This window comes from Ziziphus jujuba, chromosome 3 (genome assembly GCF_031755915.1).
Source record: "Ziziphus jujuba cultivar Dongzao chromosome 3, ASM3175591v1".
Classification (NCBI taxonomy): Eukaryota; Viridiplantae; Streptophyta; class Magnoliopsida; order Rosales; family Rhamnaceae; genus Ziziphus; species Ziziphus jujuba.
Window position 1 is genome coordinate 22,935,959 of NC_083381.1, and position 117,182 is coordinate 23,053,140.

General features: G+C 32.0%; 14 protein-coding genes and 2 pseudogenes across 25 annotated transcripts; all 16 read right to left on the bottom strand.

The window, feature by feature from the left end:
* Positions 1-1,702: 1,702 nt before the first annotated feature.
* Positions 1,703-7,591, bottom strand: LOC125423373 (MDIS1-interacting receptor like kinase 2-like). 2 transcript variants are annotated; one of them, XM_060815542.1, is made up of 3 exons: positions 7,194-7,591; positions 2,395-4,968; positions 1,703-2,212 (listed from the first exon to the last, which is right to left on the bottom strand). In XM_060815542.1, exons 1-3 carry the CDS (start codon positions 7,237-7,239, stop codon positions 1,842-1,844), a joined length of 2,991 nt encoding a protein of 996 aa, XP_060671525.1. In that variant the 5' UTR covers positions 7,240-7,591; the 3' UTR covers positions 1,703-1,841. The 2 variants fall into 2 exon arrangements, with proteins under 2 accessions (XP_060671525.1, XP_060671524.1); XM_060815541.1 differs by having other exon boundaries at positions 2,395-4,974.
* An 8,183-nt stretch (positions 7,592-15,774) lies between these two features.
* LOC107422819 (1-aminocyclopropane-1-carboxylate oxidase homolog 1-like) lies at positions 15,775-17,589 on the bottom strand. The gene is made up of 3 exons (XM_060816030.1): positions 17,026-17,589; positions 16,438-16,762; positions 15,775-16,211 (listed from the first exon to the last, which is right to left on the bottom strand). The coding sequence occupies exons 1-3, from the start codon at positions 17,568-17,570 to the stop codon at positions 15,963-15,965; spliced, it is 1,119 nt and encodes a 372-aa protein (XP_060672013.1). The 5' UTR covers positions 17,571-17,589; the 3' UTR covers positions 15,775-15,962.
* A 3,225-nt stretch (positions 17,590-20,814) lies between these two features.
* Positions 20,815-39,220, bottom strand: LOC107422941 (deacetoxyvindoline 4-hydroxylase-like). Of its 11 annotated transcripts, XM_060815803.1 has the most exons (6): positions 38,463-39,220; positions 37,248-38,345; positions 35,816-35,906; positions 34,337-35,224; positions 34,015-34,111; positions 33,611-33,926 (listed from the first exon to the last, which is right to left on the bottom strand). In XM_060815803.1, the coding sequence occupies exons 1-2, from the start codon at positions 39,017-39,019 to the stop codon at positions 37,994-37,996; spliced, it is 909 nt and encodes a 302-aa protein (XP_060671786.1). In that variant the 5' UTR covers positions 39,020-39,220; the 3' UTR covers positions 33,611-33,926; positions 34,015-34,111; positions 34,337-35,224; positions 35,816-35,906; positions 37,248-37,993. The 11 variants fall into 11 exon arrangements, with proteins under 11 accessions (XP_060671791.1, XP_060671793.1, XP_060671789.1 ...); XM_060815801.1 differs by having other exon boundaries at positions 33,611-34,111; XM_060815800.1 differs by having other exon boundaries at positions 34,015-35,224.
* On the bottom strand, positions 31,450-33,083 carry LOC125423377 (1-aminocyclopropane-1-carboxylate oxidase homolog 1-like). Its single transcript, XM_048477239.2, has 3 exons — positions 32,479-33,083; positions 32,048-32,369; positions 31,450-31,835 (listed from the first exon to the last, which is right to left on the bottom strand). Exons 1-3 carry the CDS (start codon positions 33,039-33,041, stop codon positions 31,581-31,583), a joined length of 1,140 nt encoding a protein of 379 aa, XP_048333196.2. The 5' UTR covers positions 33,042-33,083; the 3' UTR covers positions 31,450-31,580.
* Positions 39,221-41,209: 1,989 nt separating the features above from the next.
* On the bottom strand, positions 41,210-42,983 carry LOC132803250 (1-aminocyclopropane-1-carboxylate oxidase homolog 1-like). The gene is made up of 3 exons (XM_060815798.1): positions 42,231-42,983; positions 41,820-42,141; positions 41,210-41,715 (listed from the first exon to the last, which is right to left on the bottom strand). The coding sequence occupies exons 1-3, from the start codon at positions 42,773-42,775 to the stop codon at positions 41,455-41,457; spliced, it is 1,128 nt and encodes a 375-aa protein (XP_060671781.1). The 5' UTR covers positions 42,776-42,983; the 3' UTR covers positions 41,210-41,454.
* Positions 42,984-45,550: 2,567 nt separating this feature from the next.
* Positions 45,551-47,328, bottom strand: LOC107422938 (1-aminocyclopropane-1-carboxylate oxidase homolog 1-like). The gene is made up of 3 exons (XM_016032446.4): positions 46,572-47,328; positions 46,161-46,482; positions 45,551-46,056 (listed from the first exon to the last, which is right to left on the bottom strand). The coding sequence occupies exons 1-3, from the start codon at positions 47,114-47,116 to the stop codon at positions 45,796-45,798; spliced, it is 1,128 nt and encodes a 375-aa protein (XP_015887932.2). The 5' UTR covers positions 47,117-47,328; the 3' UTR covers positions 45,551-45,795.
* A 627-nt stretch (positions 47,329-47,955) lies between these two features.
* LOC107422936 (1-aminocyclopropane-1-carboxylate oxidase homolog 3-like) lies at positions 47,956-50,627 on the bottom strand. The gene is made up of 3 exons (XM_048477244.2): positions 49,839-50,627; positions 48,629-48,950; positions 47,956-48,523 (listed from the first exon to the last, which is right to left on the bottom strand). Exons 1-3 carry the CDS (start codon positions 50,384-50,386, stop codon positions 48,266-48,268), a joined length of 1,128 nt encoding a protein of 375 aa, XP_048333201.2. The 5' UTR covers positions 50,387-50,627; the 3' UTR covers positions 47,956-48,265.
* Positions 50,628-57,871: 7,244 nt separating this feature from the next.
* LOC107422932 (1-aminocyclopropane-1-carboxylate oxidase homolog 1-like) lies at positions 57,872-60,097 on the bottom strand. The gene is made up of 3 exons (XM_016032440.4): positions 59,368-60,097; positions 58,507-58,828; positions 57,872-58,402 (listed from the first exon to the last, which is right to left on the bottom strand). Exons 1-3 carry the CDS (start codon positions 59,913-59,915, stop codon positions 58,145-58,147), a joined length of 1,128 nt encoding a protein of 375 aa, XP_015887926.3. The 5' UTR covers positions 59,916-60,097; the 3' UTR covers positions 57,872-58,144.
* Positions 60,098-63,395: 3,298 nt separating this feature from the next.
* On the bottom strand, positions 63,396-66,676 carry LOC107422940 (1-aminocyclopropane-1-carboxylate oxidase homolog 1-like). The gene is made up of 3 exons (XM_016032448.4): positions 65,992-66,676; positions 65,023-65,344; positions 63,396-64,005 (listed from the first exon to the last, which is right to left on the bottom strand). Exons 1-3 carry the CDS (start codon positions 66,531-66,533, stop codon positions 63,748-63,750), a joined length of 1,122 nt encoding a protein of 373 aa, XP_015887934.3. The 5' UTR covers positions 66,534-66,676; the 3' UTR covers positions 63,396-63,747.
* A 4,741-nt stretch (positions 66,677-71,417) lies between these two features.
* Positions 71,418-74,765, bottom strand: LOC107422943 (1-aminocyclopropane-1-carboxylate oxidase homolog 1-like). The gene is made up of 3 exons (XM_016032449.2): positions 74,224-74,765; positions 72,496-72,817; positions 71,418-71,675 (listed from the first exon to the last, which is right to left on the bottom strand). Exons 1-3 carry the CDS (start codon positions 74,763-74,765, stop codon positions 71,418-71,420), a joined length of 1,122 nt encoding a protein of 373 aa, XP_015887935.2.
* Positions 74,766-75,957: 1,192 nt separating this feature from the next.
* On the bottom strand, positions 75,958-78,422 carry LOC107422930 (1-aminocyclopropane-1-carboxylate oxidase homolog 12-like). Its single transcript, XM_016032439.3, has 3 exons — positions 77,846-78,422; positions 76,556-76,880; positions 75,958-76,293 (listed from the first exon to the last, which is right to left on the bottom strand). Exons 1-3 carry the CDS (start codon positions 78,376-78,378, stop codon positions 76,033-76,035), a joined length of 1,119 nt encoding a protein of 372 aa, XP_015887925.3. The 5' UTR covers positions 78,379-78,422; the 3' UTR covers positions 75,958-76,032.
* A 2,291-nt stretch (positions 78,423-80,713) lies between these two features.
* Positions 80,714-83,006, bottom strand: LOC107422935 (1-aminocyclopropane-1-carboxylate oxidase homolog 1-like). The gene is made up of 3 exons (XM_016032444.4): positions 82,417-83,006; positions 81,702-82,023; positions 80,714-81,149 (listed from the first exon to the last, which is right to left on the bottom strand). The coding sequence occupies exons 1-3, from the start codon at positions 82,920-82,922 to the stop codon at positions 80,901-80,903; spliced, it is 1,077 nt and encodes a 358-aa protein (XP_015887930.3). The 5' UTR covers positions 82,923-83,006; the 3' UTR covers positions 80,714-80,900.
* Positions 83,007-84,843: 1,837 nt separating this feature from the next.
* On the bottom strand, positions 84,844-92,427 carry LOC107422944 (1-aminocyclopropane-1-carboxylate oxidase homolog 3-like; annotated as a pseudogene).
* Positions 92,428-93,323: 896 nt separating this feature from the next.
* On the bottom strand, positions 93,324-96,312 carry LOC107422929 (1-aminocyclopropane-1-carboxylate oxidase homolog 3-like). The gene is made up of 3 exons (XM_048477235.2): positions 95,626-96,312; positions 94,145-94,466; positions 93,324-93,849 (listed from the first exon to the last, which is right to left on the bottom strand). The coding sequence occupies exons 1-3, from the start codon at positions 96,186-96,188 to the stop codon at positions 93,598-93,600; spliced, it is 1,137 nt and encodes a 378-aa protein (XP_048333192.2). The 5' UTR covers positions 96,189-96,312; the 3' UTR covers positions 93,324-93,597.
* A 2,231-nt stretch (positions 96,313-98,543) lies between these two features.
* Positions 98,544-100,824, bottom strand: LOC107422954 (1-aminocyclopropane-1-carboxylate oxidase homolog 3-like; annotated as a pseudogene).
* An 11,177-nt stretch (positions 100,825-112,001) lies between these two features.
* Positions 112,002-114,606, bottom strand: LOC107422928 (1-aminocyclopropane-1-carboxylate oxidase homolog 3-like). The gene is made up of 3 exons (XM_048477230.2): positions 113,872-114,606; positions 113,182-113,503; positions 112,002-112,466 (listed from the first exon to the last, which is right to left on the bottom strand). The coding sequence occupies exons 1-3, from the start codon at positions 114,435-114,437 to the stop codon at positions 112,209-112,211; spliced, it is 1,146 nt and encodes a 381-aa protein (XP_048333187.2). The 5' UTR covers positions 114,438-114,606; the 3' UTR covers positions 112,002-112,208.
* Between the last annotated feature and the right edge of the window lie 2,576 nt (positions 114,607-117,182).

Here is a 117,182-nt window from a genome sequence, read left to right on the forward strand (position 1 = left end):
CATTCACTTTTGGATTATTATGGGTCGGTTCGGTTTGGGTTGGGTAAATTTTCTATCCACCCGTAACCCGAACCGAAAACCACGGGTTCAATACATATGTAACCGAACCGACCCGTTTAACAGTTAAAAACCAACCCAAACCGACCCAAATAGTTCGGTTTGGGCGGGTTGGTCGGTTTGGGTCGGGTTTTGCCCAGCCCTAATTGCCACGGACCGTGAGGTTGGGTACGTCCCGACGGTTAATTATTATTTCCACGACACCGTTCATATACTGAGGGTCGTGAGGTGGGTATATCCCACGGTTTACAGATTGGTACATCATATGATACATTGTATATGTTTGTATATATTGTTGATTTACAAATATCATGGTGATTTCTGCATTTTTATATTTATTTGGTGGAACTATATTTATTATAGTTTATGCTCAAATATTTATATCTTGATTTGAGACATTTCATAATATTACAATGATTGTTCATTCATACTTTTGAGCATCGGTTTTTATGATATTAATTGGGGTACAAGTTTGGATTTTGTGAAATGATTTTTAAATGAGAAACTTTTCAAATAAGTGGAATGAGAGGTTTTGAGAGAAAGATTTTTCAGAAATAAATCATTATTTTTCTATTATACTATGCCACTCATTGAGATTTCTTTATCTCACGTTTTATTGTTTTAAATTCGTTTCCCTAGGCCTAGATAGCTAGTAGCAGTCTACCTTTTGCACAGCCTATCGTTTTGTTCCTTCTACGACAGTAGCCGTATTTACCTTTTCTTTACCTATTGTTATCTTCTGGACTTATTTATTACTTATTTGTACTCATAGACTTTGTTGACACTCTTAGAATGCTCTGATTTTAGATATGGGACTCAATAGAGACCATGGTAGTCATATGTGTAGTTATGGCATGTAGTACAGTAGGCCGATTGTGGACTTATTTATATAAATATATATATATATATATTGAGGTATTAATGTTAATGCTAGTGTTTGATTATCTATATTTTAAGGTGAGTTTCCATTGAATATTTTCTAGGGATTGACCAATGGGATCTCACTAGGCGGGATCACCCGGGAGGTCCTAGGAGGGTTCCCAGGGTGGGTCCTGTCATATTGAGAGTAAAAAGACTAAATGACAAAAAAGAAAAAAAAAAGAAGAAAAAAAAGACCAAACAAAAAGAAAAATAATGTTCAATTTTCGTTGTTTGGTATTCTCATGAGACCGGCCTAGTGGAAATGTTCACAATCCTTCATATTTAAGATCCTAATTAAGTTCGAGTAACTTTAATGATAAAAAAAAAAAGTTGTTATTTGGTATACTATGCTCGTCGTAGGAAGGAAATTAGGAAATCTAGTAATATTATTGGAACAATCAAAAGTGAAACAAGAAAAAAGAAATAGTTTTGCTATTATATTTAAAACATCATTCTATTTGGTCTATACCATTGCCTTAAGCAAAAATAGAAAATAATAATACTATAGGTATTAAAATATTTACAAAATTTATTTACCAAATAATATATATTAAGATAATATTGATTGACATATCCATATAATTTAAATATGGATAAATAAATCTTTAAGTGAATAAATAAACAAAAAAAAAATTTTAAAAATAAATCATTCAAATATTGCAACATCATCTGCTATATAATTTTGTAAATAAATTTGATAAATATTTTGATAACTCTAGCATTATTGAATAAAGAGAAATCCGTTGACTCGTTACAACATGAACTAAATTTAAATGCATATGGTAGGTCGAAAAACAACTAAGCTGGGTAAAAAGGCAATCAGCAAGAAATGCACAAACAACGGGTAACAAATGAGAAAATAATTAAGCAGTTGTGAGATCAATCAGCTGCTTAAGTGGAAGCATATGAGGAGGCTTTGAGAATGATAGTACCAAAGAAGTTGATAGCTTCTCAGACACTTGCTTCATAGTTGGTCGGGATTGTGGGATTGGATGCAAGCAAGCTAACGCTTGTTCTACAATGGTGGCCACTTGATCTGCTGTTTGCCTTCTTGGAGGTAAGAGACGTTGATCCAATACTTCCTTGAGTAGAATTTCAGGACCTTCTGCTAATGGTGATGTGAACAAAGACAAGACCAGATCTCCTGGATGTTTTCCCATTATCACTTCCAATGCAACGACGCCAAAGCTATACACATCGCTCTTCTCATTTATTTTCATTGTGTAAGCAAGCTCTTTGGAACAAAAATGCTAGGATTGGTCAGCTTTTTCAATTATTCTCTTTGATAAAGTAAAAGAGTAGTATTTATAACTTTTTTGTTTTTTAATAAATCATGAACAAATCTTTAAAGCGAGGTTGCTATAGATATTGAAATATATATGCATTAATGAAAGCCATTTAGATGGAAAATTTTACCTGGAGCCGAGTATCCAATGGTTCCAGCAAATGGAGTCCAATTTGATGAGCAAGGATCAAAGGCTCTAGCTGAACCAAAGTCAGAAATATGAGTTTCATATTCTGCATCCAACAACACGTTCTTGCTTGATATGTCTCTGTGCACTATAGGAGGAAAACATTCATGGTGCATATAGGACGTGGCATTGGCTAAACCTTTGACAACATTTACTCTCTTAGTCCACTCGAACTCCTTTGCCTTTACATCATCACACAATATGTGTACTAAGCTTCCTCTTTCCATGAAGTCGTACACTAAAAATGAATGTCTTATATGTGAACAAAATCCATGAAGCTTAATGATATTTCGATGGCGTACTCTTGTCAACAAAGTAACCTCACTTGTGAAAGCTTCCTCACTAGCCAATTCACCATTCCGATGGAACTTTTTCACCGCAACAACTTGACCCGTTGATAACAATGTTTTGTAAATACTCCCATATCCTCCAACGGCAATGCAATATTTGGAGTCGAAGTTTTCTGTGGCTTCAACTATTTCTTGATGAACCGTTCTTCCATCATGGCTCAATGCTGCAAAGAAAGCTCTAGTATGTGTTTCTCGAGGTTCATCCTTGTTTCTTTGCATTTTTTGGCGAATCAAAATTATTCCGACAATGAGAAACAATATGATCAGAGTGCCCAAAATCGATATTATGATCAACACTATGACTTTCTTGACATCTTGCCTTGGTACTGAGCAAAGCTTCAAACTAGTGTTGTTTCCGCAAAAGCCTTTATTATTTTCCAATGCTGCTCTTGGGGCCTCAGTGAAGGCTTTGACATTGGGGAGAGGACCTTCTAACAAATTGTAAGATACATCAACCGATGTCAAGCTTATCATGTCTTTGAATGTGAACGGTATCGAGCCAGAAAGCTTGTTATGAGAGAGGTTTAATGTTTCTAACATGTGCAGATTTCCAAGCTCTACAGCCAACTCTCCTATAAGCACATTCTGACTGAAATCAAGGTTTTCAAGCGCATGCAATTTCCCAATATGGAAAGGAATAGTCCCACTGAAATTGTTGTCTCTCAAGTTCAAGAACAATAGTTTGGAACACTGTCCAAAATCTATGGGAATTGGTCCATTTAGTTTATTTGCTGCAAGGTCAAGCTGTTGAAGGTCAGATAACATTCCAATTTCTGCTGGAACATTACCAGATAACATGTTATTTTTGAGTTTAAGGATGAATAAAGGTCTTATTCGTCCCAATTCCTTGGGAATATTCCCGATCAAAAGATTGCTAGAGAGGTCAAGTATATGCAACTGAGTAGCATTCCCAAGTTCAGGAAGAAGCTTACCAGAAATTATATTGTTGGAGATGTTCAACTTGGTAAGTTTTCTCACTTCTCCCCAGTTTCCAGTAAGTTCACCAAAGAACTTGTTGTCACTTAGGTCCATATAGTCTAAGTTTGGGTGCATTCCAAACCCATCTGAAATATTTCCTGTTAATTGATTTTTTTCAAGAGAAATTGTGACTAAAGTAGTACAATTTCTCACACTTATTGGGAGGGGACCTGTAAAGTAGTTATGAGATGCTGAAAACCATGTTAACCTCTGGCCAAGACAAATATTTTCTGGAAGATTTCCAGACAAGAAGTTTTCGTCTAATTGAAAGAATTCCAAGTCTGAAAAATTGTTCATTCCAATCGGAATGAAACCTGTGAGGTTGTTGTAGGCCAAATTTAAGTAAACGAGGGATATGAGGTTTCCAATTGATGTGGGAATTGAGCCAGTGAGGTTGTTTTGATACAAAGAAAGAGTTGTAATGAATTTGAGTTGCCCAATTTCATGAGGGATGAATCCGGATAATTTGTTTTCACCAAGGTTTAAATTGGTTAAGTTGCTCAAGTTTCCAATGGACGTAGGAATTGAGCCGGACAACTGGTTTTCATCCAAGTACAGCCTCTTAAGTGATCTAAGTTGTCCTACTTCGCGAGGGATGGATCCAGAAAATTTATTTTCACTGAGAACTAGAGCAGTTAATTTGCTCATGTTTCCAACAGATGTCGGAATTGAACCCCAAAGATTGTTTCGTTTGACGAAAAACTCCTCGACGTACTCTAGCTTGCCTATTTCATGTGGTATAGAGCCATTGAAATAATTCAAATCCACATAGAATACGCGTAAGCTTGTCAAAAGGCAAATTTCATATGGAATATTTCCATAGAAATGATTGTTACTCAAGTCAAGGTAACCGAGTGTAGAAAGGTTACTGATAGTGGGAGGGATAGTTCCATAAAGAGAATTGTTGGAAAGCACAAGGCACTTTAAGTTAGGAAAAGATGAGAAATCAAAGTTTTGGAGCGTACCTTTGAGATTGTGACCACCAACATTTATGTAGAACACATTTCCCAACTTATTACAACAGATTCCAACCCACTGGCAGGGACCTTTTTTGCTTCTTTTAAGGTTGCCAGAAGAATTAGCACCAGACCATGAATTTTGAGGAAGCAATTTCCAAGAGGATAGAATTAGAGAGTTTGTTTGATTGTCAAGGCTGTTTTTCCATTTGACAAGGGCCTCTGCTTCTCCTCCTTTTCCTCGAGTTGTTTTAGAACAAGTACTACTTAGATTTGAGGCAGTGCTAAAATAACAACAAAACAATAGATTGCTGATAAGCCAAAGAAAACGGATTGGCCGTACAACGTCCTTGGAGATTAATATCTCAACTAACGTTGCCATATGGACCTGAAGGTGGGGGTGTGTTTGAAATTATATTATCTTGTTAATGTTGCTTAAATAGCCTATCGTGGTCTTCAGTTAGTCAAATATATGGGAAGGGAAATTTTTTTTTTTATAAAAAAAAAAAAAAAAAAAGTGTTTTGTAAGTTGTTGTTTGGTGACATCATGGTTTGTTGTTTTTCTTTTCTCTGTTTTTTTTTTTCCTACCTAATTTGTGTAATTAACCTACCTCAATTATATGTCTGTGTCAATTAATGGTAGTTAAAATTTATCAGGATGTGAATTGACTATAAATTTTGAAAAGAAAAAAATAAAACAAAACAAAAGCCAAACACATTGAAATTGTATTCAATTTTTTTCTTCTTCAAACTAAAACCAAAAACAAAAAATCATCACGTTACCATATGAAACCAAGTGATCATAGAAGATAATTACTCATTGATTGTACAATAATAAAATTATGTTTAAAATGAATAATTAGTAATTTTTTTTTTTCATCTGTACGTTTAGCTAGCTAGCCATATTTTTTAATAATATATAATCAATAATCTAATAAAGATATATATTTCAATTGCCCAACAAATTAACCAAAAAAAAAAAAAAATTGCAGTTGAAGACAACAATAAATAACACCCAAAAAAAAAAAAAAAGTTAACTATTATTTTGAGAAACAATATCATAAATAAATGAGATAGCGAATAGTAACATAAGTAATCATACCAACTCTAACAATGTTTTTCCATGGTTTTTCAGTACATTAAACAACTTAGAAAAAAATGGGTTAAATAAGCATAAAGTATAAAGAATATAGTAAAACATATTTAATCTCGTAAAACTATTCGCTTCATTTCCTTATACAGGACAAAAAACTAAAAAACTGTTAATTAATTTTATTAATCATACAGTGATATTTTTTTTTCCCTTTTTGATATTGAAGGTGAAAATTCAGACTCTAAAACTTTCTAAGCTGAATAGGGCTGTGTTTTTTATTTCTTTTGGAGCCTTAAATATTTATTTATTTATTTTTTTTGGTTGGATGAATTGGTGAAGGGGATTTGATTAGTAATTCTACGATCTAGGAGTTATCACCAATACTTATTACCAATTGAGCTGTTCTAAGCAGACTTTGTAGCCTTACATTAATTGTCAAACAATCAAAATCTAGTTTAGATTTTTGGTAAGCGGCTGATTTTCCAGTTGTATATCACCAAAATACCATTTATAACCCTTATTAATAAAGCTAATGGCATTTCAAATTTCAAATTTTTTAAATGTTAATTTTCTTTTCTTTTTTTTGGGGGAATCAATAAGTGTTAAGTTTAAGACTTAATTTTACAATACTTTTAAATAAATATTATTTACAAAACACTGATTTTGAAATATACATAAATTTTAAAACAACAATTTACCAGACGCTTGACTCTAGTATTCAATAAATAACTGATTTTTTTTTTTTACAGCACAGTTAAAGTCAATTTTTTTAACTGCTACATCAAATGCCAAACCAAGCTTTACTGGTTTTAACACTATAGCCTATTTAGGGACCATATTGAAAGGGTGTATATGTAGTCTATAGAATCTTGTGGGACATTTTTTACAAACTTTCTAAAATAAAAAATATATATCTTTGACCATTAAGAAATAAATTCCTAGTGGAAGAAAGACAATAAAGCAAATAAGAACAAGAAAGCAAATAAGAATCCAACTATATATCACTGTTCCAAGCAAATAAGAGCAATATCCTTGTTTCTATTTTCATAAGCGCTACACCCAAAATAAATAAAAAAAGAAATCTTTGCTTTTCTTTCTTTATTTTCCACTTAGATATTTTTATTTGTAACTTACCACTTGAAGCTATTTCAACAAGAGTGCTACTATTTACACTATCTCTTTCACTTCTTACACTGTTTGTACCATTCAAAAATTATATAAAAATCTTATATCTTTTCATTATTATTATTATTATTACTTTTTCGAAAAAGCCTTTACCTGCCCACTAACAATTTCTGTTTTGTAATCAAAACCCTAACTTTTGAAATACCTGAAACTTGAGATCTATGATCTTTCAACCACTTACCGACAATGGCAACATTTTCAGGTAGAGAGGTATCTTTGATTCTCATTCTGCAGCAACGTTCGGAAGATCCAACTTCTTGTCACGGCAGCCACCCTCATCACTCGTCTTTCTCTTTCCCACTCCTCCCATCTCTTTCTCATTCTTCGTCTATCTTCTTCAGCCATGTTTGACAAGGGACCATCGGCAGCCTTGTTGAAGGTTTTTATTTTTATTTTCTTTTCTACAGAAGTCAAGCCGTCTAGCCATGGTTGCTGCACGTTTTGTGGTGTGGGAAGAGTCAGGAAGACTTTAATCCGACCAAAGAAAAATGGTTTTTACAATAAAAAAAACAATAATAATTAAGGATATTTTAGTAATTTAATAAAAAATGTGCAAGGAGAGAATTCTTTCGCGTATATAGCAACACATCTAGAGTTAGTTTGTGATAGCTTTTATTTTTTATTATTATTATTTTTTTGAATAAGTGATAGCTTTTATTTTATTTATTTATTTGTTTTTTTCATTCAAAAGCTCTTCTTCTGATCTAAAGCTCTTTCTAAAAATTAAAATATTCGACAACAATCAATAAATAGTTAAATACTTTTTGACCGAGCTTTTTCTAAGCTGTACAACAACCTCTGAGTAACCAATTCCATGAGATCCATCCACAAGCCTGTATGGTGCCAGTCCATTCCAAGTCGCCTGATTGATGGGCTCCATTGCTAAAGTTGTTGTCGGTTTGGCCCATTGCTGAAGTTGTTTTCCTTTATATTAAGAAATTAATATATTTATATTTCTATTTTGCTTAATGTTTTTGGAAAATATGTAAAACCGCGTACAAACACGTCTGTTTACTTAAATGTTGCTGTGCACTAAAAAAAAAAATGTTGGTGATAATTAGTATTATGTGTAAAAGTTTGCCACATTACCTGTTTATACCACTGCAAACACGTCAAAAGATCAGGTTAACGTTGAAAAGACGGAAATAAACTAAAAATTCCATCGTTCCTTTTGACAAGTACCCATTGAACCCCAAACACTGGCTTGTGATTATCTGAAGTTGATATTCTTATTTTGAAGCTCGTTCTATTATATACATGGCTTTAATGGTGCAGCGTGCCACAATAATTGAAGATTTCAAACCTTTAACACCGAAGCAGATTCGACATATGAAAGGACAGATTAAGCTAGAGGTATGGAAATATTTTGCTTTTCTTATCCTCGAAACCCCACGCAGATTCTAGGGATTTACTTTGGTTTACTTACTTTAGCGTTTGTCATCTAACCAGTGGTGGAGTACTACTTTTTTCACTCACTACTTTTTTTTTTCTTTTTTCTTTTTGTTATTTTCTATTTGTAATGATTGATGAACATAATACTATCTATTGAGTTCATAAATACTAAGTGAAGACATTTAATTATTCATTTAACTGCTTATATTAAAAATTCTAACATGAAAAAATTAACAATTTTTTAGCAAATACTTAAATTGCTGGATGACATTAGTCTCACCTATATGTCTATGACTAAGGGTGAAAAATAACTTCTTTTTTTTTAATGAAATTTTATTTTATTATTATTTTATGGAACTGATGCCATCCCAAGTGGTTTAGTGACATATGTTCAAAATTTGCCATGTCCTACAGGCTCATCCGTCCAATTTAATCTTTTATTTTTTTGAAAAAGTAAATAGCCAGCAGTGTTTTTTTTATTACATGGACTGTGGCTTTATGGAAACAGGAAAGAGAAAATGTAGTAGACGAATAAAAGAATACGCCAATATTACAGAGCCTCCCTCATCTATGATCTATGACCATGAGTCAAATTTGGACGTGTGTGTGTCTTTCTTTTCAACGATTCCTTTTCCCCTTCTTTTTTTTTTTTTTTTTTTTTTTTTTTGGGGTTACGGAGATAGAGCTCTTTTTTGAAAAAAAAGGTCAAAAAAAAAAAAAAAAAACCAGAAAGTACATTACTAAACGACAAAAGTAGAAAACAACCGAGTAATAAAATAAAAAATAAAAGAGCCACAAGCGGTCTCTTCCAACCAAATTATTTGGTTTTACATTTGGTGCAAGCCAAGCAGTGCTGAATGCAACTCCAATACAATTTTTAAGAACATATCTGCTCGCATAAGAAGATTTGTAAACTGTTTTCCCAATTGTTTTGCACATTCCATGCTATTCCCTTCCAGTGCCAAACATTTGTATTGATCATGAAACATTAACAGTATTCAAGGAATCCGACTTCAATTCACAATTGAAAAATTCCAACCATTTTAAAAAATTCCCACTCTTCAGCAAATTAAGGTCAAACCTTCATATTTCTCATATTGTTGAGAAATTAGTAGTCTCCTAATTTTTTAGGATTTTGGGATAAATAGAATCAAAGATTTAAACACAAATATCAAAACATACAGCACACACGAAAAATATAAATTAAAATTGATAAAAATTTAACACGGTTTAGCAATCAATATGATTATTATGCTTACAGAGTGCATCAACACTCAAAAATCCACTATCAAATATATTTAAAGATTTTTAACGGTGAACTCTATCCTCTCTCAAATTTTAAATCTTCATCTTAACATATATAAAGTCATCACTCCTGTTCTTTCAAAATAATAATAATAATAATAATAATAGTGGTAGTAGTAAAAGCTATCACTTCTATGGCTAAAGGAGATAAGACTTTGGAAAATGAGTTTTGCTCAAGTGGCCAGCAAGATTTTTATTTTTATTTTTATTAGAAAAAAATATAAATGAAATAATAATTCATTTTTTATTATTTTAAATTTTTTGAAAAAATGATAATTCATTAATTGTAATAATACCAACCATTCCTCGGTAGAATCCGTTATTCCATCTACATTAATCTTAACAAAAATTAATTTTAATGATACTAACCATTCCTTGGTAGAATCCGTTGTGCCATCCATATTAATCTTGGCAACATTACTTGAACGAGGTTGCCATTTAACCTGTTTTTGACAAATGGAGACTTAGAGGATTGAACATTGCAAGCTTAAATTCCTCCATGAATATCATAGCTTTCTCTATCACATAATCAACAGAAATTTTGGATCTTCAGCAGTTTAATTGGTTTCATAGGTTCCAAATTGCCCATAATATATAAGCCTTCTGATGAATGTCCTGCTTACACAAAGATGAGAAGATCCAACCCATCAATGCTTGAAAAATTGGTTCACGTTTCTTCGATATCATGTGACTAAATTTAATAGTTTTAGTGTCTTTGTGACCAAATCCTCTTAGCACATATCCATAAAGCATAGTATACAGATTCATACGCCTTTTGACACAAAGTACGTACAGCTGCTGCCAGTGTTAGAATCTGTTCCTCCAATATCGAATATTTAAACATACATATATGTGCGTGTGTGTGTGGCGAAAGGAATATTTGCAATGAGCTAGGCCAAATTAAAACAAGTTAATGCCGTGAAAAGATGAGAAGCAAAAAATAGATATATATATGAAAACTGCAGTGGTATGGGGAAACTCTGTTATCTTGATTGATTTAAGAAAATGGTTCTACAAACTTCATTTTTGTTCTTTTTTATTTGACAATGTGGAAATTCGAATACATAAAGTGTACTTTCACCGTTGGACTATTCGAATGATAACTTAAAAAATATTCAACAAAGCAATATTTGCTAAAGTGGCTTTGTGTCAAAGTCACAAGCAAGTTATGACCCAAAAAAAAAAAAAAAGGAAGTCAAAAGCAAGCTATTACCCAAGGAAAAAATAAAAAAAAAAAAAGGTCAAAAGCAAGTTATTAAATATGTTGGTAATTATGTGGAGGTGGATCTCTCCACAATTGAGTCCGTAGAACCCATGGTTGGGGGTTAATTGGAGGGTGCTAATAAAATTAAAAAGTTCTATGCTGGTCATAAACTACGTCTTAATATAGTTTAGGGCCCAAAACAAGACTTGACTATCACTTTTAGAAAAAAAGATTCAATAGATAAGTGGACCATTATATGGTGGCATCCTAGTCATTGCTAGACCTTGGTCAAGAGGAAATGGTGGTGGATTGTAAAACTTTAATCCAACTGGAAAGGGGCCGTATAATTTTCTGTCTTTCTTTGTTTTATTTTTGATATTGAGGGGCTTAATAATTGATTGGCAATTAACTGCACGTAGAAACACCAATTAGCAGTAATCAGTAGAAATTTTATGCCCACCCAAAAAAGAGGTAATTGATACTTCTTGTCCCTCTTATGCTGGACGGTCTAATTGACCAGGAAAGAAGACTTCCTTTTCACTTTCCCAGTTTTCTTTGATATTCTCATAAAAAATATCCTCGTCAAACTTCAATGCCCCCTATTATCATTATTTTGTTAGAATATGATAAATTTGAAAGGGGGAGAATTTTTTTGAGTTTCAGGCCTAATCCAACCCAGGATATAAAGATTAACAACAGAGCTCTATGTCCTATATATACCTATATTGGTCAGCAAAGAACAATGAGAACTCTATGAACTTGGGATTCAACTTAATAATCCAACACAGGTCCCTGAACCCATTTAACCTCTCCCTGAAGAAATTTTTGGAAATCGAAATGATCCATGAAAATTTCATACAATTAAGCTACTTATAATTACACTCTTGATCAAACCATGATGATATTCTAACCTCTTTCTACACTGCCCCTTTACGCTCTTTAATTGGTATATATTATAACCAGATGGGAATATTATGGGGGATTAAGACTGAATATCAAATGTTATCACGTTCAGTAAAATTCTACATCGTTAAAAAAGATTTCTTCTAGATACCGTCTGAAAGGTGCACTACATGTGTGGGAAAATATGCCTTCTAGGAACATAGTGATTTATTACCTGAAAACTACCATTCCGGAATGTGCATCTATCCTAACACCACTTCAACATGTGGTCCTGTATCCACGTGATGGTCAACATAATGGTTTCAAATTCAAATCTGTAAATAATCCCATTATCAAATAAGTATAAAGCTACTTATTACAATTAGTAATGGTTGCTGATAAGATCCATACTGATAATAACAATAATTAATTCGGTAAACTTTTTTGGTTTTTGAAAACTAAAAATCTATATTTAAAAATAAAATCAAATAAATAGTGTGAACCAATCAAATTGTCAAATCACTACATAGGAACATTGATGGATCACTAATGATAACAACTTGCATGTTTTATATTAGAGGAATTCAAATTCAGAATTTTCACCTTAATAAACCATGGTTTTGCTATTAGGTTGTCTCTAACACAGACATACACATTCTGATTTAATAAAACCAGATGACAACAAATAAGATAAAAATAACAAAATAACACAAGATGACACTTTAGAGTAGCAGCCTTTTAACTTTGGACCAAATAAGTTAATGCATTTTAGTCCCATTTGGAACAAGTCAACCATTGTAGCATGATTCGAATAAGATCATTTCAAAAGAGTTTGAGCATCTTGGTAATTGGTACCTCTACTTTGAGGATTTCACAATTTTTATGCTCCATTTTAAAACTCTGCACATTAGACGGTTCATTTTCAATTTATTGCAAATTAAATAAAGTTTTACTATTAATTAATGTGATATTAACTGTCATCCCACGTGCATATCATATCACTAATATTAAAAACATAAAATTCCAAATTAGAGGTATTAAAATATAAACTTTAAAACAAAAAGCTATTTAAATGCATTTACCCATATATAATAAAATACACGTACATATAACAATTTTTGTCAAATTAATAAATATACAAACAAATTAATATTTAATTTATCCACAATCTTATGAAAACCAAAATATTATTTGTAATGTCATAAAATTATAAAGCATTAATGGATTTTTATTGATATTAATCTTTTATTGATATTATCGTTATTTATACATACAAATAATATAAAAATTATACCCAAAAAAAAAAAAACATTAAACAGAGATGGAAACCCATTTTAACGTTTTTTTTTCATATATATATATATATACATATATATACATATATAAGTATTTCGAATAAGGTAAAAAGGAACAAATGAGGAAATGAATATATAAAAAAAATCCCAAAATTCAAAAAATTTTAAAAAATAAGATATATAAAAATAAATAAACAAGATTGGTTGAGTATTTTAAGAAATAAAAAATAATGTAGAAAAAATATTAAAAAATAAATTGGAAAATGGGTATAGTATCTCTTCTAGAATTTTAAAAAATAAATGCATTTTAGTACCTTTAATTTTAAAATTTTCTATTAAAAAAAAATTGCATGATACCCACACAATGTGCGACGACCATTACTACTCCATTAGTCAAAAGTCAAATTTAATTTATCTAATTTGCAATAAATTTAAAGTTGATAGAATATGCGGAGTTTTAGAATCGATAATTAAAATATAAAATCTTCAAACTATGGGTACCAAATTATGTAATAAACCGTTAATTGAAAGATTTGGGCAAGAAAAGCAACTTCAAAGGATGCCCAAGAATAATATAAATAAGTAATTGTCTAGTCATCATCCCTCAGCACCTTGTAAGAAGCTCAAATATATATACATTACGTATGCATATATGTATTTATTGATCTCTGGAAATGTCCCCCTTGTACTTGCTAACGTTATTCCTCGAAATCTTGATGGTCGTCAAGAATCTCACCACTCAATGTCTTGCAGATCATGTTTACCACAATTATGAGCTTCCCAATCCCATAAACAAACAAATTAGTAGCCCACCATCGCCACTCACAGTCCCAGACCACCCTCCCACTCCATCTCCTCGAACGCCACTATTTTATTATAACGACCATGTCAAAAAACCACCAACAGCGAGCCATGGCCTGAATCCACCACCAATTGAAGATCAAAGCAGGCATGTTCCAGTGCAGCAACCGCCAGCTAATTTTCGCCACCACTCTTCACACCCTCTGCTGCAGAATTAATAATGCTGAATGCTCAACCATATTATACATAGTTATATATTCGGATATATAGATGTTAGTATACAATTTATTTTGCTTGCAGGTGTACTTTTTGTTTGGTAGTTTTTGCAGCATTTGCTGCACTGCCACTCGAACTTGGGCAGGAAGGGACAGAAGCACGGGCATGGCCAACTCGGCTGCAACTGCCACCCTGCTTGTAGATGTACTTACTATATATGTTGGTCGTGCAATAAGATATTGACCATTTATATGATTGATTTTGGTATAGATGGTGTTCGTACATGTTGTAGAACGTATAATTTGGAATCATACGCCTAACCACATAAGGTGAGGTGTGCGTCTAAATTTTATGAAAATCAAGATGTTTTGGTATGTAGTGGATTAATATATAAATATATCTTATTTTTTGAACTACTACAAAATTCTTAGCTACAAATGCAAAAATAGTCATTAGCTAAAATTTATGTTTCTTTGGAAAAAAAAAATGATTTGTGATTAAGATTTGTGACCAATAAAAAAAAAAATGCATCACTAAAAAAGCAACAAAAGTTGTCAATAAAAAAATTAAATTAAGAGCTAGTTTGCTACTATAGCTTTGTCATAAAAATATTTTGTGATAAATTTGACTAACAATGTTTTATTGGGCTACAACATCATAATGATATACAATTTTTTTTTCGGTCACCTAGATGCAAGACTTTAAGTGATAATTTTTACATTTGTAGCTAAGAAGTTTGTCCTTATAGATTAAACCTTTTGTAATTTTATTGTAACATTAATAATAATAATAATAAAATCTTAATTTATATATATATATATATATGTATACATATACAACCAATTCAAATCAGGTCTTTAATATAACTAATATCATTTTTTTTTTTTAACTCTTGAATCTTAAAAAGGACTAAGAATATTTATGAATTACCAGGTTATAACATGGTTTAGTTTTTGTAAATAGGATTTTAATATGTCATCAAATCTATATTTGATCATTTTTAAATTTTAAATTTTAAATTTTAACTCTGATATAATGAAAGGGCTTTTTAAAAACAATAGTTAAAATATAAATGTCTTTTTTATTTCTTAATATGAGGGAATAAATATTTCTATGGAATATTCTTAAAATTTAAAGCATAAAATATAAGAATAGTTAATCTTATGGAATAAATATTCGATTTATCATTAATTTTCCATACCAAACATATTAATTGACAAATGCTAAAAATTATCATTTGCTTAATTATGATTTTAATATTAAGTCATTAATTGAGGTAACACAGTTAATATTTAACACATTAACACATTTCAACCTATATAAAAGTTAACGGATATGTCAATATGCATATATGCGACTCTTTTGATCAGTTAACACTTAATTTTTCCATGTTTTAATGTTTTATTATAGTTTTATTTTATACATGTAGAATTGGGATTTTTTTCCCCAAAATTAGTTTTGGGCTTATCAGTTGGTTACCTAGTGTTGCTGGTTAGTTATTTCAGCACCTGAACTAAACCTATATATAGCTGCATTTTGATCCTTATTATTATTATTATTATTATTATTATTGTTATTATTATTCTGTAATAGCGTAAACGAATAGCGATAATATCTAATAATCAACTATTGTATCACATCTTGAACAATATATAATAATTGCACAATATATACATATATAAGACACACTCCATACATATTCAGATTATTAATACAAAGCCATACAGTTTTTTTGCCCTTTATTTTTCAGTACCTTCTAGAGCACACACATGAAGGTCCTGATTTCAATCCAAACACCATCTTTATTTATGCCCATTAATAGGGGGACTTTTTTATTATATTCTAGTACCAAACTTCACAATTTGAAAAAGTCTAGTCCGGAGCTGCCATCAAGACCCTTCAAGTAGTTCTGAGTCAGATAATTTTTAAGAGTAGTTTCCTTGTATACCGCTGGATTTTCTTCCGAGAGCAACTCTTTGATTGGTCCATATACTTTTTCATTTTTCAAATCTGATCTGAAAATAACCGCACAAGACATTCTTGGACCTACATTCTTTGATAATACCCTATGTACCACGCTTTTGAACTTATTGTTGGTGATTAGCTGCACCAAAAATAAAAAATAAAATTAATCAAAACAATAATATAGACGATCTAGTATAGTATTTTTACAAACAAAGTTTATTATAATCTTGATTTGGTCAATTCTTAAATATCTTTGTCATTTGAATTACTCGAACTCAGGACCTCACTCATAAAGGAATATGGACATAAAATAAAAATAATTATAAAGCATAGAGTAATTAAGGTTTAATTTACTCTAAACTTACCTGCAACGCGTCTCCAATGTTAACTATGAGAGCACCTGGAATAGGGGTAGCATTGACCCAATGGTTTTGATGGCGGATTTGAAGCCCACCCGATTGGTCTTGCAGAAGCACAGTGAAGAACGAACTATCACTATGTTCTTTAATACCCAGTGTCAATTCGGGTTCGGGGCAAGCTGGGTAATAATGACCCACAACAAAAAGTCCTTCTGCACAGCCCATTTGATCTCTCAAGTAATTTGGGTTCAGTCCAAGAGCCTCCGATAGCAACTCGAGTATACTAAGCCCTAATTTCATTATTTTGTCCGAGTACTCAATCACAATATCTCTGCAAAGTTTATCACCCAACCAAAAAAAAAGAAAGACAAATTGAAAATAAATAAATAAATAACAAAATAACTAGTATTGGAAAAATGAAATATGAAATTTGCAACCTTTCATCAACTAAATTGTTTTGGGAAAAAATTTGGAACCAATTTAATATACACTTATCGAGCTATGAACGATTTAAAATATTTCAGTCTAATTTAGTTCAATCTGACATGTTGAATGGCTAATTAATTGGAAAAACAAAAATATTCACAAAATCACCTGCAGACTTCTGCGATGTCTTGAGGATCAGGTGGAGTAGGAGCCATGCTACAATACATGGAGTCCCTCCAATTAGCAAAGGGTGATTGAAATAATTCATGATTGGTGTTATAAATCATTTTTCCTGTTTCATAGTCACGTGAGTAGAATTTTTCCTTTACCTCAGGGTCTTGATCATGAAATCCACGCACTCCTTCAATCATTCTATCCAAAGTGTTGGACGAAATTCCATGGTTCACAATCTGAAAGAAACCCCAATTCTCACAAGCTTCTCCTACTTTTTTTGCTATTTCATTGCGTAAGCTTTTATTTTCATTCACGCCCTCGAAGTTTATCACGGGAATAGAGAACTTGGAGTCTCCACTAGAAGCTTTATCTTCGAGCTGGATCTTGTCATGGATGAATATACGTGGGATTTTTTGAACTCCAGCATCCACAAGACCTTTTACACCAATTTTTGATTCATCAAACGCCTTCAATTCACTTATTCTATCATATTTTTTTTGAGATTCTGAGTGAATCTCATCTGAGTCTGTAACAACCATCTTTTCTTTTTCTTTTTTTCCCTTTTGTTGTCTTATGAAAACATAATAAAAATGAATGGAGTGTAAATGCTTTATATAGAGAAAATTATAAGGAAATTGAGAAAATAGCAAATAATAATAATAATAATAATAACAATAAAATTGATGAGAAGACCAAAGAGGGCGTAAGAAATTGGGAGGAAATGCAGGTTATATTTATCAAGACTATATGTGTTTTTTTTTTATTGTTTAACATACTAATATAACATGAAAATAAATAAATAAATCATAACATGAAAATAAATTAATAAATCTTTGAAATAATAAGTATTATTAAATATAGATCAATTAAATAATAATATGTATATTGTTGGTATAATTTTTTTTAGAGTAAATAATGTTTGTAGTATTTTTCTTAATTAAAAGCCTTCGTATAGGTTAAATCAAATATAATTAATTATAAGGGAAAAAAAAATGTCAAATTGATATTGACTTCATAAAAAACTTAAATTGATGCAAACTGTTGTACGTCTAGGCTATAATTAATTAAAATCCTTTATACAGGTCAAATCGAATGTAATTAAGTAATAAAGGAAAGTAATTAAAATCTCAATCAAGTGATAGAACTCTAATAACATAAAACTATTAAATAACTATATATAAACTACTCTGGTCACAGTTTCGTCAGGTCTCCAATATATATAAAAGTAATAAAAACAGAAAACTAAAAAATTGTTTTGCATCGAAATGAGTTTAGAACCTATTTGGCTAATTAGTTTTAAAACAGTTTTCTGTTTTATAAAATATAAAACTGTTTCCAAAACAAAATTAAACTTATTTGATTATTAATTTTCAAAAACAGTTTTAGAAAAAAAATTAAAAAAATTAGAAAATATTAAAATGATGTTTTTTGCTTTTTAATTTGTAGTTTAAAAACTATTTTCAAATACACTAACCAAACAATTTTTATTTTCATAAAACAAATAAAAATAGTTTTTTATCTTTTATTTTTAAAATTAAAAATAGAAAACATAGTCAAACACGAATTTTTTTTTTAAATGAATATAAGACAAATTTAGTTAAATGATAAACCTTTGACACACACAAGATAATAATAATAATAACAATTATTAAGTTAATTGTATATGTCACAAATATAGAACATCAATTATTAGATGTTGTGCAGCAAAACAGGACAAAATTCATACGTATTTTCTGATGAAAGAATTTGTGTCCGAGAAAACCAGGGGAATTTTTAAACCCACATTTTGTGCGCTTGATAAGGACCTGCTGTGGAGATTAATTTAGCTGTTGAAAGACAAAATTAATATTGTCATTAGAAACAGTAAACCAAAATGATCGTTACAGAGGACAAAAATCAAAATTTTTCTATAATTGTCAATGAAAGTAAGGACTTCTCTGTATAACAATAAATCCCAAAGATTTATAACCAGAACTCCATGCATATATAGGTGTATGAAATTTACACCCACTGATTTTCATGGAGGACTTGGAGTCTACCAATTTTATACTACCAGAATATGATTTTGCTTGTGCCTAAATACTAACAAAGTCTCTTGCAAGCACTTTTAAATTCCATGTAAATTATTGCGATCTCCCTGTAAATTTTTTCTCAAATAAATTGAAATAATCATTGGAATTTCTAAGTAAGTTCCCCATCCCAATCTGAAAAAATATTAGTTAAAGGACTAGCAATAAAAAATGAAATAACAACACATACTTATAGAAGCTCGCCATAGTGAATATGAAGATAACCTTCAGTAGACTCCTTTCATTAACAGGGAAAATTCTTCAATGGGATAGTTGTATGGTGCGCCTTGTTCACATGCAAGTAGCCCCATATGCCGATTTCACAAATGAATGTGAGTAGGGCATACCACACACCCATTTCATATAAAATTTTCTCTATGTGGATCTATATATTTATGAAATGAATCTATGATAGACCGGTCAAATTAACTTATTAAATAATTTATCTTAGATTAGAATGTATAAATTGACTCAATACCTCAATTCTTATATATAAGGGTATATTTCATTTAGATCTTTAGTTTTATCATAATTATATTATGATTTTTAACTGGAAAAATTAATTGAAAAAAACTAACAAATGAATTTTGAGTATAACTTTTTATAAATATGAATCTAACTATAATTAAGACAAAATTGAAAAAGTTTAAATAAAATTTTTCCTTATATATAATAGTGAAGATATGCATACATTTGCTAGCCTCTTAGCCAGTACCAACTCATATATATATATAATACTTGAACTATTTCTTCTAAAAAGAACCATATTAAAAAAATAAAAATAAAAGTAGAATCAAACCAAGATAGATACAGCTTAGGAGTAGCTAACGCTAACTTGTTGCTCAAGAAACTATCACGACATACAATTTTTATTTTGAAATATTCTTTATTTATTAATGTAATCACAACTCACAAGTTGATATAAAATATTCAAGGAATACAATTCTTTCGCCCTTAATGCATATATAATATACTCATATTTATTGTTTGGAAAAATGGTCAACCTCAGAGCTTGAAAGCACCTAGTTCAGGAGCTCTAAACCTTGTTTGGACTGCCGGACTACGAACAATTTAAATTTTTATAGAACCAAATTTAAAATAGTCCAATAAAATCTAAGTACTGTCCAACATTCTAATAGATCTTCAATGCACATTAACGACAAACTTCACAACTTGAAACGGTTTATAGAGTTTCCGAAATACCCTTTCAAGAATATATATGTGAGATAACTTTTAGAAGTGGTATCCTGGTTTATTGGTGGGCTTTCTTCTGTTAGCAACTCCATGATGCGACCATATACTAGGGGCTTGCTTTCAATAACTCCCACAAGAGATTCTTGGGCCTATTTTCTATGCCAGTACCATGTGGCACACACTCTTTTGAACTTGGTGATTAAGCTGCACCAAAACAACTAAAAAAAAAAAAAATGCAAACTATTTCAATAATATATTTATACTTCAATTCAATGGTTTATTAATTATAATATATGATAATGAAGATCTGCATCTATTGGCTAGCCTCTTAGCCAGTGGCCTCGAGTAGCTGAATTAACTATCTCAGTATATTGTGTGTCCTGTAACATGTATAGTTGACCAACTAAGACTTTATTTTTCTTTTTTTAACCATATTCAACAAAAAGCAATAAAACTAGAATAAGAAAAGAAAATACGGCTCAAGAATACCAGAGTTAATTTGTTGATCGGAGATTGAAACTGTCACAACATACAAATTTTATTTTTAAATATTATTCATATATTGATGTAATCACAACACTCAAGTTGATATGCATACATACTGGTACAATATTCAAGGCATACAATTGTTTTTCCCTGAATGCATTATATACTCACATATACTGTTTCGAGAATTGGTCAACTGTAGAGCTTGTAATCTCCTAGTCCAAGACCTCCAGTGTCCTCTTGGAATGGTGGACTACTGGACACTTTAAATTTTTTTTATTGAGCTAAATTTTAAATAGTCCAATTAAATCTAAATACAGTATAGATTCCTAACGAATTTTAAAATGCATACTAATGACCAACTTCACAACTTTAAGCGGTCTAGAGAGTTTCCGAGATAGCCTTTCAAGAATGTCTAAGTGAGAATATCTTTATAAGTGGTTTCCTTGTATACTGGTGGGTTTTCTTCTTAAAGTAACTCCTTGATTGGTCCATTTACTTGGGGATCAGCTTCATTTACGAAATCTGGTCTAAAGAAACTCCCACAAGAGATTCTTGGGCCTACTTTCTTTGCCAGTACTGTAACACCCTGTACCAAAAAATATATATGATTGAACAAGTTTGACCAAATTGACTAAGTTTGACCAAGTAAATAATATATGGGTTCAAGTTGACTTTTTCAATAACCAATATTTTTGGTTTGACTGAGGTACCATTGTGTAGATTTCATCGATACGAGTTCATAGACTGGTGGCACGCCAAATTCTGAGTTACGGATGAAAAGTTATGGTTCTGAGAAGTTTTAAGTATAAGTTTTAAATCAGTGTCCAAGCCAATCCCCAGTCTTTGTCTGTTAGTGATCCAAGGTTTTATATAAGCCTAGATAAGCATGTCAAACAGGAAACAAAGCCCAAAATACCCATTTCTTTCCCAAAACCCGAGAAATTCTCTTCTCATACCCGTGGATCCGAACTGGGTCATTTCAACCCGTTTACTGTCGAACCGGATCACTTCCGTTTTACCCCTTTCCGGCCAACCACCACTTACACGTGCCAGCCAATTAGAAAGGTCACTTGAAGGTGAGCTCAGCCATGAAATTTCATGGCAAGAAGCTGCCGAACGCGCCCAGATCGGGTCGGCGAAGTTCGCCGCGGCCGGCGAGGTGGGTTGCCGGATTTTCTCATTTCTTGGCCGTTTCAGGCCAATCCATACACCTTTTCCACTATTTTCGACTCCTCTGAGCTCATTTCCATGGTTATTTTGTCCAGATTCCTTACTGTTTGAAAGATCCGACAATGAAAAATTCGATCGACGCTTCAACAGTGTTTTCAGGTCATCGGAGGAAATTTTGGACCAAGGTGAGCATACTAATGAGTTCCTTGTCTCCGGGAACCTTCCTAGGATCCCTCAGGTGGCCCCACCTAGTGAAGTCCCACTGGACAATCCTTAAAGAATATCGAATGGAACCTCATCTTAAAACGTAGACAACAAACACAAATGATAACAATAATACCTCAATATGTATATAAAAAAAAAAAATGAATAAATCCACAACAGTGTAAAGTCTAGAACCGGCCTACTGTACTACAGGCCATAACTATACGCATAAGTACCATGGTCTCTATTGAGTCCCATATCTAAAATCAGAGCATTCTAAGAGTATCAACGAAGTCCAGGAGTACAAATAAGTAATAAATAAATCCAAAAGATAACAGTAGATAAATGAAAGATAAATACGACTACTGTCATGGAAGGAACAAAACGATAAACTGTGCGCGAGGTAGACAGCTACTAGCTGCCTGGGCCTAGGGAAACAAATTTAAAACAATAAAACGTGAGATAAAGAAATCTCAGTGAGTGGAATAGTATAATAGAAAAATAATAATTTATTTCTGAAAAATCTTTCTCTCAAGACCTCTCGTTCCACTCGTTTGAAAAGTTTCCCGTTTAAAGATCATTTCACAAAACCCAAACTTGTATCCCAATTTACTATATCATAATACCGATGCTCAAATATAAAATGATCGATCATTGTAATATTATAAAATGTCTCAAATCAAGATATAAATATTTGAGCGTAAAATATAATAAATACAGTTCCACCAAATAAATATGAAAATGCAGAAATCACCACAATGTTTGTAAATCAACAATATGTTCAAACGTACACAATGTACCAAACGATGTACCAATCTGTAATCCGTGGGAGACACCCATCTCACGACCCTCAATATACGAAAGGTGTCGTGGAAATATCAATTAACCGTCAAGGCGTACCCAACCTCATGGTCTGTGGCAATAATAAACAGTTGGATGATACCAACCTCACAGCACCGTGGTAATAATAATAAACTGTCGGATAAACCCAACCTCACAGTCCGTGATAATAATAGATAATTGTTGGATGAAACCAACCTCACAGCACCGTAGTAAACCCAGCGCACTGTAATATAATACTAAACCAAACTCTGGTACTATACGGTATATCAATTTAAAATAACTGATACAGTATCTTACCGTATCATAAATCATAATTTAATATTCATGCTCAACCGCTTGTCTAAATATTTCAAAAAAAACTTCAAATCATGATTTCTTACTAAAATAATAAAATACCACAGTGAAATATATTTACCATAAACCGATTTTAAACATCTAAAAATTTATAAAATATTTGAACATACTTAAAATCATATAATTTTCAATATGCCTTCTCAAATCGATTAATTTCCAAAGTGATTTAAAACCTCAATTCAAATACTAAAGTATTTAAATACCACAAGTTCATTCATGAACTTATTAGAATTGCCAAACGTTTAAAATATTGACAAAAGTGATATAAAATGATAACACATATATATAAAAGCAGATCCTCATGCATCCATAGAATGAACATTCAAATCGAACGATAGGTATAAGTAAAATACTCAAACCACATATATATATTATACTATATACCCAAAATATTTTTAAAACTAATAACCACTTACAGTATTGTAGATATTCATGCCTGCTCCTCTATAGGATCGCCTCCAGGCTCAACTCGAATGCCTGTAATATAATAAAATATTCCTCAGGCTCCAAACAACTAAACCAGAGACACTTGTATAATCCAAATGTCTCAAAATGATTTACAGTACTACAAAATTGCATAAATTGGACACTGGACAGTCCAATTATATTGCATGTCCTTAGGACCTACTACCCAAATCGGGGATTTTCACCCGAAGCCTAATATTTTGAAATCGAACCACCTAATGGGTTCTAATAATATCCAATTTCACTAATTCAACTCTAATTTTAACTAATTTGACCAATTTTATCCAAACACAGTCCCCAACTTATCCGAAAATTAACTAATTGATCCAAAAATGGAAAAATTATCAAAATTCACAAATTTTATCTCGACGGAAAGCCTAAGAGACAAGGAACTCATTGGTATGCTCACCTTGGTCCAAAGTTTCCTCGGATGGCCGGAAAACACTGTTGAAGCATCGGTCGAATTTTCCGTTGTCGGATCTTTCAAACGGTGAGGAATCTGGACAAAATAACCACAGAAATGAGCTCAAAGGGATCGAAAATAGTGAAAAAGGTGTATGGGTTGGCCTGAAACGGCCAAGAAATGAGAAAATCCGGCGACCCACCTTGCCGGCTGCCGCGGACTTCGCCGGCCCAATCTGGGCGCGTCCGGCAGCTTCTTGCTGTGAAATTTTACGGCTGAGCTCGCCCTCAAGTGACCTTTCTAGTTGGCTGGTGCATGTAAGTGGTGGTTGGCCGGAAATGGGCAAAACGGCGGTGATCCGGTTCGACGGTAAACAGGTCAAAACGACCCAATTCGGACCCACAGATATGAGGAGAGAATTTCTCGGGTTTTGGGGAAGAAATGGATATTTTGGGCTTTGTTTCCTGTTTGACACACTTACCTAGGCTTATATAAAGCCTTGGGTCACTAACAGACAAAGATTGGGGACTAGCTTTGACACTGATTTAAAACTTATGCTTAAAACTTCTCAGAACCATAACTTTTTATCCGTAACTCAGAATTTGGCGTGCCGCCAGTCTATGAACTCGTATCGACGAGATCTACACAATGGTACCTTAGTCAAACCAAAAATATTGGCTATTGAAAAAGTCAACTTGAACCATATATTGTTCACTTGGTCAAACTTGGTCAACTTTAGTCAATTTGGTCAAATTTGTTTAATCATGTATATTTTTTGGTACGGGGTGTTACAAGTATCCTGTGATACACACTTTTGAACTTATTGTTGGTGATTAGCTGCACCAAAACAACAACATGAAAACAATGTCAACAAATCTGATATATCATTATTATTACTCCAAACAAGCTAAAATTAATGCTTGCCTCCTTCATATCTCCAAGGTTTCCTATGAGAGCTCCGGAAATAGGTGCAACATTGACCCATTTATTTTCATGGAGGACTTGAAGTCCACCTGATTGGTCTTATAGGAGCAAAGTGAAGAAATTCGTATCGGTATGTTTACCATTACCAAATGTTAATTCTGGTTCAGGGCAAGCTGGGTAATAATGACCCACAAGAAAAAGTCCTCCAGCGCAGTCCATATCTCTCAGCTTATTTGGATTCAGACTAAGTGCTTCTGATAGCAACTCTAATATACTAAGCCCCAACCTCATTATTTTCTCCGAGTACTCAATCATTATATCTCTGCAAATTAAAGTTTAGTAACTAGCCAAATTTACTTTAAAACACAGTAAACAATTGTTAGTCTCTGTTTGATTCTAGAGAAAGTGATGGAAAAATATTATACTTGCATCCCTGGGGCAATTTTTGGGGATTGGGTGGAGTAGGGAGCATAGAACAGTACATGGAGTCGCTTCAGTCAGAAGCAGAGTTAGAATACAAGTAAAAGTTAGGAGTTGTATGTGATGGTTCTTGACCCATATTCACGTGAGTAGAACCTCTTCTTGACCTCATCATCGTGCCCATGAAATCCACGTACACCTTCAATCATTGCTTCCAAAGTGTTCGACGAAATTCCATGGTTCACAACTTGAAAGAAACCCCATTTCTCGCTTGCTTCTCCAACTTTCTTGACTATTTCGTTGCGTAAACGTCCATAATCCTTCATGCCCTCCAAGTTTATAACTGGAATAGAGAACTCTGAGACTCCATGAGAAAACCCATCTTCTTCTTCTTCTTCTTCTTCAAGCTTGTTCTTTTCATTGATGAAAATCCTTGGGATTTTTTGAACTCCAGCATCTACGAGTCCCTTATCCCTAGTTTTTGACCCATCAAATTCCTTCAGTTCGCTTTTTCATCATACTCTGTTTCAAATTCGTTGTGAATCTCAATTGTTTGCAAGAACCATTTTTTTATTTTCTTTTTATTTTTTAGGGTATAATTTTAAGTTACAGATGCAAATGAACGTTGCTTAGCCTATTCATACCAATACTCGAATCAATCGAATTGATATGCTAATGATTGATTATAAGGAAGCCCACTTGCAAGTTGCAACCAATAATTGAACCAATGATTAATGACAATTTTTTTTTTTTGAAAGAAAGTTGCAAAAAATAATTGAACGAATGTTTAATTATAATTTCTTTGAAAGTAAAAAATCTATATATCCAATTAGTATTTGTTAACTCAATAAGGATCCTATCACTGATAGTCCAAAAATGCCTAATTTGAAATAGTTTGTTTGTTAGTAATAACAATGACAAAAGATTCCTAAACCACAAAAACATAAAAAAAAAATAAAAAAAACTATTATCAGCCAATTAGTTAGGTACGATTTAAAAATTTAAAAAGATCTTATATTTTCTTTCTTAAACAACTGGATTGGTACGCTAATGTTTCAGACAAAATTTAGTAAAGTGATATACCTCAGACATTTAAAAAAAAAGTTAAATATATCCCAAAAATAAATAACATCTATTATTACATGCCGTACAAGTACACTAACACAGGACAAAAATTCTTATCTAATTGCATGAATCATATAGATTTCGATCTATTTTCTGATTAAATAATTTGAATTTGTGCTTTGAGAAAAAGAGAATTCTTTAATCCACATTTTATGTGATTAAAGGAATATATTCAATGTAAAGTTTAATAAATTTAAAATAAGTTATGGATTTTAAAGGATTTGATGCATTATAATGGAATTACATAGATTTCATAAAGAATTTTTAAGAATCCAACAAAATATTTGGAATTAAGATTTGATTCATATTGATAATTTTCTTAACAATTTTACTGTTAAAATTCTTTAAATACATTAAAATATATCATTTTTTAAAATATTTTAAAATCAATGACTTTTTAAATATCATTAGATTTCAAAATAATTCTACAAAATTCTAATTAAATACACCTGAATTTTAATAGATATTTATAAAATCCATTAAAATCTAAATTGAATATTATTGGATTTATATAAACTTTTTTAAAATCTAAATTGAATACCTTCAAACTTTTAAATACTTTTAAAATCCTTTAAACTTTAGATTGAATACACCCCCTTTAAAAGAGAGACAAAATTGATTTGGTCACAAGAAACAGTAAACCAAAATGATCGTATTCCAAAGGCCAAAAATCACAATTTTTCTACAATGGTACTCAATGAAATTATTAGGACTTTCTTGTAACAATAAATCCCTGCGATTTATGACCAAACCTCCATGACTATAGGTGTGTATGTAATATCCACCCACAGGGTTTCATGGAGGACTCGGAGGGTTTCATGGAGGACTATGAGTCTACATCTATTTAACATCCCGTCCCGAAATGCATTTTTGCACGTTGACCGAGGTTGATCGTCGTTGACCAAGAAGGGGTAAATTTTGACTTTTTGTATCAGATGGAATTTCATATTGACCGAGGCATTATTTCAAAGTACGTGTCAACCCGAGTTCGTAGACTAGTAGTACGTCAAAAACAGAGTTATGGTTTGAAAGTTATGAGCAAAATAAGTTGAGATCCGAACTATCCAAGAGTGTCGAAGTTGACTTTTTATTCTTTCAAAATTAAGCTTTAACTCATGTATGGTTGTAAAGTACTCGTCAATACGAGTTTATAAACTGGTGGTACGCCCAATTTGGACATTCAGTTAAAAAAATGATGAACCAGCAAAGTTTTCTAATACATTATTATTTTATTTTATATTATTTTATTAATTTTCTTCCTTTTTCCTTTATTTTTCCTTCTTTTCTTTCTTTCCCCATGTGGGAAAAACACCTCTCCTTTTTTCCTCTTTTCTTTTCTTTTCTTCTTCTTCCTTCTCTTCCTTCCTTTCCCCCCCGACGGGTCCACCTTCCTCCTCCCAAATCTCCGGCCGATTGACCACTGTGCAGATGGCAGCAGGTTACACGCACTGGACAGACCGGCGACCCACAATGGCATGACCTTAGCCACCAAATCTCCGACCGGTGGAGTCGCTAACAAGCCGGGATCGGCCCATAACGCAGGCAGTCAGCTTCCTTCCCGTTGGCTAGTTTTCCGGCTGCTATTGGCCGTGCAACCAATCCCTTCCCACCAATTTGAACCCCTTGAGTCTGTTTCCAAGCTCAAATTGGCTCAAATCTCGCTCGTTTGTGGGATATTGTGGAGTTCAAAATCCGTCGTGACTCCCCGATGGGATTCCGACTAGGACGTCATAAGCTTCAATTTGGTATTTTATTTGTGAATTATTATTGAGATTTTGAAAGATGCCATTTTTAGATAAAATATTATTATTTTAATATGGTAGTCTGAAAGATATACTGTTTAATATTTAAATAATTGTTATTTATATTGAAGATATTAAATTGTGTTGAATTGCATAAATATGGGTTGAATTAATATTTTTGAAATTGGAAAGCTGTTAATTTTGAAATTGCTATTAAATTATTGTTAATTTTACTGCGAAGTTACTGTGAGATTATGGTATCTAATAGAATGTATTTCTTTTTATGTACTTAATTATATGTGGTTCTATTGATTTTTGGTATGAATTAATTTGAAGGTTTGAGGAATTGATTATATTGAATTATTGTGATCAAAACTATATTTATGAGTTTAATAATTTATTTATGCATGGAGTTTTATGGATTTGATAAAAATGCATCAATTTAAATGTATATTGTTATAAATTCAAATTTTATAATATTATATTATATTACTATAAAAATATGATATTATAAAATTTTTATTGATTTTCGATGCACCATATATGTACCGATGTTCTGTAGTTATGGATGTGATTAGCGTGCGGGTGTAGTATGATGAGCACGCAGGTTTATATTCTCCCATGGTTGCCATTGGACCAAGGCCAGACAAGTTTGAGATTGGCCATAGCGGCCCCCCTCTGTGGTCGGGATTGAGTTTATAGCATTGGCACTGCTGGGATGCTAGGACGATCTGGATGCCGGTTTTCTCTCTACAACCTTCCCGTCAGTCGGTGCCTTGGGACGCTGGGCATCTTCGAGCACCACTGATATATAGTACGTGCATCAAGTATTTTTTTAAGTGTATATATTTATATACATATTTATGTCAGATTATATTATGTTTTATATACGACACCATATGGGGCGAGGATCTAATGTGGTCCATGTAGAGCTAGCCTCGTATATATGTTGCCTACAAATCCAAGAGATTAGACGGCCAATTTAAGCAACTACCCCGGATTGTATGGGTAGCAGAGTATCGACGACAGTTGGAATCATAGATCGCACAGTATGTTAGATGGTATCGTATATATCTCCGTTACGATTGTGCATATTTTATTATGTATTACGGATTTTAAGATAATATTTTATCTTATGCTACCTTGTCTATTCGTGATATGATTTCTTACTATTGATTTTATTATATATTCTTATTATTATTAATAAATTTTATCATCGTTATTATCATACGGTAACTTTGAACAAGTATTACAACCTACGGGTGAGAAAGATAGCCCTTGCCAGGTGTGATTATGTGATAGCCATTAGATAGGTATGGTTATGTGATAGCCCTTGACGGGTGTGATTATGTGATAGCCATTGGACAGGTATGGTTATGTGATAGCCCTTGGCAGGTGTGATTATGTGATTGCCATCGTACAGGTGAGGTTATGTGATAACCTTTGAATATGTATGTTTATACGTAGCCTTGGTTATACGTAGCCCTCAGATGAATTGTATTAATATAGTTATCATTATCATTAAAATATTTACTATTATTATTGTTGGTGTGGTGATTGGTTTGTACACCTCTTTTTATATTATGCATTGGTATATTTGTAAAACGACATTTGAAGTGTATTTGGAAATATATAGTACTAAGTGGGTAGTGTGGGCGGATATGAATGTTTAAAGGTATATTTTGATTGTTTATTTGGTAAATTATTCCTAATGCATATATGTGTATGTTTTATACGATCTGTCATCGAAGTGCTGCAATTTGTGGAATTTATTTATAGTAAGGAAGGAGGGATAAGGTGGTACGATTTGGAAGTATGTTTCCGTGCAGGTAAATTTTAGGCCATATCATACTCTTAGGGAAGGTGCTATCGGATTTTCCATAGGATGGTTCGGTAGGATCTCCCTGGGATCAGGACTTGTCTGGGATTCCGGAAAGGGATCTTGGATGGGTCCTGACATCTATGTTTCAAATAATAAATATAAATCAAATTCAAATTATATCATTAATGTCCAGATGCATGTTAATAGTATTTTTTTTTAATCTTTAGAATTTAGATTATAGTAAAGATATGATATTTAAAATTATGTTTATTATCTGATTTCGATAAAGTTTAGATAAAGTTTATTTTTTAAATAGGATTTTAGTATCTTATTAAATTTATATTTAACCATTTTTAATTTTAAATCCTAACAATTGATGTAATCAAAAGATTAATAAATAAAAAAATTTAATATTCAAACTATGAGATTGTGATTGTCTTGACATAAATTTGACTACATATATATATGTATATATGATTTTGCTTGTGCTTAAATGCTAACAATAGTCTCTTGCAAGGACTTCTAATTTCTCCAAGTAAATTACTAAAATCTCCCTGCATATTTTTACCAAATTAATTGAAAAAGTCATTGGAATTTTCTACTATAATTAAGTTCCCGATCCCAATCTTTCACGATGAAAAAGAAATAACAACACAGAATTATAGAAGCTTGCCATATCGAATTAGTAGACTCCTCCCACAAACGAACACATATGTGGATCTATATATTTGTAAAAGGAATCTATAATAGGCCGGTAAACTGAACCTCCTGAATAATTTCTCATCTAGAAGTGTAAATTGATCATGCCTCAATTCATTGGCTTATTATATATAATAATGAAGAGATCTGCATCTATTGGCTAGCCTCTTAGCCAGTGCCCTCTTATACATTTACATATATTATAAAATACCATAATTAACAAAGACTTTAAAAAAAAAAAAAAACAATATTAAACAAAAAGCAATAAGACTAGAATCAAACAAAGATAGATACGTCTCAAGCGTACCATGATGCTAACTTGTTGCTCAGATGAATTTATCACAACTTACAATTTTTATCTTGAAATGTTATTTATTTATTTATTGTTGTTATTAAAACTCACAAGTTGACATAAAATATTCAAGGAATACAATTGCTTAGCCCTTCATGCATATACTCACATTTATTGCTTGGAAAAATGGTCGACTTCAGAGCTTGAAATTGCCCATTTGGAATGCAACTGTTTGGACAATTTAAATTTTTATTAAACCAAATTTAAAATAGTCTAATCAAATCTAAATACAGTCCAGCATTCTAATTGAATGTTAATACACATTAGTGAAACTTCACAACTTGAAATGGTCTAGAGAGTTTCCAAGATATCCTTTTGAGAACATATAAGTGAGATAATTTTTAAAAGTGGTGTCCTTGTATATTGGTGGTTTTTCTCCTGAAAGTAACTCCTTGATTGGTCCATACACTTGGGGATTAGCTTCATTTAGGAAATCTGGTCTGAAAAAACTCCCGCAAGAGATTCTTGGGCCAACTTTCTTTGCCAGCACCCTGTGGTACACACTTTTGAACTTATTGTTGGTAATTAGCTGCACCAAACAACAACAAAAAATAAAAATAAAAATAAAAACATGAAAACAATTTCAAAAATCTATTTGTCCAAACAACCTCACAATTAATCTTTGCTTTATGAGGAAATTTGTCCGTAGCTCTGGGCATATTTTTAATCTTTAAGAATACGAAAATCTTGGGACACAAAAAATAATATAAAAAAAAATAAAATTATGAACTATGCACTTGCCTGCATCATATCTCCAAGGTTTACAACAAGAGCTCCCGGAATAGGTACAACGTTGACCCATTGATTTTCATGGAGGACTTGAAGTCCACCTGATTGATCTTGCAGGAGCAGGGTGAAGAAGGATTTATCAGTATGCTTACCATTACCAAATGTTAAGTCTGGTTCAGGGCAAGCTGGGTAATAATGACCCACAAGAAATAATCCTCTTCCACAATTCATATCTCTTAGATGGTTTGGATTCAGACCAAGTGCTTCTGATAGCAACTCTAATATGCTAAACCCCAGTTTCATTACTTTCTCCGCGTATTCAATCATTATATCTCTGCAAATTAAATTCATAATAAACGTTTAAATTCTTTGTTTGATTCTCAAGAAATTAAAGCGATAGAAAAATATTATATAGCAATATATATATATATATATATATGTACCTGCATAACTGGGGCAATTCTTGAGGATTGATTGGAGTGGGAAACATAGAACAATACATGGAGTCGACCCAGTTAGAGGCAGACTTAAAATACAAATCGAAATTGGTGTTGTATGTGATGGTTCTTGATCCATATTCACGTGAGTAGAACTTCTTCTTTACTTCATCATCTTGCTCGTGAAATCCGCGTACACATTCAATCATGTTATCCAAAGTGTTCGACGAAATTCCATGGTTGACAACCTGAAAGAAACCCCATTTCTCGCTTGCTTCTCCAACTCTCTTGACAATTTCATTGCGTAAATTTCCATAATCATTCATGCCCTCCAAGTCTATTACTGGAACAGAGAACTCTGAGACCCCATGAGAAAACCCATCTTGCTCTTCTTCTTCTTCTTCAAGCTTGTTCTTTTCATAGATGAAAATCCTTGGGATTTTTTGAACTCCGGCATCTACAAGTCCCTTCACCCCAATTTTTGATTCATCAAACTTTTTGAGTTCGCTTTGTCTGTCATACTGTGTTTCAGATTCTGTCTGAATCTCACTTGGGTTTGTGAGAACCATTTTTTTTCCCCTTTTTATTATTTTTTTATTTTTTAAGGCTTTGGGAAAGAATTATAGCTGTGCAGTAAGAAGACAAAGAAGGACCCAAAAAAAAAAAAAAACAATAATAATATATATTATGATCGTTGCATATATTATATTATATTATGTAATTATAAACCAGTCTTATCCAATCCAACCAATTAATTAGAAGGTAGCCCCACTTGCAAGTTGCAACCAATGATAAAGACAAATCAGCAGTCAGCCAGCTGAATTTAAAAACTCACTAAAAAACTTTATTTTCTTTTTAAAATAAAAAAGAAAAGGACAAGTAAGTATATGTATATTTGTTGATTTCTTTATATGTTTTATTATCGGAATGCTAATCAAGCAGAGCATATTTATGGGTAAAATTTTCTTTTTTTGCTTGTGATGCGGTCCAAAAATGGGTCCGGACCTCCTGCGCGTATGATTTGATGGAAGAAACTCTGTTTATGGCCGGCTGTCCAAATTTGGGATTTGCTAAATAAATAAATACTAACGCATGTGATATACCTGGCAAAATTTCAAAATGACCAGTTAACCATTGACACGAAATAATTCATAATAAGACAAGCTACTAGTATCGATTTAGACCTTTTTTTTTTTTTTTTTTTTCTTTTTTGTGGTAGTTATCCATATAGACCATGTTGATATATGTATTTCTCATAGTTATATACAATAGTTGTGCCGTCCAACCGCATGGAAATCCAAAAGCTCCACCAAACAAATCACAAAAATAAAATGGTTTTGAATTTTTGATATTCTTGTTTGTAAAGTTACATAAAAACAAGAACACATCTTCAACCAACCAATCCCTTGATTTAAATGCAGATTTTGTAGGCTTTTGCTTCTTTCCATTATTGCCTGCTTCAAACAGTAGCTAATAAAATGTTAATGCACAAATTTATAGATTTATTAACAAAACAACTACGATTATATGTTAATAAAGTACCCCGTATGAAAAGAACAATCAGAAAAGGTGTTGGCTTAATGGGTGCACAAACTAAATGGCAAATAGATATCAGCACAATTTCTGCATCAAGGTAAATCTGTAATAACAAGCAATTTGTCAACCAAAATGTGAAGTGAAAGCAACCAGAATCCAAGTCTTAAATTAGCACAGGGTGAAACTGAACAGAGTAAGATCAATAAAGGAACTGATGAATATGCTATGTATGGCGTTTCAATTATTGTAAACCACATCAACCATTATTTCTCAACCGCTTAACTGGCTAAAACAAAAGACATAGGGGGAGGAAGGTTAAAATTATAACCTGAAATTTTTGTTCAGTTGTGCTGCTAATTCTCTGCTTTAGCCTCTTCTCGCTCAATTCTATCACATTATACCTTCTGGTCGCTTTGCCCTATCAACATCTTCACTTTCATCAGAAAGTGAAAGTCATGCTTCAGGAGGCAAATTGATCTGCTTGAATACCTTCAATGCCAAAATGCAAGTAAAAAATACCTCAACATGGAAGACATACTACACCACATAGAAATTTACTGTCAGATTCATTGCTTCAAGAGAAAATGATTGTATAAATGGTTCTAATATACATGCAAGAATATGTACCAACCCCTCTAAGGTTCTCATAACCATAGCACAGAGTGGTCGATCCTCCATTATAGCTTCCAGCATTCAGTTCCCTACATCCGATTGTGATTTGAATTGTTGTTAAGGAGCAGGAAGAATATTGAATTTTCAGCTCACTCCAAGGGGTAGATTTGTGAATTAAACGTATCAAGTAGATATATACCAGACAACTCTCTCTTTCTCTCGCTATAAATATATGAGCTATAAAAGAACTAAACAAGGCTCTCTTTATATTAGCTATAAAAGAAGTTCAAAGCTTACTGCCAGATAAACATTTCATGCAGTTGAAATCTTCATGGCGGATTTCAGTCCCTTCTTTAGTTTGACCTACATAATACAAAGAAATAAGGTCCATGCAAATGCATAAGAAACAAAAAGCAGATGGGAAGGAAAAAAGAAGCTTTGACTTATAGTTGCAGACAACATACAACCCAGTATATCAACTACCTTTGCCATTGCTTCTACATACTCCATTACATTTTTACCAACATCATCAGCTAATTTCTTTGTCTTAGAGTCTAATCCCTCAGTGGAGGAGCATCAGGTATAATGGAACCATATCCTTGACCTGTAAATGAAAATTTTGAACTTCATATGCTAGACAGAGTTACAATTAAAATGTTTCTTTTGTCCACTGGCAAAGGAACAAAAAGTGATCATATAAAGAATAGAAAGCGAAAATTAGCAGTAATTCATTCAAAAACTCAAAACTGGCCTGAAGGTTTAGCAAATAAAGCTCAATACTCGATTTATAAAGTTGCCCAAATTATTCACCAAGTCACTTTTCAATTTTGCTTTCAAGTCTTTCCATGAAAATAAGGTATCAGATACCTAATATGTAAAAGCTAATTCAAATTAGTAGCCACATCAATCTAATTGATAACAGAATCAAAAGCATGGCAATCTACCCACATATGGTCTAATGGTATGCAAGTAATATCTCCATATTTCTACAGGAATATTTGTATCTTTTGCATCATTGCCAAATACTCCTATACCATTACTCTGAGAGAACTCTCCTGTAAAATTAGATTCAACATAACCGAGATGTTAAAAGGCAAATGCCATGATTGCATTTAAACATAGGTTCTTCATCAATCATCCATCCATATGGTGAGATGCATGACAAATTAAAGCCGATAGCAGAGGATGGACTGACCTGCTTCATAATTCAAGTATTCAGTAGCACTGATAGTCTTCATCAACTCCCAATTTTCACCAGTTCCAAGAAGTGTAGATGGAAACATCAGCTGTAATAGAAACAGATTTACAGCTTTTTAAAAATCAAATGGTAAAATCCCTTCATGAAGATGCCAGCCAGGAAAGGAAATAGAAAGCACTGCCTTAAAGAAATTGAGGAAGATAAATTATTATTTTTTTGAACTCCGATTTCAAATTCTCTTCTACCACAATATTGGGGGGAAAAAAAAAAAACAAATAATTAAGAATTCTAAAGATATATATATATATATATATATATATGTATATATGTTGTAAAAACTCTAAAAATCATTGTTTCTTAAAACAATTGGAAATGTAGGCTGACCTCCATAATTTTGCCTGATCAAGATGACAAAATAAGCTAAATAATATATAGCAAACAAATAACGCCAATAAAAATAAAAATAAAATAAAATAAAGCACTCCATACATTTTATCAAAGAACATCCTTAATTAATCCGCACAAAAACAGAGGCTCGAAGGGTCAGGGGTTTACACTTGTGGTTACTTGACAAACACTCAACCTGAAAATAATGACAATTAATAATAATCTTAATAATAATTTTTTTTTCTTAAAAATAATAATAATAACAATTTGTAATGATTTTCTTTTTTTTTCCTAAAAAGATCGATCGAGAGGGAGGAGAGAGGGGGATTTTGAGTTTTTGGAAATTTTAGGGCTTTTTTTTTTTATCATATTATTTAATTAATTTCAGTGTAGTGAGGATAATTTCGACAAACAAGGATGCTTTTGAGGGCAGGAGTAAGTGCAGTGTTTTGATTAAAAATACAGTGACAATTTTTTTTTTTTTCTTTTTTTGGGTAACCGATGGATTTTGCTGGTCAACTTGGTTTTTTGAGTGACAAAATGAAAATTTCATCACAATTTTCATGTAAAAAAGGGGGGGAAAAATGGAGCCATAAATTTTTGGGCTTTTATGATAAAAATATGTGACAAAACAGAGTTTGTCACGCAATAAAAGACTCAAACATCCAACTGTGACAATGGCTATTTTTGTCACGATTGATATTACATTCAGTGACAGATTGAAATTTGTTAATGGAAAATTTGTAGCTGTAGCCTAAATTTTTTGTAAAGTGGTAGGCTGAACCTATTAAATAATTCCTCAATCAGAATGCCTAAATTCACTCTTTACTTCAATTTCTTGATAGCTGAATTGACCATATCAGTACTGTGTGCACTGTAGCATATCTAGTTGACCAACCAAGAATATTAAAAATAAAAATAAAAATAAACATATTCAAAATAAAAGCAATAAAACTAGAATCAGAACTCACAAGTTGATATACATGCGTACACTAGAACAATATCCAAGAAATACAATTGTTTTAATGCATAATATACTCACATTTATTGTTTGGGGAGATGGTCAGCTTCAGAGCTTGAAATCGCCTAGCCCAAGACCACTAATGCCCATTTGGAATGTTGAACTACTGGACAACTTCAATTTTTACTGGGCGGAATTTAAAATAATCCAATCAAATCCAAATACGGTCCAACATTCCAATTGAACTTCAACACACAACAAACAAAAGCTTCACAATTTTAAAGAATTTCCCGCCAATCAAAGTTTCGTGCATTTCAGATGGTGTTAAAGTGAGACCACATAAAGAGCTCTCTTTATGCATTGCATGAAAGAACCTTTATTTGTACAACTTCTCTTTTGCCTTAGGTCGAATGGGGGGTATCAATCAGAAAAATAGGCCATGAATGAGGAAGTGGTAGCTCTTTCATCCTCTTTCTAGTGACTCGGGGAATTGATCTAACAAATGCACTTTGAAGGGAGGAAAGCTAGGTGAGATATCCTTTGGAGAATAAATGAGTGAGATAATTTTTAAGAGGTATCTTTGTGCACTGGTGGGTTTTCTTCTCAAAGTAACTCCTTGATTGGTCCATTCACTTGGAGATTGGTTTCGTTTAGAAAATCTGGCCTAAAAAAACTACCACAAGAGATTCTTGGCCCTACTTTCTTTGCCAGTACCCTGTGGTACGCACTTTTGAACTTATTGTTGGTAATTAGCTGCACCAAAACAACAACAACAACCATACAATTTCAACAAATCTGATACAATTATTACTCCAAACAAGCTAAAATTAACTATAGCGTTTAATAGTGTAAACTTGCTGCATCATATCTCCCAGAATTACAATGAGAGCTCCTGGTATAGGTGCAACATTGACCCATTGTTTTTCATGGAGGACTTGAAGTCCACCAGATTGGTCTTGCAGTAGCAAAGTGAAGGCAGTTTTATCAGTATGCTTACCACTCCCAAATGTTAAATTTGGTTCAGGGCAAGCTGGGTAGTAATGGCCCACAAGAAAAAGTGCTCTTCCACAATCCTTATCTCTCAGCTTATTTGGATTCAGCCCAAGAGCTTCTGATAGCAACTCTAATATACTAAATCCCAATCTCGTTATTTTCTCCGAGTACTCAATCATTATATCCCTGCGAATTAAGTTTGAATTAAGTTTAGTAACTAACAAAATTTTGATTTAAAACACAATAAGCAATTTTAAATCTCTATTTGAATCTGATCAAGAAAGTGATAGAAAAATATTGTACCTGCATGCTTGGGGCAATTCTTGGGGATTGGGTGGAGTAGGGAGCATAGAACAATGCATGGAGTCGACCCAGTAAGTAGCAGGGTTATCATACAAATGATAATTGCTGTTGTATGTGAAGGCTCTTGATCCATATTCACGTGAGTAGGACTTCTTCTTTACCTCATTATCCTGCTCATGAAATCCACGAACACCTTCAATCATTGCATCCAAAGTGTTCGACGAAATCCCATGGTTCACAACTAGAAAGACACCCCAATTCTTGCTTGCTTCTCCAACTTTCTTCACTATTCCATTGCGTAAGCTTCCATAAACATTCATGCCCTCCAAGTTTATTACTGGAATAGAGAAATCGGAGACCCCATGAGAAAACCCATCTTCTTCTTCTTCGTCAAGCTTGTTCTTTTCATGGATGAAAATCCTTGGGATTTTTTTAACTCCAGCATCTACAAGTCCTTTTACCCCAGTTTTTGATTCATCAAACGCTTTCAGTTGGCTTTTTCTGTCATACTCGATTTCAGATTCCGTGTGAATCTCACTTGAGTTTGTGACATCCATTTTTATTTTATTTTTTTTGAAAAGGATTTGAAAAAGTTACTGTTGGACTGAGAAGACCCCCCCTTTTTCTCCCTCTCTCTCTCTCTCTCTCTCTTCACGAAACTCTCTCTTTTCTCTCACTCCCGAGGGAAGCTTCTCACCTGCTGGCTGCACTTGTCTTCACTTGGGATGCATTTTACTTGCTTCTCTACATTTATTTATAGAAAAGAAAAGCCAAGTTTTCTTACTTGGTCCCCAAGTCCTTTACTTGGAGTGTTGACCGCTCATTATTTGTGTGGGGTTCTTAGTCAGAGGGACTCATCTCAGCAGCTTAAAAAAATTATTAAAAAAAAATAAAAAAAAATCATTTTCTGAAAATCATCAGTATGGATTTGTGAGAAGTTGCATGTCGCTGATTTTGGATTTACACTTTTCTGAAAGAAAAGTGTTTAAACAATTTACTAGGCTCTATATACACCCAAAGGGTGGATCAGATAGTAAAAAGCCGATAAACATATCATATCTGTTTGCAGAGATTGTGGATTCAATTCCTGTCAAATCATATTTGAGTTTTGGTATAGATTCCATATGTTGAACATTGTGGAAAAGAGCTATAGAAACATTCAGATGATGATGGGTTGAACAGTCTATGGATTCTTGTATTGTTGTAAAAATAAGCTGTTAATGATTCATAATTTCTTAAAATTTGGACCAAGATACTCACTAGAAGATCTATTTTTTTCTTTACCAAAAAATAAATAAATAAATAAATACTATGCTTTATACGGAATTAGATAGAGGTATACACAGAATCCAAGAATTTCAAATGGATGGGCCAATGAAGGATAGACGTCCAACGAGAGATTATCCAGCTTCTTTAATGCTGCGTAATGCTTAAATTAGCTTTACACCACATTTGTTGGTTTATTAATTATTATATATGGTAGTAAAAATCTGCATTTGTTGGCAAGCCTTTTAGAGCATTCCATGAACTTTTTAAAACAGAGGGTGAATTTTCAACGATAAAAAAATCCTTTTCTAAGATAAATAGTAAATTATAAAGTTTTCTCCAACAATATTTTTTTATTAATTAACGCTCTTTATTCTTTTTTCTCTATAAACATATATTATATTACTTATATTTTCTTTTGTTTTTATATAAATTATTTTTCAAATATTATATAATGGCATGAAAATCTTACCAATTCATCCGTCCACAATAGCTGTTGGAAACTGTAATTATGGATGACTGTCCAATTTGGGTTGAATGAAATCTAGATTTCCTATAAAAATAAAACTAAATAATAATAATAATAATGTTGGTGATTTATCTACTGTTAAAATAAATAATAATAAATAAAACCTGGCTCTAGTCTGAAGCCCAAGTTAAAAACTTTTGGGCCAACTGTTAAAATTTATGTTGGGCTGGAACGCATTTTATATTTAAAGAATGAGGGAAATGAAGCCAGGTGGCAAGGGGAATTGCTTCTTTCTCACCTCACTAATGAAAATATTATTGTGTTGATACTTGATATTAAGGCCATGTTTAGGATAAATTTTGATTATGTTTACTTAGAACTTCTGCTCATTTAGAAAAGTCTTATGAGAGATGTTACACCTCATTGATTTTGGTTTTAAATTCTTCTTTAAGAAAAATGTTAAAACACTCGGAACTGTTTTTGAGACTTGAAGGACCTTAGTACGCAAGTAAAACTACAATTGCATAATTTGAGACATAAAATACAGTTAGAAACTTGGAATATAGTATAGAACATCATGTTATGAATCTATAGACAGTACAATATATTAGGGGAATACAATTATTTTGGGACTTAAATATATAATATTTATATATTTTTTTATAGAAATATAATATTTATATTTACTAATTAGTAACATAATCTTAAGATATTTTGTCTTTATTTTATTATTATTATTATTTTCTCTCTATTTGTTGTTCTAAGAACATTCCCGGACTCTTTAAAGTAAAAAAATATATTTTCTATAATAAAAAAACATCTTTTAAAATAACTAATAAAATTTAAAAATGCTCTCCAACATATTTTTTATTTTTATTTTTTCTATAAATATTTATTGTTTTACTTATAGTTTTTCTATATTACATGAGTTACATACCTTTTAAATATTATAATAATGATATAGAAAAATATATTACATTCAATTAAATAAATATCATATTGAAATAAAAAATAATCTTGGCTTTCTCCATTTAGAGATTCAAACCAACTCTTTATATTAAAAAGTCAAAATAAAAAATTTATTAAAATTCTTTTTTAAATGTTATCTCTTTAAAATAAAAAAAACATCACATTTAAAGAGTCTCTGGAAGATACTCTAAGAAGTGGAAAGTAAATAAATTGGTCAAGTTCACAGCTTAAAATGGCCTAGCCCAAGACCCCTGAAGCTTGACCAATGAACACCAGTAATGATCAACTTCACAGTTTGAAATGGTCTAAGCCAGAGTTTCCGAAAAACCCTTTAGACAAGACATAAGAGAGATAATCTTTAAGAGTGGTTTCCTTGTAAACTGGTGGGTTTTCTTCTGTGATTAACTCCTTGATTGGTCCAAACACTTTGAGAAGGTTATTTTCATTTTGGAAATTTGGTCTGAAAAAACTTGCACAAGAGATTCTTGGACCTTTGTTTTTTGCCACTACCTTGTGGTACACACTTTTGAACTTGTTGTTGGTGATTAGCTGCACCCCAAAAAACAGCATACAAACAATTTCATCAACAATCTTATATAATATTTTGCACAACAATGAAGTATTTCATATTTGTTAATGATATATAAACTTGCCTGAATCATATCTCCTATGTTTACTATAATAGCTCCTGGAGTAGGAGTAACATTGACCCATTGATTTTCATGGAGGATTTGAAGCCCACCAGATTGGTCTTGAAGAAGCAGAGTCATGAATGATTTATCAGTATGTTTTTCAATACCCGTTGTTAAATCTGGCTCAGGGCAAGCTGGGTAATAATGACCCACAAGATAATGTCCCTCTACACAACCCATTTCTCTCAGGTGATTTTGCTTCAGACCAAGAGCTTCTGATAGCAACTCTAATAAACTAATCCCCAATTTCATTACTCTGTCTGAGTACTCAATTAGTATATCTCTGCACAAAAGTTTATCAAGTAACACAGAACTAGAAATTTCCCATATAGAACATATTAACTACTCTCGAGAACGTGACAGAAAATTTACCTGCATACTTGGGGCAAGTCTTGGGGATTGGGTGGGTTAGGTGCCATAGTACAATATATGGAGTCTCTCCAATTAGCCGCTGATGCTTGATACAAATTGAAATTGGAATTGTATACAAGGGTTTTGGATCCATCACGTGTATAAAACTTCTTCTTCACCTCATCATCTTGCTCATGGAATTTACAGATTCCTTCAAGCATTGCATCCAAAGTGTTTGTGGAAATGCCGTGGTTAACCACCTGAAAGAAACCCCATTTCTCGCTTGCCTCTCCAACTTTCTTTGCCATTTCATCGCGCAAACTTCCACACCCATCCATGCCTTCCAAGTCTATAACTGGAATAGAGATCGTGGAGTGTCCATGAGAAGAATACCCATCTTCAAGGTTGTCTCTTTCACGGATGAAAATCTTTGGAACTTTTTGTACTCCAGCATCCACAAGTCCTTTTACGCCAGTTTTTGATTCGTCGAATGCCTTGAGTTCGCTTTTCCTATCATAGTGTGTCTCAATCTCATCTGGGTTTGAAAGAACCATTAATTCTTTCATGGCTTTTGGCTCTAAAGGCAATCCAAATTAACCGAGCTTGATTTCTTTTGAGGAAGAACTACAAGAAAGTCTTAATAGTAAAAAGAACGAAAAAATTGGATGAAAAAGAGAACAAAAGCACGCTTGCAAGTTGTCAATGGAAAATGATAAAAAAGATATATAAACAGCTAGCTAGGCTTTAAAATCTCACTAAAAAAAATCATTTTTTTTCTGAAACCTTTCTTTCGGTCAACCATTTTAGATGGGCGGGACCCAGTTTAGACTGGGACCCATTCCCTTCCCCCCCCCCCCCCCCCCCCCCCCAACTTTCTTCACTATTCCATTGCGTAAGCTTCCATAAACATTCATGCCCTCCAAGTTTATTACTGGAATAGAGAAATCGGAGACCCCATGAGAAAACCCATCTTCTTCTTCTTCGTCAAGCTTGTTCTTTTCATGGATGAAAATCCTTGGGATTTTTTTAACTCCAGCATCTACAAGTCCTTTTACCCCAGTTTTTGATTCATCAAACGCTTTCAGTTGGCTTTTTCTGTCATACTCGATTTCAGATTCCGTGTGAATCTCACTTGAGTTTGTGACATCCATTTTTATTTTATTTTTTTTGAAAAGGATTTGAAAAAGTTACTGTTGGACTGAGAAGACCCCCCCTTTTTCTCCCTCTCTCTCTCTCTCTCTCTCTTCACGAAACTCTCTCTTTTCTCTCACTCCCGAGGGAAGCTTCTCACCTGCTGGCTGCACTTGTCTTCACTTGGGATGCATTTTACTTGCTTCTCTACATTTATTTATAGAAAAGAAAAGCCAAGTTTTCTTACTTGGTCCCCAAGTCCTTTACTTGGAGTGTTGACCGCTCATTATTTGTGTGGGGTTCTTAGTCAGAGGGACTCATCTCAGCAGCTTAAAAAAATTATTAAAAAAAAATAAAAAAAAATCATTTTCTGAAAATCATCAGTATGGATTTGTGAGAAGTTGCATGTCGCTGATTTTGGATTTACACTTTTCTGAAAGAAAAGTGTTTAAACAATTTACTAGGCTCTATATACACCCAAAGGGTGGATCAGATAGTAAAAAGCCGATAAACATATCATATCTGTTTGCAGAGATTGTGGATTCAATTCCTGTCAAATCATATTTGAGTTTTGGTATAGATTCCATATGTTGAACATTGTGGAAAAGAGCTATAGAAACATTCAGATGATGATGGGTTGAACAGTCTATGGATTCTTGTATTGTTGTAAAAATAAGCTGTTAATGATTCATAATTTCTTAAAATTTGGACCAAGATACTCACTAGAAGATCTATTTTTTTCTTTACCAAAAAATAAATAAATAAATAAATACTATGCTTTATACGGAATTAGATAGAGGTATACACAGAATCCAAGAATTTCAAATGGATGGGCCAATGAAGGATAGACGTCCAACGAGAGATTATCCAGCTTCTTTAATGCTGCGTAATGCTTAAATTAGCTTTACACCACATTTGTTGGTTTATTAATTATTATATATGGTAGTAAAAATCTGCATTTGTTGGCAAGCCTTTTAGAGCATTCCATGAACTTTTTAAAACAGAGGGTGAATTTTCAACGATAAAAAAATCCTTTTCTAAGATAAATAGTAAATTATAAAGTTTTCTCCAACAATATTTTTTTATTAATTAACGCTCTTTATTCTTTTTTCTCTATAAACATATATTATATTACTTATATTTTCTTTTGTTTTTATATAAATTATTTTTCAAATATTATATAATGGCATGAAAATCTTACCAATTCATCCGTCCACAATAGCTGTTGGAAACTGTAATTATGGATGACTGTCCAATTTGGGTTGAATGAAATCTAGATTTCCTATAAAAATAAAACTAAATAATAATAATAATAATGTTGGTGATTTATCTACTGTTAAAATAAATAATAATAAATAAAACCTGGCTCTAGTCTGAAGCCCAAGTTAAAAACTTTTGGGCCAACTGTTAAAATTTATGTTGGGCTGGAACGCATTTTATATTTAAAGAATGAGGGAAATGAAGCCAGGTGGCAAGGGGAATTGCTTCTTTCTCACCTCACTAATGAAAATATTATTGTGTTGATACTTGATATTAAGGCCATGTTTAGGATAAATTTTGATTATGTTTACTTAGAACTTCTGCTCATTTAGAAAAGTCTTATGAGAGATGTTACACCTCATTGATTTTGGTTTTAAATTCTTCTTTAAGAAAAATGTTAAAACACTCGGAACTGTTTTTGAGACTTGAAGGACCTTAGTACGCAAGTAAAACTACAATTGCATAATTTGAGACATAAAATACAGTTAGAAACTTGGAATATAGTATAGAACATCATGTTATGAATCTATAGACAGTACAATATATTAGGGGAATACAATTATTTTGGGACTTAAATATATAATATTTATATATTTTTTTATAGAAATATAATATTTATATTTACTAATTAGTAACATAATCTTAAGATATTTTGTCTTTATTTTATTATTATTATTATTTTCTCTCTATTTGTTGTTCTAAGAACATTCCCGGACTCTTTAAAGTAAAAAAATATATTTTCTATAATAAAAAAACATCTTTTAAAATAACTAATAAAATTTAAAAATGCTCTCCAACATATTTTTTATTTTTATTTTTTCTATAAATATTTATTGTTTTACTTATAGTTTTTCTATATTACATGAGTTACATACCTTTTAAATATTATAATAATGATATAGAAAAATATATTACATTCAATTAAATAAATATCATATTGAAATAAAAAATAATCTTGGCTTTCTCCATTTAGAGATTCAAACCAACTCTTTATATTAAAAAGTCAAAATAAAAAATTTATTAAAATTCTTTTTTAAATGTTATCTCTTTAAAATAAAAAAAACATCACATTTAAAGAGTCTCTGGAAGATACTCTAAGAAGTGGAAAGTAAATAAATTGGTCAAGTTCACAGCTTAAAATGGCCTAGCCCAAGACCCCTGAAGCTTGACCAATGAACACCAGTAATGATCAACTTCACAGTTTGAAATGGTCTAAGCCAGAGTTTCCGAAAAACCCTTTAGACAAGACATAAGAGAGATAATCTTTAAGAGTGGTTTCCTTGTAAACTGGTGGGTTTTCTTCTGTGATTAACTCCTTGATTGGTCCAAACACTTTGAGAAGGTTATTTTCATTTTGGAAATTTGGTCTGAAAAAACTTGCACAAGAGATTCTTGGACCTTTGTTTTTTGCCACTACCTTGTGGTACACACTTTTGAACTTGTTGTTGGTGATTAGCTGCACCCCAAAAAACAGCATACAAACAATTTCATCAACAATCTTATATAATATTTTGCACAACAATGAAGTATTTCATATTTGTTAATGATATATAAACTTGCCTGAATCATATCTCCTATGTTTACTATAATAGCTCCTGGAGTAGGAGTAACATTGACCCATTGATTTTCATGGAGGATTTGAAGCCCACCAGATTGGTCTTGAAGAAGCAGAGTCATGAATGATTTATCAGTATGTTTTTCAATACCCGTTGTTAAATCTGGCTCAGGGCAAGCTGGGTAATAATGACCCACAAGATAATGTCCCTCTACACAACCCATTTCTCTCAGGTGATTTTGCTTCAGACCAAGAGCTTCTGATAGCAACTCTAATAAACTAATCCCCAATTTCATTACTCTGTCTGAGTACTCAATTAGTATATCTCTGCACAAAAGTTTATCAAGTAACACAGAACTAGAAATTTCCCATATAGAACATATTAACTACTCTCGAGAACGTGACAGAAAATTTACCTGCATACTTGGGGCAAGTCTTGGGGATTGGGTGGGTTAGGTGCCATAGTACAATATATGGAGTCTCTCCAATTAGCCGCTGATGCTTGATACAAATTGAAATTGGAATTGTATACAAGGGTTTTGGATCCATCACGTGTATAAAACTTCTTCTTCACCTCATCATCTTGCTCATGGAATTTACAGATTCCTTCAAGCATTGCATCCAAAGTGTTTGTGGAAATGCCGTGGTTAACCACCTGAAAGAAACCCCATTTCTCGCTTGCCTCTCCAACTTTCTTTGCCATTTCATCGCGCAAACTTCCACACCCATCCATGCCTTCCAAGTCTATAACTGGAATAGAGATCGTGGAGTGTCCATGAGAAGAATACCCATCTTCAAGGTTGTCTCTTTCACGGATGAAAATCTTTGGAACTTTTTGTACTCCAGCATCCACAAGTCCTTTTACGCCAGTTTTTGATTCGTCGAATGCCTTGAGTTCGCTTTTCCTATCATAGTGTGTCTCAATCTCATCTGGGTTTGAAAGAACCATTAATTCTTTCATGGCTTTTGGCTCTAAAGGCAATCCAAATTAACCGAGCTTGATTTCTTTTGAGGAAGAACTACAAGAAAGTCTTAATAGTAAAAAGAACGAAAAAATTGGATGAAAAAGAGAACAAAAGCACGCTTGCAAGTTGTCAATGGAAAATGATAAAAAAGATATATAAACAGCTAGCTAGGCTTTAAAATCTCACTAAAAAAAATCATTTTTTTTCTGAAACCTTTCTTTCGGTCAACCATTTTAGATGGGCGGGACCCAGTTTAGACTGGGACCCATTCCCTTCCCCCCCCCCCCCCCCCCCCCTTTTTTTTTTTTTCAACATGTACAATTTTTAACAACAAAATTAATACAGATAATAAAAAAAAAAATTTGGCCGCCAAACGTAAAAATAATAAAATTATCAAATAAGATATTTCAAAATTAATTATGTTTAATAAAATTTTATATTTATCAGAGTTTTTATTCGAGATTTTATTATTATTATTATTATTAATAGGATTGAGTTTTCTATCTTATTTAAATTCAAGACAGATTAAATTAATTATTTTATTTTATTGCAATTAAAACTTTGACTTTGATTTTTTTTTTTTTTTTTGCAGTAGATGTTGGTTAGCTAAATAAATTGTTTATGTTATTATTACACCAAATAATCAGTCTATAAAGTAAAATTTTCTTATAAACTAAAGCAATTGGATAGGTACACTTATGTATATGTAGACAGTTACATCTATAAATATTATTATCCAGTTTCGAATCTCTAGATTCCATTAGCATTTTTTATAGGAGAATGACCATGTACATTGAAAAAAGTTTTTAGAGTAAAAAGATAGAAAAGATAAGAATGAGAAATACAAATTATTTCATTGTTGATTTAAGGTTCTCAGTACATTCAATGAAAATTCACATACTTTATTTATAAATCTTAACAAAGGATAAATAAGAACAGGTACAGGAATAACCTTATAAAGATTATCCTAGTTGACTCTCTTATTTTTGAAAGCTTATAAAGATATTTCCATGATGGTAGTGGACATTTACTCCTTTCATTTTGCTTGACTTTGTAGGTTGATTATTGGCATTAATCTCGATCGATAAACACATATAAGCTAATATATAATTTCCATTTAGACCATATGGGGATAAGTAGATAGTTCATAGCTTGAAATATTCAAGTGCAGAGACCCCATTGAGTCCTTTGGTGTAGTAGTGTTGGACAAAATCTTTCACAGTGGTTTCCCTGTAAATTGGTGGATTTTCTTTTGCTGTCAACTCCTTAATAGGTCCATACAATCTTGAACTATTTTCTGGTGGAACATGTGTTCTGAAAAAACTTGCTACAGAAACTCTTGAACAAGCATTCTGTGCCAGCACCCTATGATTTACACTTAGAAACCTGTCGTTTGTGACTAGCTGCTCAGAAAACAAAACAACAGCAAAACCAAATTATCAAATTCAGAGCCACATAAAATCACAATTGGAAAATGTAAAAAAGGGAATTTATTAGGATTTTCTTGCCTGTAATAGATCTCCAAGATTTATGACCAAAGCTCCATGAATGGGAGTGACATTGACCCATTGATTTTCATGGAGGACTTGGAGTCCACCGATTTGGTCTTGAAGAAGCACAGTGAGGAAGCTACTATCTGAATGGTTACTTGTACCCAGTGTGAGATCTGGTTCAGGGCATGGTGGGTAATAATGACCCAGAAAAAAAAGACCCTCTGAACATCCAATGTCGTTCAGGTAGCTGGGTGGGAGCCCAAGTGCCTCTGATAAAAGTTGGAATAGAGCAGACCCTAATGCCATTACTTTGTCCGAGTAATCCAGTATAATTTCCCTGCAAATTTTCCATTGTTTGTTTGAGATTGGAATAGAGAAATATGACTTATTACAGTTTCTCTGTTATCTGTCTCTCTTTATTTTTTTTAAATGTTTGGTCTATTTGACCAAAAAAAAAAAAAAAAAAAAAGAAAAAATTTCCTTTTCTCTACACTAAGCACCAGTGGATGAAACACCCTCCAGTCTCCCCTCAATAACAGAATGATGTTACACAAATATTGAAAAAATTTACTCCAAAACATATTTTCTATAATTTATAAATACCTGTGTGTGTGTGTGTTTTTTTGGACAGAACAGGGAAAAACGCAGCAAAACTTGTATAATTCAATAGACCAAACAGTAGCTGTTACGGAATTGGGAGAAAAAAAAAATAGCAACGGAAACAAAGAAAACGAAGAACAAACACAGGATTTACGTGGAAATCCTTGACGGGAAAAACCACGGACAGGGAGAAGCAAATCCAATATCGAAAAATTGATACAAAGGTGAGAAAAAACTGCGCTATACCCTAAAACCCCAATTACAGCCGCCAAACCCCAAAAAAATAAGAAATATATATACGGAAGAAACCCTAAAATTGAACAGGTCCGTACCTCCGTTTCCACCACAGAGCCCCAAATTTTTCTCCAAAATTAGTTTCACCAAATGGATCGACCTCGAGCTTTTCGGGTCAGGTCATCAAAAATTCGGATCACTAACTCTAACAATAGCAAATATATAGTGTGATGTTTTTTAATGTTGCATTTTTCGAATTTGTCACCAATCATTTGCTCTGCGGACTCTAAATAATAAACAACAATAATAGCAAACTGTCACAGATCAGAAGCAGATTAAATTGTTCCAATAATAATAATAATAATAATTACCAACTGGTTCAACGACATACCTACAGACTTCAGGCAAATCATCAGGATTTGGAGCTCGAGGAGCCAAAACACAACTCAAAGTGTCCCTCCAATTTGTTGCTGGAGCTTGATACAAATCAAAATTGGTGTTAAACTTAGCCCTTCTATTCGTATAATCCCGAGAGTAAAACTCTTTCTTAAGCTCAGGATCTTGTTCATGGAATCTACGAATTCCGTCAACCATCTTATCCAAAAGTTCCAGAGAAATTCCATGGTTGACCACCTGAAAAAATCCCCAATTTTCACATGCATATCCAACTTGGTCTATTACCCTTTTACGTGAAAATGGATCTTCATCTATGCCTTGCAAGTCTATAACCGGGATGCTGAACTTTTGCTGATCATCACCATTATTGGGTTTGCTGAGATTTTGCTGGTCATGGATGAAAATTCTTGGGATTTTCACCAAACCAGCATCTACTAATCCTTTTACACCGGTTTTTGAGTCATATAAAGCCTTTAGTTCACTTTGTCTGTCATAAATGGATTCACCATCATGTTCAATGTGTTTGGAGCTTGTTACTACCATTTTCTTTTTCTTTCTTTCTTTCGTTCAGTGGAGAAGATGACGAATGGGAATTAGATATTGTCTACTGGGATATGAGATAAAGGAAAGAAAAGAAAGCCAAAAAAGGAAGATAATTACTTCAACCACAAAGACAAGCTTTATGATATATTAGAGTTTGAAAACTTGTTGAAGGCCATATTTTGCTAAAATCCAAAAATAATATAAAATAAATCTTGAAGTGGCCAAATTGGCAGTGGTGATGTCATTTCATACAAGTAAACTTTGGACAGTTGGTCGGTAGCTGCCATTGTTGAAAACTAATAATTCCCAAGAATAAAGATTAGTCTTTAGGCTTCTTATATGCCCCAAATCCATTTAGCTTAGACCCCGGGAGAATTTTTTTTTTTTTTCTCTCTTTATGTGTTCTCACTCTATGTACTTTTAGGATTAAGCATCAAAAACAGGCCACAATAGTTTGAACTTTTGAATTGATTCTCTTACATATCCTTCTTTTTAAACGTTTTCTCCATTAAAATATATTAACAAATAAACTAAAAGACTTTTTTTTTTTTTTTTCATTCAGACAAAATCTATTCTATTAAAATCAAAACTGACTAAAAGGCTTGTATTAAAATATTATTGAAAAAAATAAAAGAAAGGGGTATTTAGCGCCTATGCCTTCTCAATTTATTAAATTTTTGCATTCTGTTCCTGATTTTTTTAGCAATATTTGTACACTCAGATCTTTTAACCATTTTTTGTGTATATTTTAGTAGTTTCGAGATATACAGCACACTTATTCAACGTACATGGGCTTTTTGAGGTTGCAAATAAGTGTATTATATGCTCCAGACTACTAAAAAACAAATACAAAAAATGGTTGAACGATTTAAGTGTAAAAAAAATTGAAGTCCAAAGAGGAAAGTGTCAAAAAAGGAAAATAGACACTAAAATGTAAAAGCTTGACAATTATAAGGCATAGGTGCTAAAAATCCAACCGGCCCTTGGGCTTAGGCTTGCAAACATTCCTTGTGAGTAGTAATGGGTTGTTATCTTTTTGGGCCAGCCCAACAATTCGACCGCAATTGCTTGAGTTTTCAACTCGACACTTGACACTGTATATTTCAGGCGAAAAATCGATGAAACGCACTGCGTCTAACTTCTACCGACGAATTCTGTAATTTACAACTCGCAAAATTTGTAAACCACAAAAAATTTTAGTTAACTTTTGGAATTAATTTTATAGTTAGGAATATTTCTTAGATCGCTTACGACTCATAATTGCATAATTAACCAGAGTCTTAAAAAAAATTTATATACCGAAAAAGTATAAAAAATAGTAAAAAGGGAAAATGAAATTACTTGGTACCAAACAAATCTCAAAGATGGATTATTTATGTTTGTCCAACTTCACTGCTTGCGCAGTTCCCTTTTAACTCCTGCAGGATTCCAACAACATGGCAAGATTATGTGGAGGACAAATTAAAATTAAATTTATTAAGATTCCATATGTAACGAAATGGTCCTGCAAGTTTTTTTTTTTGTTTTTAAAGTGGAAGGAAATGGTCCAGTGTCAGCAAAAGGAAACGCTACCCAACCATGTTTATTAAAATGTAAATAAGCCTATATTATTACATAATAGTTCCTGCTTCACTCCGTACAAGTCCACATTAAGTAATTAATAGCACAGAGAGAGACAAACAAAAAAAACAAAAAAAACCTTAGAAATACTAGGCTATTATAGGCCGCACTTTAAGACCACATTTTGCCACTGTTCATTTGGACAATAACCTTGGATTCAAATCCCCACAATTCCGATATTTAAAAAAATAAATAAAAAAATGATATATAATAAGGTAAACAGAATGTCAGTGTGAAGTACAATATTATCCGTATGTGCATTGTATATAATGTGTATAAATATATAAAACATGAATATATATCTAGAGAGTTGTAATATGTTTTTATCAAACAAAGGGGGGGGGGGGGGGGGAGAGAGAGAGAGAGAGTTATAATATGTTAGCATAATAAAGCCATGGCACATTTAAGTATAGAAAGTAACAATTTAATTAATAAAATTAAGAACCTAAAAAAGTGCAAGTGACATTTTTAATTCTTATCATATTCCAGTATATAGTAGAAATTATGATCTCAACATATCGGCTAATGTTGATGATTGAGAGAACAAGTGGGGATAAATTCAAAGTTTCTTGAAATGATCAAATGTAAAATGAGCAGCCCTATTCTGCTTTTTGGTGGAGTAATAGTGGGCGACAAAAAATTTTACAATAGTTTCTCGCTTCTCATTAAATAGAATGTTTGATCAACTACTTAGCAGGTAATAATCAACAAACCAAATCAAGCTATTACATGATACAATTACTATGGTTGTATAATTTTATATCATTTTCAATTATTATATGCAACAATGTAAATCCAACAATTAATTACCAAAAAAAAATGTAAATCAAACAATTATAAAAATAAAAACATAAACTTGCATGTTTATCATGTATGTTTGTGCCAAAAAAGAAGGAAAAAAAAAAGAAAAAAAAAGAAGAAGGTATGTTATGAATTTTTTTTTTTTAACAACTAAAAAAAGCTTATTTAGCTCCACAAAATTTATATTATGATCTTACAACCTGACAAAGTACGTAGATGGAATCAAGACACTTATGGGTGTGTTTGGTATATGGGATTGGCCAGGGTAGGATGGGATTGTGTTCCAAGCATGATGTTTGGTTTGCCATTTTGAGTTCAGGATAGCTTAACCTAAATAGTAATTTGATCCCAATCGATTGGAACTCATGTGATCTGCCTCCCCCCTAGCATCATTTTTGTCCCAAACTCACCGAAGCAGCTCTACTCTATCTCGCTAGTGTCTCTTGCCGAAGTAGCTCTTCACCGGATAGCATCTCTCTCTCACCGGACGTCTGCATCTCTCCCAGGAACAAACACGGCCGGTGAGTATTATTTTTACTCTATCCTCTATCTCTGCATCTCATGATTCTTACTCTATCCTCCATCTCTGCATCTCTTCCAGCCGTTTCTTGACCTTTTTCTCCTTTTTTCCTCCTGTTTCGTCACCTTTCTTCTCCTTCGATCAACTCCAATCAAATGAAAGCCGATTGTTAGTCGATCTAGAAAATTTAGGGCTTTGATTTGGGCCCTTTTTTTTCTTACAGTTTGGGTATTCTTCTTCTTCTTCTTCTTCTAACGCTTTTCACTGCTTTTCTACTTCTCTATTTTATGCTTTCTCTCTCTTTATATATACATAGATATGTATGTATGTGTTGGTGTGTGTGAATGCATTGTGATCTGAAATTTGTTCGTTTTGATGTTGAAGTATGTATACTGAATCTAGGTATTTGAGTATGTTTGATTGGGTTGCTTGAAATTTGTTCGTTTTGATGTTGAAGTATGTTTGATTGTGCAAATTAGCCTTTACTGTCATTGTCGTTTCTTTCTTTTCTATTGAAGTGCCAAAAAAAAAAAATGAAGAAAATGGAGAAACAGAGAAGATGTGGTGGAGGTTCATGAGATTGATGACAGCGAAAAACAGAGAAGATGCGGTTGAGTATGCTGAAGATGATGATGATGGCGATGAAGACGATGATAAGGATGAAGAGGTTGACAGTGATGCAGGGGATTTTGCTGAATCTGAGAGCACAGGGAGGTTGACAAGCATTGAAGGAAAAAATTGATGGCCATGAACAAGGAGAGGATGATCGAGATGAAGATGATAATGGCAGCTTTATTTTAGACCTGCTAGCTATAAGCTAATGTGGATGCAACATCCACTTGTGAATATTTTTTTTCAAACACTTGCTTTATCAAAGATTTCATACAATGCCTTTGATTTGATATGTTGATTTCTTTAACTGTTTAAGGTAATGAATATACATTTGTGAGATTTTGATGCTTTCTTTAAAAAAAAAATTAATATTTGTTAGGGGGATTCTATTTATTTGCAAATTATGATGTATTGAGTGGTTGGTGGTTGTATGAGGGGGATTTTGTGGTACAAATTCGATTAAAGATGATGCTGAAGCACTAGCAACGTGTTGTTGTGTAAGAGAGAATAAGTTGTGCCATTCTTTGGTGCTTCTAATCAGTGAGAGGAGGATCCTTGAGAAGCTGAGAACTTTATGCCACTGTTGGGGCTCGGTTGAGAAGTGCTAAGGGATGCTCCATGAGAAAGAAGTTAAAAAGGACTTGAAATATAGAACTCTGTCAAATAAACTATCATCTAATGTCCTTCTTCCACACTGCATTTTTCATTTCTGCTTTCGTTTTAAGCAAGCAGTGCTGCAGCTGAGTTTTCTGATATTATGTAATCTTGATCGATAGGCAAACACTGACTTGATTATTTTTGAGTTATAAATGAATCAATTTTTGCCAAATTTAAATAAGACTTTACATGCTGAAGCACTTGAGCCAATTCTTTAATGTTTAGTATACCATTGTATGATCATATAGTTTATACCTCAACAGAAGATCAAATGTAGCTTGTTGTGGAATAACATGAGCTCCTATACATACAACACTGAAGTTTGAAGACCAGGGAAAAAAAAAAAAAAAAGATCATCAAAAAGTATTAGCATTCCTTTGTTATCCCCTTCGCTGAATAAGCATCCCCTTCTTCCCTCAGTTTGTAATCCAACTTAATTAAATATGAACAAGCTCTTAATTGGATAAATATAATTTTTGTGGGTGAAAAAAAAATTACAATTCTGTAAATATAAATATTATATATTTATAATTCTAGTTATATATGAAATTATTTTTTTATTTTTAGTTAATTGTTATTTATGAAATATTATGTTATAATTTAATTTTAATTTATATTAATAAATTTAGGGGTTGTAAAATATATTAATATAATTTGTGGGTGTAAAAAAGTATTAAAATATTGGATGCAAATATAAATATACAAATTTACAATTAACATTAAATATAATGTTTTTTTTATAAATATAAAAAATATTATTTAATTTTTTCACTTTTAAAAATAATTATTTTAAATAATTATAAAATAGTTTAATCCAGTTCGATCTATATCAAACATGGAACAATTAGTTTACCATTCAGTTCAAATCCATACCAAATATAGGACTGTACTATTATATTATATCCGATCCAATCTAATCCAAAACTCTATCCTGTTTGATTTAGTCCATCTGTGCCTACCCTGCGTACCAAATGTACCTTACATATGGAAAGGGAAAAGCGGAAAAAAGCAAATTAAGGAAAAATGAAAAAGGGAGAGTAGAAATAAAATAATAATAAAACCAAACAAAACCCTCACATTGTCAACTGTTCTAGTAGTGGTTCTAGAAATTGTCTTGTGGACCACCCCAACATTTTGTACAGCAATATCTATCGCACCTGTTTTTGCGGTTGAAACACGAGCTGTCACTTTCTTTTGGCCCAAAAAACAATAAAAAAAATAATAAAACAAAATGAAAAGCTTTAGATTTTAGTGACAAGTCAATAAATTACAGTCGAAATTTGTAAAATATATTATTACTTGGCAAATAACAAAAGTCAATCCCAGTCCTTAAAATTATCAAAGGAGATTTATGAAATTCTTGCCTTCTTTGCTAGTTCTATGGTGCCTATAATCGTAACAGCATTCTTATGATTTTGGAATGATAAAACTTCAATTCCAAATCAAATGGAGAAAATGTCACTATGACTTTGATTTGTAGCTATTCCATTGTTTGTGTGCTCTTGAAGGATTACAAGCCCCCAAGCCATGGTTTTTAAGTGGCTGGTGAGATTATGGCCTTGGATCAAAATGGGAAAGCTGTATGTTCTGGTTGTTATTTGTTAGCATTTACCAATACTTCAGTTGAAAATGTTTAGTTTTCTTTTATTCAATTTACCTTTATCTAAATGTGTTGGTGAGCTGACTAATTCTCATGCATTTATTAGAAAATGCCTCCAAATTTTACCACTTCATAGTTCATATCGGCTTAGTTTGTTTGTATAGATTATCATTCTAAATGACTTTCTCTATAATCTATTGAATTCATCAAATCTTTGTTTCAATGATGTTGCTTATGTGCATCGATGCTAATATATGTGCTCCGTTTTCTTTTGAAAATATTCAGAATTGGGTATCAGTGTGTCCTGATAAGAGATATTGAAGTCGATAAGAATATAGAGTTTGATATCTCCAAGAGTTCACCACCCATACATGTGCTAACTTGAACAATGAGTGCCATAATGGTTTTATATTAGACTGTTTATTTAGGTTACTATTAATAAGTGTATTTACTTATTTGTTATATAAGAAAATTATTCCTGTAAACATATATATGTAAACAAGTATGTGAAATCTATGTTATCAACAAGTTCTTAACTAAATATAATGTTAACTTTTTTTACTTGGAATTAATTGTTCGTTATGATTTAACATATTATAATTTCATTTTAATTGGTTTTGAAAATCATATATTCACGTAATTTATGGGTGTAAAAGAAATACAATTGGCTTATAAATATCATTAATTATTTTTATTTTTCATTAACTTTTATTTGTATAAAATATTATGTATTAATTTTAATTTACTTCTAAAATTATATATTAATATAATTTGTGAGTGTAAGAAAAAATTAAATTTTGTATGTAATTATAAATATATAAATTTACAACTTTGATTAAATATAATATTTTTTATTATAATTATAAATATAATTTTTAAAATTTTTATTTAAAAAAATAAAAAATTATAAAATAATCCAATCAAATTCAATACTGCATCAAATATCAGGCAACTAATTCATCGTTTAGTTTCGAATTATGCCAAACACATCCTGTTTGATCTGAACCTGTTTTATCCAATCCAATCATGTTTGGCAACGCAGCCTAAAATCTCAGTAAAAACATCTTTTTTTTTTTTATTTTTTTTATTTTTAGATGGGCGGAACCCAGTTCAGACTGGGACCCAACCCCTTCCATTATTAATTTTTTTTTGTTTTCTCTAATATGTATAATTTTTAACAACAAAATTAATACAGATAATAAAAATAAGCATTTGGCCGCCAAAAGTAAAAATAATAAAATTATCAAATAAGATATTTAAAAATTAATTATGTTTAACAAAATTTTATATTTATTGTAAAGTTTTATTCCAGATTTCATTCTTGTTATTATTTTTAATAGTACTGAGTTTTCTATCTTAATTAAATTCAAGATATATTAAATTAATTATTTTATTTTATTGCAATTAAAACTTTATTTCTGATTTTTTTGCAATAGATGTTGCTTAGCTAAATATATTGTTAATGTTATTATTACAACAAATAATTAGTCTATAAATTAAAATTTTCTTATAAACTAAAACAATTGGATACATACACTTATGTATATGTAGATAGTTACATATATAAATATTATTATCCAGTTTCGAATCTCTAGATTCCATTAGCATCTTTTATAGGAAAATGGCCATGTTTATTGAAAAAGGTTTTAGAGTAAAAAGATAGAAGAGATTAGAATGAGAAATACAAATTATTTCATTGTTGATTTAAGGTTCTCAATACATTCAATAAAAATTCAGATACTTTATTTATAAATCTTAACAAAGGATAAATAAACATAACCATAAGGACAAGTACATGAATAACCATATAACGATTATACTAGTTGACTATTTTATTTTTCATTTTATTTGACTTTGTAGATTGATTATTGGCATTAATCTTGATCGACAAACACATATAAGCTAATATATAATTTCCATTTAGACCATATGGGGTTAAGTTGATAGTTCAAAGCTTGAAATATTCGAGTGCAGAGACCCCATTGAGTCCTTTGGTGTAGTAGTGTTGGACAAAATCTTTCACAGTGGTTTCCCTGTAAATAGGTGGATTTTCTTTTGTTATCAACTCCTTAATGGGTCCATACAATCTTGAACTATTTTCTGGTGGAATCTGTGTTCTAAAAAAGCTTGCCACAGAAACTCTTGAGCCAACATTCTGTGCCAGCACTCTGTGATTCACACTCGGAAACCTGTCGTTTGTGATTAGCTGCTCAGAAAACAAAACAGCAAAACCAAATTATCAATTCAGAGCTACATAAAATCACAATTATGGAAAATGTTAAAAAAGGGAATTTATTAGGATTTTCTTGCCTGTAATAGATCTCCAAGATTTATAACCAAAGCTCCATGAACAGGAGTGACATTGACCCATTGATTTTCATGGAGGACTTGGAGTCCACCAATTTGGTCTTGAAGAAGCACAGTGAGGAAGGTACCATCTGAATGGTTACTTGTACCCAATGTTAGCTCTGGTTCAGGGCATGGTGGATAATAATGACCCAGAAAAAAAAGACCCTCTGAACATCCAATGTCATTTAGGTAGTTGGGTGTGAGCCCAAGTACCTGTGATAAAAGTTGGAATAGAGTAGACCCTAATGCCATTACTTTGTCGGAGTAATCCAGTATAATTTCCCTGCAAATTTTCCATTGTTTGTTTGAGATTGGAATAGAGAAATATGACTTATTACAGGTCCTCTGTTTTGCCACTCTCTCAGTTCTCTGTCTCTCTTTATTTTTAAATGTTTGGTCTATTTGACCAAAAAAAAAAAAAAAAAAATTCCTTTTGTCTACACCAAGCACCAGTGGATGAAACACCCTCCAGTCTCCACTCAATAACAGAATGATTTTACACAAATATTGAAAATATTTATTCCAAAACATATTTTCTATAATTTATATGTATCTGTGTGTGTGTGTTTTTGGATAGAACAGGGGAAAACGCAGCCAAACTTGTATAATTCAGTAGGCCAAACAGACCAAACAGTAGACAAATATGTAGTGTGATGTTTTTTAATGTTGCATTTTTCGAATTTGTCACCAATCATTTGCTCTGCGGACTCTAAACAATAAACAACAATAATAACAAACTCCATTATGGTCACAGATCAAAAGCAGATTAAATTGTTCCAATAATAATAATAATAATAATTACGAACTGGTTCAACAACATACCCACAGACTTCAGGCAAATCTTCAGGATTTGGAGCTCGAGGAGCCAAAACACAACTCAAAGTGTCCCTCCAATTTGTTGCTGGAGCTTGATACAAATCAAAATTGGTACTAAACCTGGCCCTTCTATTCGTAGAATCCCGAGAGTAAAACTCTTTCTTAAGCTCAGGATCTTGTTCATGGAATCTACGAATTCCATCAACCATCTTATCCAAAAGTTCCAGAGAAATTCCATGGTTGACCACCTGAAAAAAACCCCAATTTTCACATGCATATCCAACTTGGTCTATTACCCTTTTACGTGAAAATGGATCTTCATCTATGCCTTGCAAATCTATAACTGGGATGCTGAACTTTTGCTGATCATCACCATTACTGGGTTTGCTGAGATTTTGCTGGTCATGGATGAAAATTCTTGGGATTTTCACCAAACCAGCATCTACTAATCCTTTGACACCGGTTTTAGAGTCATCTAAAGCCTTTAGTTCACTTTGTCTGTCATAAATGGATTCACCGTCATGTTCAATGTGTTTAGAGCTTGTTACTACCATTTTCTTTTTCTTTCTTTCTTTCAGTGGAGAAGATGAGGAATGGGAATTAGAAATTGTCTATTGGGGTATAAGATAAAGGAGAGAAAAGAAAACCAAAAAAGGAAGATAATTACCTCAACCACAAAGACAAGCTTTATGATGTATTAGAGTTTGAAAACTTGTCGAAGACCATATGTGCCACGTCCTCCATGAAGCTGCCATATATACAAGCATTTCATGAAGTCATTTCATACAAGTAAACTTTGAATGGTGGGTTGGTAGCTGCTAATGTTGAAAACTAATGATTCCACAAAATAAAGATTAGTCTTTTGGCTTCTTATATGCACCAAATCCATTTAACTTAGACCCCCGGATTTTATTTTTTTTTTTAAATTGATCTCACTCTATTTACTTTTAGGATTAAGTATCAAAAACAGGCCACAGTAGTTTGAACTTTTGAACTGATTCTCTTACATATCCTTCTTTTTAAACGTTTGTTCCATTAAAATATATTAACAAATAAACTAAAAGACAATTTTTTTTTATTCAGATAAAATCTATTCTATTAAAATAAAAACTGAATAAAATAATTCATAAATTATAAAAAAAAAAAAAAAAAAAAATATTTAAAGCTTGCATTAAAATATTATTGAAACAAATGGAACAAATGGGTATTTAGCGCCTATGCCTTCTCAATTTATTAAGGTTTTGCATTCTGTTCCTGATTTTTTTAGCAATATTTTTACACTTAGATCTTTTAACCATTTTTTGTGTATATTTTAGTAGTTTCGAGATACAGCACACTTATTCAATGTACATGAGCTTTTTGAGGTTGCAAATAAGTGTATTATATGCTCCAGACTACTAAAAACAATACAAAAAATGGTTAAACGATTAAAGTGTAAAAAAATTGAAGAGTGTCAAAAAAAACAGAAAATTGGACACTAAAATGTAAAAGCTTGACATTTATAAGGCATAGGTGCTGAAAATCCAACCGCCCTTGGGCTTAGGATTACAAACATTCCTTGTGAGTAGTAATGGGTTGTTATCTTTTTGAGCCAGCCCAACAATTCGACCGCAATTTCTTGAGTTTTAAACTCGACACTTGACACTGTAAATTTTAGGTGAAAAATCGATGAAACGCACTGCGTCTAACTTCTAGTGACAAATTCTGTAATTTACAACACGCAAAATTTGTAAACCACAAAAATTTTTAATTAACTTTTGGAATTAATTTTATAGTTAGGAATATTTCTTAGATCGCTTACGACTCATAATTGCATAATTAACCAGAGTATTAAAAAAAATTATATACCGAAAAAGTATCAAAAATAGTAAAAAGGGAAAATAAAATTACTTGGTAAAAGAACAAAACAAAAAGGCACCAAACAAATCTCAAAGATGGATTATTTATGTTTGTCCAACTTCATTGCTTGCGCAGTTCCCTTTTAACTCCTGCAGGATCACAACAACATGGCAAGATTATGTGGAGGACAAATTAAAATTAAATTTATTAAGATTCCATATGTAAGGGAATGGTCCTGCAGGGTTTTTTTTCTTTTTCCTTTTTTTTAATGGAAGGAATGGTACAGTGTCAGGAAAAGGAAATGCTACCAAACCATGTTTATTAAAATGTAAATAAGCATATATTATTGCATAATAATTCCACATAATGAAGTGCTTCACTCTGTACAAGTCCACATTAAGTAATTAATAGCACAGCAAAAAAAAAAAAAAAAAAAAAAAAACCTTGGAAATAATAGGCTATTATAGGCCACACTTTTAAGGTCACATTCATTTCCAAAGAGCAACAGATATCATTCACTAACAGTCCAACAGCTTTGCCACTATTCATTTGGACAATAACCTTGGATTCAAATCCCCACAATTCCGATATTTAAAAAAAAAAGAAATGACATATAATATAAACATAAATAAACTTTGTAATGACAAATACATAGATTACTAATAAAATGGTACATAAGAAAGGTAAACAGAAACGTCAGTGTGAAGTACAATATCATCCGTATGTGCATTGTATATAATGTGTATAAATATATAAAATATATAAAACGTGAATATATATCTAGAGAGTTATAATCAGTCCGTCTATGGTGCGGACGGTCTTCATGCGGATCATAGTATTGGTGACAATTTTTCATAGTATTGGTGACGATTTTATAAAAAACCGTCATTAATATTATAAAAAACTGTCACTAATACTGTGATTTTCATGCAGACCGTCCTCACCATAGAATTTCCAAAATTATAATATGTTTTTATCAAACAAAGAGAGAGAGAGAGAGTTATAATATGTTAACATAATAGGACCATGGCACATTTAAGTATAGAAAGTAACAATTTAAACATGGCAAGTTTAAGTATAGAAAGTAACAATTTAATTAATAAAATTAAAAATTAAGAACCTAATAAAGTGCAAGTGACATTTTTAATTCTTATCATATTCCAGTATAAAGTAGAAATTATGATCCCAACATATAGGCTAACGTTGATGATTGATAGAACAAGTGGGGATAAATTCAAAGTTTCTTGAAATGATCAAATGTAAAATGAGCAGCCCTATTCTGCTTCTTGGTGGAGTAATAGTGGTCGACAAAAATTTTTACAATAGTTTCTCACTTCTCATTAAATGGAATGCTTGATCAACTTCTTAGCAGGTAAGAAGCAACAAACCAAATCAAGCTATTAGATGATACAATTACTATGGTTATATAATTTTATACCCTTTTCAATTATTACATGCAACAATGTAAATCCAACAATTAATTACCAAAAAAAAATGTAAATCGAACAATTATAAAAATAAAAACATAAACTTGCATGTTTATCACGTATGTTTGTGCAAAAAAAGAAGGTACGTTCTGAATTTTTTTTTTTTTCAAATTTTTTGGCAACTAAAAAAAGTTTATTTAACTCCATAAAATTTATATTATGATCTTACAGCCTGACAAAGTACGTAGATGTAGATGGAATCAAGACACTTATATAAGGAGGGGAAAAGCAAAAAAGAGCAAATTAAGGAAAAATGGAAAAGGGAGAGGAGAAATAAAATAATAATAAAACCAAACAAAAACCCTCACAGTCACCATTCACTGTTCTAGTAGTGGTTCTAGGCTTCTAGCAATTGTCTTGTGGGCCACCCCAACATTTTCTATGCCAATATCTATCGCACCGGTTTTTTGGTTGAAACACGAGCTGTCACTTTCTTTTGCCCCAAAAAACGATAAAAAATAATAAAAATAAAATAAAATGAAAAGCTCTTGATTTTTGTGACGAGTCAATGATTTACAATCGAAATTTGTAAAATATATTATATTACTTGGCAAATAACAAAAGTCAATCCCAATCCTTAAAATTAAATGCCAACAACATGGGAAGATATTCGCAGAGGACAAAAAATTAAATTAATTTACTAAGCTTCCGTATATGAGGAAATGGCAGTGTACCATTTCTTTGTTTTGGTAAATTGGCAGTGTACCATTTCACCAAAAGGAGATATGTACCATATTTATTAAATTGTTAAAAAGCATGCAATAATTACATAGGAGTCATAATAAGAAATAATAATAATAGTCCCTCCACTTTATACATAGGTCCACACATAGTACATTATTACCAAAAAAGAGAAAAAGGTCCACACATTGAACAAACGTAACACCCCACACAATTAATACCCTACGAGGCCCACTTTTACGACCAATATTAATTCCAATATGAAGCAATAGGCTTCCTTTTTATTTATTTATTTATTTATAATAATGTAGTGATAGACATACATCCACACAACATAGACATCTCAGCCAATAGCATGCCAAACCCAAATTCGAGAACTTCAAAGCTTAAAAAATTCCAAAGCAGAAACCCCATCATGACCTTTTTCATCGTAGTGTGCGACGAAATCTTTGACAGTGATTTCTCGATAAATTGGAGGATTGTTTTCTGATAACAATTCTTTAATAGGTCCATACAATCTGGAAGAGTTCTCTGGTGGTTTATGTGTTCGGAAGAAGGCAGCAATTGATAGTCTTTTGCTTGAGTTATTGGCCAATGCTCTATGGATCACGCTCAAGAACCTGTCGTTGGTGATTAACTGCTCAAAAAATATTTGGATTCTAAGATTCATTAGAAAATAATGCATGTATGATAAAAAAAAAAAAATGCATATCAATCTATCATCTATAATTAGGAAAGTAATAAATGTCATTTTTTTAATATATATTGTCATATGAAATAAATCATAAAATAAAGATTCGATATCTAATTTGACATAGAAAGATGAGAAAGACTTTTTATTAGTCAATTTAGTCAAAAATCTACTTCAGAAATGCTACTTGATAATTGTCCAAATCAAGAAAGGCTAAACAATGATCATTTAATTTTTGAAGGTTTAAATGTATTTTAATTAAATCTTAAAAATGTAGATGAAAATGTTCCAAAATATATATGTCTAAGTGTATTTTAATTAAATCTTACAAATGTAGATGAAAATTTTCCAAAATATGTATATATGTGCATATATAAGTGTGTGTAGTTTTCAAAATTTATAGAGATGTTGCAATACAAATTAAAATTTTTGTTTATGGTTTGAGGTTCAATTCGATTTTACCAGCTATATATCTGTAATTTCGTAAATATTCTGGATGCATCTCTAAAACTCATTAGAAAGATAGAAGATAAAAATAATTTTTACCTAAATTAAATTACCACGTAAGGAATAGTCTTCCTAGTTGTTATTCATTTTCAGAAGAAGAAACAAACAAAACTATGTCCCAATCTAGCAATAAATAGTACAGTACATTTTATGGACCATTTAAGACTCTCACTTTTATTTTATTTTGTCTTTTATTTATAAAGTGACCCTAGGGGACAGAAAATTCCACTGTTGGATGGAGACTTTTTTCGTCGGTACTTTTTTTTCTCTTGTTTTTATTGGGTCTTCACGTACATAATTTTATGTCAGTAGTTCCCTGTAAATTTTTTTTTGTTTTAGGCACAAATTAAGGATTAATTGAGAAATAAAAAAGGAAAAATAAATAAAAGATAATAGCTAAACAATTAATTATAAAACTAAATACTATACATAAAATTAAGTAGAACAAGCACTTGCCTGCATCAAATCTCCAACATTTATGACTAAAGCTCCATGAATGGGTTCAACATCCACCCAAAGATCATCATGGAGGACTTGGAGTCCACCGAGTTGGTCTTGTAGGAGCACAGTAAGGAAACCACTATCAGAATGGTCGTTTATGCCCACCGTATGCTCTGGTTCAGGGCATTCGGGATAGTAATTACCGTCAATAAATAGTCCCTCTCCACAACCTATGTCTTTCAAATAGTTAGGGTTTAGTCCAAGAGCTTCCGACATTAACTCATATAAAACAAGCCCTAATTCCATTACTTTGTCCGCATATTCCAGTATTATCTCCCTGCAAAAGTTAATTAGAACATAATATAAAAGCAATATTTATTACTTGTTTAGATATATAAATATAATGATATGATAATTCAACATAGTATCATATATAGTCCATGAAGTTCTATGTTTTAAACTGGATTTTTGGTTCTGTTAGTCACCATGGCCATAATTGCACTTCTGTTTTTGAACTGCATTTTGGTTTCTAAACTTCATATATATTTTAATCCATTTTGGTTTAACTATTTTTCAGTATAATTTTTAGCACTTTTAAAACATATAGACAACTGACAAGTTCTCTACATGTTGCATCATATATAATGCACATTCAAAATTGCTAAAAAGTAAACGGAAAAAAATATTTTAATAACCAAATTACATTAAAAATTGAAGTTTTAAAAACCAAAATGCTGAAAAAAAAGTTAGGAACCAAAATACAATTATAAGTATAGTTCAGGACAAGCACAGCTAATAACCCTTTAAAACTTGACATATGTAAAAACCCAATTGAGCCAAAAAAAAAAAAAAAAAGATTAATTAGGCCTACTTGTGAACTGGAATGTTAAGATAATATAAATATAGTAATGATATAGTTGCGAATAGAAGGTTTACGTCACTAAATTAAACAAATCTCATGAAAAGGTAGTAATATTTCCATACCCATACACAGGAGGCAATTCTTCAGGATTTGGACGACGAGGTGCCACAATAGAAGTCAAGGTGTCCCTCCAAGTAGATGCTGAAACTTGGTATAGATCAAAATTGGTATTAAAAAGCACCATGCTGTTGTTATCACGAGTATAGAAACGTTTTTTCAACTCAGGGTCTCCTTCATGAAATGCACGTACTCCTTCAAGCATTCGATCCAAAACATTCACGGGAATCCCATGATTGACCACTTGGAAGAACCCCCATTTCTCGCATGCAAATCCAACTTCATCAATTACTTTACGACGAGCAGTTGCATCTTTATCAATGCCTTGTAAATCTATGACTGGGATACTGAACTTGGATTTGTCTTTACCACCATACTTATGTTTTTGGAGCCTGGTTTGTTCATGAACAAAGATTCTTGGAACCTTCATCAAACCGGCATCTATGAGTCCCTTGACACCCAATTTCGTGCTTTCAAAAGCTTTTAGTTCACTCTTTCTGTCATAAGTTAGGGGTTCGACATTGTGGTGGGAGGTTGTGATTTCCATTTCTTTCTTTTTTTCTTTCTTTCTTTCTTTCGTTTTTTGGTGTTTCAGAAGTGAAATTGCTAATTGGTTATTTTCTGTGGTGGATGATGGATTGCAATGAAGGTGTAAATAAAGGAGAAACAATAATGCATAGCAAGTATTTGGTGTGGCTCTCCAATAATTCCATGATGTGATGGAGATCGAAATATACTGCTTGCTTTATCATGATTTCAGAAATACCTTTTTCTTTTTTTGATTTTTGATTTTTGATTTTTCTTTTTTACTTGCATAAATCAAGAAAGTGACACCATGTCTTAAAAGCGGTAATGACCAAGTCTTTCTTCCAAATTTATATAAATTAAAGGAGAAATCAACAACATGATATTGTTATCATTTTTGGCATAGATCGGATATTCATAAATCCAGTTGATTAGCTATCTTATGTCTAATCTTTTAACAATAAAAGAGCATATAGGTAAATATATACCCACACAAACACACCTACACATGCATATATATATATATATAGTATGATTAAAGTGAGGATATCCTCAATTTTTTTAAATTGGGAATAACTAAGCTTGATTATTTAGACCGTTGGATCCATGTATATAATATAATATTCTGTTACATTAACCACATATAATTTATCAGTTCTAAAATAATTGAACCCAAGTGAGGAACTCTCACCTAAACACCATTGAATATAATATATATATATATATATATATATATTCATGAATTCCATCTATTTGTTATCCAAAAATGGTGACAAATAAAACAGAAAGGTAATAGCTAGCTAGACAAGCATATAATACAATATATCCTTTTTTTTTTTTTTTTTGTGAGATAAGAAATTTATACCTACTTCACAGAGTAACATACTGTTTCTGTCTAAACAGTATATTAATTAAATGGTTAGTGAAATAAAACAATTTTATCTAATGAATTTCGCAAACTTAACTAGTCATATACTACACATAAAGTATTATATAACAAATCCCTTAATTAGGACAATCCAATTGACAATAACCAACCATAATGATTTTTAAATTTTGAATTTAAAACGTGATATTATAATCCTCTTCTTCCACTTTATTAAAAAAAAAATATATATATATATATATATATATATTATATTATGCAACAATAAAATAAGTTTACTTGGAGTTACATGAATTGTAGACTATTATAATAAGTAATTCAGAAATCAAAATGCAAAACATGTGATATATTATAGGGGAGATAGAGGTTATCAATATATATATGTGTGTGTGTGTGAGAGAGAGAGAGAGAGTGAGAGAGAGAGAGAGAGAGAGTATATATAGTGTTATATATATATACTAATTCGTAATTTCAAATAAAAAAAAATTAGTCATTCAACAATAAAGTGATTATTGTTTGAAATATTAAAAAATCAATAAAATGATGTTTTTGTTTCAAAACAAAAAAACAAAATTCACAATAAATGAATCTACATATCATTGTTTTAATATATTATGTCCCTAATTAATATATAATGAACAACAAATCAGTCGTTAATCTGCATATCATTCCTTTTTTTTTTAAATTAATTGCATTTTGATACTTTTTAATTTTATAATATTGCAATTCAGATTTTTTGTTTTTTTGTTTTTTTGGGTTCAAATATCCTTCGTTTTTTTGTTTATAAGCAAGCATGGCATAATAGATTTAGCAGGAAACACATGCATATGGTTTTGTTGAAACATATATATGTACATACACACACACACACACACACACACACACACACACACACACACACACTAAATTAGCAAATGAAATATATTCACTAAATTAGATGCTAACAAATTAATTGGAAAACATACTTACAACTAACATAACTCCATGATGTGATGGACCATGTGCCAAGTGTATTATTGGCTAGCATGAATTCACTAAAAAATTATTGGTTAGCATGATTGCAGATATTTATGATGACTCATGTGTGTTTATTTTCCCTGCAAGAGAAAGAAGGTGACCACACTGTTGGCAAAAATAAAAAAATAAAAAAAATAGAGAAACTGACCACACATAAAAAGCTTTAACCACCAATCAACATGTGGTATTTCGTTTTCTTCATTTTTAGCCACTACTCATTCTTACCCAAAAAAAAAAAAAAAAAAAAAAATGAAAAAAATAAAAATAAAAAGCCACCACTCATTTGCGTCCCATACCCAAGTTAAAAGCCACTATTCTAAATTCGAATCTATCTCAGCAATGATAAAAAACTGTACACCAATTTTTATTGGTAGCTAGAGAGAATTCTTTTACATCCTTTTCCCTTTTCGTTGGAGATTCGTTCCCTGTCAATTTCTTACCATATTTTGTACACATTTCTATAAACTTCTAGAGTTTGCTAGAGATTGGGAAATCAATAAAGTATGAAATACAAAAACCATTTATTTTGAAGATTTTTTTTTCAAAAAAAAAAAAAACAAAAACATTTTCAATTAAAGAATGCACATTAATCTTACAAATTTTAGGAAGAGAATTAAAGAAGAGACCTATATATCCAACTTGGGTTAATTAGTCACATTAATATAATATATTTTTTGGGCCACATTTGTATCTTTTGGACTTTTGGCTCTAGATTTGGTCAAAAAAATATATTGTTTTGCAGCAGACAGCTTAATGACATTGTTTATATTCATTCTTAAATTAAAAGAATATATTAAATTTGAACAAAATACAGATTTGTTTTTTTGTTTTTTTCCCAATATTTGTTCACCAAATTTATTCGAAGTAACAGAGATTTTCTGCACACCATAGAGTGGGGATTGGAACTTCATAGCTTGAAATGTTCAAGTGCAAAGACACCATTCATCCCTTTCGAATGGTAGTGTCTGACAAAATCTTTCACGGTGGTTTCTCAGTAAATAGGCAGATTATCTTCCCATATTAACTCCTTAACAATTCCGATCAATCTTTGAGCTATTTTCTGATGAAGTTTCTGTTCTGAAAAAAGCATGTCGTGGAAATTCTTGTACATACATATTGTGCTATTACTCTATGATTGACGCACAAGAACTTGCAACTGGAGATTAGCTGCTCAAAGACAAACGTAAACAAACATACGGTAACAATAAGAAACTGTACAAAAATCAATGATCTAACTACAACAGTAAAAAGTAATTTTTTTACAGTACTTCTAAATGTTTAATGGAATATATGGACTTTACCTATAAAAGGTCACCAACATTTATAACCAGAGTTCCGTGAATGGGTTTAACATTGACCCACTAATTTTCATGGAAGACTTGGACTAGCCAGTCAGTAGTCACACCAACTTGGTCTTGTAGGAGCTAATTGCCTTATCCGAGGAACAATACCAATATCTAACGAAAAAAAAAAAACAAATTGATGACAAGTTATATTCATAGGCTTGACTAGGTGGTGAAACACTGAAAATAAACTTCTAGCATATTTGGTTTATGGATAAAATGAAAATACACTACTAGTTTTTTTTTTGTTAGATACACTTGTAGGCATGCTTGGTACTGTTCCTCGGATAAGGCAATGTTATTAAGGCCTGTTCTATTCGGAATATACCATCAGAAGCTTTTAGGCTGAATCCAAGCCACCTTAAAGATTGGGCTGTTCAGATGGACTTCTTTTCCTGGGCCACGAATACCCATCATGCCCTGAACCGGATATCACTTTTGGACACAAGCCACCATTCTGATAGTAGCTCTCTCAGTGTTTCACCACCTAGTCAAGCATGCCCTAGAAGTGCACTTCTTATATACATTATGAATTTTTAATTTTCTTTCCAAACTAACAGATTTAATTAAAAACGAATTCAAAATATAAAATCAATTTTTTTTTATTATATTTTGTCTCTATTATACTAACTCAAAACAAGCCTACCATTATCATTAATTTGAATTGCTTTTATAGACTTATTTACCCTTAATTAAATACTAGTTGGTGAGCTCATCATACACAAAATCATTGAAAATAGGGTATGCAAAGTTTGACAAGTTATGCTAAGAAAACAGAGAGGATATAAGGTACGCAAAATTTGACTAGTTATGCAAAGAAAACAGAGAGGATATGAAACAAAGAGAACAAAATAAAATGGAGGATGCATATTGGGCTCCTCCTTTAAAATCACAAGATTCCTGCTATTTGTGATGGTATGTCTGGGACCTTGGAGTACGTAATACAAGCGCTAATTGGATTTATTTTTCTCTAGGATTGAAAGAAAGAAAGAAAGAAAGAAGAGCCCTAGTAAAGAGGGTTTCAGAAAAAAAAAAAAAGAAAAAAAGAAAAAAAAAGAAGTTTTTATGAGCAAGAGATGGAGAGAGAAGACCTAGAAAAGCCAAGGAAATGGCAAGTTAACTGCAAAGAAAATGAAAAATATTTAAAAGACATATTATAATCATGGTCGAATAGGATTGAGGACAGTGAAAACGAAAGAAATATCATCAGGAATTAATATAATCGAAATCTTCTCTCTCATTTACTATAAAATCTCAAGTTTTCTTATTTGATAACACTACTGATCATTAACACAAGTGATATTTATTGCAGGAACAACAACCAATAATTGAATGAGTTTAGTTATGTTTAAACTTTTTATATTAAAAACCTAATTTGTCATAAGTAAATCCTTTTAAACAACAGGACATCCAATTAATTTAGCACCTAATGCGTGGGTTCTATTAATTTTGATACTAATAATAATAAACAGCATTTTTTAAAATCCGACTATTCCTTGCTAATAACATGTCTCGATCTGACAAAAACAAAATTTGTCCCAAAAAAAAAAAAAAAAAAAAAAAAAAAAAAAAAAAGAGAACCCAAACGAACAATTTTACCAACATTATCAAGTTCAATATAATAAGCAAACACAAAATACACATTAATGAATTACTGATTTCATAGTTTAAGATATTGAAGCGCAGAGATCCCATCGAGTCCCTTATTGAAAAAGTGGGAAACAAAATCCTTGATGGTAGTTTCTCTGTAAATCGGTGGATTTTCATCTGAGAGTAACTCCTTAATAGGACCGTAAATTCTTGCGCTATTTTCTGGTGGAAGCTGTGTTCTAAAGAAACAAGCTACTGAAATTCTTGGACCGATATTATTCGCCAATACTCTGTGGATGACACTTGAAAACTTGTCGTTGGAAATTAGCTGTTCAAACACTAACACATAAATTATAATAATACAAAGAAAAACCAAATATACACCTTAAAAAAAAATTGGCCAATCTCTGTTGTCTGTCACAATATTTTCATCTATAGCCTCGTATATTGAAGAAATTATATATATATATATATATATATATAAAGCATATTCGGAAAAGTCAGAATAGATTAAAAAAACAAAAAAAGAAGGTGAACGCGAAGTTTTCCTCTGAAAATATATATGGATGATCATATCACAACAGAGTACTCTGTCTAGAGATTTGTCAAATTTATTCACAAAGAATATGTATACGAATAAAACATTAATTAGCTTATATAAGTGAAATTAAAAAGTCATTCTAATAAAGAATTTGAGTAAAAACATTCTATACTTGACAAAGAAGTTTGACGATGCAGTTCTACACTATACATATATACAAACACATACATATTATATGATTTTGATATCATTGGAAACATTATTCCTATTTTATATTACGAATTTATTGACATCACTTATTTTTAATTTTTTAATTTCAAATTAATAATTAAAGTGATATCCTTCCACATTTGAGAACATATATGTGCTTGAAAAACCATAAATAGACATAAGATTTATCAGATTCTTTATAAATATACGTAAAAAAAAAATATATATATATATATATATATATATATTGTGTCACAACTTTTTTTCTTTAGATAAAAATATTGTGTCACAAATTGGAAGTATGTTTTGGGCAAAAAGGAGCTAAGAAATTATGATTGGAACAAAGGAGAAGGTAGACAACATTAATTTAAAAAACCAATGGAATAAGAAAATTTACCTGAAAAAGATCTCCAACATTAATGACTAGAGCTCCATGAATAGGTGTAACATTGACCCACTGGTTTTCATGGAGGACTTGGAGACCGCCTAGTTGGTCTTGTAAGAGAACAGTGAGGAAGCCACTGTCAGCATGTTCGCTTGTTCCCAAAGTCAGTTCTGGTTGAGGGCATGGTGGATAGTATTGACCCTGCAAATAAAGACCCTCTGTGCAACCAATATCTTTGAGGTAGTTGAGGTTCAATCCAAGAGCTTCAGACAGTAACTGGAACAGAATATGCCCAAGTTTCATTATTCTGTCTGTGTAGTCCAACGTAATATCCCTAACAATAAATTTTCCATTCGAATTAATACTAATGTGAAAGGAATAATATAAACTTTAAATTAAAAAAGAGAATTTAAGTATACAATGAACATGCAGTTCAATAAATTGAACGTGTCTGACCTAATTATTAGACATCTTCAAAATGATAGTTCATTGCAAAAATGTTGGTCGGAATATATGGCAAAAAACCAGAACCTTTTTTTAGCTGAATGGCCCAAAAAAAAAAAAAAAACAAAAAAAAAAACCTGCCCAAGCTATTCTTACATATAATCCTAATCAACAAAGTCAACAGTAAACAACTCAGCGATAAATTTAACCAAATTGGATTATCTTAAATTGAGTAATGTTACAAATATTATCTAAAATTTTAAGTTATTTATCAAATATATGAATGTACAAGTGTATTATTATTATTTTTTTTTTGAAACAATACAACTGTATTATTAAATAAGTATTTAATATATTAATATAATTTAGATATAAATATATAAATATGTGATAAAATAAATATAATTAAATATAAATAAATAATGATTTGTATATGCCACTAAATATATATTCCCTTACATTTAAACAAACTTAATTGGACATGATTTCAAATAATGGTGTCAAACATTTCAAATCATAGTCTTACACGAATCTAACATTTCGAATGGACCATGATCATCATAGTCTGACACAAGACAGTCCGATGATTATTCTAGTTATTTTTTTATTTTTATTTTTATTTTTTTCTGAGAGTTTTTAATTGATCCATAGATCTAGATTAATAAGCCTGAGCCCTCTATATGTGAATAGCTCCAAAAATTAATTACCCAAAAAAAAAAAAAAAAAAGGCTTCAAGGATTTGGGGCCAAGGACTCGAGGCCAAGATATGTTAACGGCCCTAATACATACTTAATTTCAACTCTAATTAAACATTTTCAAGATTATTGGATCTCGATAAGCAGGATCACTGGAACCGCTTTTTTTTTTTTTTTTTTTTTTTTTTTTTTTGGTTTTTCAGATCTTCCTTTTTAGACTGTTCATCCCCAAATATATTAATTAATTGAATTTAGTCTAATGCTTAATCGCAGTATATATATATATATAATCTCAGTATATATTTATATACAAAGTTTTTGAAAGTAGAGTACTTTATCAATTAATGCTATAAAAAAATACTTTAGTAATTATTTATATTTTTACTAAGGATATGAAATATTACTAAAAGTTTAACGAATTTTCTTCTCCAATTATCATGCATGATATATCAATATATATTAAAATATTATAAAAAAAAACATTTCTTTTAATATATCAAAACTAAATTGGAATCTCCCTACTCTAATATCAATATAAAATAACTAAAACACAAAATATGAGTAGAAATGAAGTGCATATCATATTAATATATTCACATACCTACACACAGCAGGCAACTCTTGAGGATCTGGTAGGCGAGGAGCCACAACACATGTCAAAGTATCCCTCCATTGAGTCGCCGGAGCTCGATACAGATCGAAATTCGTATTGTACACAACCTTCTTGTTCGTAAAATCTCGTGTATAGAATGTTTTCTTCACCCCAGGATCTTGTTCATGAAATGCACGTACCCCATCAATCATGTTATCCAAAACACTCACAGGAATTCCATGATTCACCACCTGAAAGAATCCCCATTTCTCGCAAGCGTCTCGAACTTGATCGACAATTCGACGACGAAGATTCGTATCTCCCTCGTCTATTATGCCTCGTAAATCGACCACCGGGATGCTGAATTTAGACCCACCATGAGTAGTGTACTTGTGGAGCCTTTGTTGTTCGTGGATGAAGATTCTTGGGATCTTCACCAAGTTACCAGCATCTACTAGTCCTTTGACGCCGGTCTTTGATTCATCTAAAGCCTTCAATTCACTTTCTCTATCGTAATTTGATTCGGCTAATTCTACTGCGTTTGTGACCATTTTTTTTTTTTCTTTTAAATATATGTTTCAGGAATATAAGTTGAGCTATGGAAATATACATAGGCTCTCACTTATGAAAGATATACAAGATCAGGAAACAATAATATTGCAATACTAGCTCCCATTGCGAAAAATAATAAAATAAAACCCATGCGTTTCACGAATGTGCACGAGCACGGTCAAATTAATAAAATATATTTAGCAAGGACCTAACACCTAACATTCATGAAGAAAATCTACCTGATTACTTCCTATTTATAATTATTTATTGTTTAAGATCATGTGCAAGAAATATAAAGTATAATTATTTATTCTATGAGACCTTAACTTTTCTGCTACCAGTTTGAGCATCCCAATGTACCCGTGAAATTAAAAGATAATATTTTTTTTATAGGAATTGAAATAACACTCTTTAATTGTTCTTTATTTTGTTTTCTTTTTTCTATAAACATTTTACCATGGTAAATTATCAAATGAAACATAATATGATTACCCCTATTAATTAAAAATAGTGTAAAATTTGAATATATTATGGTAAAAAATATACATATGTAATATCAATATTTTTCTATAGAGTATTGAAACTCATACCATACTAATTAAAGTAATATAAATCTCAAATAGAGAGTTGATTTCGCTTTTTACATTTGTAAAGCCAAACTATTTATTTTGACAATTCAAAATGAAAAGTGAAGCTTGCTTTTTTCTTTTTTATTTAAATTTTGGATTTTTAAAATAGAAATTGATGGAGTTGATTGGTCTTGTGTTAAAATTGTACGGTTCAATTTTACATAAATGGGACCTAATGGGTAAGAAAATGAAGTTAAAATGAACAATGTGTATATATATATATATATAGTTGTACAGTCTTCCATTTCTGGAAATAGGAATTAATACTTGTCAAAAAAAATAGTGCTACGTAAGAAATGGGCCTTAATAAACTTAATTAGGCAAATGGGCCGCCAAACCAAAATCCTCGGAAGTTCCAACTTTTACACGGGTAAATTTTGAAGAAGGAAAAAAATATTATAATACATTTCAAATCCACAGATGAAACGACATCGTATTATTAAGTTCACAATATACATAGATTATGTTTGGGACAGTGAAATCCACATAACGGAGAGATCGGCTTCCGCTCTGTCCATAATTATTTATTTATTTATTTAAAAAGAAAAAAAAAAAAAAAGCAACACACAAATCCAAAACCATGCCAATACACAAAACAAACTTTAACATCATAAAATGAAAATTATTTTTACTTCAGTCAATTAATCCTTAGAAATTCCAATGCAGAGATACCATTGTGTCCTTTACCATAGTAGTGCTCAACAAGATCTTTTATGGTAGTTTCTCGGTAAATTGGGGGATTTTCTTTCGATGTCAATTCCTCAATAGGTCCGTATACTCTTGCACTGTTTTCCGGTGGAAGATGTGTCCGGAAAAATGAAGCTACAGAAGTTCTTGGTCCGACATTATTGGCTCGTACTCGGTGGATGACGCTCAACAACTTGCCATTGGAGATTAACTATAAAAGTGTAGTAATAATATTTTTATTTATTCATTTTTTTTGACTTTATGATAAAGAAATTCGAATTTAAACTTTCTATAGAAAATGTTAATTTTTGATGCTAGATAAGATTTAATGTTGAAATTAGAAATAGTCAATTTAATAGCAAAATCATTATTTTCTTTTGAATTTGAATATTATATTCCTAATTAATGCTCAAGTAAAAAAAAGAAATATATGTAAATAATGTTTGTTTTATTGAATGGAAGAAGGGTCTTGCCTGCAACATATCTCCAACATTTATGATGAGAGCTCCATGAATGGGTTTGACATTGATCCATTTATTGTCATGGAGGACTTGTAGTCCACCCACTTGGTCTTGTAGGAGCACGGTGAGGAAACCACTATCAGAATGGTCACTTGTCCCCAGTGTTAGCTCTGGTTCAGGGCATGCTGGAAAATAGTGACCTTCTAATAAAAATCCCTCTATACAGCCCATGTCTTTCAAGTGATTAGGTTTCAGCCCTAATGCTTCCGACACCAATTCAAAGAGAGTTGGCCCTAATGAATTCATCAATCTGTCCGCATAATCCAGCAAAACGTCCCTGCAATTCATCTTGTTAATATAAGGTACAAAAATTCAAACATTACCACATAGATAACTAAGCTCCATACCGTTTAAATCACAATGAATATGTTCCTATAGGATAGCTTAATGGTAAAATCATTAGTCTTTTTCTTGAGTATGTATGTCTATTTAATAGACAAATATGTAAATATGTATAGTCAATTTTTTTATCAAGTCTTAACCTGACAGTGTTATACTAATTACATATTAAATCAACCTTTAAATATTTTTAGAAATAGGTTCAGTCCAAGTAACAAACTCAAACAAATCTAATGGTTGTGATTAAACATGACCAATTTGTCTCCCTAAATTCATTTGATAACATATAATATGCACCTATTTGCAATCTATTCATCCAAGAATTTCTAAAAAAGAAAACAACTAGGTATATATGTATACAGTGTTGATATGGAAAAAAACTTATTTAGAAGGCTATGAAGGACAACCATCAATAGTCGTCAAATTATCTACGTTATGAATACTGTTCCTCATAATCATTCTCTATAAGTTCCTCATTATATCATTTTTGTATATATATATATATATAATCCTTATTACATAATGATATCCTAAGTATAATAAAATTTGGATACACTAATTACATGTAATCTTTTTTTTTTTTTTTTTTTGGGGGGGGGGAAGATTGGATCAATTGAAAAATTAACTACATATATTGTAATCGATTGGTTTTTTTATAAAATTAGAATATACTAATATGATAACTTTTGAATATATATACATGTTTGATACAGTGGAGGATAATACAGTTGTAGGTGATTATTTTTTTTTTGTAAGTCTCTCATTATATTAAAACTATATATATATAACTATATATATATATATATATATATGTATATATGTATATATGCATATAACCTTTTTCTATAATACATCGTTCTAAATAAAATAACATGTATATATATATATATATATTTCACATACCTACATACAGCAGGCAAGTCATCAGGTTTTGGACCCCTAGGCGCCAATACGACATTCAAAGTATCCCTCCAGTTGGTTGAAGAAGACACTTGATAGAGATCAAAGTTGGTATTATAAACCACGTTCTTATTCAAGAACTCACGGTTATAGAACTCTTTCTTCATCTCAAGGTCTCCCTCATGAAACGCACGTATATCGCCAATCATCTTATCCAGAACACTCACCGGAATCCCATGATTGACAACCTGAAAGAACCCCCAGTTCTCGCAAGCGTATTTTACCTTTTCGATCACGGCACGACGAGCACTCGAGGATTCATCTATGTCGGCTAAGTCGATGACTGGGATGCTGGAGTCGGATTCGAGGACGGTGTATTTGTTGAGCCTGTGCTGTTCATGAATGAATATACCTGGCAGCTTCTCCACACCAGCATCTGCAAGTCCTTTGACACCGGCTTTTGTTTCGTCCAAAGCTTTTAGTTGTCGTTCTCTGTCGTAAACAGATTCGGCTTCGGATACATTCGAGGCCACCATTTTGTTTATCTCTATAAATTTTTAGTACGTAGTGGAAGTAGTGCTGCAATGGAAATGTGTTGTGAAGAAGTTGTGAGATGGAGGAAAGTATTTATAAGACCTAAAAAAACGATGAAAGCAACGCAAGTGTAGGAAATTGCATGATGGCTATAATGGGTAAATATTAAAGATAATATTAAATATTTTATTTAAAGAATCTTTTGGTCATTTACAATGACGTCCTCTATACAATATACATGTACAACATATTATTCCCTATCATTTTCTTTTATTTCGAACCCATAATTCCTACATGTATGGCTTACCAATGGAGTTTAAGTTAACCTTATTTAAAGAATTTTAAAGAATCTGTATATATATTATTTTAATACAAAATGTATAGAGGACGTCATTGTATTATTTCTTTTGGAATTTTACTATTTGTGAATCCTGTTTTCTTGTTAATAAAAAGACCATAGTGACCTATGCTATGCTTAATTCCGCCTTTAATTTTGACCCTTTTTAATGAGGTGCTAACGAAAAAACAGAAAAGAAAAGAAAGAGAAATGGATAAGTTTTATAGGTCATTGGTCATTCCGCAGAATTATTATTGGTCAAAAATATTAAATTAAAACATTCTTTTTTTAAATCTTCTCCTAACAAAATCAAATCCAAATTATTGATTACTCTGTTGGCTTTTCTATCATAAGGCTATAAGAATCTGTCTGGCGGCTAATTGATAATACTTTTTTTTTTAAAATGATCTAATCAAACCAAAACCCAAAAACGACCAACAATTTATTTTTATTTTTTATTTTTATATATATTAAATGAAATAATCTAACTAAACTACATTCCAAAAACAACAAAGCTTCTTTTATGTGGTCAAGCGAAGATATATCCGAAGCATAAAAGAAAAACATCAGGCTTGTTAATTTAATTATCTTCTAGATATGCATGCACCCAAAAGATGCCCATAGTTTTGTCTTATCTTCTCCTACCACAGACAAGATGTAACGACTTTATTTGATTAAGTACCATAGAGGCTGCAAAAAGAAAACCATATTTCATTCACTTATTTTATTCACATAGGATTTTACATATTCAAAGTTCCAAAACACCCTCTTCAATTTTGATGGGATAAAAAAAACAAAATGTAGGAATCTCCAAAACGAAAACAACTATATGGACTTTCCTGTAAAAGAATCTCCAAAATCTACTACTATTGCCCATCAAATTGGTCTTTTCTAAAATATGACACAAAAAAAAAAAAAAATCTATTTTAAAACTTATATTATAGTTATAATCTTTTTCTCCTTTTTTTTTTTTTTTTTTTTTGGGGGGATGGAAAATGATTATGTTGTTTATATGCACATATGCACGTATGCGCATGCGCATAGTTATTGTTTAACAAGGACTCGTGACTTGATTTGATTTATGTATCCTAGGCTGCAAAAATATTGTAAAATATTTTGTTTTTTATATTTTCATTTGTCTTATTTGCTTTTACTTGGGATTTAACATATTCCAATCCCCCTTGTAATGATCTCCTGAGGTTAATTTTTTAACTCTTCGAGGAAAACAAAATATAGGAACAATAACTAACATAACTATCATTATGGAATTACCTGAAATAGAATCTCCAACTTCGACCACTAGCCCCTCAGCACCATCAAGTGCTACCAACTCAAACAGAGTAATTCCTAATATTCTCTCTCCACCCCCAAAAAAAAAAAAAAAAAAACAGAGTAATAAGAAAAACAGAGTAATTTCCAAGTTCATCACTTGCTTTGGCTATTGTAGTGTTTTCAATACTTTTCACTGTAGGTCCAATTCATCAACTTCAATTGTCAAGGAAAAGTAGCTCTGCCGGTAAAAATGCTTATAAATCAAAAACCATATTGGTACCAGTTTGTGAAGAAATAGTTAAATGCTAGTGACCAACTATTTTTTTTTTTAAATTATTTTTTATTTTTCTTTTAAAGGATTGTCTAGAATATTAATGAAAACTATAGTTTGTGTTCGTTGAATCTTAAGAATTACAAGAATCAAAATAGAAAGTTCAGGTGCAAGAACAGTCAGTTCATCACAACCACAAACATCTTGTCAGGAAATAGTTCTTTACCTTGCAACCACACGACTAAGTCACATACTTTTTAACTCCATATCCATAATAGTTTACAGAGACTGATCCAATAGCTAATAGCCAACCGCCAAAAAGACAGGAATTTCGACTGCCTTGCTCTGCAAGAAATCCATTTTCTAGTTTCTAGGGATTCATACATTTTCTCTTTCAAAACAAGTTCCAAAATCCAGACAATTTTTAGATTTTATTTATAATTTTTTTTTCAAGGCAATAAAAATGAAGAACTATTTTATAGGCCTCTTCTCTAATCTGTGTAAAAAATCCATTGCCGTAGCCTTATGATGTTCCACTTTGATAACAGATTCAGTAGAATTTATAAGTCATGCCCCTTTTACCGTTTGATAACTTTTGTGGTATAAAATATGACAATACATTTTCATCTACATTGCCAAGTTCTTCAATGCTTGAAATGAGATAGGGCAGAACATCCATCAAGGCCTTTGGCGTTGAAGTAATCAACATATTCTTTCACCGTCATTTCCCTGTACTTTGGAGGATTTCCTTCTGTTAACAACTCCTTGATTGGTCCGTATTTTCTTGAAGACGACAGATCTGTTCTGAAAAAGCATGCAACAGACACTCGAGGACCTTCACGGTTGGCCAGTACTCTATGTTCAACACTTATGAACCTGTCATTTGTTATAAGCTGGAAATAAACCAAAAAAAACTAGTTTATACAGATTATATAAACCGCATTGCACTGGAAAAGTATATTTTATAATTGGCTAAACTTATATCTTTGCTTTATATTTAGAACTGCAGAAAAGAATGCCAAATTTGTTGAATGGTTGCTTGTATATTTTGTTGCATATTCAAACTTTACTACATATTACAGAAGCAACAATCATTAGATTAAGGTTATTTGGCGAACTATTGTGACATAACTATACCTTGAGGTTGAATATACCTATATGCATCTTTGGAATCGAAGAAAAAATCATATGATCCCCTTGAAAAAACATGAGAAAACAGCCAAATGTTTGACTATATATATATATATATCATGTAAGAGATTAATTTGGAGGATCATTCATTACAAAGAATTGAAACATGGATACTATCTACTGGGCACCTAACGTTTTATTACATGTAATTCCCCTAATATAATCCACAAATTACATATAATTAGACGTTAGGTGCCAGAAAGTGACATCTACATAGAACGTAGCAATAGAATAATGTAAAAACAAAAACTTGCCTGTAGAAGATCTCCAATATTAATAACCAAAGCCCCAGAAACAGGTTCTACGTCAATCCACCTATTCTGGTGAAGAATTTGAAGGCCTCCAATGTGGTCTTGTAGAAGCACCGTGAGAAAGTCACTGTCTGTGTGTTTGGTTGTGCCTAAAGTTAATTCAGGCTCTGGACAAGCAGGATAATAGTGGCATAAAACAGCAAGCCCCTCAGCGCAATCCATGTCTTTCAAGTGGTTTGGGTTCAGTCCAAGAGATTCCGATAACAGCTCGAACAACAAATTTCCCAATCTCATCACTTGCTTTGAGTACCCCATCAATATCTCTCTAATGTATTTTCAACCACATCAGGTATACAGTATGATCATTCTTTTTTTTTTTTTTTCTTTTTCATAAACTATCAAAGACTGCTCAAAATCTAACTAAAAATCAAGCACATAAGGTATACAATAGGGTCTACTATTTAGCAGCTTAAATTGATAAAGATAAAGCTACCAAATCTGCTTCTGCAATGAATCAATACTAAAATATACAAAACCAAAATGGACCCTAATGCCTCTGGCTCAAGCTTATATTAAAATTGGGACATTGATATAAAATTAAGCTTACATAAGAGTTACCCAAATCACTAATCTAATAAAACATATCGAAAAAACAAAATAAAAGAAAGAGAATTTAATATTTCTAACACAATTCGTTTGGTAAAGTTGAGCTCCTAACCTGCATGCCAGTGGCAAGTCCTGAGGCTTGGGAGGATTAGGAGCCATGATGCAATACATGGTGTCTCTCCAATTAGCTGCCGGTGCACTAAACAGATCAAAATTGCTATTGTAAACCACCGGTTTTGTCCCATCACGAGTATAGAACTCTTTCTTCGATTCAAAATCTTGTTCATAGAACCTTCTAACCCCTGCCCTCATTTCCTCTATCACACTCTGAGGAATCCCATGATTGACCACTTGAAAGAATCCCCATTTCTCAGATGCAATTCGGACTTCGTTCACAATCTCTTTGCGTTTCAATGGATCAATTTCGACGCCGTCGAGATCAATGGTCGGCATACTGAAATTTTCGCCGGAAACTGAAGTGTTTGTGGGATTTTCCGCGGGTTGGTAGAATATACGTGGAATCTTGACAACCCCAGAATCTACAAGCCCTTTGACACCAGCTTTGGTCTCATCGAAAGCTTTTAGTTCGCTTGCTCTTTGGTAGTTTTTGGCTTCCATTACATGAGCGACAGACTGTGTTTTCTTCTCCGTAATTTGTGCAGAAACTTTGTGAGAGTTGTGCCTAAGAATTTGTTAAAAAATAAAAAAAGTAAAGTCAACAAATAATTTTCTATTTATACTGTTAAACTCTTTTGTTGATTAAATTCATTTTAATTTATAAATTATTAATATCTTTTAAATATATATAAATATATATATTTTTTGTTTAGCCAAAAAAAAAAAAAAACATTTGTTTTTTTTTTTTTTTTTTTTTTTTGGTTCACGCACAATTTATATTAAAAATTGGATTATGTATGTCATCACTCCAGCTATAATGGGTGTCCGTAATTTTTTTTTTTCTTTTAATATTGAAGTTGGAGAAATATTTGCCCCAAAGTCAAATGGATGAAGCCCTTAATCTCATAAGAGACTTCCAATATTTCATCCAATTGGAAAATTACAAAGAATTATTCAATAATCCAAAGTAGAAAAATAACAAATAACTTAAGTAGGTGTGAAAATTTATTACTCACCAAAAAACAAAAACAAATAGGAACGAAAATTTATGATATTTACCAAAAAAAAAAAAAAAAAGAAGAGAAAAGTACGAAAATTTATGACCGTGACCGGACCTACAAACAACCCGACACATACGAGCATGGTCCATGGGACAGAGACCATAGGCTAAAATTTCAAATCTTATAACGGGCCAAGGGACCAAGACTCAGGCCCATCAAGACAGCACTGCCGTTTTGCGGCGACTGTGTGTAAACTGCTTCTGTCTTTTGACATTAGCTTAAGCCATAATTGAAATTAAACACATAAAATAATAATATTTTATAGTTTTTTTTTTTTTTTGGGTTTTTATGAATATATTTTGTGGTTATATATAATATATGTTGACTTTATTAGTGTTTTCATTAATATAACATGCTCTTAAAATATCATTTTACCGAAAAATTTTATAACAAAAAAAAAAAAAAAAAAGAGAATTAGAAGAAGTGCTACCTGTATACCAAAAAACAACTATAGTGTAATTAACAAAAAAAAAAAAAAAAAGAGAAAATGTTGTCATTTATCAAACAGTCTATATTAATTGAATCATGAAGCATTGGTTTTGAGAATGATTGTCGAACTTGAAGAATAAAAGGTACTTAATGAAATTTATCCAAAAAATAAAAACCATGGAAGAAGAAGGTAGGTAGCAGAAGAAGAAGGCAGGCAGCAGAGTAAATTGACATAACCATTATTCTCATAACCATTGGTTTTGAGAAATGATTATCTAACTTAAATAAAAGGTACCTAACAAAATTTATCCAAAAAATAAAAACCATGGAAGAAGGAGGTAGGCAGTAGAGTAAATTAACAGAACCATTATTCATCAAAATAAATAAATAAAATAGCTACTATATATTAGTTAGTATGAAGAAAAATTTGTTTGCAATTAACAAAACCATTATTAATTTGTTAGGTTTTAGTTTAATTAATTAATCTCTTTTGGCTTTTAAAATAATAAAAACAAAACCCTATTTGGGAAAAAGTGAAATCACAAACAATAGAAATACTTTAATCAATGAAACTAAATATCTCAAATGCATGAGACAATGAAACTTTTACCAAACAACATGAAAATATTTCATTAGAAGTATAAGAACGTACAATCAATATTAATAGAGTAGAATTATTATCTTATGACAACCATATATATATATGATCATTTATACAAACAACCACAACATTTTTTCAGTAAATGATACAATAGGAAATTAAAATGCGTTCGTGTATATATATATATATATATATATATCTTAAAATAACACATGAGGAAGGCCAAAATTATTATTTTTAGAAACCATTAATTGGACCAACCCTTGTTCGTCCCTCTCATTTTCTAAGTTTAAATATATTATATTTGCGATTGTGCTTTTTCTCCATAATTTCAAATCTTGAAATGAGACACAGCATCAGTCCTACCAATGCCCTTATCAATGAAATACACTGTGTAGTCCCTCACTGTAGTTTTCCTGTACTTTGGAGAATTCTCTTCTGATAAAAGCTCTTTAATTACTAGGTCCATAAGGCTTTGAGGTTTCCAAAATTCTTGTACCGAAAAAGCTTGCATCTGATATTCTTGGACCTTTACGGTTTGCTACAACTATGTGTTCAACGTTTCTAAATCTATCATTTGATATTAGCTGAAATCCAAAAATAGATAAATAAATAAATAAAATTGAAATGAAGATCTGCATGCATATGATATAACAGCTGTGGATAACTGTTTTTCATAATTTTTTTTTTTAATCTTTTATCATATCATTTATATATATATATATATATATCCTGATCATCATATTTTGGATAACCTAACTTTATTATTTATATTATTTATATGTAGTGTTGATCACATCAAAATAAATAAAATAGGATATTCTTCACATGATAATTATTTATTATAGATATGTATTGAATAATCGATACCAATAATTCTACAAATCTCATACGAAGTTCATTTCCGAGTCTTATAATTATTGCGACCGGGGATCACTTATGCTGCATTAATTAACATTTTTCTAGATGGAAACTTATATATATATATATATATATATATATATATATATATATTTATATTTCAATCCATCAAAATTTACACTAATGATTTTTAATGTTCATTTATTATAGTGTTGGTATCAATATAACAATCTCTTAAAATGCCTAAAAAGTATTTTACTAAAATTACAATTTTTCAAAAACACCATCGACCTACAGCGTAGTATCAAAATATTGAAGGGGACAATAAAGAGAAAATGCCACCATACTGCCTAAATCGAATATTATTTTGAAAATTTATCAAAATTAAAGAGTGTTGAATGAAATTAACCTAAAAATAAAAAGATGAAAGTCTTTTGTTCCACTTTTCTCTATTTTTGTCTGATATAGAAGTCTACCCTATATTAAAAAAGTAGCTATATTTTTTTTACTTAATTGTTTTCGTTTCTTTGGTAATGTTTTTAAATGGTATGGAAACATATAAATGGTGGGCAAGGATAGACGATCCAAAATAAAAATCAATATGAAAATACGAAAGGAAAGAGTAAAATTAAAACTTGCCTGAAGAAGATCTCCAATGTTAATGACTAAAACCCCAGGCTCATAGGGTACCTCAATCCAATGGTTGTGGTGAAGAACATGGAGACCACAAATATGATCTTGAAGCAGCACAGTGAGGAAGCCACTATCAGAATGCTGGCTTGTTCCCATAGTGAGTTCTGGCTGTGGCCAAGCAGGATAGTAATGGCCTACAATTCCAAGGCCTTTTGCACAATCTACGTCATTCAAGTGGTTTGGCTTCAATCCGAGAGCCTCCGATAACAAGTCGAACAATAAAATTCCCAGTTTCATTATGTGTTTAGGGTACTCCATATGTATGTTTCTACATGTGGTAATGTAAGTTAATTGAGTAGATTAAAACGTGGCAATAGTGTAAGTGTATACATGCATACTTCTATTTTTTTTTCTTTTTTATTATTATTTTTTCCCCATATTTGAAATGGAGGGATTCGAACTCAAGAGAATTACTTTCAGAAGCAAGAATACAGATCCCTGTTAGTGCTTTTTTCATAAGTTCTTTTAATTACTTGTGCTTTAATTATTTAGCGCTTCATAAAAATTTTAAGTACGTAATGCTTTAATTAAAAACATAAACGGCTTTTTGTTTTCGGAAAATGTCTACCTTGATAATTATCATAAGGTAAAAGCATCTAAAATGCAATTTTTTTTTTCTTTTTTGGTTAATTCGAATTGTATACGCGAAAATTGATATCTAGCGACACTTATTTAGCGACGCTACGAAACAAACACGTCTGAAAAAACAAAACCGCGACTCTGAAGTTAATGCGTCAGTAAAAATTCAATAAATATACGACGTACTATATAGATTGTGCGTCGCCTGTTCTCTCCTCCACTTTTTTTTTTTAGTTCTTTTAATTAATCTTAATTTAACAACAAATAACCCATAAAGATATTAGAGCAACATAACTGAGGTTGATTTTTTTTTTTTCTTTTTTGTTATACGTGTAACAGGCGACCCACTAGTAAGATTGTGCGTCGCCTGTTCTCTTTTCACTTAATTTTTTTTAGATTTTTTAATCAATCTAATTTTATTTTAATAATAACAATCAATAAAAATATTAGTGCACCAAAACTGAGGTTTATATATATATATATATATATATAGTTAACAGGCGACGCACCAATAAGATTGTGCATCGCCTGTTCTTTTTTTTTTTCAATTTTTTTGTTTAAACATTTAAAAAAAAAAATCAAAATAGGACCATAACAAGAATTGAATCCAGAACCTCCTACACTCTCAAGAAATCACCACACCACTAGGCCAAATCACTTATATGTACTAATACAGCAAAAATTGGCTAATATAGTATTAGGCGATGCATTCCTCAACAAATGCGTCGCCTGTTCTTTTTTTTTTTTTTTCAATTTTTTTGGTTAAAAATTTAAAAAAAATAAAATCAAAATAGGACCATAACAAAAATTGAACCCAGGACCTCATACACTCTCAGGAAATCACCACACCACTAGGCCAAATCACTAATATGTACTAATACAGCAAACATTGGCTGATATAGTGTTAGGCGACGCATTATTGAATCAATGCGTCGCCAAATACAAGAACAGGCGACGCATTCCTCAACAAATGTGTCGCCTGTTCTTTTGTTTTTTTTCAATTTTTTTGTTTAAACATTTAAAAAAAATAAAATCAAAATCGGACCATAACAAGAATTGAACCCAAGACCTAATACACTCTCAGAAAATCACCACACCACTAGGCCAAATCACTTATTTGTACTAATACAGCAAACATTGGCTAATATAGTGTTAGGCGACGCATTATTGAATCAATGCGTCGCCAAATACAAGAAGAGGACGCATTCCTCAACAAATGCGTCGCTTGTTCTTTTTTTTTTTTCAATTTTTTTGTTTAAACATTTAAAAAAAATAAAATCAAAATCGGACCATAACAAAAATTGAACCCAGGACCTCATACACTCTTAGGAAATCACCACACCACTAAGCCAAATCACTTATATGTACTAATACAGCAAACATTGGCTAATATAGTGTTAGGCGACGCATTATTGAAATAATGCGTCGCCAAATACAAGAACAGGCGACGTATTCCTCAACAAATGCGTCGCCTGTTCTTTTTTTTTTTTTTCAATTTTTTTGTTTAAACATTTAAAAAAAATAAAATCAAAATCGAACCATAACAAGAATTGAACCAGGACCTCATACACTCTTAAGAAATCACCACACCACTAGGCCAAATCACTTATATGTACTAATATAGCAAACATTGGCTAATATAGTGTTAGGCGACTCATTATTGAATCAATGCGTCGCTAAATACGCATTCCTCAACAAATGCGTCGCCTGTTCTTTTTTTTTTCAATTTTTTTGTTTAAACATTTAAAAAAAATAAAATCAAAATTTAACCATAACAAGAATTGAACCCAAGACCTCATACACTCTCAGGAAATCACCACACCACTAGGCCAAATCACTTATTTGTACTACTACAGCAAACATTGGCTAATATAGTCTTAGGCGACGCATTATTGAATCAATGCGTCGCCAAATGCGTCGCCTGTTCTTTTTTTTTCAATTTTTTTGTTTAAACATTTAAAAAAAATAAAATCAAAATAGGACCATAACAAGAATTGAACCAAGACCTCATACATTCTAAGGAAATCACCACACCACTAAGCCAAATCACTTATATGTACTAAAATAGCAAACATTGGCTAATATAGTGTTAGGCGACGCATTATTGAATCAATGTGTCGCCAAATACAAGAACAGGCGACGCATTCCTCAACAAATGCGTCGCCTGTTCTTTTTTTTTTTTTCAATTTTTTTGTTTAAACATTTAAAAAAAAATAAAATCAAAATCATTTCAATTTTTTTGTTTAAACATTTAAAAAAAAATAAAATCAAAATCAGACCATAACAAGAATTGAACCCAGGACCTCATACACTCTCAGGAAATCACCACACCACTAGGCCAAATCACTTATATGTACTCATACAGCAAAAATTGGCTAATAGAGTGTTAGGCGACGCATTATTGAAACAATGCGTCGCCAAATACAAGAACGACGTATTCCTCAACAAATGCGTCGCCTGTTCTTTTTTTTTTTTTCAATTTTTTTGTTTAAACATTTAAAAAAAATAAAATCAAAATCGAACCATAACAAGAATTGAACCCAAGACCTCATACACTCTCAGGAAATCACCACACCACTAGGCCAAATCACTTATTTGTACTAATACAGCAAACATTGGCTAATATAGTGTTAGGCGACGCATTATTAAAACAATGCGTCGCCAAATACAAGAATAGGCGACGCATTCCTCAACAAATGTGTCGCCTGTTCTTTGTTTTTTTTCAATTTTTTTGTTTAAACATTTAAAAAAAATAAAATCAAAATAGGACCATAACAAGAATTGAACCCAGGACCTCATACACTCTGAAGAAATCACCACACCACTAGGCCAAATCACTTATATGTACTATTACAGCAAAAATTGGCTAATAAAGTGTTAGGCGACGCATTATTGAAATAATGCGTCGCCAAATACAAGAACAGGCGACGCATTCTTCAACAAATGCGTCGCCTGTTCCTTTTTTTTTTCAATTTTTTTGTTTAAACATTTAAAAAAAAAAAAATCAAAATAGGACCATAACAAGAATTGAACCCAAGACCTCCTACACTCTCAAGAAATCACGACACCACAGGCAATCCTTCTTGAAGAGAATACGTCGCCTATTCTCTCAATTAACAAAAACAAAAATTTTGAAAGACATGCAAATTTTATAAAGAATAAAGGTGTACTTGAAAAACAGAAAAATAAACAGCAATCTTCGATATTTTGCTTCGCATTTTTAAGAAATATTTTCAGTTTTTATTTGTAGTTGAAAAATAAAAATATTAATCAAAGAAAAAAAATGCAATTGGGAGAAAAGGCCCGTTCTTGCCATTTTTTGAAAATTTTTGGCGCGTTTTTAAATTTTTACGCGCTCCTTTAAATCCATTTTTTCTTTTTTAAAACTACATCAAGTACACCACCTAATCGATATTAGATTTGGAAGCAATCTAAGAGAGACTTGAAGAGTGAGATATTCCAGGTTTCATTTTTCATTTGCCTACGTTGTCGTCGGCCGAGAAGCTAGATTTCTCTTTGTCGCCCTCGTGATTTTTTGGTTTTCTTCTTTCTTTATCTCCATCGTTTAGGTGAGTTTCTTTTTTCTTAACATGAGTGGGTTGTTTTTTTTTTTTTTTTTTTTTCATTTTAACTGCAGCTTAGGTTCATTGGGTTTTATTAATCTTGCTTTTTTAGAAATTATGTTTGTGATATTGCTTGACATTATTTTGCTAAGTTCAACAAGTATTTTGTGTTGAAGATTAACTTGAATCAAGATGGTCTATTGTTTTAACTTCACCACAACATCGTACGGTTGTTGAAGAAGATGTTCTTGGAGATACAAAGATGGCTCACAATCCATTTGTCATATAGTTGCCAAGTGTCGATGAAAATGATAATGAGGATGAATGTGAGAGTGACTATGTTTGTAATGACTGTGAAGGGAGAAATGTGATTCGTCAAATCTTAAGAACAATGGTAATATTTTTTAAATTTTCATTTATACTAAATTACAAATTTAATAATGATTAATATTTTATTTATTTTGCATAAGTGCTAATAACTTTTTTAATGTTTCCATATGCAGTATGAGGATGTAATATCGTCAACAAGAGGTCAACTTTCATCTCAATGAATATGCATTCATGGAAGTTTAATTAATATTAAATTTGTTATGAAAAATACAATAGCTTACAAATTATGTAAAAATATATCAATGAGATGATATTTAATTTATTTGATAATTAATTTGTTATGACAAAATATTTATTTAAAATTTTTGTATTCTATTTATTTTGGATGAAGCTAGTTTTCATTTTTTTGTATTTTAATTATTTTTATATTTTTACTATTTTAATCACTTTTCACAAAATTAAAAAAAATTAAAAAAAAAAGAAGGGGCGACGCATTAAGAAATAATGCGTCGCTAAAAGTGTCGATCCGTCGTTAAATAGGCGACTCTATTAATGCGTCTCTAAATAGGCAATTCTACTAATGCGTCGCTAAATAGTCAACTCTATTAATGAGTCGCTAAATAGGCGATTCTATTAATGCGTCGCTAAATAGTCACTTTATTAATGCGTCGCTAAATAGACGACTCTACTAATGGGTCGCTAAATAGTAAAATGCGTCGCTAAATAGGCGACACTAATAATGCGTCGCTAAATAGTCAATGCGTCGCTAAATAGGCGACTCTATTAATGCGTCGCTAAAAGTAAATATGAGTCGCTAAAAAGTCAAAGATAGGCGACTCTTATAATGCGTCGCTAGTTGTCTTATAGATTTAGCGACAAGACGTTAGGCGACACCGTGCGATACGTCGTTATTTATTTTGTGCGACGCATTTATTGCGTCAGTTATCAACGCGATTCTAGTAGTGACGTACTTTTTGTTTTTTGGCCCGCATGCCTATTTTCTCAAATACTAATTATTAGCTCTCTGCCAAACATGGACTAAGTTCTCTCTCTCTCCAACACATAAAAGCATTGAAAGCATAAAATCTTAAAGTGTAACATATATATATATATATATATAAGAAAAATTCTATGGTGTAGATTATATTTAAATTGATATTTTAAAAAAAAAATATCGATTTTTACTGTGTATGTATATATAGCATATACATGATATTTTTTTTTTTAAATATCGATTTAGATGTAGTCCGTATCATAAAATTATTCTATATAAAATTTTAAAACGACTTAAAAATTGATCAAGTTTATTTTTTAAAAACATTATATAATCTAATTAATTAGTTACCTAGTTACCTGCAGACCTCAGGCAAATCTTAAGGCTTAGGAGGATTAGGAGCCACTCTCAATAAAAACGAGTCCCTCCAATTTATTGATGGAGCTTTGTACAGATAATAGTTGCTATTATGAACAAATGGTCTCATGGTATCCCTTGTGTAAAACTGTTTCCTCATCTCAGTTTCTTGCTCATTAAACCGAAGCACTCCCTCTTTCATCTCCTCTATAACACTCTCAGGGATTCCATGGTTCACAATTTGAAAGAAACCCCAAGTTTCCGACGCTACTTGTACTCTTTCAATTATCTCCTTTCGTCGGACATTATCATCTAGGGCTCCCATGTCTATAACTGGAATGCTAAACTTGCTTCCATCCATAGAAACCGAGCTCTCGTTGAAGTATTCATTGGGCGCACAATGGAAAATTGGAGGGATCTGAGTAACCCCAGCATCAACAAGTCCTTTAACACCAAATTTTGTTTCATCAAAAGCTTTCAGTTCACTTATTCGACCATACTCAGCTTCACTGAAAACGAATTTGCTGGTAGCCACCATTTTTCTTTTTTCTCTTCTTTTTTTATTTTTTATTTTTTTTTATTTTTATTTAGTCTCTCGATCAGTTCTATTCCGAGTTTATGGTTAAATAAGGAAATGAGCAAAGCTCTTATTTCATTTTATTATTATTATTATTATTTTTTAATTTATTTTTGAGTTCACGTTGATTTTCTAAATTATTTGGAAGCGGCATCATGGGATTATGGGACCAGCTGCAGAAAATTAAACAAGAAAGTATCTTTTGCATATCTTTATCAATGAACAAAATTGATATTTGAAATATTATACTTTTATTATTATTATTATTATTATTAAATGCATTCTACTCCTATGTTATTTAAAAGAATATGATTGGCAAGTATCACGATAATCCATTAGATATTGGTATTTATTTTTAATTTTATTCATAATGAACATAGGATGTTATGAGTTTTAGTCAAAAATAGAAGAGGCTGGCAAAAATTCACTGTATCTTGACCATTGGAGAAAATAATATGGCAGGCGCAAGTATATTGTTAATCCATTAAATACTAGTATTATGTTTTAATTTTATTTAAAAAATAGAATATTATTTGGATCTTTAGTCAAATAAAAAAATTGACGAGGCTGTTAAATTGATAGCGTTTCAATCATTATAGAAAAGGATAGGGTAAATTACAGAAACTTACCCTCTAGTTTTTCAAATATACCATTCAATTTTCAATTTTTGTAGATTCTTATGTTTGAGTTTTAAAAGCGTTGCAATGGCTACCCTTTTTAAGTTAATCAAGTGCTATTTACAGGCTTGATCATAATAAAATCACTATTTAAACGTTGATTAGCATATTTTCCGTTTTCCAAGTTGCAAAAACTGAAAAATAAAGGGCATGTGTAAAGGGGCAAAAAAAAAAAAAAAAAAATTGAAACTATAGGGTAAGTTTGTATAATTTACCACCAAAAAGATATTTTTGGTAATAACCTGTTAGGTGCAACTCTCTCCATAACGCATCAATGTGAGAAATTCTTAGACATGCAGTACGCATTACCACTCATATTTTTTTTTAAAATATAAGTTTGGCCATCAACAAAATATACCCAAAAAAAAGCCCAAAAACCCCACGTGAACAACACATTTATTCCATGAGATGGAGACCCAAATAGTGGTCCATTTTAACTATGGGCTGGGCTAATTCAAATCTTGAAATGGTCCAAGACGGAGGTACCATCAAGGCCTTTGTTATTAAAATATGTAGCAAAGTCTCTTACCGTTGTTTCTCTATACTTCGGAGGATTGTCTTCTGATAACAGCTCTTTAATAGGTCCATACAGCTTCAATGTTGGCAGCGTTCCAGTGGAAAATAGGCTTGCAACTGATATTCGTGGACCTACACGTTTTGCTACAACTCTGTGTACACTGCTTTTGAATCTGTCGTTTGATACTAGCTGAAACCACAATTATTGAAGTTAAACACATGAACTATTTAGTTTATTTATTAACTACAGAGCAAGCTATGGTAGACGACGTTATCCAATTTATATTTGAGCTTCTCAGGCTTAATTACAAGTAATTTATGAAGTATATTATTGAATTATATGTAACAGAGCACCAAGGGTCCAACATAAACTATGCGCTACTCCATCACAGGAAAATTATTTATATATATGTTCTATAATTTGTTGTGTTATTCAACTTATATGGAATTGTATAAATGTAATGAAAATGACTTGTAACACTTGCCTGAAGAAGATCTCCTATGTTAATGACAAGAGCCCCAGGATGATAAGGTATGTCAATCCAACGGTTGTGACGAAGAACTTGAAGACCACCAATATGATCTTGAAGCAGCACGGTGAGGAAGCTAGCATCAGCATGCTGGCTTGCTCCTAAAGTGAGCTCTGGCTGTGGGCATGGAGGAAAGTAATGGCATAAGACTGCAAGCCCTTCTGCACAATCAATGTCATTCAAATGATTCGGCTTCAGTCCAAGTGACTCCGATAACAACTCCAACAATAAAATTCCCAGTTTCACTACTTGTTTTGAATACTCCACAAGTATGTCTCTGCAAGTTGTAATCTAAATTTTTAAGTACATCAACAGGATGGAATAAGGTATATGTATTTTAAGTTAAGTACATCAACAGAGTGGAATAAGGTATGTGTATACATGTATGCTTCATTTCTTTTTCCTAGTATTTTCAACCTTCAAAGAAATACTATATTTAAGGTGGACATTTTTAATACAATATTAATAGTTACTTTTGATTTTGATAAATATTATGAGAACTGCCTCATTTCTTATTTCAGAACATAACCTCTTTTTTTTATTATCTTTTCTTTAGGTTCATGTAGAGTCATTTTCTATATGTGTTTAGACTATAGTCAATAGTTAATTCTGTTAATTATAATTATAATGGTCTTTTTATTTTTGTGTGAAAATCACAAATTAGTTATTATTACTAATTGTAATAATCCAATATGCAACTACATAATTGATTCTATGTATGCATATACGCAGTTGGGCCCTGCATATCGTTGCATCTTTCAAAAATGTTGCCATTTGAAGTTGAATTTGGACTCCACAATTTTTTTTTTTGGAAAAAAAAAAATTACTTTTCCCATACTTGAAACAACACTACTACAAAGTCCTAGCCCGCACCCATTAAAACTCTCCCACGTGGCATTTCTTTATAGATGTGATCAGCTGGGATAAACTCATAAATATTTGCAGAGTAACATGACAGTGTTTAATTGGCTGATTATTTTAACTATGATCAATCATAGTTCATCTAGTCATACATTAAAACTTACAAATGGTGAAAAAAAAAGAAAAAAAGACTCTTTTTTAAAAATTTTTATTGATAGCCTCTTCTATTAAAAAAAGAAAAAAAAAAAAAAAAAAAAAAAAACAGAGGCTGCTGCTTCCATATCATAAACACAAAAAGTATTGAAGATAAACACAAACATAAATTAAGCATATATCATCTATATACTCATTCTTCTTTCTTCATTAATAAAAATTTATTGAGGATTTGACCACGATCAAGTTATATCTATCAATAAATCAATTATATCTGGCAATAATATGACTTATTAACGGATATAATTTAATTCTGAACAAAAACTTGACTGGAATTTTTGGATAAGAGAAAAGTTAAATAATTGTCTATGTATCTTGAATTGGTAAAGTTATTTTACAGAAGCATAAAATTATAATCTTACCTGCAGACCTCAGGCAAATCTTCGAACTGGGGAGATTTAGGAGCCATTCTACATAGAAAAGTGTCTCTCCAATTTGCCGATGGAGCTTTATACAGATCAAAATTGCTATTGTAATAAACTGGTCTCTTGCTATCCCTTGTATAAAACTGTTTCCTCACCTCAATATCTTGCTCATGAAAGCGAAGCACTCCTTCTCTCATCTCCTTCATAACACTCAAAGGGATTCCATGGTTGACAATTTGGAAGAAACCCCAAGTTTCTGATGCTTCTCGTACTTCTTCAACAACATTCTCTTTCCGCCGGACTGGATCATCTTCAAAAAGGCATCCAAGGTCTACAATTGGAATGCTAAACTGTGTTTCATCTTCGGAAACTGAGCTTCCATTGAAGTATTCGTCGGATGTATGATGGAAAATACGAGGGATCTCTGTAATGCCAGAATCAACGAGTCCTTTAACACCAGCTTTTGATTCATCGAAAGCTTTCACTTCGCTTGCTCGATCATACTCTGCCTTCAGTTTGTCTGAAACTTCACTAATGTCTAATTTGCTCGTTGCCACCATCTTTCTTTTAATTTCCTAGTTTTCACAAACACTTAATTGGGTTGTCTTTTGAGATTCTATATATATTCGGATTTTATGGCTGAATGAAGAAATGAGCAAAGCCTTTTTTTTTTGTTTTTTTTTTTGGGGGGGGGGGGGGGGATATTTTTTGGGGGGGGGGGGGGGGATATTTCATGTTAATTAATATATATCTATTATTATTATCTCTTTTAATAATTTGAGCACATATTTTGTAAAATATTTGGTGCCGGCCATGATGTTATTAATTATAAATTGTAACAAATTAAAATTAAAGCGTTTAAATTGCAACAAATTGTATTTAAAATTCGGTTAAATATGACAGATTGGTTTATTTTGGTTAGTCAAAAAAATCCAAAATACAACAAATTAAATTTTTTTAAGGCCCAAATGAAAATGTTTTAAATTTAAAGGGCAAAAATAGAACTTCATTAAAGTAAAAAATTACCTATTTTATAACTTTATTCACATAGAAATGGAATATTTTTTCTTTTTGTTCAATATAAAATAAACAAGGCTTTGAAAAATTGTCGTCCGGATCAATATTTAATATTTAACTAAAGTGCTAAAAGATGAAGAAATTCTAACTTAATAATAGAAAAATATTTGTCCAATAATTGGGACTATACAATTGACGATGGATCCTTTTTCCCCTGTTTTTACTTTTTCTTTCTTTTTATTTATTTACTTTAGAACAAGAGAAAATTCAATTTTTATTGAAGCGAAGCAAAAGTGATAAGCCATATTTTTTTTTGCCAATTCAGGCTGTTTATCAAAATCCCAAGATAAGGTAACAAACCCCTAAGAAACTTCCTTGCAATCCAATCGATTGCCACATTGCAATTTCTTGGCACCCGTCGGAAATTACGATACAAAAAGATCAAGGGAGATTTTGTGTCCCATTTTTTGTCTTTATTTTTTTAAATTTTTATTTCATATATTAAAAGCAATTATTTTATTTTATTTTACCTTAGTTTACTCTATTTCTTTGATATTGTTTTTAAACGAGTGGGGACATCATGATGTGCCTTTTATTGCATTAAACAGCTTGTTTTTCAATAGATTCCACGCAATCATCTCAAAAAATTAAAATTGTTTTAGACAAGGTCCCAAGTTCGAATTACCCACCGTTAGTAAGAGAAAAAGAACATGAATATGCTTAAAATAGACCATGAGAGAGGACAAAATTATTGATTTTAGAAACCATTAATTGGGCTGATTCTTGTTCATCCCTTTGCTAAGATACTTCAAATCTTTAAATTATTAAGGATGTAGGAATCCCGTTTTTATATATTTGGTTCCGTTCTTTTTCCTTAACCAAAAAAAAAAAAAAATAATAAAAAAAAATAAAAAAAATGAAGCAACTTAGCTAGTAATCCTATTTACCAAAAAAACTTAGCTATAATCCATAAGCCTTAACCTAAGGAATAATGATATAGAGATCCAAACTCAAATAGATTGCACCAGAAATCAATGGCTATGTTAGTGGAACTGTTTCTACAGAGAATACAAAATGCTTTAAAAAATTGATTGAATTTCCATCATTCTATTATTACTATTCATGAAAATAATGAATATTTAACTAAACAGCTAAATTTTATCCAAGTAATTAAAGAGTTTTTTTCCGATTAATTTTCTGTTTTAAGTCATACATAGGAGAGTTTATTGCCTAAAAAAATGAAGAAATTGTGACTTGATAATCGAGAATAACCGATTTGAAATTTATCTATATATATGTTTATTTGGTTGCATTTTTATCCGATCTGTTTGTTTAAAAAATCAGTAACATCTTTTTTTTTTTTTTTCCCTCTGTTTTACCTTTCTTTTCTTTTTTTAATTTTTGCAAAATTAATGTGGGACCGTATAGGTGATAAACATTGACTCAACAAAGAGAAATGAATCCTGCAATTTGTTTAAAAAAAATCCCCTGCTAGTTTTCGGTTAATAATTTTAATAGCCAGTTCTAGTTTTTTTTTTTTTTTTTTTTTTCAACTTCATGTCTTTTCTTACAAATATATATATACATATATAAATAAACATATACATATATAGACCTATATAAATGCAACAAATTTTTTAAACCGTCGTCAATATTATATACAAAAATAATCGTTTTATAGAAATCATTGTTTTTGAAAACATTCGCACTGTAACAAAATGCAAACGTCTACACCATAAAATTCTCGTTTACATATATATAAATATATATATTGTAAATTATGCAAATTTTACATTAAAAATTCTATAAACTCAACTATATTCCCAATGTAACAAAACTTAGAAAGATTACTTTATTAATTTGTCTCAAATCCATAAGAGACAGTGTCAGTATTGCTATCAAGTTTCAAATCTTGAAATGAGGCAAAACAGGAGTTCCATCAAGGCCATTCTGGTGCAAATATGCAACATAGTCTCTTACTGTAGTTTGCCTATACTTTGGAGGATTATCTTCTGACAACAACTCCTTAATAGGTCCATAGAGCTTTGGAATTGGCAACTTTCCTGTGGAAAAAAAGCTTACAACTGATATTCTTGGACCTTCACGGTTCGCTAGAACTCTGTGTTCACTGCTTTTGAGTTTATCATTTGATATTAGCTGAAACACAAACAAAAAATAGCAGGAGACATTACATATTAAACAAATATATGTATATGTAGTCAATCTCAAACGAGATCAACCAAGTATCTCATTAAGTCAACTTTAGTCAATCTTATACAACTTTAGATAAGAGTTATGCTTGGTCAGGAATGTGTTAATATTTTAAATACTAAAGATGCCACCTTAATTAGTAATTTACAAGATCAATTAAATAAGTACTTTTTTTCTTTTTTTATAATTAGTGCTCTGTTTTCAATTTTAAAAGAGCATTATTTAAGAACGGTTTTAAAAATAATATGCAATACAAGCAAGGTTCTAAAATGATTGTTCTCTTTTGGCCTGAAACTAACCGTTCTCTTTTAGTGTTAGATGCTGCTTAATTAACTTTATTCAATGTAAAAGGATCTATTAATCCATCAAACACTCATAGTTACATACACCTAACTAATTTCATGTCTATTTTATTTTTGTGTTAGTATTACTATAACATAAATTAGAATTCAAGTTATGTTCCAAAAGCACCATATACAGCTATAAACAAATCAACATTAGTTTAAAAATTCCAAAATTAGATAAAGGTGTTGAATGAAAAAACCGAAAAAATAAAAATAATTAAAAAAAATCCATATGGTAACTTTTAAACTAACACTTGCCTGAAGAAGATCTCCTATATTAACGACTAAAGCACCAGGCTTATAAGGTATGTCAATCCAATGGTTTTGATGGAGAACTTGAGACCACCAATATGATCTTGAAGCACCACACTGATAAAGCTATTATCAGAATGCTTGCTCGTTCCCTTAGTCAGTTCTGGCTGTGGGCATGAAGGATAGTAATGGCATAAAATGGCAAGCCCCTCTGCACAATCAATGTCCTTCAAGTGGTTCGGCTTCAATCCAAGTGCCTCCGATAACAGCTCCAACAATAAAATTCCTACTTTCATTATTTTCTCCGAATACACCACAAGTATGTCTCTGCGAGTTATATAAATTTTGATAAGAACATGAAGAGGGTAACGGTACGCAATAGTTAGTTATTCTTGGGTTTTAGTATTCCATCCAATTTTGGGACAAAAGTATTATTGAAATCATAAACTCAAATTAAAACGTATTGGGTTTTTTCTGTCCTCTTTTTCCTATCCCCATCCATGGCCATTAATTATATAACACATCATTGCATTGAAAAACATTAACAAAGAAAAAGTAAATTTAAGCGAAAAAGATTAACTATAATTTAAGATGAAATGAGATTCTATCAATAATCGAACAGAACATAAAAAAAGATACAAAAGATCCTTATCCATCATTGAATTACCTGCAAACCTCAGGCAAGTCTTCTGGCTTTGGAGGATTAGGAGCCATTACAGAAAAAAATGAGTCCCTCCAATTTGTTGATGGCGCTTTATACAGATCAAAGTTGCTGTTGTAAACCACAGGTCTCATTGGATCTCTGGTATAAAACTGTTTCTTCACCTCAGTATCTTGCTCATGAAACCTAAGAACCCCTTTCTTAATTTCCTCCATAACACTCTCAGGTATTCCATGGTTCACAATTTGAAAGAAACCCCAAGTTTCTGATGCTTCTCTTACTCTTTCAACGATCTCTTTCCGTCGAACATGATCATCTTCGAAAATGCCTCCCAAGTCTATAACCGGAATGCTAAACTGTTTTCCATCTTCAGAAGCTGAGCTCTCATCCAAGTGTTCATCATCCAGACGATAGAAAATACGAGGGATCTCTGCAACACCTGCATCAACAAGTCCTTTAACACCTGCTTTTGTTTCATCAAAAGCTTTCACTTCACTTGCTCGATTACACTCGGTTTTCTTCAATTTCTCTGAACCTGCACTAGTATCCAATTTGCTGGTAGCCACCATTTTCCTCTTTCCTTAGTTTTCTCAAACAATTTTTTAGGGTATGTCTTAGATTGTTCAATTTTGATTTTATGTATGGTGATTTGAGGAAATGATCAGAGCAATATTGTTCTGTTCTTTTCTTTTTTAAATTTTCAAGTTGACAAATATTATTATATACGTAACTCACGGTGGTTTTTCAAAGCCATCATCATGGATTTTATTTATTTATTTATTTTCCATATGCTGGGGTTAGGAAGGTGCTGTTTGTCACTACTGACCCATACTGATGATCATCAATAACCATATGACACTTGCTAATTGGCAATTGTGTATTGATTTTTTTATTCTAAAACCTAATTTGGGAAAGTGAGAACAGCCAATTAAATTATGGATCCCATTTTTCCATAAATCCACCGTCCAATAGGTCTTCAATAAGTTGATTTTGACATTTTGTGCAATCTTTTAGGGTGGCAATGGGATTATGGGACCAGCTGTAGAAAATCAGTACCTGATATGCTTTTGTTTACTTAAATAACGTGGCAAGATTTACTTTCATGAATTTGGATTATTGACTTTGGTCCACCATTACTTTTTAATTTTTCTATAGAACAATTCACAAATAGTGAGGCAAAAGAGAAATAATTTTAACGGTGATTATTAACCTGCACAAATGGTACGAGTCCAATTTGTTGTTTGCAATTTCCTTTTTTTATTATTATTTGAATTGATAGGTTCAATGCATTTGCGGATAAAAGCACATGCGTCAACTGGACTAAAATATGCCACATGCGTCAACTGGACCAAAATATGCCAAGTTACTTATGCTGCATCGTCACAACCTGTGATAGGGTAGCTTGTTTGAAACTTGGAATAGATAATTAACGAGACCCTGAACTCGAATAATCCACTAAATTTCCTTTTACACCAAAAAAAAAAAAAAAAAAAAAATCCACTAAATTTCCATTGACAAGACAAATATGTTTTTTTTTTTTCTTTTTTTCCAACGAGCATGATACTGCAAGTAAATATATCAGTTATATCTAATAACGTGCTAGGTATAAAATTCAATTTTATTCATTAAAAAAATAAGGACATTTCTTTGTAATTAATTTAATTCATAATAGAGAATTCCAGCCGGATAAATTAAAAAATACGAAATACAATATTCTATATTTGCTTAACCAGAGAGATTTTGAATTTTGATTGGCACGTGGTAAGACCCAAAAGATTTTTCTTTTTCTTTTTCTTTTTCAAGTTATCTATAGGAGAATTTATTCTCTGTTCTACTTTCTTTTCTTCCTTATTTCTTCAAAATTTTTAGGAGACCATATAAACGATAGACTAGACAAAAACCAATTATACATTTGCATTGAGATATCGGAGCCATCAATATTAAAAGTTTACTTAAATCTAAAGACAACAGGGATAATTAATGGCAGGGACAAAAGAATCCTGTTATTTGTTCTCAAAAGCCTCTGTTTTCTGTAAATATAATGTCTTTCTTACAATATATGCATATATATATATATATATATATATATATATGTAACAGCCCAGACCATCCGCATCAAGATATTGTCCGTTTTGGGTTCGGTCCGCACAGTTTTGCTATTTCCAATCCCAGGACAATGGTGTGTCACAGGAAAAAACCTCTTAGTGGTTAGGGGTCTGCTAGTCCCACTAGCCTGGGCCTCCCAGGCCCAACCAAGATATTGTCCTCTTTGGGGTATTCCAGGCCGTAGCCCCCCTCAAGGTTTTACGTTCCCACATCGGTTGGAAAGGGGAACGAAGCATGCCCTTATAAGCCATGCTTCGTTCCCCTTGCGAGGCCTTTTCCTGTGACCCACCGTTGTTCTGGGGTCGGGAAGAGCAAACCGTGCGGATCGGGCCCAAAGCGGACAATATCTTGATGCGGGTGGTCTGGACTGTTACAGTGGTATCAGAGCCAGACCCGGATCGGTGTGCCAGCGAGGACGCTGGACCCTAAGGAGGGTGGATTGTAACATCCCACATCGGTTGGAAAGGGGAATGAAGCATGACTTATAAGCGTGTGGATACCTTTCCCTTTAAGAGGCCTTCCGCTGTGTTGACAGGGAATGTAAAACCTTGAGGGGGGCTACGGCCTGGAATACCCCAAAGAGAACAATATCTTGGTTGGGCCTGGGAGGCCCGGGCTAGTGGGACTAGCAAGTGTAGGGGTGGGACCCCTAACCACTAAGAGGCCTTCCGCTGCGTTAACAGGGAACATAAACCTTGAGGGGGGCTACGGCCCGGAATACCCCAAAATGGACAATATCTTGATGCGGGTTGTCAGGACCCGTCCAGAATTCCTTCCCGGAACCCTAAACAAGCCCTGATCCCAGGGAAAATACCACCGAACCTTTCAACGGAAAATCCGGCAGCACCTCCCCTAAGGGTAGGACTTACCAAAAATTACCTGCACTGAAAACACACTTCTATATTCACCCCTTTATTCCTCCCGTAAAATTACAAGTTGTTTCCATAATTTACAGCACTTCACAACCGAAATAGCAGCCCAGTGCATAAATAAAACATAAGTATCCAAATAGTATACAGAGCTTTATAAAGTGCTAATCAACAGAAATACAACAAGATGAAAGAAATAATACAACTGAAATGAATGAGTACAAAGGTACTTCTCGAAACACGATAGCAGTGGAGAATTGGTTCGCTCCGGAAGAACATCTACCACCCCTTGCACCTAAGGGAACGGAACTTAAAAACGTGAGATGCTAATCATCTCAATGAGTGACCCTAACTACTGAACACTTTTAACAATAATAATAGTAATAATATAACAAATAAGGGAATTGAATTAATACCAACAATTAATAAATAAATAATAACAATTGGAAATAATAATTTCCCTCAAAACTCTCACCAATCACTCCGTTGGAAATGTTTCCTTTTTAAAACGATTTCACAAAACCCGATATTCGTACTTCCCGAAAACCAAGGGATCAAACATTTGATAAACAATAAGTAAATGAATACCCCAATATATAATTAAAATGTAATAAATTATAATAAATAATTTTTGAACACCTTTGGGGTTTGAAACTTTATTTGAAAATTACACTTGACGCACCACACCATATACCAGTGATGCTCTTCGATACCCAGCGTCCCGAGCACCGACTGGCGGGGAGGTTAAAGAGAGAAACTTGCAAACGGCACTTCGGCATCCCTACAGTACCGCTGCTGAAACTATCATCCCGGCCAAAGAGGGGGGCGGCTGTGGCCAATAACAAACTTGCCTGCCCACGGTCCAATGGCAACTACGGGAGAAATAATACTTGCGCGCTAAACCACATAATACTTGCGCGCTAAACCACCTGTCCATACACCAGAACACCAATACTATATGAGTGCGTCTAATTAAACCAAACGTACCGTTTTCCAAAAATACCGTGGGAAATATATTAAATTTTCACACTTACCATCCCACATATTTTTATTTAACAAATCGGTACGAAACATCGATAACAAATAAAACCATAATTTTTCTCGAAGTATGAAGTTCAACAATAAAAATACGCAGGCATAATTTATAAAATTTAAACAAATATTTTCATAAAATATTTAACCCAATTATGCTCAAAATAATACTTAAAACCACGTACGACTATTACCGAAATATACTTTGCTCATGCATAAAAAAAAAATTAAATCACATAAAATAATAATCGGGAATTTCTTTATGACCCCAAAATTCCATTTAGCACCAATGGGTACTTATATATATAAAATAATATTTTTTCCTATTATATTTAAAATACGCCACATGAGCATAAATTCCAGATATCAAATAAACACCAAATAAATATAATAAATTGCCCAAAATATTTTTAAAGGTGGGTCACTCACCTTAAGCGCGTAAATCAGCTGAGATCCTCCGCAGGATCAACTCCACTACTCGCGCGTGCACCTAAAAAACATCCACAGTACCAACCAAATATATTAATATTATAATCGGGTAATTCCCAAATGGATACCCGGGGAGCGAACACAACGACGACTAAAAGTTACGAGTTATATACCGAATCGAAGCACGAGTGATGAGGATCATGGATTCGGTCTTACTTTTCGGTGATCGGACCCGAGGTGGTCGGAATCTCGCCTGAAAGCTTTTGGGTTTTGACTCCTCAATTCTCCCAAACCATCGCGAATTGGCGGAAAAGGATGCCTGATTCGGGTTCAGGAGGTCGAACACAGTGGACAAGGACCGGCGGTGCGACTGGGTACTCGCCGGAACAGTAACTTCTGGCGAGCCGCCGTGATCACCGGCAACCGTGGCCGGCGGCGGAGCATGCGGTGGCCATTGGCTGAGATTTTTTGCAGATTTGTAGATCGAGGGGAGAGGAATCCAACGGGACTAGCCGTGAGGCAAACGGAGGCCGGATGGCGGAGAAATCGGGGTTTGAAGAATTTCGGCCCCTCGCCGGAAAAAGCTCCGATCCCGGCGCGTCGGAGGTCCGGTGGCAGTGAAATTTGGTGGGTAGGCCAGACTTGAAGAGGTGGTGAGGGGTGGCTGGCGCGTGTGGCCTGAAAATGGCCAGAAACAGGGCAAACGGAGGTGGCCGGTGGTGGAGGGAAAAATCGCCGCCGAATTTTGCCGCCTCGATCTAGGTGCATCCGGCGACCAACGGCCTTGAAATTTTGGGGTTTTGCTGGAAATGGGGAGAGGCGTCCGTCTGGCCGGCACGTGTAACGTGAATCGGCCGGAAAATTTGAAGATTCCGGCGGCCGGTCGGTTTCTCTCTCTCTCTCTCTCCTCTCTTTCTTTCTCTCTCTTCCCCAAGATTTTTGTCAAATAAAAGCCACTGTGGTGACACTGTTCATTCCACGTGGACCAATCAGGTGCCGACAGGTGGCATTTTACTGTTCATCGATTCAAAAACATTAAAATATTACGGTATCCCACAAACTTCATGCGTCCATAACTTTTTAACCGTACGTCCAAATTAGGCGTGCCGCTAGTGTGTGAACTCATATCGACGAGCACTTTACAACCATACCAAAGTCAAAGCAAATTTCTACAACCATAAAAAGTCAACTCCGACACCCTTGGACAGTTTGGACATCAACTTGTTCTGCTCATATATTTCAAACCGTAGCTCCGTTTTGAACGTACTACTAGTCTACGAACTCGTGCCAACGTGTACTTCGTAACGGTACCTCAGTCAACCTAGAATTCCAACCAGAACAAAAAGTCAACTTTTGACCCCTTGATCAACGGTCAACTGTCAACCTCGATCAACGTGCACGAATTCCGATGTGATTTGGGACGGGGTGTCACACGGGTGGTCTGGGCTGTAACCGCATGCGATATTGTCCGCTTTGGGCCCGGCCCAAATGGTTTTGCTCTTCCCGAACCCAGAACAACGGTGGGTCACAAGAAAAGGCCTTGCAAGGGGAAAAGTATCCACACCCACTTATATGGCATGCTTCGTTCCCCTTTCCAACCGATGTGGGTTGTTACAATCCACCCTCCTTAGGGCCCAACGTCCTCGCTGGCACACCAATCCGGGTCCGGCTTTGATACCACTGTAACAGCCTAGACCACCCGCTTCAAGATATTGTCCGCTTTGGGCCCGGCCCGCACGGTTTTGCTCTTTCCGACCCCAGGACAACGGTGGGTCACAGGAAAAGGCCTCTTAGTGGTTAGGGGTCCCACCCCTACACCTGCTAGTCCCACTAGCTCGGGCCTCCCAGGCCCAACCAAGATATTGTCCTCTTTGGCAGCGGAAGCATACCTCAGGGTTTTATGTTCACAGGATCTTTCACCTGGAAGGCCTCTTGAAGGGAAAGGTATCCACACGCTTATAAGCCATGCTTCATTTCCCTTTCCAACCGATATGGGATGTTACAATCCACCCTCCTTAGGGCCCAGCGTCCTCGCTGGCACATCGATCCAGGTCCGGCTCTGATACCACTGTAACAGCCCAGACCACCCGCATCAAGATATTGTCCGCTTTGGGCCCGGCCCGCATGGTTTTGTTCTTTCCGATCCCAATACAACGGTGGGTCGGAAAGAGCAAAACCGTGCGGACTGGGCCCAAAGCGGACAATATCTTGATGCGGGTGGTCTGGACTGTTACATATATATTGAAAAATTATGCAAATTTACATTTAAAACTTTTATAAATGCAACTATATTCCAATTGTAGCAAAACTTGAAAAGATTAATTTGTCTCAAATCCATGAGATAGTGTTACAATTGTCATGGACCAGCAATATTTCATCAAAATTATTGAAAAAATATACATTCAATAGGGTATAGTTTTTAATTCAAGACAACCATATGATCATGCACAAACAACTTAGGATAATAAATTATTTAATCTATCGTCACTTTCTAACAATTTAAACTTTTAGAATTAGTGAAAATTGAATTTCATTTATAGGAGAAATTGTTGCCTCGGCAAACATATGAAGAAATTGTGAGTTTTGAAAATAGAAATTATTTGTTGGTCCTCCGATTGGTTAATGTATAATTTGTATAAAATTGGTAACATGCAATTGACAATGTTTTTTTTTCTCTCTCTCTCTCTCTCTTTTACTTTTCTTTTCTCTTCTTTACTTTTCTTCTTCTTTTATTTTTTTATATTTATTTTTTTATTCTTTTATAATTTTCTAGCTCATCATTTAGCTAGGTTCTCTTTTTCACTCGTTAGTTTTTTCTGCTTGGATTGGGGAGGGACCGAAATGGCTACGACAGTGCTTACTTAATGATGTATCTGGTTTATCTCTTTAATATTTTATTTTTATTTTTTAAAAACAAAACTAATAATAAAACAACGACAACAACAATAAATTCACCATATATATATATATATATATATATCTCTGGCATATTGATCTTACTTCCATCAAGTTCACAGTAATTAATCCTCTCTTTCGTAATTATAATTTTAACATTCACTTGTAGTTTTCTTTCAAGAAAAAAATTGACATTCGCTAGTAGTTTTCTAACAATTCGATGTCTTTCTTATAAAATATATATATATATATATATATATTAGAAATTGTGCAATTTACATTAGAAGTTTTATATGTACAACTATATCCCCAATGTAGCAAAGCTTGAAAAACAATATTCTGATTTGTCTCAGATCCATGACACATTCATCACATAATTGAAAAATTGATAGGGTAATGTTTTTAGTTTAGGACCATATGATCACAGAGAAACAACCTATTTTCATATATATATATTGGAATGGAAGGATTCAAACTCAGTCTGAGAAAAACATAGCTTTACCATTGGGTTGTCCTTGCAAGATACATACAAACATAACTTACCATATCTCTCACTGCTTTTTCCCTGTACTTTGGAGGATTATCTTCGGATAACAACTTCTTAACAGGTCCATCAAGCTTCTTGATGTGAAGAAAAAGCTTGCAATGGATATTCTTAAACCTATATGGTTTGCCAATACTCTGTGCTCGCCAATTTTGTATCTGTCATTTGTTCTTAGCTACAACACAAAATAAAACAAATATATCAAAATATTTAAAACTTTATAATATAAGGGAATTTTTTTTAATAGCCAATGATTTGCCAAACCTTTTGATAGCGGACTAATGTTAATCATGTTGTTCCTATCATGAAATTTTAATAAATTAGTATTCATATTATGCTTTAAAAGCCCTGTTTTTTTGGTGGTCCCAGGTCCATTTGCTATTATTATTACTTTGATATGTTGTTAAAGGTGCCTAGAAAGCATTTGGCTTAGAAACATTTCAAATTGGGAGAGTAAAACGCCCTCTTTACAAATTAATGGAAAAGATAAAAGGAAAATTATCTCAACCTCTATAACTGGTTGAGATGCTTAAAGAAATCCACCATTATGTTTTCCTATGAACAATTTAATTTTCATTTATAAAACGCATATATTATATTATTAGTAATGAAAAAAGTTCTATATTTTGTGTCTTTAATATTGATGAATATTATGACAAACTGCATTATTTGAAAAATAGAAAATCTTACAAGAAAAAATAAAGAACTTGCCTGGAGCAGATCTCCAATGTTAACAAGTGGAGCACCAGGCTCATAAAGTATGCCAATCCAATGTTTGTCATATCAAAATTGGAGGCCACCAATTTGCCGATGGAGCTTTATACAGATCAAAATTGCTATTGTAATAAACTGGTCGCTTGCTATCCCTTGTATAAAACTGTTTCCTCACCTCAATCTCTTGCTCATGAAAGCGAAGCACTCCTCTCATCTACTTCATGACACTCAAAAGGGATTCCATGGTTGACAAGTTGGAAGAAGCCCCAAGTTTCTGATGCTTCTCGTACTTCTTCAACAACATTCTCTTTCCGCCGGACAGGATCATCTTCAAAAAGGCGTCCAAGGTCTACAATTGGAATGCTAAACTGTGTTTCATCTTTGGAAACCGAGCTCCCGTTGAAGTATTCGTCTGATGTATGATGAAAAATGCGAGGGATCTCTGTAATGCCATCATCAACGAGTCCTTTAACACCAGCTTTTGATTCATCGAAAGCTTTCACTTCGCTTGCTCGATTATACTCTGCCTTCAGTTTGTCTGAAACTTCACTAATTTCTAATTTGCTCGTTGCCACCATCTTTCTTTTAATTTCCCAGTTTTCACAAACACTTAATTGGGTTGTCTTTTGAGATTCTATATATATTCGGATTTTATGGCTGAATGAAGAAATGAGCAAAGCCTTTTTTTTTTTTTTTTTTGGGGGGGGGGATATTTCATGTTAATTAATATATATCTATTATTATTATCTCTTTTAATAATTTGAGCACATATTTTGTAAAATATTTGGTGTCGGCCATGATATTATTAATTATTCCAAGCTGCAGGGGGGGAAAAAAAAGTGTCCAGTAACTACTACTTTGAAAATGAAATATTGTACGTTTGCACATCTTTAATTTATTCAAATTTGGTGTGCTGAATTTTCTGATCGATACGCGAAATTATTTTCCAATTCAAGGCACGGCAGCTACGGTGCTTGGAAAGTATATGGCTAGAGAACAGAACCTCAATAATCCATTAAACTTCCAAGTCAAACTAGTTCTTTTGTGCAATCATATACATCTCCATAATCCGTTATATATTATACATATTAATTTATAAGGTTAATTGCATTTTAATTACTACTTATAGTTGAGAGAAGTTTTAATTTTAGTATTCAAACCTGAAATTTTCCAATTTAACCCTTTAAGCTTTGATTTGTTTCATTTTGGTCCTATTGAATTTTTGCCAAAATGGTGGTTAATGATTTGAATGTATTAAAAGGTAGTTCCTTTTTGACAATAAAAAGATATAAATTGTAACCAATTAAAATAAAGGCGTTTAAATTGCAACAAATTGTATTTAAAGTTCGGTTAAATATGACAAAATGGTTCATTTTGACTAGCCAAAAAATCCAATTTGATCAAAATACAACAAATTAAAATTTTTAAGGTCTAAATGAAAATGTTTTAAATTTAAAAGGCAAAAATATAACTTTATTAAACTAAAGAATTACCTGCTTTATAACTTTATTCACATAGAAATGGAATATTTTTTCTTTGTGGTCAATATAAAGTAAACAAGGCTTTGAAAAATTGTCGTCCGGATCAATATTTAATATTTAACTAAGGTGCTATGAAGAAATTCTAACTTAATAATGGAAAAATATTTGTCCAATAATTGGGACACTATATATATATATATATATGTGTGTGTGTGTGTGTGTGTGTGTGTGTGTGTGTGTGTGTGTGTGTTTGAAATTAGTAGCATTCAATTGACGATGGATCCTTTTTCCCCTGTTTTTACTTTCTTTCTTTTTATTTATTTACTTTAGAACAAGAGAAAATTCAAATTTTATTGAAGCGAAGCAAAAGTCATAAGCCATATTTTTTTGCCAATTCAGGCTGTTTATCAAAATCCCAAGATAAGGTAACAAACCCCTAAGAAACTTCCTTGCAATCCAATCAATTGCCACATTGCAATTTCTTGGCACCCGTTGGAAATTAGGATACAAAAAGATGAAGGGAGATTTTGTGTCCCATTTTTTGCCTCTAGTTTTTTAAATTTTTATTTCATATATTAAAAGCAATTATTTTATTTTATTTTACCTTAGTTTACTCTATAGATGTGCCTTTTATTGCATTAAACAGCTTGTTTTTTAATAGATTCCACGCAATCATCTCAAAAAATTAAATTTTTTTTGACAAGGTCGTTCGAATTCCCCACCGTTAGTAAGAGAAAAAGAACATAAATATGCTTAAAAATGACCCATGAGAGAGGACAAAATTATTGATTTTAGAAACCATTAATTGGACTGATTCTTGTTCATCCCTTTGCTGAGATACTTCAAATCTTTAAATTATTAAGGATGTAGGAATCCCGTTTTTATATATTTGGTTCCGTTCTTTTTCCTTAACCCCCCCCCCCCCCCCCAAAAAAAAAAAAAGAAAAAAAGAAGCAACTTAGCTAGTAATCCTATTTACCAAAAAAACTTAGCTATAATCCATAAGCCTTAACCTAAGGAATAATGATATAGAGATCCAAGTCAAATTGATTGCACCAGAAATCAATGGCTATGTTAGTGGAACTGTTTCTACAGAGAATACAAAATGCTTTAAAAGATTGATAGAATTTCAATCATTCTATTTTTACTATTCATGAAAATAATGAATATATAACTAAACAGCTAAATTTTATCGAAGTAATTAAAGAATTTTTTTCCGATTAATTTTCTGTTTTAAGTCATACATAGGAGAGTTTATTGCCTAAAAAAATGAAGAAATTGTGACTTGATAATCGAGAATAACCAATTTGAAATTTATGTATATATATGTTTATTTTGTTGCATTTTTATCCGATCTGTTTGTTTAAAAAATCAGTTACATCTTTTTTTTTTTTTTACTCTGTTTTACCTTTCTTTTCTTTTTTTAATTTTTGCAAAATTAATGTGGGATCAGGTGATAAACATTGACCCAACAAAGAGAAATGAATCCTGCAATTTGTTTACAAAAAATCCCCTGTTAGTTTTCTGTTAATTATTTTAATAGTCATTTCTAGTTTTTTTTTTTTTTTTTTTTTTTTTTCAACTTCATGGCTTTCCTTACAAATATATATACCTATACACAATACGACAGTTCTTTTAAACTATCATCAATATTATATACAAAAATGATTGTTTTGTAAAAATTATCGTCTTTGAAAACGTTTGCACTATAAAATTCTCGTTTATATATATATATATATATATATATATATATATATATATTGTAATTTATGCAAATTTTACATTAAAAATCTTATAAACTCAACTATATTCCCAATGTAACAAAACTTAGAAAGATTACTTTATTAATTTGTCTCAAATCCATAAGAGACAGTGTTAGTACTGCTATCAAGGACTAGCATTAATATTTCATCAAATATAATGACAAAAAGAAACTAATAGGGTATTGTTTTTAATTTGTGACGACCATATATAATCACACACAAGCCACCTAACACTAGACAGTGGATTGTTTTTTTGCCTTTGCTAGTTTCGAATCTTGAAATGAGGCAAAACGGGATTTCCATCAAGGCCCTTCTGGTGCAAATATGCAACATAGTCTCTCACTGTAGTTTGCCTATACTTTGGAGGATTATCTTCAGATAACAACTCCTTAATAGGCCCATAGAGCTTCTTTGTTGGCAACATTCCTGTGCAAAAAAAGCTTGCAACTGATATTCTTGGACCTTCACGGTTCGCTAGAACTCTGTGTTCACTACTTTTGAATCTATCATTTGATATTAGCTGAAGCACAAACAAAAAATAGTAGGAGACATTACATATTAAACAAATATATGTATATGTAGTCAATCTCTAACTAGATCAACCTAGTATCTCATTAAGTTAACTTTAGTCAATCTTATACAACTTTAGGTAAGAGTTATGCTTGGTTAGGAATGTGTTAATATGTTCAATACTAAAGATGCCACCTTAATTAGTAATTTACAGTAAATAATTTACAAGATCAGTATTAAATTTAATGATTTAAAAAAATTAATAAGTACATCATTTTATTTATTTATTATAATTAGTGCTCTGTTTTCAATTTTAAAAGAGCATTATTTAAGAACAGTTTTAAAAATAATATGTAATACAACCAAGGTTCTAAAATGATTGTTCTCTTTGGGCCTGAAACTAACCGTTCTCTTTTAAAGATTTTCTTTTAGTGTTAGATGCTACTTAATTAACTTTATTCCATGCAAAATGATCTATTAATCAATCAAACACTCATAGTTATGTACACCTAATAAATTTTCATGTCTATTTTATTTTAGTGTTAGTATTGCTATAACATAAATTAGAATTCAAGTCATGTTTCAAAAGCACCATATACAGCTATAGCGTAGTTAACAAATCAACATTAGTTTAAAAATTCCAAAAATAAATAAAGGTGTTGAATGAAAAAACCCACAAAAAAAAAAAAAAAAATCCATATGGTAAGTTTTAAATTAACTCTTGCCTGAAGAAGATCTCCTATATTAACGACTAAAGCACCAGGCTTATAAGGTATGTCAATCGAATGGTTTTGATGGAGAACTTGGAGACCACCAATATGATCTTGAAGCACCACACTGATAAAGCTATTATCAGAATGCTTGCTGGCTCCCATAGTCAGTTCTGGCTGTGGGCATGGTGGATAGTAATGGCATAAAATGGCAAGCCCCTCTGCACAATCAATGTCCTTCAAGTGGTTCGGCTTCAATCCAAGTGCCTCCGATAACAGCTCCAACAATAAAATTCCTACTTTCATTATTTTCTCCGAATACACCACAAGTATGTCTCTGCGAGTTATATAAATTTCGATAAGTACATGAAGAGGGTAACTGTATGCGATAGTTAGTTATCCTCTTGGGTTTTAGTATTCCATCCAATTTTGTGACAAAAGTATTATTGAAATCATAAACTCAAATTAAAACCTATTGGGTTTTTTTGTCCTCTTTTTCATTTCCCTATCCATGGCCATCAATTATATAACACATCATTGCATTGAAAAACATTAACGAAGAAAAAATAAATTTAAGCGAAAAAGATTAACTGTAATTTAAGATGAAATGAAATTCTATCATTAATCAAACAAGACATTAAAAAAAAAAAAAAAAAAAAAAAAAAAAACAAAAAGACAAAAGATCCTTATCCATCATTTAATTACCGGCAAACCTCAGGCAAGTCTTCTGGCTTTGGAGGATTAGGAGCCATTAGAGAAAAAAATGAGTCCCTCCAATTTGTTGATGGAGCTTTATACAGATCAAAGTTGCTATTGTAAACCACAGGTCTCATTGGATCTCTGGTATAAAACTGTTTCTTCACCTCAGTATCTTGCTCATAAAACCTAAGAACCCCTTTCTTAATCTCCTCCATAACACTCTCAGGTATTCCGTGGTTCACAATTTGAAAGAAACCCCAAGTCTCCGATGCTTCTTTTACTCTTTCAACAATCTTCTTCCGTCGAACATGATCATCTTCGAAAAGACCTCCCATGTCGATAATTGGAATGCTAAACTTTTTTCCATCTTCACAAGCTGAGATCTTGTCCAAGTATTCATCGTGTGGACGATGGAAAATACGAGGGATCTCTGTAACACCAGCATCAACAAGTCCTTTAACACCAGCTTTTGTTTCATCAAAAGCTTTTACTTCACTTGCTCGATCATACTCTGTTTTATTCATCAATTTGTCTGAACCTTCACTAATATCCAATTTGCTAGTAGCTACCATTTTTTTATTCTTCTTTTGTTTTCCAAAGCAATTAACTAGGCTGTCTCTTAGATTGTGCAATTTATATACTGTTACTTATCAGTACTTTTATTTTTAAATTTCAAGTTTGACAAATATTATTATATATAAATCCATCATCCAATACCCATTTTTTGTTTGGATTCAGGTATTACACTATATTTTACATTAAAGGGACAAGGATTTTACCCAAACCTGCGATTTGGATGTGTATTATGAATGGTTTTTTATGAGGTGGACACAATATTTTGGGGACCAGCTGCATTGAGTAATAATCTACCGGTATAAGGACGCAATTAATTTTTGTATAGAAAAATATTTTCGATCACTAATTTAGCTATAAAAAAGAAAAATATTTCTTTTACCTAATTATTAACTTTTACACAGATATTATGAGTGCAATTATTGTATGATTGATAAATCTCAATCGGCCAATGGAAGCATAGATATCAACTGGATTTGAACATATCAAGGGGACTGATGCTGCATCACAACCTGTAGATAGCTGGTTGGAATAGACAATGAACGAAAACCCGACCTCAAATTAAATTTCCAAATGAATGATTGACCCAAAAAAAAAAAAAAAAAATACACCCCATGATACGGCAAATATCTCAATTATCCATTAATTACTAGCTCGAATATTAAATTTTAATTTTAGTCAATAAAAAAAAAGAGAGAATTTCTTTGTAATAAAATTAATTAACAATAGAGAATTCTAGCTGGATAAATTAAAAATTAAAAATAAAAATTCGATCTGGCTTAAACAGAGATTTTGATTGGCACGTGGCAGTGTGTGACTGTCATGTGGCAGTTTGATAATATTGCTGGTGTTGCTAGTCCAATTATGAAAGTTTGGGGCTGAAAATTTTTTTATATTTTCAACTTCTTCTTTTTTTCCTCAAGTCATCTATAGGAGATTTTATTGCCTAAAAATATGAAGAAAATTGTGACTTCATAATAGAAAATAATTTTGTTGTCATATTTGAAATTAATGTGTATACGCTTAAAATTAGTAACATGCAATTAACAATGGATTTTATTTTCTCTGTTTTACTTTTCTTTTCTTTAAGTTTACAAAATTAATGTGGAAACTATAATTGACAGACCTAACTAACACAACTCCACTACAGTATATATAGCTCTGGCTTATTGATCTTCCCCCTATATACAAATTCACAGAAATTGGTCCCCTGTTCATAATTATAATTTTAACATTCATTTGTAGTTTTCAATCAAAAGAATTTTAACATTGACTTGTAGTTTTCTATCAATTTCACGTCTTTCTTATAATATAAATATAAATATATATACATTAAAAATTATACAATTAACATTAAACCTTCTATAAATACAACTATATCCCCAATGTAGCAAAACTTAAAACATTACTTTAATTTGTCTAAAATCCATGACATGTTCATCAAACAGATTTGAAAAATTAATAGGGCAAATTTTTTTTTTTTTTTTTTTTGTTTTTGTTTTAATGACAATCATATGATCACATATACACAACTTCCTTTTTTCATATATATATATATATATATATATATGCATATACATATATATACATTTATATATTGGGATGAAGAAATTCGAATTGGATCCGAGAAAGACATAGCTTACCATTAGTTTTTCCTTGCATGACATAAAAAGGACCAAACATGTGCAATATTGACTTTGGAAACCATTATGTGGAGCCACCCTTATTTATGTCTTTGCTGGGCCAAGTAATTCAAATCTTGAAATGTGGCAAAGCAAAGCACCATCAAGGCCTTTGCCACTGAAATATGCAACGTAGTCTCTCACTGTTGGTTCCCTGTATTTTGGAGGATTGTCTTCTGGTAACAATTCCTTAATAGGTCCATAGAGCTTCTTTGTTGGCAATATCAACGTGGAAAAAAAGCTTGCAATGGATATTCTTGGACCTATAAGGTTTACCAACACTTTGTGCTCGCCACTTTTGGATCGATCATTTGTTATTAGCTACAACACAAATAAAGCAAATATATTCATGGACAAGCCCCTCTGCACAATCCATTTCATTAAATTGGTTTGGGTTCAACCCGAGTGCCTCCGGTAACAACATGAACTGTAAAATTCCCAGATTCATCAATTGCTTTGAGTACTCCATAAGTAGAGACTACAAGTTTTGAATTTGTTAATCCTGCCATGCTTAATTTCTTCTCCTAGTCTTGAATAAAAAATTTGCAGTTGGATCCTACATTTTGGGCTTTTGCATTCATCCTTTGGTTTTTATATCGGGCTATCGTTATATGTGTTATTTATACGTGTGTGTGTGTGTGTTTTGTGTAATTTTTTTTCTTTGGATCGGAGCCCATGCTATGATGGGCTCAAACGAGGGGTTTTATTTTTTTATTTTTTTTTAATTTTTTTTTTAAATTATAGATATTCGCTATGGTAGACTTCTTATGAGAAGTTTTGATCATAAAAAGAACTCTCTAATATTTTTCATCTATAGTTCTTTATTTTTGATTTATTATTATTATTTGCTTTAATATTTTTCTCGGTTTTAATTTTCTTTTTTTAATTTTGAAATTAATGTTGGACCATATAGATGGTAAACATGGATAGACCCAGCAAAGAGAAAAGAATCCTGTTAATTTGTTTACAAAAATCTTCTGTTTTCGGTAGTTAAAATTTCAACAGTTGTAATTTTGTATGAACTTCATGTGTCAGGACCCGTCCAGAATTCCTTCCCCGGAA

Bases quoted from the DNA above. Each gene is read 5' to 3' on its own strand.
- LOC107422819 (XM_060816030.1), bottom strand. From the start codon at position 17,570: ATGGTTGTTACAGACTCAGATGAGATTCACTCAGAATCTCAAAAAAAA. The intron at 16,763-17,025 runs GTGATTTTGTGA...TAAACTTTGCAG, and splicing joins GACATCGCAGAAGTCTGCAG to AGATATTGTGATTGAGTACT. The intron at 16,212-16,437 runs GTAAGTTTAGAG...TTTTTGGTGCAG, and splicing joins ACATTGGAGACGCGTTGCAG to CTAATCACCAACAATAAGTT.
- LOC107422932 (XM_016032440.4), bottom strand. From the start codon at position 59,915: ATGGTAGTAACAAGCTCTAAACACATTGAACATGACGGTGAATCCATT. The intron at 58,829-59,367 runs GTATGTTGTTGA...GAAAATTTGCAG, and splicing joins GATTTGCCTGAAGTCTGTGG to GGAAATTATACTGGATTACT. The intron at 58,403-58,506 runs GCAAGAAAATCC...TTTTCTGAGCAG, and splicing joins ATCTTGGAGATCTATTACAG to CTAATCACAAACGACAGGTT.
- LOC132803250 (XM_060815798.1), bottom strand. From the start codon at position 42,775: ATGAAAGAATTAATGGTTCTTTCAAACCCAGATGAGATTGAGACACAC. The intron at 42,142-42,230 runs GTAAATTTTCTG...ACTTTTGTGCAG, and splicing joins GACTTGCCCCAAGTATGCAG to AGATATACTAATTGAGTACT. The intron at 41,716-41,819 runs GCAAGTTTATAT...TTTGGGGTGCAG, and splicing joins ACATAGGAGATATGATTCAG to CTAATCACCAACAACAAGTT.
- LOC107422928 (XM_048477230.2), bottom strand. From the start codon at position 114,437: ATGGTAGCTACTAGCAAATTGGATATTAGTGAAGGTTCAGACAAATTG. The intron at 113,504-113,871 runs GTAATTAAATGA...TATAACTCGCAG, and splicing joins GACTTGCCTGAGGTTTGCCG to AGACATACTTGTGGTGTATT. The intron at 112,467-113,181 runs GCAAGAGTTAAT...TTTGTGCTTCAG, and splicing joins ATATAGGAGATCTTCTTCAG to CTAATATCAAATGATAGATT.
- LOC107422941 (XM_060815803.1), bottom strand. From the start codon at position 39,019: ATGGATGTCACAAACTCAAGTGAGATTCACACGGAATCTGAAATCGAG. The intron at 38,346-38,462 runs GTACAATATTTT...CTTAATTCGCAG, and splicing joins GAATTGCCCCAAGCATGCAG to GGATATAATGATTGAGTACT.
- LOC107422930 (XM_016032439.3), bottom strand. From the start codon at position 78,378: ATGGTGGCCTCGAATGTATCCGAAGCCGAATCTGTTTACGACAGAGAA. The intron at 76,881-77,845 runs GTATGTGAAATA...GATGAATTGCAG, and splicing joins GACTTGCCTGCTGTATGTAG to GGACGTTTTGCTGGATTATG. The intron at 76,294-76,555 runs GCAAGACCCTTC...ACACTTTTATAG, and splicing joins ATGTTGGAGATATGTTGCAG to TTAATCTCCAATGGCAAGTT.
- LOC107422938 (XM_016032446.4), bottom strand. From the start codon at position 47,116: ATGAAAGAATTAATGGTTCTTTCAAACCCAGATGAGATTGAGACACAC. The intron at 46,483-46,571 runs GTAAATTTTCTG...ACTTTTGTGCAG, and splicing joins GACTTGCCCCAAGTATGCAG to AGATATACTAATTGAGTACT. The intron at 46,057-46,160 runs GCAAGTTTATAT...TTTGGGGTGCAG, and splicing joins ACATAGGAGATATGATTCAG to CTAATCACCAACAACAAGTT.
- LOC107422940 (XM_016032448.4), bottom strand. From the start codon at position 66,533: ATGGAAATCACAACCTCCCACCACAATGTCGAACCCCTAACTTATGAC. The intron at 65,345-65,991 runs GTATGGAAATAT...TAACTTTTGCAG, and splicing joins GAATTGCCTCCTGTGTATGG to GGAGATAATACTGGAATATG. The intron at 64,006-65,022 runs GCAAGTGCTTGT...TTTTTTGAGCAG, and splicing joins ATGTTGGAGATTTGATGCAG to TTAATCACCAACGACAGGTT.
- LOC125423377 (XM_048477239.2), bottom strand. From the start codon at position 33,041: ATGGTTCTCACAAACCCAAGTGAGATTCAGACAGAATCTGAAACACAG. The intron at 32,370-32,478 runs GTACATATATAT...TTTAATTTGCAG, and splicing joins GAATTGCCCCAGTTATGCAG to AGATATAATGATTGAATACG. The intron at 31,836-32,047 runs GCAAGTGCATAG...TGTTTGGTGCAG, and splicing joins ACCTTGGAGATATGATGCAG to CTAATTACCAACAATAAGTT.
- LOC107422935 (XM_016032444.4), bottom strand. From the start codon at position 82,922: ATGGAAGCCAAAAACTACCAAAGAGCAAGCGAACTAAAAGCTTTCGAT. The intron at 82,024-82,416 runs GTTAGGAGCTCA...AAAATACATTAG, and splicing joins GACTTGCCACTGGCATGCAG to AGAGATATTGATGGGGTACT. The intron at 81,150-81,701 runs GCAAGTTTTTGT...GTTTATTTCCAG, and splicing joins ATATTGGAGATCTTCTACAG to CTTATAACAAATGACAGGTT.
- LOC125423373 (XM_060815541.1), bottom strand. From the start codon at position 7,239: ATGAGAATCAAAGATACCTCTCTACCTGAAAATGTTGCCATTGTCG. The intron at 4,975-7,193 runs GTAAGTGGTTGA...AAACAACTCGAG, and splicing joins TGAAAATGTTGCCATTGTCG to GAAAAGGAGGAGAAGCAGAG. The intron at 2,213-2,394 runs GTAAAATTTTCC...TTTGTTCCAAAG, and splicing joins CATTGGATACTCGGCTCCAG to AGCTTGCTTACACAATGAAA.
- LOC107422943 (XM_016032449.2), bottom strand. From the start codon at position 74,765: ATGGTCACAAACGCAGTAGAATTAGCCGAATCAAATTACGATAGAGAA. The intron at 72,818-74,223 runs GTATGTGAATAT...ATTTATTGTTAG, and splicing joins GAGTTGCCTGCTGTGTGTAG to GGATATTACGTTGGACTACA. The intron at 71,676-72,495 runs GTAAATTTTCTT...GTGTTTGAACAG, and splicing joins ATGTTGGAGATCTTTTTCAG to CTAATTTCCAACGACAAGTT.
- LOC107422929 (XM_048477235.2), bottom strand. From the start codon at position 96,188: ATGGTGGCAACGAGCAAATTAGACATTAGTGAAGTTTCAGACAAACTG. The intron at 94,467-95,625 runs GTAAGATTATAA...TACAACTTGCAG, and splicing joins GATTTGCCTGAGGTCTGCAG to AGACATACTTGTGGAGTATT. The intron at 93,850-94,144 runs GCAAGTGTTACA...TTGTGGTTTCAG, and splicing joins ACATAGGAGATCTTCTTCAG to CTAGTATCAAACGACAGATT.
- LOC107422936 (XM_048477244.2), bottom strand. From the start codon at position 50,386: ATGGTAGTAACAAGCTCCAAACACATTGAACATGATGGTGAATCCATT. The intron at 48,951-49,838 runs GTATGTCGTTGA...GAAAATTTGCAG, and splicing joins GATTTGCCTGAAGTCTGTAG to GGAAATTATACTGGATTACT. The intron at 48,524-48,628 runs GCAAGAAAATCC...TTTTCTGAGCAG, and splicing joins ATCTTGGAGATCTATTACAG to CTAGTCACAAACGACAGGTT.